Source organism: Peromyscus maniculatus, chromosome 2 (assembly GCF_049852395.1).
Source record: "Peromyscus maniculatus bairdii isolate BWxNUB_F1_BW_parent chromosome 2, HU_Pman_BW_mat_3.1, whole genome shotgun sequence".
NCBI classification, from domain to species: domain Eukaryota; kingdom Metazoa; phylum Chordata; class Mammalia; order Rodentia; family Cricetidae; genus Peromyscus; species Peromyscus maniculatus.
The window spans coordinates 138,533,231-138,638,709 of NC_134853.1; the positions used below are offsets into that span (position 1 = coordinate 138,533,231).

General features: G+C 45.2%; 1 protein-coding gene and 1 pseudogene across 14 annotated transcripts; both read right to left on the reverse strand.

The window, feature by feature from the left end:
• Positions 1-4,825: 4,825 nt before the first annotated feature.
• On the reverse strand, positions 4,826-102,977 carry Ccdc30 (coiled-coil domain containing 30). 14 transcript variants are annotated; one of them, XM_076564943.1, is made up of 19 exons: positions 102,570-102,970; positions 94,114-94,304; positions 92,290-92,431; positions 83,792-83,863; positions 80,184-80,299; positions 65,398-65,523; positions 63,437-63,571; positions 58,371-58,534; positions 52,381-52,600; positions 41,097-41,276; positions 37,284-37,493; positions 34,948-35,102; positions 28,462-28,606; positions 18,006-18,118; positions 12,732-12,873; positions 10,072-10,208; positions 9,637-9,751; positions 5,569-5,636; positions 4,826-5,185 (listed from the first exon to the last, which is right to left on the reverse strand). In XM_076564943.1, exons 2-19 carry the CDS (start codon positions 94,276-94,278, stop codon positions 4,990-4,992), a joined length of 2,601 nt encoding a protein of 866 aa, XP_076421058.1. In that variant the 5' UTR covers positions 94,279-94,304; positions 102,570-102,970; the 3' UTR covers positions 4,826-4,989. The 14 variants fall into 14 exon arrangements, with proteins under 14 accessions (XP_076421058.1, XP_042127710.2, XP_042127711.2 ...); XM_042271776.2 differs by lacking the exons at positions 92,290-92,431; positions 94,114-94,304; positions 102,570-102,970 and adding exons at positions 67,090-67,188; positions 86,129-86,285; XM_042271777.2 differs by lacking the exons at positions 80,184-80,299; positions 83,792-83,863; positions 92,290-92,431; positions 94,114-94,304; positions 102,570-102,970 and adding exons at positions 67,090-67,188; positions 71,176-71,287 and having other exon boundaries at positions 4,826-5,177.
• LOC143271974 (oligoribonuclease, mitochondrial pseudogene) lies at positions 18,131-27,297 on the reverse strand (annotated as a pseudogene).
• Positions 102,978-105,479: the final 2,502 nt, after the last annotated feature.

The window sequence follows — 105,479 nt, forward strand, 5'->3', positions numbered from 1 at the left end:
CTCACACTTAACATTTACACTTTTTCACAAACTCACATATAACATTTTTTGCCTTGCAAAGCATTTAGACTCATTCAACATTTACACGTTTTTACAAACTCACATACAACATATTAACATCTACTTATTTATACTTTATAGAACTACTTTAGCAAATATATTTCCTATTAATTCTTATATACTTATATTCATTCCATCTTCTTATTTAAACTTACATTTACAACTAGCATCTTACAAGCTTATTACTACATGTCTTAAGACTACCTTAGATACTTCTTACAAGCTTATATTCTTAAAGGAACTCTATAGATCTATTTTACAAACTTATATAGGCTACCATTAGCATATATCTAACTTAGCAAACACCTCAAGATTTCTTAACACAGATCTAACAAGACAGAATTTTTACAAACTCACATATCTTATTTTCGTCTTTCTACTTCTTACTCTTAATTATTATCACCATCTCTATTAGAAAGATTCTCTTAACTAGACAGGAAGTACGTACATCATTTCTCAAGTTTACAGTTTATAGTTAGCTTTGTTATAAAGCACTGGGATTTAGTGAGTGTTGTCATTATAGAGTTGTGATACTTGTTGCTAGGGGATTGTAACATTCTCAGGACAAAGCCACACCCCAAAGTTGCGAGTGGGCCTTTTTGAACCGGCAGAGATGCACTGTCAGCGGTAAACGGTTTTTAACTAGAGGCTGTCCCTTCATCCAAATTCATAATAGCTCCCCTAAGTACTTCAATTCAGACAAACATTTCTATTACAACAGCACTTTTGGTTTGCTCTACCAAAAAACTTCACTTCACACTGAGGGTGAAATTACCATATTTAGCTGCTGTAAACCTCTTCGCCAATACTGCACAACTATTAGGTGATATTTTTCTAAAGGAGCTAGTAAAGCCAAAAGTGGCACAGCTCTGAACTCTTATTTCCTCACTGTTTGCATTAACCAGTGACAAAACTCAGAAATACTAATCGAGCCACTTTCCTTCTGGTTCCTTTATAGGAACCTCATTGGAGCTGACCTTCCTTAGTTCCACGCTCCTTACCAAACGCTCCGGTAACCACCGAGCTTCATTCTCCTCTTGTGAAAAAACACAAACATGTCCTCGACCCCATATTAAAACAGGATCGGGACCCTTCCATAATCCCGAGCAGGGATCTTTCCATTTCACTTGAGTTTCAGGATTTAGTCTTTTCACTTCATTAGCTTTAACTCCTGATATTATTAGCAGCGGTGATATTTAGCATTGATTTCTTATAAGGAACTTTCAGGTAAAGCAACTCTTTTGTAAGACAGCTAGATTTTCTGAAGTTTGTTTCCCATCTATAAAGCAGTCATTTCTTTGAATGCCTGTTTCCTTGTCTCCTTATTAGATTTGCAAAGGAATTACTCATTGCAGGCAGTTTGTTCAAAAGGCAAAGAACTTTTTTAATTTCAACATAAGTTTCTTCATATCTAAGACAACGTTCAGTGTATAAAGTGCTTTCCCTTGCTTTAAGGATTTTAAGGTGACTTGTTTGCTCTTAAAGGTAGCTTTTTGTCATCCAACTACCGTAAAAATGTTGCACAGCTATTAGGGTAAATAAGGCATTTTACCAACAGAGCCCCAAACCATGAAGCACCTAGTTCCGTATCCTTTCAATTTTTCATTGGAACTGACACTTAAACTCTTAGACGATTTTCCTTATTCTTTTAAAGGCTGTATTTTAAGTTTACCATGAACGTATTTTCGAGCTGACAAAGGTGTTTCAGGGCAATGTCGCCATCTTTAGCGGAAAAACTACCTTTCCCAGAATGCATTTCCCTTATATCAGTCCATACTATCAGTCCCATATATCAGTCCCTTATATCATTTCCCATATTTCTTGTCGTGTTTGAGAGTCAACTGGTTCTCTTTTACCAGACTTGCTTACAAATTCTTGCCCGGGAGGTTTGAACAAAGTTTTTTGCTTTTGCAATATGAGATTTGAACAAGCATTTTATATTTTCAGCTATGGCACATTGGGAGGTTTCTATTCTCCTCAGCTGGCTTTAACAGGTGTCTCTCCTTCATTTGACACTGGCCCCAATCAGAACCACACCTGCCTCATTAGCCGGCATTGAGGCTGGCATTCCTGATAGCAACTTTCCGGGGCTTGTGCTTGTCTTAGCCAGTCAGTGAAAAACAAGATCATTTACAACAGCTTTTCCATAGCTCTTTTCAGAGAGATTTTCTCCCACTGATCTTATTCTCATTTTGCTTGTTCCTCCCCCACCAGATGCAGAGCTTCAGCTATCTGTCTGCGGCTCTGTTCCTCTGCTAGCTGCCTTTGGAAGAAGGGGTTTTTCTCCCCCCCCCCCGAAACTGCCTCAAACTCCAGCAGCTTTTTCAGGTCACATATTTTCTGGGGAGGATTATGTCCCTTCTCTGTTTCTTCAGAGTCTTTCTCCCAGACAGTTCCCAGTTTGGTCTCAATTTATCCCCTCTACCCCAGAAACAGTTTCTGACACTAGAGCAGCGGCTTTCCCTGCTACTGAAGGTAGGGGTTTTTTGTCCGTTTCTGTTTTCGGGGTCTGTGTGGTTTGCGTACAGACTGAAAATCTAACAAGGGAGGTTTTTGCCATCTCTAAACTCCCATTGGACAGGTGTTTTGCCTCATCAGGCCTTCACCTGGCCCAGTCCCCCAGTGGGTTGCATTTGCTTGTCTGGGTGCTCAAGGACAGAGCTTATGCCAGAGGCAATCACCCCTTAGGGCTACACTTCCTCATCTCATCGGGAGTCAGTTGAAACAAAGCTTTCTCAAAGAGATGCTTTCTCTGACAGAAAAGAAAGCTTTACTCCTGGATAGTTCTGTTCTGCCCTGGCTGGGCTCTTTCCCCAGACAGCGTTCTGACTCGGCAGCACGACTGCTTCAGACACAGTTCAGCTTTACTGTGTTCCCAGAAAGGTCCTTACTCTGACAGGAAAGTTTTTCTCAGATTTCTTTTTGCAGCTGTGGACCTTTCAACCCGGGACTTGTAGGAAAGTGGACAACTGTGCCGTTCCCACCGGCTTTAGCTTTGGTTGTTCATTAGCAATCTTCCCCTGGGTCCTGCACCTTCCTGCCTCAGCTCTGTGCTCCAGGAAGTTTACAACTGCAGGAACCCTAGTATCCCCGAAATGCACTCCAACTCAGATGCTGGCCAGTCACCTCTGGGTTTTTGGTCAGAAGCGAGGATTCAATGCTAACAGTTTGCATTGCTTCAGGGGATCTTTGTATTAGGAGGATTAGGAGCACCTTTTCATTCTGAAATGCTCACTCAAAACCTTTGCTGCCTCAGCTCAGCTGTAACTGAAAAGCTTGGCTTTTTGCTTTTCTCAGGTAAAGTTTGCTGCCCTTTTGGGCTCTCTGTAGCTGTTCACCCTTGCTCTCCCCAAGTGTTTCCCTCAGGATACTCTGACCCACTGTCTTTTACTAGCTTGAAGAGACAGAGCTTAAAAGAGGTTTTTAGGAACTTGTCCCTGCCTCCTGCATTGCAGGGAGGATTTTTAAAGCTCGAAAGAGAACTTAGAGGTTTTGCTGTCTTAAGTTTGTTGTTTTCCCTTAGAGCTAATCACAGGTGGTCCCCATACTAATATCTTCAGGTGATTCTAATTTTTGTCCTTCTGAGAAAGTTAAAGGCTTTAGTTTCTAAGTTTCTTAAGAGAGAAAGATTAAGGCTTTTTAGAGAGATTTTCCCCTCAAGTTTTCCAAGAAAAGCTTTATAGTTTAAGAGAAAGGTTTTTTTTCCCCAGGAGAAAGACCAACTTTTCCCAAAACTTCCCAACTTTAAACTTTGACTTCTTACACCCCCATTTTTGCCTCAGGGAGAAATTACTTTCTCCTGCCGCTTGGACTTGGCATTTCAGCTGTCCCCAGGTCAAAAGCTTCCATAGGAAACTTTTTCTTCCCCATAAGCTCAAAGAAGAGCTTTTTTACTACCCGTAAAGCCCAAAGAAAGATTTTTTCCCCAGTTTGCTTTCAAAGCCCCCAAAGTTAGAAAATTGAAGAGTTTTTCTGTCTAGTTGCCTTACTTATTTTTTCCTACACAATCTTACACTTCTAAGTTTTTCCTAACTATATTACTACCCTATATCTTATACTTATCACAGATAGAAATTGAGAAAGGGATAGAAGATAGAAAATTTTGACAGAAGAGAATTTCGCTGCAGCATCGGACATCCTTCCAGTCCGCTTTCCTTTTCTCTCGAGGATAAAACCCCTGCCTCACCAAAAAATATATATATAAAATATATATATTTTTTTCATAACACCGGCATGCCTTTCCACTGGCAGGGCTGACTCAGCACTTTCACCAAAAACTCTGTAATAAAACTATTATTTTCCTTTATCTTTAGTCCCTATTACTTTGTCTTAAGTCCCTGTTCATTTGTCTTTAGTCACCCCTTTTTTTGTTCCCTTTTTTTCTTTAGTCCCTGTTCAGGCGCCATTCTGTGGGGCGTTTACCCACCACCCCCACAGCTTCCCAGAGTTTTCTTGAGTGCGAGCAGCAGGAAATATTAGATAGAAGGATTTATAGCGGAGAATCTTGTGGAGATAAACAGATAGAAAATAAAGGATAGCCTCGAGAGGGCCTGGAACCTATTCCAACGGGCCCCGACTGTCTCTGGCCCAGGGTTTTTATAGAGACGCCAAGGGGTGGAGCAAAAGACCTCCTCCCCCAGCACAGCCAAGTGCAGACCATCTCAGACACCTGCACTCAGGCCCGTGGTCCTGATTATCCTCTATTTGGACCTGCTGGGTAAAGCCACGAGGAACCCGAGAACGGGCTTCCACACCAAACAATAACTCTGTTTTTAGAAAGTTTTTAATGACTGTTCGATCAGCAATTTTGAAGACTCCTTGCGGCTGTCCAGGGTGTTCTGTGAGACTTCTCCAGGTCAATGTGCACCTTTTATATCCATGCTCTGAGTTAGTAGGTTTCAGTTAGGATTGTTTTAGACACCAGTGATGTCATAGTCCTGGCTTTTGGTCCCCCTGCATGCTGTATGTCTCTTTCAGAGAAGTCACATTTATGTATCCACTTTCTGAATTCTGTGAACATGAAAGAGGTTCGGGGGACTTGACGACCGCTGTTGTCCCTTCTGATTTATGTAGCTCAGTCTCCTGGAGATTTTCAGCTGACAGTACCAAACCTGTTCCTGAGAAACTGAGAAAGGCCCTGGGTTAGGATAGAAACATACACAGAACTTCCTGGCAGAAGTTTAGGGCTACAGGTCTGTGGCACTGATAGGATCCCAGCATCTTACAGCTGTCGGGATCAAAGAAAACAGCAAACTAAATGCTGCTAGCAGCCCAAGCTCGTGGAGTGTCCCCTGCCTGAAATGGTGTTCTGTAGGACTGGAGCTCATGGAGTGCCCCCTGCCTGAAATCGGTATTCTGTAGGACTGGAAGGAGGGGTGAGGAGGGCAGGGACTGGGAGCAGATTCAAAAGCTAAATGCAGGAACCCCCCCAAAGCTGTGTTCTCTCAGAACCAGCAAGGAGCCGCCTCAGGTGTGCAGATACTGACTGTCCAGATGTATCTAACTCACCTGGCGCTCTGTAAAGGGAGCATTTTCCTGAGTATTTCAAAAGCAGCATTGTCACTGATCATTGTTTCCTAAAAGAAAAAAAAATATAGCTTTAAAATATTTATCATGTTTGTTCTGTGTGTGTGAGTACATGTGGATGTATGATAGGTATATGTGTTAGATCCCCTGGAGCTGGAGTTACAGGTGGCTATCAGCCCTGATGTGGGTGCTGGGAAGTAAACTCAGGTACCCTGCAAGAACAATTACTTTTAACCACTGAACAATTGCTCCAGCCTTGTTTATTTTATTATTATTATTTTATTTTTTGGTTTTTTTGAGACAGGGTTTCTCCGTGTAACAGTCCTGGCTGTCCTGGAACTACCTTTGTAGCCCAGGCTGGCCTTGAACTCACTGAGCTCTGCCTGCCTCTGCCTCCCAAGTGCTGGGGTTAAAGGCATGCGCCACCACCGCTTGGCCTTATTCAATCTTTATAATGATAAACTGCTGGCAATATGAACCTACAAGCAATATAAGTATACACGGGTATACAAGCAGTGGTTGCTGACCCTCCCCCACCAATGCCTTCCCACAGTTCTTACATCTCTCCCCTTCCTCCCTTCTTCTCCTCTTTCCTGCTCTCCTCTCCCTTCTCTTTCTTCTCTCTCTGCTTCCCCATCTCTTACCTCCCTCTCAACCTCTCTCTCTCTCTCTCTACACACACACACACACACACACACACACACACACACACACACACACACTGCCAGGGAGCAAACCCAGAGCTATGTGCATTCTAACAACTGAACTCTATCCCCAGCCTAAACTTTTTTTTGAGAGGCAGTGGTAGAGATTGAACTAGGGCCCTGAGTATTCCAGACAAGCATTCTACCGCTAATCTCTTTCCTGATTTCTTTCTTTTCCTAGTACATTTATCTGTTTGTCTGTCTCGGTGTGTAGAGGTCAGAAAACATCTTGTGGGAACTGGTTCTCCCCTTCCACCACGTGCATTCTAGGGATGGAACTCAGTTGCCAGGCTTGGCAGCAAGCACCTTTACCCACTGAGGATCTCGCTGGCTTATTTCTTGATTTCTTTCTCATATAGTGGACTGAAATACTTGATTTTTTGTGTGATCCTGCAACTTAACAGTATTCTTTTCTTGTTCTAATAGAGTTTTAGAGGGAGGGTGGAGCGGTTGTGATTTCTGTGTGTGAGATCACATCGCCAGCCAGCAGTGAGAGTTTCACTTCTTCCTTTCCTGTTTGGAAACCTTATGTCTTTGCCAAGTTGCTCCATCAAGGACTTCCAGCGCTGCACTGAACAGAAGTGGTTAGAGCGGAAATGTCTCATCTTGCTCCTGATCTTGGAATGAGAGCTCTCAGCTTTCACCCCTGAGACCCATGTTAGTTGTGTGTCTGTTATACATGGCCTTTATCATCTTTTTTTTTGTGAAATAAAATGTTCTTTTCCAGAAAAAAAAGATAAAAGCTGCCCATGGTGGCTCGTGCCTGTAATCTCAGCACTCAAGAGGCTGAGGCAGGAGGATCAATGTGAGTTTGAGGTTAACCTGGGCTATAGAGTGTGTTCCAGTTCAGCCAGCGTAGGGCACTCTTGTCACAACCCTTCCCCAACCCAATAGAGCCAATAAGGACAATAGTGATAGTGACAAAATAAAAACAGAGATGAACACAGACCAAAATTTACAGGGGTTTACTGGTTCTCCTGAACTGGACCACAGCTTAACCTTTATACAGACTAAATAATTCATGCAAGAAATTCCCAGCAATCCTGGCAGGAATGATAAGCATATATATATTTTTAGCAAGAGCTAAAATTCCATCTTATAGGGATGCTCCTTAAGATTCAGGATGTTCTTTTTTGTTTTTTTTTTGTTTTTGTTTTTGTTTTTCGAGACAGGGTTTCTCTGCGTAGCTTTGCACCTTTCCTGGAGCTCACTTGGTAGCCCAGCCTGGCCTTGAACTCACAGAGATCCGCCTGGCTCTGCCTCCCGAGTGCTGGGATTAAAGGCGTGGGCCACCACCGCCCGGCCTAAGATTCAGGATGTTCTAAAGGGAGGGGAAACATGCCATCTCACAGTGAAGTGCTTCAGGAAATTCTTGAAACTGACTAGATTCACTATGCCCCTCAAGCTCCAAGTGGATACACGATAAAGACTGCTAAGAGACACAGTCAGACCAGCTGAGCTGCCTGGAAAGGACTCTCCAACTCGCTGAGCTGCCTGCAGGTTGTTGAGGGTGCCCTAGGTTTCCAGCTTTCATGAGCTGTCACCTGTGCTGGGTTGGGCTTTGGTGATTCAGCTGTCTGTGAGTCATTTCTGCTCCTGTAAGTAAACCCTCACCCATATTCCTGTAAGTAACCCTAACAAACTCATCGGTTCACCAAGAAGAACTTTGGTCTGTTGCTGATTCTCTGCTGGGGTTGTTAACAGGGCCCCAGACCTTAGTAGTCCCCCAGACCTTGGCACAACTGACTCCATGATGGAAATACCATTCAGGTCATAGAACTCAGCACACAGACAGCACCACCTGCCAAAACGAAAACAAAGACCTAGTCCATTAAAGTCCATAGTTCTGGGGAAATTTCTAAATATGCTAACCTTGCCTTTTAGCTTCTGTGGTTCCATTTCTGGTTAACTGTTCTTGTTAAATTGAGTATGCCAGCCAGAACATGTTTTGTTGTTGTTGTTGAATGTGTGTATGTTGTTGATTTTTTTTTTTATTGAAACAGAGTCTTTTGTACTCCAGGCCAGCCTTGAAATTCTTAAGTAGCAAAAGCTAGTCTTGAACTCCTAACCCTCCTGCTTCAGGCTCCTCTGTGCTGGCATTACAGGTGTGAGCCACCATGCCCAGGCTCCATGTCATCTTCTGATTTTGACTTGTAAGCCTACCATATTTATTCGTGTGTGTGTGTGTGTGTGTGTGTGTGTGTGTGTGTGTGTGTGTGCGTGTGCACGCGCGCGCCTTTCTGAACTGGAATGAAAACATAGACACTTTGTATTCCAGGACCCAGCCCAATTGCTGGAGTTAACAGCTGATAAATGAATGAATATGTAGAAATCTGAGAAAAAACTCACTCAAGCAAATAGAGAAACTGTTGGCGACCAGGTCTCATGAGTTCTGCTTTGAATGACAGCTAGAAAACAAACACCTCGTGTAGTGTAGAAATAATCATCTTTGTGAGAATAAACACGACACAGATTTTATAACAACAGAGCCCAGTGACCAGATCTGTGGAGAGGCATCCTCCAAAGGGATGCCTTGCAGGTGATGCACACCAGGGAAGGGAGAAAGCAGCCTCTACCCTGGATCCAGCGCCTCATTCTGCTTACTGAAGTCCCTCGGCCTTCACCAGCCACACTCTGGATCTTGACTAAGAGCCTATACCATTCTCCGCAATTCCTTTTGGCCATTTGTGTGTTTGAATTTGGAGCATGTTTTTCTTGGACTCAGTTGCTCTCCTTAGTCTTGACTCATTAGCAAACGAAACCAGCTTCACTTGACCTTTCCGAGCCTCAGATTCACTATTTCTTTCTTTCCAAACAGGGCTAGAATAATACACTGCAGACAGGGTTGTTCAGAAGGAGGCTTATGTGGGAAAACAGTTCGCATCCATTCATTCTCAAAGCATTCTAGAACGTCTGTCTGCAGATATGGTCAAGTATGAGCTCTATCTGTCCACAGATGCAGTCATGTTCGAGCTATGCCTGTCCTCAGATATGGTCACGTATGAGCTACAGTTCTTGCCCTCTAGGACCTCGCTGCTGAGTTATTGATCCAGAGAAGAAGAAAGGAAATGACAATGTAGCATGTTAAGAATGACGTTCAGAGGCATACACAGATGGCTTCGGGATCACACAGGAAAAAGTGTTATCAAAGTTGACCCAGTGACGAGCAGGGTTCACCAAGAACAGCCATAGGTTGGCTGCCCCACGTGCCCCCGAGGAGCCTGTCACAGCTCACTGTGCAGCCAGGAGCAGGCTGTGGTTCTAAGATGATGAAGCCAAGAGAGGGCAGGGCGAACCAGCGAGCCAAACCTTAGAATTAGGACCCAGTACGAAGTGCACATCTTACTTCCGTTCTGCGAATCTGGATGCTCCTTATAATGCGTTCTAAGAGACTGATGTGCTGCATGAGCCGGACGCAGTTCTCTTGCAACTGCTGGTTTCCTTTATCCAGTAAAAACACCCTAAACATGGCATAAATCAGAGACACAGCTGGAAATGTCTTCCTCTCTCCCTCCCTCCCTCCCTCCCTCTCTCCCTTCTCATCTGTGCAGGGAACAAACACAGGGCCTCACACATGCTAAGCATGTGCTTTACCACTGTTATACAAACTTTGGCCTCCTCCGTGACACCCTCTTTAATGCCACAGTGGCTGCCGCTTGCATCAACTATTGGAAGCAGAAGACAGCAGAACAGACAGACTCACAGGACAGGACAGACGCCCCCCGGCCCCCCCCCCCGCCCCCCCCAGTTCTCAGAATCACCTACGTACCACTGCACCTACTTGCTCTGGATTGCAGAGATTGTGGATTTATTGCTGCAGATCAGTTCTTCTTGATTTGTGACTTGTTCTAGAAGCTTCCTCTTTTCCAGGAGGAGGATGTCATTTTGGGTCATGATCTGGTCCTGGAATGCCTTCTCCTAGGGATTAGCATAGAGGGAGAACAACATATCCACGAAAGAGCTTCCGTCTGTTCCCAGGTCTTGCTTTCCCTCTTTCTGCCCCCGAATCTGTTGGTATCTGTTTGCTGGCATCAACCTTAGTCATAGTAGATGCCCTCCTGTTGGTGGTGTTTATTTAGGGAATGCATGCATTCACAATTAGAAATACTGCAGTGGCGGGTTGGGCCCGGCAGTGGTGACGCTTGCCTTTAATCCCAGTACTCGGGAGACAGAGGCAGGTGGATCTCTGTGAGTTCCAGACCAGGACAGCCTGGTCTACAGAGCAAGTTCCAGGACATCCAGGGCTACACAGAGAAACCCTGTCTCAAAAAAAAAAAAAAATACAGTGCCACTGAATTTCTAGGAAGAAACAGTGTCTTCCTTGTATTTTAATTCCAACAGATATTAAACCATCAGCAAGTGCAACTGAATCCTATGTTCTGCGTTGAAATCTTACCCCTGGATACATTTCCGTCTGCTTTGCAGATATTTTGTTGTTGTTGCTTTGAACAGAGATTTGACTTGTCATATATTCCAGGGTGATATTCTTGCCTCAGCCTCTTGAGTGCTGGGATTACAGGCATGTGTCACCATGTTCGACTTGCTGTGTTCTCTTTTAGTTTGTTAATTTATTTTAAACAATTATTTATTTGTGTATGGGTGTGCACCACAACATGTGTGTGGAGGACAAAGTGTAGGCAGCAGGAATCAGTTCTCTCCTTCCACCTTATGGGTCCTGGGGATCGAACTCAGGTCGCCAGGCTTGGCAGCCAGTGCCCTTACCCACTGAGCCGTCTGGCTGGCCCATAGCTACAGTCATTTTTAGGCAGACAGAGAAAGTTAAGAACTTAGTCTCCTTACTATGCCTTAGACAAATCAAATTATCACATACCTAGTGGCTTTACATGACAGAAATTTATTTTGCCACAGTTCTAGGGCGCTAGAAGTCTGGAATCAAGATGCTGCCAGGGTTAGTTCTGGGGACCCAGAAAATCTCCCTGTCAGTATTGGAGATTGAACCCAGGGCCTTGTGCCTGTTAGGGAAATGCTCTAGTGCTGGGCTGCACCCTGAGTCCTCACAGAGAGCCTGTTCCTTCCTAGCCTCCTCCTGTGGGATGGTTGCTGGGGATCCTCCATCTTCTCTGGCTTTGTAGACATATCCTTCCCCTCTCCACCTCTGTCCCCATGGGATGCTCCTTCCCATGGGGTGTGTCCTTGTCTCTGCATCTGCTACTCCTCTTACAAAGACACAGGCAATCGGACTTCCAATTCACTCGCACCTAGGATGACCTCATTTTAATTCACTACATCCGCAAAGGCGGGACTTCCAAATCGGCAGGTTGCATCTGGTACTCTGTGTAAGAGACATGCATTTGGGAGACACTGTCTAACACACAAAAGACTATTTTTATTTTATGCATATGTGTGCTTTGCGTGCATATACATGTGTGTGAACCACATGTGTGACTGGTACTCGATGAAGCCAGAAGAGGGCGTCAGATCCCCTAGAACTGGAGTTAGGAATGGTTGTGAACCACCGTGAGTGTTCTGGGAACCAAACCTGGGTCCTCTGTAAAAGCAGCAAGTGCTCTTAACTCCCGAGCCGTCACCCTAAGACTGATATTTTCATTCGAAGGTAAGGCAATTACAGAGGAGTACCATAAACACCCTATGTGGGTTAGCAGCCCTAAAGGTCTTTTAGGTCCTTAAGGGATTCCTCACATTCAGCCTGGTGAAGCTAGCTGGGTTGGTAAAGTGCCCTGTAAGCATGAGGCCCTGAGTTTGACCCCCAGAACCCACCTAAAAATGTTGGGCATGGCTGTGAGGGCTTGTAATCCCAGCACTGAGTGGTGAGGAGATGGGGTGAGGAGATGGCTGGCCAACCAGTTTAGTCTCATTGCTGAGTGCCAGGCCCATGAGAGAAAGGAGGCATACCACGCATGCTCTGGGAGGTGGCCCCTGAAGTTGTCTCCTGACATCCACATGCATCTGCATATAAGCAAACATGCGCACACACACACACATGAATGCGTACGCGCGTGCGCGCGCGCGCGCGCGCGCGCACACACACACACACACACACACACACACACACACACACACACACACATTAAAATAAAAAGAATCCCTCACACTGAAAGATGGAAGGTGGGAGCAAAAATGAAAGCTGGGCCTGTGGGTAACGGGAAGCTGGGAAGGCGTTCTTAAACTGCTGACCACCAGTGGGGTCAGCGGGCGTTCTTTTTCTTTTTTTTTTTTTTTTTTGGTTTTTCGAGATGGTTTCTCTGTGTAGCCCTAGCTGTCCTGGTACTCACTCTGTAGCCCAGGCTGGCCTTCAACTCACAGAGATCTGTCTGCCTCTGCCTCCCCAGTGCTGGGATTAAAGGCGTGCGCCACACCCCCCCCCCCCCCCCCCCCCCCCCCCCCGCATCAGTGGGCGTTCTTAAACTGCTGACCACCAGTGGGGGCAGTGCACTCTGTTTTTGTTTTTGTTTTTCTCACCATTTCAATTTTTTGTCGCAGTTTCCCAACTTCATCCTCAAGCTCTTTAATCCTCTTATTTCTTATTTCTAGCTCATGAGTTAGACGGTCCTTGACCTTTTGCAGCTTGACCTTGTGGCAGTGGTGTTTGTCTTTGTAGTTTCTATAAAAGCAAAATTCAGGATAAGCATGCCAGAATACAAGTAGGACCTACTTGGCCTCCTTTGGGATATGACCTATGGACCTTTAATGCGGATACTTTCTTGCCTCACATCTTCGCCCCATGTGCTGATGAATCTAAAATAACCCCCTCTCTTCAGTCAGTCCCATGAGCCTTTAGGTTACCTTGGTTTGAACGGATGACAGCTTTAGTGTCTGAGTTTAATTCAGGAACTTTCTGGACTTCAGATCCCTGACATAGGAATTCTGAATCCTGCCGCACTGATGAGAATTATTACTTACAGCTTTCAAATTCCTGGCTATACTGTTTTATTTGTTTTGTTTTGAGACAGGGTCTCACTATATATCCCTGGCTGACCTGGAACTCTTGATATAGACCAGGCTGGCCTTCAACTCACAGAGATTCGCCTAGCTCTGCCTTCTCCCAAGTGATGAACCTAAAGGCATGCGTCACCACACCTGGCCTATACTCTTTAAATTTTTAAAATTTATTTTTATTATTATTTTTCTACAACATGTATGTGGGGGTCAGAAGACAGCTTTATGAGTTGGTTCTCTCCTTCTACCATGTGGGTTCCAGGGACTGAACTCAGGTCACGAGGCTTTGTGGTAAGTGCCTTTATCAGCTGAGCCTTATGGCTGGCCCCTAGTTTTCTTTCTTTTTTAAATTATTTTTAAAGATTATTTTATTATGCATACAGTGTTTTGTTTGCATGTATACCTGCTGCCAGAAGAGGGCACCAGATCTCATTATAGATGGTCATGAGCCACCATGTCGTTGCTGGGAATTGAACTCAGGACCTCTAGAAGAGCAGCCAGTACTTTTAACCTCTGAGCCATCTCTCTATGTCCCTCCACCCCAGTTTTCTTTTTATCATTACAGAATCCATGGGTTTTGTCTGAGCAAGGGTTGTCTTCGAAAATTACTAAATTGGTTTTCCTTATACCTGGATTTGTCTAGCTTTCTTTGTGGCTACGCCAATCCACGTCCATTTTAGCTAACAGAATGTAAAGAGGAAAACAGTGTGCCTTAAAGGGGACCATCATGCACTTGCCTTCTCTTCCGGCTTACTGACTGAAATGTGGCTATTGTAGTGAACTGTCTTCAACGATGTGTCTGGGTTCCACAAGGCTAGCCTGGTCTAATTCCAGGACAGCCAAGGCTCACAGAGAAACCCTGTCTTGAAAAACTAGAAACCAACTAACCAACCAACCAAATATACAAGATGCTGGAGCAACAGCAAAATAATAGAAGCCTAGGCTTCTGATGCAGTGAACTTCCATGCCCAGCTTGGACGGCTTATGTCTGCACTGTCAGATAAGAGAGAAACACCCCCACACAGAGCATGCCCCTTTTCGGTTCTTTGAGGCAGTCCCACTATGTAGTGTAGACTGGCCTGGAACTCACTTTGTAGCCCAGACTGGTCTCAAATTTATGATCCCAGTGCTGGTGTTATAGGCATGTGCCACCATGTCCAGTTTTATATCTTCTGCTCTGTGTGTGTGTGTGTGTGTGTGTGTGTTCATGTGTACATGTAGGTATGCATAAACATATGGTTAAGTACAGAGTCCAAAGGTCAATGTCTGGGTGTTAGACAAGGTCTCTCACTGAATCTGGAGTTCACCCATTTGACCAGGCTGACAGGCCAGTGAGCTCCAGGGATCTGCTTGTCTTCCCCTCTCCCTCAGCACCAGAGTTACAGGCTTGTTCCATGGTTTCTGGGGGACCTAAACTCAGGTCCTCATGTAATGTTACTGACTGAGCTGGCCCCTGGTCTCTGAAGCCAATTATATTCGGTTTCTTTTTTCTATATTCAGTTTCTTATACAGTACCTTAACAGCATTCACTATAGATAGCTATGTTCATAAACTTGCCACGGACCCTATTTCAATTCATGGCCCTTGCACAGCACCTACTACATAGTGTGACACACACACACACACACACACACACACACACACACACACACACTACTGTAATAGTTTTCCATTCCTAAGACGCTGACTCCCTCCCATAAACAATCTCATTTCCTTTTGCACTGGGAATGTGTAGTGGAAACTGTTCCTGGGTATCAACACCCCAAGGCACATCAGAGATGGAGTGTCTCACAGTGCATGCAACCCTCCTCCCCTCCTCCAAGTCTCCCGGGTGTTCACAGTGCTCTAATGGATTTTTTGGTTTTGAGACAGTGTCTCACAATGTGGCCCAGGCTGGCTTTGAACTCCTGATCCTTCTGCCTCCACTTTCTGAGTGCTGAGATTATAGGTGTGCGCTACCACACCCAGTAAAATCATGACCGCTTGAACTTGGTTATATTATCTGAAGCCAACCTTGGCCTCCTGATCCTCCTGCCTCTACCAATCAACAGCTAGTGTTACAGGCCTGGGACATGATGCTCAGTGATGTTTTGACATTATCGGACACACAGCGCATACCTTTAGAAATTCTTCTACTTATTCTCGATATTAAAACCCAATCTTGGGCTGGAGGGTTGGCTGAGCAATTAAGGGCACTTGTTGCTCTTGCGGAGGACCCAGGTTCAATTCCCAGCACCCACGTGATGGCTCACAACCATCTATAACTCCATTCCCAGGGGATCCTGATGCCCTCTTCAGACCTCTGAGGACACCAGGCATGCATGTGGTGTACTTACATATATACAAGCAAAACACTCATACACATAAAATAACAAAATAAATAAACAACTAATTAAAAGCCCCGATCTTTAGTTTCCCTACCAAAGAAAATTTGTCTTGCCATTTAGATTAACTAAAAAATTATTTTACTTGGAAAGGAAAGGGAGAAATTATAGAGAAATCGGGAAAACAGCTAATTCCCAGTATGTTTTGTATAGTCCTTTTGTTTTCCTTCTGGTTTGTAAAATTGTGTGCATGTTGTATGTGTGTCTGTGTCTGTCTGTGTGTGGACTTCTGCACACATGATGCCCTATAGCCAGGAAGAACCCAGAGACTTGCCTGGCCCCTGCTGTCTGACTTAGATACTGGTTGGTCTGAGGTTCTAGGTCAGCTTGCCCCCACAAAGTGTGGCTTTTTTGTCCTTCTGACTGTGTTAACTACCAGCCTCACGAGGCAGCACACACTTAGGAGGAAACTTAGCTTGTGTCTAAGTAAAACCAGCTTGCCTATTACTTGGACTTCAAGAAGGTGAGGAATCTGTTCCCATGAAAAAAGCAGTTGGGAAAGCACCACACACAAGATTTCTCTGTACAGATCAGGACTGGGATGAGGGAGCCAAAACCCAAAACGAACCTGGTGCTTTGACGTTTCCTTCCATTGTGCTTCATAGATCTGTGCTCTTCAGTTCTAGATATGTGTTAGAGCTGTGTGGTGATGCTTTGGAAAAACAATGATCTTTTTAATAGATTTTGATTAAATTCATGTATGTAAGTACCCAGGCACATGCAGTCATGGTTGGATCCATTTTTCTAAAGGTCATGCATAAATAACATGGAAAATTATTCAGCCTCACAGCCATCACACACACACACACACACACACACACACACACACACACACACACACACTCAAAATACAAAAGAAAGCCCTGGTTGTAAGTGCATATGTAAATAATGGAAGATGTTGACTGACAGAAGTCAGACACTAAGAGAATACAGTGCAAAGCGAGCCTATTTAGAAATCTGGAAAATGCAGACATCACAACAGTGGCTGCCTGAGGAAGAGAGAGAGAGCGAGAGAGAGAGCGGCAGACTGCACACAGGCAGGAATCTCTTAAGCATGGGGGTACATGTTCTGCATCTTGATTAAAGTGGGAGTTACATGTATATACACATTTCTCAAAATGCATTGAGTTGTACATTAGGTTTTTTTGGACATGTATTCTATATACATCAGAAGCAAGAATGTTGGAGGAGATTTTCATCAAGGTACTCTCCCCCTTCGACCACATCGCTTGCACAAAGGAGGATGTGGAGAAAGAGCAACTCCTCCATCACGATGGCTGTAGAGACGGGTGCTTTTGAACGCTTGCCAGCGCATTAACGATGCATAGTACTATTCAATCATCAGACCGCCAAGTCATTCCAAACAGAATCATGTGGGGGGGGAATGACTGGTTGATTCCAGCATGTCTAGAGCCAGCAAAGCTTTCCTGCTTGCCTTTTCCATCTTTGCGCTCTTTGGCGCCATCTGCTGCTCAAGGCTTGAAATACACTGAATAAAATAGTGGGGTTTCATAATCACCAGTACAGGGAACTCTGTAGCAGATTGATATCAGCATACTGACAGTGTTTTTTGCTAGCAGTGAGAACTTGTGCCTGGCCTCAGGGAGGTCCCAGGAAGGCTCTGCTATGGAGGCAGGAGACATGGCAGTGATCGCTAATGTGACTGGCCAAGTATAAACCAACGTCTCGGTTGAGAGTTTTGAGACCCCTGGTTGTCGGGTGTCCAGGGCACATACTGTCCAGCCTGAGGAAAGGAAGTAAGAGAGGGCCTGGAGAAATAGCTCAGTGGTTAGGTGTGCTTGTTGCTTTTCCAGAGAACACCAGTTCAGTTTCCAGCACCCACAAGCACCAGTAACTCCTATTCCAGGGGTTCTGACACCCTCTTCTGGCCTCCATAATAATAATTAATAATAAATAAGTAAATATTAAAGAATGTAGGGAAAACCCTTGAAGATAGTGGAAGGGTATATTTGGAGAAAGCAAGCTATAGACAGAGAGCTCAGTAAACAGTTAAGTCTCTTCTTCTTCTTCTTCTTCTTCTTCTTCTTCTTCTTCTTCTTCTTCGAGACAGGGTTTCTCTGTGTAGCTTTAGAGCCTTTTCTGGAACTCACTCTGTAGCCCAGGCTGGCCTCGAACTCACAGAGATCTGCCTGCCTCTGCCTTCCGAGTGCTGGGTTTAAAGGCGTGCGTCACCACTGCCTGCCTAAGTCCCTCTTCTTGGGAAGGAATTGGGCCCCACATCTTCCTTGGAACACTGTGTAGATGGGACTGGGAAATCATGTTGATGGCCCCATCCGTGTGATTGACTGCTCTGGGGTGTTGTTGTGTGTGTGTGTGTGTGTGTGTCGGGGGGAGTGGTGGGCAGAACAGCCCTTTGTATCCCGTTTGTCTACGGGGAACCTGCTTTGTTTACCTCACGTGCTCACCGAGTTGCTCCAAAAACTGCCCGTGCTCTTGCCACAGAGCTTCCTTCTCCTGCTGTAGCCTGGCCAGCTTCTCCGCCAGCTCCTGGTTGCTCTTGACAAACTGAAAAACATGGGGGTGGGTGGAAAGGGAATGGTCTGTGCCTGCGCAGTGAAGTCTTCCCATAAACTCCAGAGGGCAGGATTTGAGGAGTCCAGGGACAGCTTAACACAGACAGGGGTTTGCAGGAAGACGAACAAGTGCCCTTCCACGTGCTGGGCGCTGGCTCACTCCTACCGCGGGGAGACAGGGGCTCCCGGCTCAGGACCCTTCCAGACCTCACATGTGTCTCCTTGTCTGCTTGCTCATTTCTATCCTTTAAAATGCCGGTTGGGTGGCGCACGCCTTTAATCCCAGCACTCAGGAAACAGAGGCAGATCTCTATGAGTTCGAGGCCAGCCTGGTCTATAAAGCGAGTTCCAGGAAAGGCGCAAAGCTACACAGAGAAACCCTGTCTCGAAAAACCAAAAATAAATAAATAAATAAAAATGAAAATAAAATTCCCTTGCCACAAAACAGGAAACAGCAGTGTGGTGAACCCTGTGTTGTGTGAGTGCCCTAGCGCAAAGTGACTGAATATCAGGGGGAATTGTGGGAACCAGTTCATTTCTAGTTGGTCAGAAATTCTGCTGGCCAGTCTAGGGACGTGGCTCAGGCAGCATAGTGATTGCCTAGCCTGCACTAAGTCTTAAGTTGGATCCCCAGCCTTGCCTAAAACTACATGTGGCGGCATTTACTTATAACCCTAGCAATTGGTCAAGGACATTTTCATCTATATAAGAGTTTGAGACCCTGGTGTTATGTGATACCCTGTCTCAAAAAAAGGGGTTAGGGGGAAGACAAAGAAATAATTTCAGAGGCTCAGCCTTGCCACTGGGTGTGAAGTCTTGAGGGCTGAACCCTAATCCATGAAGTCTGATGAAACTGTCTTCAGGTCAATTGTGTCATAATTGAATTAGAAGCTATCCAACTTCTGGTCACTCAGAGGCATCACGGGCTTGCTGGCTGGCCGAAAGCCGCACACCTCTGAGGTCACTTGAGACTAGAAACTCAAAGTGAGACTCTGAGCTGGTTAGATTAGAAGGTTCAGGCCAAATACCCCTTAACCAGAATGTTTGTCATGAGGCATTCAGGATTTGAGGGATATTTGCGATTACATGATGAGCTCTCTTGGGAATGAGATCCAAGGCCAAAGACAAAATTCATTTGTGTCTCATATACACTTTATTCACATAGCCTGGAAGTATAATTTTTTGTGTGTGCAGCTATATTTTGATGACTTACGGTTAGCATTTAGACATTACGTTGGGGACCTGGCAGGATGCACTTGTTAACATTCAGGCAAATACCTAGACAGCCGCTGCCTGGATGCATAGTCTCTATACGCATGCGCTAAATCTATTAAAGGTACCCTCCCTTCCCACGAGTCCGTGTCTGCACCTCCTTCCTTCCCCTTTCCTGTCTCTTCTTCTCTTCCTCTCTTATTCCTCCTCTCCTCAGCTCTTATCTGCAGAGGCACACTCTGCGTCCATTGCCCTCCCTCCTCCAAGAAATTCTCCACGTGAGGCGTGGCTTTCTAGGGGCCCTTGCCTCCAACTTGCCAAGGTTACCTTCCGTGGTTTTTCTGACACCTACCACTTGAGGTCAGGTGTGGAGCTGGCCACAGTGTCTTGTCGGCATTCAAAAACATTTCCAGCATTTGTGTGTCTGGTTCCAGACAGGTTCTCGCGGTGTTACTCATCATGGCCTAGAACTCCCAGGCTAAAAGCGATCGTCCTGCTCCAACCTGCCACCATGCCCAGCTCCAAAAATTTCAGATTTGGGAGCATCCCAAGTTTTGGATTAGGGATTTTTTTTGTTTTGTTTTTGTTTTTCCAGACAGGGTTTCTCTGTGTAACATCCACAGCTGTCCTGAAACTTGCTTTATAGACCAGGCTGGCCTTCAACTTGCAGAGATCCACCTAAATATGTGCGCCACCGCACGCGGCGGGCAGCTTAGGGATTCTGAACCAGTAACCTGATCTCATTGTCACTAAGCACCCAGAGCTGATTACATTATCAGCTAACAGATGCCTGTAGGGAAGTGCTTTGGGAAATGGCATGATGCATCCCCCTAGAGGCTCATGTCAAAGGCTGCGTGGCCCGCGGATGGGCTTTGGGGAAAGTGCTGGATCCTGACGTTTCTGAAATAAAGATGGATTAATCCCTTGCTGGATTCATCGAGGAAGAGGAAATAATCACCAGTGTAAGCAGCCCCCACCTTGCGGTCTGCAGGGTTTAAAATCCTTGCTTGGGGATCTGTACGGATTGCATCTTGGGCAGGTGCCTCGGAAGAAGGTTCCTGTTGCTAGAGATGCAGGCCTGTTGGTGGAGGGCTTGCCTAGCATGCATGGAGCCCTGGGTTTGGTCCCCAGCATGGCATAGACCAGGCATGGTGTCACACACCTGCCATCCAAACACTCGGGAAGTGGAGGCAAGGAGGGTCAGAAGTTCAAGATGACCTCAGCTACACGGTGTATCCAAGATGTAGGTCATGGCTACACAGAGAAACACAGAGAAACCTTGTCTCAAAAAAAAAAAAAAGTGCTATTGTCCTTAAAAGTCATCTGTACATCACCACCAAGTCTTTTATTATTCTCTCTCCAATCATAACCAGAGAGTTAGATCCTAGCACACTTCAGGGGAGAAGAGGTTGAATATAGGCCTTGACTTAAGGTGAACAGCAGGGAGATGGGCAGGATTTGGCATCTTAAAATGCCAGAAACTTGAGGCTCATGTGAAGGAATGGATTTCTGGGAGACTAAACTAGGGAGGAAGGACTACAGTGTTGAACAGGCCAACATTGCTGATATGGATATGCTTATCAGAGTCAGAATTTAAAGTATTTAATGATTTATTTTAAGTGTGTGTATGGTGTGTGTGTGTGTGTGTGTGTTTGTGTGTGTGTGTGTGTGTGTGTGTGTGTGTGTATGGTGTGTGTGGTGGTATTCTAATTGTACTGAAATGTGATTTTGATTGTATGTTAATAAAGTCGCCCGGGGGTCAGAGCTATTAGAGCCATAGACAGAGTGTGGCGGTGGTGGCACACGCCTTTAATCCCATAGATCTCTGTGTGTTCAGGGATACAGCCAGCATTGGAGACATATGCCTTTAAGACCTAGGGGGCTGTACATTCAGACAGTGACGAGGCAGTCACGTGTTTGGGTTTACAACCAATGAGAAGGCAGAACAATAATACTATAAAAAAGACGTACAGACAGGAAGTAGCTCTCTTTCGGGAAGCTGGGACACCGCAGGCGGAAGGGTGAGATTTTAGCTCTGAGCTCTGACCTCTCGGCTTTCTCCTTTACATTGTTTCTGTGTTTCTTATTTAATAAGACGGTTAGTTACATCTACAGGTGTGTGTGCATGTATTTATGCACACAGCGACAGGTCCCCACAGAGGTCAGATGGGGGTGCTGAATCCCCTGGAGCTGGAGTCACATGTGGGTTGGGAGCTGCCTGATGTGGGTGCCGGGAACTGAACTCTGGCCCTCTGTAAGAGCAACAAGTGCTCTTAACCACTGGGCCATCTCTGCAGTTCCTGGATTTGAAATGTTAATCTGAACCTCTAAGAGTGTCTTTAAATGGTTAGGCTGGCTGACTCAAACTTGGACTCAGCAGCCACCTATATTAAATGGCTTTAAGATGTTATACTTGGACACAAGGAAGAGGAAGGAAATAAAAAACTGATACAGACAGGAATTCTGGAGTAGTTCACCGTGGGTGATTGGTTCATCCATCATTGGTGGTCCCAAAGCAGGGAGGGAGTTGTCTTCAACCACACGGCTCCCTGATTTTAGTGGGGTTCACAGTACTACAGAGCCCCCGAGGATAAGTGGCAGTATTTAAATGCTGGGTGGGGGTGGGTGTTACTGCTCATAGGCAATGGGGACAATCACATGAACTGACTTAGAGCAAGCCATCTGGTTATGGCTCTTTGGTCACCGTGATTGATAAACAGTTCATTTGAATCTTTTTTGGTAGCAGGGTATTTTGAAACAGTATATTTGCTTTATATCCTGGATGACCTCGAACTCACAATCCTCTTGCCTCAGTATTTTGGTTGGTGTCACTACATAGCCCTGACTGGCTTGGAACTTTCTATGTACACCAGGCTGGCCTTGAACTTAAAGACATCCAACTGTCTCTGCCTCCAGAGTACTCACCCCTCCCTAATATTTGTGCTTAACTGAACATTCTATAGACTGTAATTTTCCTTTTTGTTCTGAACTTAACGCCTTTTCCCCCAGTTTTTATAGGTGGTCTCAAACGATAGTCATAGAATGCAATATACCTCTAGCCAGCCCAGGTTCTCTCTCTCTCTTCTTCCACTCCACCTTTCCTTCCTTCCTTCCTTTTTTTGATGGTATTCATGTGGGGACAGGTTTTGTGTGTGTGTGTGTGTGTGTGTGTGTGTGTGTGTACACGCATGCGCATGTGCGCATGCATATGGGGGGGTCTGATGACAACCGGGTGTTATTTCTGAGGCATCATCTACCTTGTTCTTTCATACAGGGCCTGTCATTGGCCTGGGCTCACTGATTAGGTTAGCCTTGCTGGCCTACCTCTGCCTCCTGAATGCTGGGGTTAAAGGCGTGGGACACCATGCGCAGACCTCAAGTTCACTCTCAAATGATGCTATGCCACTTCACAGGCAGTGCAAGCACACTGCAGCAGCAGACAATTGTAATCCCTCTCTCCCATCTTCTCTACCACTGCTGACATCCATTTTCCTTACATATACGCATACTACCTGTGTATAGAATCACTTATAGTATAATTATATTATTGCTATTATTATTATTATCATCATTATTTTTTTTTTGAGACAGGGTTTCTCTGTGTAGCTTTGAGAGTGTCCTGGAACTCACTTGGTAGTCCAGGCTGGCCTTGAACTCACAGAGATCCGCCTGGCTCCGCCTCCCAAGTGCTGGGATTAAAGGTGTGCGCCACCACCGCCCGGCTTTATTGCTATTATTTTTGAAGATTTATTTTATTTCCATTCATGTATATGCATGTCTGTTTTTGTGGATGTAGGCACATGCAGGTGTCCTTGGAGGCCAAAAAGAGTGTCCTATCTTCTAGAGGTGGAGTTACAGGTGGTTGTGAGTCGCTCTGCGTGGGTGCTGGGACTCAACTAGGGCCTCTGGAAGAGCAGTAGTGCTTCTGACCTCCGAGCCATCTTTCCCGTGCCCTCTCATCATTATTTTGGACAAACTATGCCAGGTCAATCGAAATAAAAACTTTCATTTTATCTTCACCTAGTCTTCCTCTGATGCTCTTCCTTCTTTTGGAAATGTATTCCATTTTTATTTGTGTGTGTGTGTGTGTGTGTGTTTATGTCTGCATGTATGTCTCTGTGTGTGCCATGCCCAAAGAAGAGGGCAATGGATCCCCTGGAACTAGCATCTTCTATGGTTGTGAGCCACCATGTGGGTGCTGAGAACTGAACCCGGGTCCTCTGCAAGAGCAATTCATGCTCTTAACCACTGAGCCATCTCGTCATATTTACTAAGTAATTATTTATTTGTTGTGTGTGCATGTGCCTTGGAGTACATGTGGAGTCAGAGGACAACTTTTAGAAGTCTTCAGCTTGGCAGCAAGATCCTCTGCCCGCTGAGCCATCCGGCTGGCTGGCTTCCTTTCTTTGGGTAGATTCTTGTCTTTTTTGTGGGTTTTGTCATTGCTTTGTTTTTCTCGTGTCTATTTATTTATTTATTTATTATTAAAGAGATGGCCTATAATAAGCAAATGCAGATATGAACTGAGGGGGTGGGTGCGGCCTGAATCATACAGAAGAGTTGCTGTGTCGTAATGGAAACGGCAGATTAGAAGAAAGAAACCGTGATGTCTTGTTTGTTTGAAGAGTCTGGAGATGCAAAGTTAACTGGAATTTTTTTTCTTTCAAAAGGGGGTTCTGGGTGCTGGAGAGATGGCTCAAGAGCACTGACTGCTCTTCCAGAGGACCTAGGTTCAATTCCCAGAACCCACATGTAACTCCAAGATCAGAAACCCTCACACTGACATACATGTAGGCAAAACATCAATGCACATAAAATAAATAAATAAATGAATAAATTTTAAAAAGACAGAAAGGGTGTTCTGCCGAGTTGTCAGCAGGAGAGTGGCTTCGGGAGAACCAGGTAGACTATGCAGCTTGAGAACTGGTATCAGCTCACAGTCTTCTCAACGTGAACCGATGTACAAACCACGCCATAAAAGTTGCCTTAAATATAAGGCGAGCGCTTAATTCACAGTCTTCTCATTTCTCCGTTCTCTATTATTTTCCTCTTCTTTTCATCTGTCTTTCTTCTTGAAGACTTTATTTCGGTAAAACCGAAGCTCTTTAGAGCTTTCACTGATGCCACCGAGGGCCCTGTGAGAAGCAGCCTTCTTCGGAGCAAATCCAAACTCTCCTGGAGACCAGCGTCTGCACGGCTCTGTAACAGTGCTCACGTCAATGGTCCTATGGTGAAGATGGTTCATGGACTGGGATAGATTTGTCAGGAAACTTCTTATCTGCATGGACTGAATTCCCTGACTGTGAGCAGAGCCCCAGAGGAGTCTGCTGTCGTACAAAGGACAGAAATTCATACTCTGCCTGCTGCAGTGTAAGTATACTCTCCTTCACGGCCTTGGTGAGACCAGACGTCCCATGATGCTCCTTGCACCAATCTGACATGCTGTCCAGCAGCTCCTCCGGCTGCTCCATCATCAGGTTGGGACCTTTAGCCAAAATGTTAAGATCAGAGTCAGTTCTCAGACAGGCCATCTCAGTAATCTGATCCTTCTCGATGTCCAATCCTGTCTTCTCGGGGTCCACCCGGACCATGCTCTCCCCGACCGTCATGGCTGCACCACATTGGCTGACACCTCACACTCCTAACTGCCTGTGCCTGCCACCCACACCCTACAACAGCCTGGAGCCCAGGGATACGCCTAGCATCACCCGGCATGAGCCGCCATGGCCCCAGCCCCCTAAAGAACATCTCTTAACATTGTGTTCAAAGTCTTTTTGCTGGTGACAAACTCTCCAGTTCTGTCTGTCTGAGGAAGTATTTTTTATTCCTCTGTCTTCTTGCAGGATTTCCACTTTCTCTTTGAACTGTAGTTTAAACGTTATGAACCTACATGTAGTTTTTCTGTCACTCATCTTGATTGGCATTCTCTGAACTTTCCGGATCTGTGGTTCAGCATCTGGCATTAACTTCTGGGTATTCTCAATCATATTATTTCAAGTGTTTTGTCTTCTTTTTCTTTGATTTTCCATTATTTCCATCGTGTGTTACAGTTTCTGTATTTGTCTCACGGTTTCTGGGTAGTCTGTTCTTTTCCCTTAAAGTTCCCTTTGCTCACTGGGTTCGAGGTTTCTGTCATGATTTCCTTGGGATCCAGGATTCTTCCCTCAGCTGTGTGCAGTGCGCTAAGAGCCCTGTCATAGGTGGCCACTGCTTCCACCACTACGGCTTCTATGCCTTGCATTTTTTCCCCTTTCCATCTCTCTGTTTCTACTGCCCATCTCCTCTTGCATGCCATGCATCTGCTTTATTAAAGCTTCAACACACTATTCACAGGTGCTTTACAGTCCTGATAATTTCAATATTCCTGTCATATCTGGGTCTTGATTCTGCCGTGTTTCAGTTTCTTCAAGTTGTGTCTTCATATGTCTTGGGAATGTTTCTTTATAGGCAGACAAGATGAAGGACATTGTTAGAGCAGGTACTTAGTGCGTGCTGGAAAGGCAAGGGAGATGGGCCACATTCTCTGCTCCTACGATTAGGTCATAATCTTTCAGACAACTACACCTTTGAGCATGGCCCTTACACATGCCTCTTTCCTCTCCTTCATTTTTTTCCTTTAAATGGGGGCTGAAATCGCACGTTTCTCTTGCCCTGGGTCAGTTAGGTTCTGACCAAACCCCATCATGTTAGGTTCTAATTAAACAGTTTCTCTTGCTAAGAAACTTTGAATGTCCCCCTCCCCAACGCCTCTCCTGGCAGGAGACCCTGGAGAGATTCCTCAAATATTCACAGTCAGAACCTGGGAGTGAAACCACGAAAGTAAGTGTGGGGGGCCTTGAAACTATCGAGTCCCCTGGAGGTCTGAGCATCAACAGTTCATCAGTTTCAGTGGCAGCGCAGCCTTTCCTGGCAGCTCTCACTGTGGCACTGTGTCAGTCTCTCCAACTTCAGGGGGCAGTGGCCCTGTGGTGGGCTAAAAGAAAATGGCCCTCGAAGGGAATGGCACTATTAGGAGGTGAGGCCTTGTTGGAGTAGGTGTGGAAGTGTGTCACTGTGGAAGTGGGCTTTGAGGTCTCCTATATGCTCAAGCCACACCCAGTGAGGCAGTCTACTTCCTGTTGTCTGCAGATCAAGATATAGCAGCTACCTCTCCAGCGCCATGTCTGCCTGCATGCTGCCATGTCCTGCCATGATAATGGACTGAACCTCTGACCTGTAAGCGAGCCACCCCAATTAAATGCTTTCCTTTATAAGAGCTGCTGTGGTCATGGTATCTCTTCACAGCAACAGAACATGGAGACAGGGCTTGTGACCCTACTTCTCTGGTAGACTAAGAAGTATTGTTAAAACTTTTCAGCTTGCTCAGCTTTTTATTTGTGGTTAGGATGGAGCAGGATCACTTCCAAGTTCATTTGTACAGAACCCTGAGCCAGAAACTTCCCTAAAATTCCACGAGGTTAGGAATCAGAGAGCGTGGGTTGGTGGACACCCGGAGGCGCAGAGTGGACACATGCGCTCTGTGTTCCATCCCACATTCCTGGCCGTCTCTTCCTTCTGGCTGTTTCTGAGTCGTGACCTTTCTAAATAAGCTGGCAACCAAGTAAACAAATGCTTCCTGAGGCATTCTGCTTTTATTTATATGTATGCATGTGTCCATCTCTGCATGCATACCAGCAGAGGCCTGAAAAGGGCGTCACAGCCCCTGAAGCCAGAGTGGAAGCCACAGCAGGTCTTTTTGATCTCCCACTCAGCAGCTTTGCAAGCATTTTCCCTCATGTATTAAATACCTTACTGTTTGTGTTGGGGCTCAGGACACACCACCCCAAAACATGACCATAGGACAGGATGTGTCCCTATGTGCTGGCTAGTTTTATGTCAGCTTGACACAAGCTAGAGTCTTCTGAAAGGAGGGAACCTCAACTGAGAAAAAGCCTCCGTAAGATCCAGAAGTAGGGCATTTTCTTTAAAACAATCCACCACCACCCCCCACCCCCCCACCCCCCGAGACAGGATTTCTCTTTCAAGACAGTTGTAGCCCTGGCTGTTCTGGAACTCACTCTGTAGACCAGATCGGCCTCAAACTCACAGAAATCCACCTGCCTCTGACTCCTGAGTGCTGGGATTAAAGGCGTGCACTGCCGCTGCCACCGCCACCGCCACCACCACCACCACCACCTATTGGACGTTTATCCGTATCTGAGACAACCCTTCCTCACCCTACACTTCCTCCCCATGCTCTCCCATAGCTTGTCTCCATTGTGCTCCAGAGGTTCCAAGGCCCTTTCTAGACAGCTCGGGATGTTGTATAAGCTTCGGATATCTGACCTGTTTTAAGTCTCATGTTTTGTGGGACAAACACACACACACACACACACACACACACACACACACACACACACACACACAATTGAAGTGGTCTTACTCCTACTAATTTGCCCTATGTTGATTAATCTTTAAAATATATATATATATATATATATTTTTTTTTGGTTTTTGAGACAGGGTTTCTCTGTGTAGTTTTGGTTTCTGTCCTGGATCTTGCTCTGTAGACCAGGCTGGCCTTGAACTCACAGAGATCTGCTTGGCCCTGCCTCCTGAGTGCTAGGATTAAAGGCATGTGCCACACTGCCCAGCTAAAAATATATCTTTTTCATTTTTATTTTATGTATATAGATCTTTTGCCTGCATTTATGTCTCTGCACCGCATGTGTGTCTGGCACCTCAGAAATTCCAAAGAGGATGTAGGATCCCTTAGAACTAGAGTTCCAGACAGTTGTGAGCTGCCATGTGGGTGCTTGGAATCAAACCCAGGTCATCTGGAAGAGCAGCCAGTGCACATAATTATTGAGCCATCTCTCCAGCTCCTGACAATTTAATTTATAGCCCAGCCAAACAACCTGGGAGACTACAGGAAGTCTATTTCCCTCCCCTCCACTTGTGTGTGTGTATACATACATACATACATACATACATATATATACATACACACACATATGGTAGATTTGTTTTCCTAGCTAAATTCAGTAGGTAAAGTGTACTCAGTACTAATTAGCTAAATAGCAGTGATGGACACGTACTGCAGTCTCTGAGAACTGGAAAACAGGGAAGCATGTCTGCACTTACCTCCTCACACTTTCTTTTCTCACTTTCCAGTTGTTGGCATAGGGTCTCTTGTTGCTGGGAACTGGCTGCTTCCCGCTGGTCCTCCTTATCCTGCAAGGTCCTCACTTGCCTCTGGAGCTCATTCATGTCCTGGTCCAGGACTACCCTGAGGGCAGTCAATGCACACCACTCACTCTGTGGACTGCCACACTCTGCAAATGGTTCCTAGACCCACAACTTTGGTGCCAGGCAGAGGGAGCCTGTGGGTCCAGCAGAGTGAGGTACAGTTATGTGTCTGCAAGGTAAAGGGACCCAGGCAGGGAGCCTCCTACGTAATAAAAGCTTTTCCTTAACTCTCCCTCTTACCATCAAAACAGACCCATGAGGAAGAAATCATTTTCCTCATGGAAGAGATGAGAAAGATGCAGCACCAAGAACAGCTAGGACAAGGCTGAGGTGGGGCTCTGTTCCTGAATCCATATTCTTTCTTCCACAGTGCTTTACAGGTTGACCCCACAATCCCTGGCTCCACACACTGCTGGTACTGGTGCACACACACACACGGAACCCTGCTGCGGCTGACTGACACACTGCTGGTACTGGTGCTCACACACACACACACACACACACACACACACACACACACACACACACGGCGCCCTGCTGCGGCTGACTGACACACTGCTGGTACTGGTGCTCACACACACACACACACACACACACACACACACACACACACACACACACACACACACACGGCGCCCTGCTGCGGCTGACTCACGGACTGATGAGCTGCAGTGCTGGGGAGATTCGCCCGTCCTCATGAGCGCCATCAGCACCTGCTCTTCCAGAGAGACCTCTCAAACTACAGTTCCTGGAGAGACTTTTTGAGGATTGCAAACCGAGATTCCCCACATCCAGGCGAGTCATCTCAAAGAATAGGCTGGTGGCGATGAGGAAATGGCACTGATGGGCATTAGAGTCTGACACTGGACAGACCGCCTTGCCGTCTCTAATTGAAGCGGTCTAGGCAGCCGACAGGTTATTGGATGGTAGACCACGCGACCCTGACTCTTGGCTCTGCGCCTCTCGCTCTTGTGTCCCTTGGGTGGCAGTGCAGGCACTCTAAGGATTGTTGCAGCTTGATTCTGCCAGTCACGCCTAACCCCACACCGTCCTCACCGGGCTCTATCCCAATCACTATCTGTATATGTGACCAATCCCCGCTGTCATCATCTCTTTCTTCTTCATGCTTCTGTTTGGTAGCTAGTTAGATACTGGAAGACATCGGGGTTGGACTCTTCCTCCATAATCAGGAGCTTATAAATCCATGGACAGGAACAGTCGGACGTTAAGGACTGGCCAGGGGAATGGACCTAAGTCATGTCCCTCCTCTACGAGGAGACATGGCATCCAGAAGTACCTTGAACATCCTTAATAAGTATTGAAAGTGCTCTTAAGAGACCTGAACCTTACGGGATCACTGCACAGCAGGAGGCATTCTGGTAAAGAACAAGGACATACCATTGCCTTCTCCCTGGAAGGTCAATCTAGACAGGCCTGTCAGTCACTGGGATGGGAAAACTGTTTATTCTAGAGACTTCAGAAACAGTCTGAATGCTGCCTAAGATGCAGACTGGCGCAGTGGTCCCTTTGCAAATGCCTCCCCTGTTCTCTGCTAAACTGCCTGTCTATTACATCCCGCTCTGCAGGTCTCGTGTGAGTTCTGTTGCAGACATTTCACCAGGGCTGGGGAGCTGAGGGAAAACAGTGAGATCCAGTGACAGCTCCATCCCTAGTTTTGGTCCAGGGGCCTGGATAAGTGCTGAGCCCTGGAGCCGAAGTGAAATCGAGCTGCTGGAACTGAGAGGGACCTTGGGCTGTCTACAGCTGCAATCTGGGAGTTCAAACAGAAGATGGAAAATGGGAAGTCTGAATCAAAAGAGCAACTCAGTGATTTTCTAGAAACTACCAAATAGAACAGACACTTCACAAAATACATAGTTTTAGCGATGAAAGACTAGCAGGTCTTGAGACTGACAAGGTCCGACAAGATCCTCTGTTTTCCCTGTGGCCTGAATCTCTTCATCAACCCATCATTTACACAGTTTTCTTCCTCAGTCACAACTGAATCCCGGAACATCCTCCATTATTTTTCTGGTGTTGGCTATTGAACCCAGGGTCTCACACCTGCTAGGCAACTGTTCCACCACAGAGCTACAGTCCAAACTCCACAATCCCTTGCCTAAAATCCTTCAGTGGCTCCCCCTTGCGCTTACAGTAGAGCCCCAACTATTCAATGTGGCCTGTCCATCACCTCTGCGTGAACCAGGCTACCTGGCTTTCTGGATTCATTTTCTCACCAGCCACTACTCTCCCAAACTCACGCAACCTTTCTATGTCTTCCTTCCTCGGCCTCTTCAACACCTCTCAGCCTCTCATGCCGACTGCTTCATTCTCACCCTCAGTGACTGTCACTGAGGAAGGCTCTCTCAAGCCCCCAGTTCCACAGATGGTCCTGCGGGGTACTCTCACGGCCTTCTGGACCTCTTCTAGCACGATGCCCACCACCTATCACTACAGTTAGAGTGCTTCAGGGCAAGGATGTTCATTCTAGCAGTATTCAAACTCGGCTTGAAGTGTTGACATTGCATCTATTTGTTTGTTTGTTTGCATGTGCCGTAGTTTTCATGTGCAGGTCAGAAGACAGTGTGCAGGAATCTGTTCTCTCCTTCCACCACGTGAGTTTCTGGCACTGAACTCAGATTGTCAGGCTTGGGGGTGAGGATCTTTACATGCTGGGGTATCTCACTGGCTCTCAAATTCCCTTAAATTTTTTTTTATTGTGAGTATGTGTACATACGCGCACGTGAGTGAGTGAGTGAGTGAGTGTGTGTGTGTGTGTGTGTGTGTGTGTGTGTGTATACACATGTGTGGGGTGCACATAAGCCATGATGTGTGTGTATATATACACATGTGTGGGGTGCACATAAGCCATGATGTGTGTTTGTGTGTGTATACACATGTGTGGGGTACACATAAGCCATGATATGTGTGTGTGTGTGTGTGTGTGTGTGTGTGTGTGTGTGCACATACATGCATAAAAGTCAGATTTTGTGGAGTTGGTTCTCTCCTTTTCACGTTTCAGTGGGTTCAGGGGATTGAACTCAAAGAGTCAAGCTTGCTTAGCAACTGCTTAACCCACTGAGCCACCTCCCAGCCCCTCAAACTCCTTTTAAAATAACAAACAAACAGTTTTGGGGCAGCGCTAAGATTGAATTCAGGCTTTGTGCATGATCGGTAGGCACTCCACCAGTGAGTTACAGCCTCAGCACTCACTGTAGTGTTATTTAGAGCAGAAAAACAAACAAACAAAAACTACAACATGTACGTTAAGCTCGGTGCAGTGGTGCACGACTGGAGTCCCATCTACACAGGAGGCTGAGGCATGAGGATCACATGAGCTCAGGAGTTCAAGGCAAAGCCTGGACAACGTGGCAAAATTCTGTTGCAGACAACCAATCAACAGAAGTTATATTTCTGTGTATAGTCAGAGGTGTCCAGAGAACCGGAACCAATTAAACATGTACAGTAGGAATGTGTCGCATGAACTCACAGGGTCAGAGCTGAATTGAATAGTCAGCTGCTTCAGAGCTGCTCCATCTAAGAAGCCGGAAGCCTCAGAACACAAGGAGGTCAGTAGTGCAGCCCAGTTCCAGGCTGATGAGGGTCTGAAAGCTCCCAGGACAGCTGCTGGTACAGAGCCACATTCAGAGGGATCCAGGGTCCCTGCATTGTTCAGTGGGAGCCCCGCCCTTCAGAGAGCGAGGTTCTCCTCCTCTCCCCTTCCCATTCCATCTGGGCCCCAAACTTTTGGAAGTTGCTGCTCATTAAGAGTGGGTCTCTTCCACTCAGGACGTCGACCCACAAGCCGAGCTTGTCTGGCAACCCCCACAGACACCCAGATGCATGTTTTGCTGGTGTTCTGGTCATCTCTAAAGCAGTCCAGTTGACAACCATGATTAATTGTCACTATGTAAGAGAATACTATACAACAATTTAAAATGATAGTATTTATGAAACTGTACACCATCAACAGGAAATTCCAGATGTCTGGAGTCAACAGACTCCTAAGTGTTGCAGAGGCAAGGATGTTTCATGAGGAGTCAGGAACATTTTGAATTAAATGAAAGAAGAACATACAGACTTTGTGGAATGCATCAGAAGCAGAGAAACTGGTACCAGTAAACATGTGTGTTATAAAGGAAGGGAAATCTAAAACCAAATACTCCAAGTTTTTGCCATAAGAAGCCAGAGAAGGACTAGCATTATAACCCCAGAACAAACGGAAGAAAAGTATAATACAAATGAGAACCTCAGCCAGGTGTGGTGCTATATGCCTGCAATTCCAGCCCCTGGAAGCTGAGGCAGAAGAACTGCTGTGAGTCTGAGGCAAGCTTGGGTATATAGTGAGTTCTAAGATAGCCTGGACTACAAAGTGAGACTCTGTTGTCTCAGACCAAGTGGGGTGCAGTGGCACACATGTAATCCCAGAACTCGGAAGGTGGCAACATAAGGATTGGAAGTTTAAGGCTAGCCTCAGCTATATAGTGAATCTGAGGCCAGCCTGGGCTACATGAGACCCTGTCAAGAAGTGTGGGGCAGTGGGGTGGGGGTAGACTGATAAATGGAATCAGGAAAAAAAGTAGAGAAAATGAAACAAAACCAAAGGTAGTTCTTTGAAAAGACCAATGCAAATGGACAAATCTCTATCTAGACAGGTGAACCAAGATGCACAGAACATAGAAATTATTAATACCAGAAATGAAACAGGGGCCGCCTCTATTGATCCCACAGATATTGAAAGGACAATAAAGGATATTATTATATCATTATAACATCATAACCAACTCTATGCCCACAGATCTGATAAGTCAGATGATGAATGGACTGAATTCTTTTGTTTTGTTTTGTTTTTGAGACAGAGTTTCTCTGTGCAGCTTTGTGCCTTTCCTGGAACTCACTCTGTAGCCCAGGCTGGCCTCTAACTCACAAAGATCCTCCTGCCTCAGCCTCCCGAGTGCTGGAATTAAAGGCGTGCATCACCATGCCCCGCCTTTTTTATTGTTGTTGTTGTTTTTGAGGGAATTCTTGAAAGATGTAAACAATGTAAAGTCACATAAGGAAAAACAGACGACATGGCCACCGATCGCTATATCCACTATAGAAACTGAATTCTGGGGGCTGGAGAGATGGCTCAGAGGTTAAGAGCATTGGCTGCTCTTCCAGAGGTCCTGAGTTCAATTCCCAGCAACCACATGGTGGCTCACAACCATCTGTAATGAGATCTGGCACCCTCTTTGTATACATAATAAATAAATAAATCTAAAAAAAAAAAAAAGAAAAAAGAAACTGAATTCTGCTGAGAGTGGTGTGCTCACGTGTGGTCCCCGAAACCTGGGACACTGAAGCAGGAACATCCCTTGATCCCACACGTTTGGGACCAGCCTGGGTAAGACTTTCACCACAGTAAAAAAGAGTGAGGGCCTGGGAAGATGGTTATGTTGGTGAAGTGCTGGGAACCAAATCCCAGTCCTCTACAAGAGCAGCCAGTGCTTTTAACCACTTAACCACCTGTCCACCTCACCCCAGCCCCTCCATCTCATTTTTAAAATGGGGGTTTTCTTAGTTCTGCTATCTGGACTTGTGGCAAGCTTGCTGGCACTTCCTGGGTGCATGACTGATATGGTTATCTGCCCTTCGACCTGCAAGCATTATCATCCATCAGAGCTGTGTCAGCTAAGGGTACGCTTGTCTTTGGGGTGTCCTGCTGCTCTCTTGTGAGCAGCACTATCTAGGATCTAACTGCACTATGACAGGTTAGCCCACCATCTTTCGAGACATGGCAGGTGAGGCAAGTGTTTTCCCACGGCCTCTCATTGAGTGTATTCAGTCTTCATTCATACAGATATCCAGCCAGTCGCATACTCAAACATTCATCCATTCAACAAATATTTACTCAGTAGTATTTTGGGCTAGGCCCAAGCATAGAACTCCTAAGTATAGCTGGAAGTAAGATTCTGAGCTACAAAGTATGTGTGAACATCTCTGTGAGTTTTTAGTGGATAATATATTTTTTTTCTCAAAATATGTATGACTCATTTGAACATCATACAAATGAGAAGCACTGTCATTAAGGCCCAGGGCATCCAAAAGAATGTTCTAAGTCAGAATTGTAACACTTATTTTTTTGGGGGGGAGTGACAGTTCTTATCCTTGAGCAATTTGTTGATGCCAAAGATTCCAATAATGATCCAGAACTATCTGGAAGAACATTAGCCAATGGATAAAAAAAATATAACTTCGATGAAGCCTGAATTCGTGCAGATCCTATCAGAGAGTTAGGCAAGCAACGCGTTAGATTTCACAGGTTAATCCACTTACAGCAACCTCCCGGTGTCCCAGGCAGGTCCTCCGGCCCAGGGGCCCCACCCTGGCGGTCCTTACCTCCTCTGCTGTTCCTCCTGTAACTGCTGCTGCAGTCTAGCCTCACTGCTCTTGGACTCCTTGATCTCCTCCTCCAGTTGCTTCTTCAGCAAAACACAAGCATCTGAAAGGCAGACTTGTCCAGCATGGTCTAGTTTCTGCTGCAGGTCCAAAATCTTGGATGAAAAAGTAAAACATTGTGGAGGGTGTAATCCTTTTCCACCACAAACTCTATGCTAAACTGAATGGTAGCAGGTACCTGTGATAGGAGACGGGAGGGGCTGGTAGAGGCTCCTTCCTAGTCTGTGCTACAAAGATATTCTCAGGCTTCACACCGTGAAGAAAAGGAATCTGCACATGCATGTTGTTGGCAGCTTAGCATGAACATGTTGTTAATGGTTTATGTGTTCTAATCTCCCCCCCCCACACACACACACCGGTCCGGGTGCCCTGGAGGGGACAAGGTAGAGACTAAATTGACTCAGCGCTCCAAGTACCTGAGCAAAACCATCCAAAGGACAAGGGAAGAATGAGGGTGATAATGAGGGGCACAGATACTATGGGTACCAGAAGCCGTCTACGCCCCTGAGCAGAGCGGCCAGCCAGGCCTCACTCTCAAGTGCCTGCCTGCTTGCCCCTGTTCTGCCTCTCTGTCTCCCATGTAATCACTGGCTAGAGGTTGAGACAGAAGACAGTTTTTTTCAGATGTTAATGCACCATCTTCTCAGATTGCTAGCTCTCCAAATAAAGCAAAGGTTGTGTTTTGTTTGTTTTGTCTCCCTGTGTAGCCTTGGCTGGCCCAGAACTGGCTGTGTAGACCAGGCTGCCCTCAAATTCAGAGATCCACCTGTTTGAAGGCGTGCACCACCACACCCAGCAAAATGTGCAGTTTTAGGATTCAGTTCCTGTCTCTTGATCACTGGCTTCTGCAAGTGACAGGCAGCAAGAGCGAGCTCCTGGTGTCCTGGTCATGTCCATTGTCCATTGCTGCAGTTGCGGGCTAGTGTGTACGCATACAGCAGCTTGTCTGCTGTATCCTGTGGCAGTGTGCAGTATGCTGTTTCGAAGAGGAATGCAGCCTCATCTCCTGACACACATCTGCTGTTTAGTAGTTTCAAGGCAGGAAGACAGCAATAGAGGGGGCTATCTACACACACACACACACACACACACGCACACGCACACGCACACGCACACGCACACACACCCACACACAACTGTCGTATTCTATTGGGTTTTGTTGTTGTTGTTGTTCGTTTTTGTTTTTTGAGACAGGATTTCTCTGTGTGTAGCACTGGCTTTCCTGGAACTCATTCTATAGACCAGGCTGGCCTTGAACTCAGAGATCTGCCTGCCTCTGCCTCCCAAGTGCTGGGATTAAAGACATGTGTCACTACTGCCTAGCTGTTATAGTCTATTGATACTTGATGTTAAGCAATCCAAAATGCAGGGGCAGTCTTAGAAAATAGCTAATTCTACAACAAAAATCTTAAAATTATTTACTGATCTTGAAAACAACCTGGGTTCAGTTCCCAGCACCCACATGGCAGCTCTCAACCATCTGTAACTCCAGTCCCAGGGGTTCAAGCCCTCTTGTGACCTTCTCAGGCACCAGACATGTATGTGGTGCACATACATACATACATGCAGGCAAAACACTCATACACATACAATAAAATAAATAAGTCTATTTTTTAGAGGTTATAAAATAAAAATCATATAAAGAGCCAATTCAAATAAGAGAAAATAAATTCTTTAATATTAAAAAAGTATAAATATCCTGTGGCTTCAATCAGTTTTAAGTTCATGTTATAGCATATATATACATACATACATGTGTGTGTATGTGTGCACATGCACACACATGTGTGTACCGGTGCATGGAGACCAATCAAGAGTTGATAAGGGGTGTCCTCCTCTGTCTCTCTCCATCCTATTTTTTGAGGCAGGGTCTCTTGCTGGCCTGGAGCTATTTCAGCTAGGCTGGTTGGCCAGCCAGGTCCAGGGAACCCTCCTGTTTCTGTTTCTCCAAAGCTGGGATGTATAGGCATGCACTGTGGGTTCTGGGGATTCGAACTCAGGTCCTCACGCCTGTGTGGCGAGCATTTTACTGACTGAGCTATCTCCTCAGTCCCAGAAATTTACATTTTTAACTTCATACATTTTTCAAAAATATACAAGGCTTATTAGAATGATAGGGGCAGATGGAATAAAATTATGAAAAAGAGGAAAAGACAGGGAGAGAAAAGGAAAGGATTAGCCTGCGCCCAGGTTTGCACACAGCTGTCTCTTAAGGTCCTCAGGGAGCAGGGCTCTAGACGTGTACACATTTGCTTCTTGAGCGTGAAGATAATTACCTTTTCCTGAGCATCGGCCACTTTGGATTTCTCCCAAGCCAGCTTCTCCTGAAGGCTCTGCTGGGATTTGATGCTCCGCGCCTGCTTGAGTCCCTCCAGCTCCAGCTCCTTGACTCTCTGCTGACAGTGCTTCCACTCGTCCGTGAGCGAAGAGTGCATCCTGGCGCTGTCTAGCAACTTCTCCTGGGCCTGCTTGAGTTCGATTTTGATCTAGAGATGGGGCAAAAATAAAAACCATAGAAACGGGGCTGGGGATGCAGTTAAATAGTAGACAGTGTGCCTACCCTTTCTGAGGCGCTGGGTCGGAGACCCAGAGCATGCACGCGCGTGTGCGCGCACACACACACACACACACACACACACACACACACACACACACACAAATAAACATGGTGGCTGTCACGATGGCTCAACCAGTAAAGGTGCTTGGCACCACGCTTGATGGCCTGCATTAAATCCACTGGATGCTACATGGTGGAAGCAGAGAACTGACTCCCAAAAGTTGTCCTTTGACCTCTGTGTGTGTGCCACGGCACATGTGTACCACACTCACACACATGCATCACACACACGATTATATTATTATGAATGATGATAATAATAGACTTCAAGGAGGTATCACTATACGTATATACGATTAGCCAGTAAGTTTTGAAGTGTGACAGTTCCAGGAACTGGTGAGGATGTAAGTGAGGCTGGTTCTTACACAGTGCAGAGAGAAACAGACCAGACAAACACGTGTGTAAACTATGCACTGTCCCTGTAGTTGAACGATCTCACTCTGCTCTCTTCCCAGAGAGTTTACACTTACAGACATTAGCACGCACACTTGGGCAAACATGTCAGTGTCCTTTAAAAAGTGGAAAGACAAACTAGCAACCCTAATTGTTTATACTACACAGGAAAGGGTGCTACATTCATGAGTTGGGCATTTCTGAAATAATGAGCGTCACTAATTCCCAAAGACAAGAGAAATGCCATCTCCAAAGACGTTGATGGACATGTCAAAGTCAAGCCTCACGGGGAAGAAAATATATGAAGAAATCACAACCTAAGAGCCAAATGCTTCCCTGTAATTGATGGGTCAAAGGTCAATGGGAAACAAGATATCACTAGCCTTGTCTCTATAACAACACAAAGGAATTCTAGATTGAGCATTAATGAGTGGTCCTTTTCCCAGTGAACACTTACTTTTTCTCCCCATTAACCAGTGCAATGTCTCAGTTCTCCTCATGTTCTCATTGGGTAGAACTGACACAGGGGCGATACTACTGGAGGGTTGGTGGCACTTCTGAAACATTATTGACAAACTATTAACATTACTAACAAATCTGTTAATGTTCCATCTCTTCTCAAAAGGAACTCTGGCCTATCAGAAACCTGGAGTTTTCATTTACAAGCATAACCTTGCTGCAAGAAAAGTCCAACAGGTGAGCAGGGCACTGGACTCCAGGAAAGGAAGAAGCAAATGGTGGGGTACTTGGTGCCCCGGATGGGCTCAGGGTCATGAAACCTAAGCCTCTCGTTGTTAATGAGGAGGTCACCGGTCCTTTCCCAGCACACTGTCCGTGGACTCCACAGGCCAGGAAAGCGGAGCGCTGTGAGAGTCAGGGGTGGAGCCCACAGAACGGTGTAGAGATGCTACTGATGTCAGATGGCACCAGTGTCAAAGCTGTCAAGCCGGTGACCTCTGCCTCCAGGGAAGCCTCTGCAGCCCAGAGAGGACCCCGTCCAGTGTCTCAGTGTTGCCGGTGGCACGGAGCGTATGTGAGAAGGTGACTGGGATGCAGCGGGGAAAGTCTGCGGGGCCGCCAGTGTGCTGGGTTGGCTCTACGTCATTCTAGGTGGTGTCCGCAGACGTTCACTGTGTAACCTGTTAGACTGCACATCAATGTTTTATCCACACTCTTTGTAGTACAACCTACAACAACATGCTTCAAAGGCAATGAAGTCAGTATTCTGGGACGTTAGTTACTCTAGTAAGCACACCTAACAGTAGAGAGCCAGAGTTGGATCATCTGAGTGGATTCTAGGAAATCAGTCCTGCAGTGGTTAAAAGCGCTTTTGCAACACATTCTCACAGCCACATGTAACTCCTATCAGGCTATCCAAGGCCTCTGGCCTCTATGAGTGCTAACACTCATGTACGTATACACACATGCACACATACTTACATGTGCACACATCCATACACACACACACACACACACACCAGCACACACCCATACACACCACACACATTCATGCACACACACCACACAAACATACACACACATGCATGCACATACCCCATGCATGTACAAACACACAAACACACACACACACACACACACACACACACACACACACACACACTCCCTGTGTTTGCAAAGTTGAGGTCTCAGAATGACTCCAAGCTGAGGAGAGGTGTAAGGTGGAAAGTCAAACCCACCCATGTTTCAGTTCAGACTCTGCGGTCTGTTAGCTTTGCAACCCTGGTGCCCTAACAACTGTGAGGAGGTTTGTGAGACATAAGGTGGACCTGAACGTCAATGGCAGTTACTGTATGCGACGCTGATGCATGCCTGCTTCCAAGGGAGAGACTTCAAACAGCGAAAGGCATCATTTATCCATTTCCGGAAGACAGCCCATTCAATAAATATTTATAAGGGGTCAATTAGGACGTGTCTTTCTAGTCATAGTTTCACAAGGAAGATATGGGATTGCTTGAGGATGTTCAGAGTCCCGCAGGTAAGCTTGTGACCTCAGCATTTGACAAGTGAAGACAGGATGATGAGGAGTTTAAGGCCAGTGTTGGCTTCATAGTGAGTCCAAGATCAGCCTGGTCTACAAGATACTGTCTCAAAACCAAACAAACTGCTCTGAGAGGCTTCAATTTGACAGTCCAGGCTTCTGCCACTCCCAGTTTGGCAGAACTGGGGATTAAACCCAGGGCCTTGAACATGCTAGGCAAGCACTCTGCCACCGAGCTATATTCCCAGCCCCTGAATATTCAAATTCAGAACCTTATATAAGATACATTAGATTATACAAGATACATTCTAAGATAATTAGAAACCAAGTCTGTAATGTACATTTATAGAACTGAATTGTAACTGGAAGGACACATTATTTACATGGTGCCTTGTTCTGAACAATCATGTGTTTCAAAAAACATCTGTGAATCTGTGACCCTCCTATGGATGCGTCTACTGGGGGGAAATCCAGCTGGCTAGATCCAACTATTGTCGGGGGAACAGTAACTGAAATGAAATCAAACATTAAAAAGTTTGTGATAAAGAGCTCAACAGACCACATCACTATAACCCTTTTCCTGTTTGGGGACTGATAGTATGCATACCTTGCTGGCAGCAGAGAAGATGGAAGAAGGGAATTAAGAAACAGCTGACTGGGCTGGAGAGATGGCTCAGAGGCTGAGAGCATGGGCCGGAGATCCTGAGTTCAAGTCCCAGCAACCACATGGTGGCTCACTACCATCTATAATGAGATCTGGTGCCCTCTTCTGGCATGCAAGCATGCATGCAGGCAGAACACTATTATATATATATATATACATTTTTTTTTTGAGACAGTTTCTCTGGGTAGCCTTGGAGCCTATCCTGGAACTCACTCTGTAGACCAGGCTAGCCTCAAACTCAAAGGGATCCTCCTGCCTCTGTCTCCTGAGTGCTGGGATTCGAGGCATGTGCCTCCATGCCTGCTCTATAATAAATAAATAAATAAATATTTTAAGAAAGGAAGGAAGGAAGGAAGGAAGGAAGGAAGGAAGGAAGGAAGGAAGGAAGGAAGGAAGGAAGGAAGAAAGAAACTCACCTTGACGTTTTCCTCCTGAAGCAGACTGTTGTGCTGTTTGAAGTCCAGGCTCCTGCCGCGCTCATACCGCAGCTCCTTTTCAGCTGAGCTGCACAGGACCTGGAGGCGGTTCAGCTTCTGGCGCAGTTGCTGCACTTCCCCCTGATGCTGGTAGTTCGCTCTCTCTCCAGACGTTAGGTACTGAGGCAAACATTTAAAGAGAGGAACGTACTCAGAGAGCACTGGTGGCCTGTGGGTTCAAGCTGTCAGGACAACCATAGGAATCTGAGCGCTCACCTACAGAGGTTTGGGGTGTTGGTCCATTCACCTACCACAAACGATGCGTCTACACCTACGGCTGCTTGGTGATGCTCCCATAATCCAAAAGCTTCTACACTGGCATGAAAAGGCCAGCAAATTATGGGAACAAAAGCAGCGGTGCATGGACAATTAACCTTTCTAATGTCTTATATCGATGAAAGGCAAACAGAATAGAGGACTGTAAAGCAAAACACCCATTCTTGAGTCTCAGAACAAAAAAATTCCTTAAAAATTAAAACAACCAGGAACCCATACTATTTTGTAGTTGTTAAAAAACACTTAATTTAAACTTGTATTTTATTTGATGTCTACGGGCATTTGCCTGCATGTATGCCTGTGCACTGCTTATATGCCTGATGCCTGTGGAGGTCAGAGGTGTGTCAGATCCCCCTGGAACTGGACTTACAGACAGTTGTGAGCTGCCATGTGGGTGCTGGGAGTCAAACCTGGGTCCTCTGAAAGAGCAGCCAGTGCTCTTAACTGCTGAGACACCTCTCCAGCTCCACATTTCATTCTTTAATTTTAATTTTCATTAGTGTGTGTGTGTGTGTGTGTGTGTGTGTGTGTGCACATGTACACATGATGCCATGGTGTATGTGTGGCATCCAGAGGACAACTCTCAGGAGTTTTTTCTCTCCTTCCACCATATGGATTCTGGAGATGAAACTCAAGTCATTAGGTTGAAGAGCCCAGCTTAAAAAAAAATAAATAAAATAAAAAATTAAATACAAACCAAAGTTCAAATACTGGTTTCATAGGAAGATCATTTCTGTTATGGATTCAGGCATTAAATCCTCCCATCCAGGGATGTGGATGGTGTGGGCCAGAAAATAAATGAGTCACCAAACCAAGCCCTTTATGGTCCTCAGCCAAGCATCCTTCAGAATTTGATTCTGTTTTTTGTTTTTTTTCCCCTTTCCAAGACAAGGTTTCTCTGTGAAACCCTGGCTGTGCTGGAACTCACTCTGTAGACCAGGCTGGCCTCAGAGTCAGAGATCTTCCTGCCTCTGCCTCCTGAGTGCTGGGATTAAAGGCGTGCACCACCACCACTGGGCTCAGAATTGATTCTTTCTTAGCTCTTTATACGAAGAGACTTCATTGTTTATTTAAATGTACTCATGTGATATTTCAAATTAATTACTTCATAAAAATAGTTACTTGGTATTCTGGTTTTATCCAAAAGCCTTGACAGTCTGATCAATTTCAGTTAATCCCTAGGACACAGATTTTATCCTAGGTCAGCTAAAACATCAAGTCTGGGATTCAACTTGGGATAAATTCACAAACATAATTTATGATACCATGGGAGGCTTTGGGGAGGCAGCTCACTATCTTCTTTGGGACAACTGGTGTGAGAATTGTATGCTTTCTGTGGGTTGTTAGCGAAAGCAAGTGCTGTGGGATGTCTTTCTATATGCTGTGAATATGTGTTGCTCTGATTGGTTGATAAATAAAGCTGAATTGGCCTATGGCAAGGCAGCTTAGAGGCAGGCGGGAAATCCAAGCAGATATACGGGGAGAAGAAAGGAGAGAGTAGAGATGCCAGTCGCCGCCAAAGGAGCAGCAACATGCCAGCAGACTGGTAACGCCACAACCATGTGCAAAACACAGATGAATAGAAACGGGTTAATTTAAGATGATAGAGCTAGCTAGCAAGAAACTTAAGCCATTGGCCATACAGTTTGTAAATAATATTAAGCATCTGAGTGATTATTTTATAAGCAACTGCAGGACCACGAGGCAGGCAGAACTAGAGAGAACTTACCACTATAGGGAAGCAATTGGAGAAGCAGCCCAAGAATCAAGCTCTAGACCCTGGAGGAAGAAGACTACTTCCTCAATGTGGGCAAATACCACCTATCTCATTCGAAAGCCTCCGTTCCTCCACCTGTAAGATGCACTGATTACATTCCTTTCTCATCGTATCGCTTAATGCACATGGGTGGTTTAATGTGGGACCCAGAGCACAGCAAAATACCCAAACATTAGCAACCGTTTTAGGCCTACAAAATTAACATAATAACTGCTTCCAACTTGGTTCAAGAGTAGTAGGAAAGTACCCTCTCCTGGACTAGTGTTAACCAAACCCATCAGCATCCACAGCTGACATTACAAAATACTTCGGACTGATATAACTCACAGGCTTGCTCATGAGAGAGGCTCCCACAAGTCTTTTCCTATTTATAAGCATTCTGAGAAGTTTAGCATCTGGCTGGTGTGTTGTTAAAATTGTATGTTTAAGAAGATTAAGCTAACATAGCACAGTACTAGATACTATTGTCTGGCATCAGGGTTGAAGACCACACACACACACACACACACACACACACACACACACACACACACACACACACGAGAGAGAGAGGGGGCGGGAGGGAGAGGGAGAGGAAGAGAGAGCAAGAGCAGAATAGTCATCACTGCACAGACTATAATAGGAAAAGCACCTGTCCAAACTCTTTTCTTTTCCTTGCCATTGTAAAGAGATGAAATTATGGGGCTGGAGAGATGGCTCAGTGGTTAAGAGCACTGGCTGCTCTTCCAGAGGACCTGGGTTTGATTCTCAGCATTCCCATGATGTCTCACAACCATCTATAACTCCAACCCCAAAGGATCCAACATCCTCTTCTGGCCTCTTCAGGCACTGCATGTGATTGGTACATAGACATACATGCAGGAAAACACATAAACACATGGTGGGGGGCGAGAAATTTCCTTATTTGGGAAATAGAAAGTTCAAATACAAATAATCAATTTTCCCTCATGAATTAATTCCATATTTATCTTTTTTACTTCTTTCTTCACAACAGGTGGTTTCCTTTCAATAAATCTTACTGCTACAACTGACTAGTCACATATAAAATAAAGGCATCTGATAATGGATCCAAAATTTTTGCTGTTGAATAATGCTCTTGTACACTGGTTTAATAAAACACTGGTTGGCCAGTAGCCAGGCAGGAAGTATAGGTTGGGCCAGCAGACTAGGAGAATGCTGGGAAGAGGAAGAGAGGAGAAAGGAGTCACCAGCCAGAAACAGAGGAAGCAAGATGACAAGGCAGAACTGAGAAAAGGTATCAAGCCACATGCCTAAACATAGACACGAATTATGGGTTAATTTAAGTATAAGAGTTAGTCAGTAATAAGCCTGAGCTAATGGCTGAGCAGTTATAATTAATTTAAGCTTCTGAGTGATTATTTTATAAGCAGCTGTGGGACCGTGGGGCTGGACAGGACGGGAGAAAAATTGACTATAGATTTTATTATAAAGCTAAAAGCATAAAAATAGTCTCAGAAGAAACAAACATTAAAAAAAGTGTAAATGGGGCTGAACATAATGGTGCACACATTTAATCCCAGCACTTGGGAAGCAGAGGCAGGTGGATCTCTGAGGTCAAGGCCAGCCTGGTCTACAGCATGTTCCAGAACAGGCAGGGCTACACAGAGAAACTGTGTCTCAAAACAAACAAACAATTGTAAATGGGGGCAGGGTCTGGGGGAGATGCTCAGTGGTTAAAGCACTTTCTATGTAAGCAAGATAACCATAGGTCAGGTCCCTCAAACCCACAAAAAATGGGTGGGTGGGTAGAAGTAGGTGCCTGACAGTAATTCTTGCCTTGGAAGGTAGAGGCAGGCAATCCTTGAGCAAGCTGACTAGTTAGACTAGCCCTATCAGCCACCTCTGGGTTTGATTGAGAGAGCCTGCCTCAAAGATAAGGTGGAAGACTGACCAAGGATGATTTGCAACACCAACCTTGGGCTTCCAGTTATATGTGTGCTCATATGTGTCTGCACACATGTATACTCACAAGCAAGCAAGTGTGCATACACACACACCACACACACACATATAGGCATGAGAAGAATTTTAAAAATTCACAAATGGGTGTTTATGTAATAAAAAACATATATCTCAATGGGTAGTGCGAGGAAAATAAAGAGATGGCCCCCTGAGGGGTATCAAGTATCTAATAAGATATGTACAGAATATATGATGAGCTTTTACAACTCAATGAGATAAGACAAATGTAATCCAATTAAAGCTAGGGAAAGGAGCTGATTAGACATTTCTCTAATGACAATGCGTAAGAGACTGATGAAAACATTTAAAAATACACCATGTCGTTACTCATTAGCAAAATAAAAATTGAAGCCACAATGAAATACTACTTTACAGACACTACAATGAAACAATAATGGTTTTGGCAAAGATGGAGAGGAGAAACTGAGACCATGTACATTACTTGTGTGACCCAGGAGCTTTATTCTTTGATGTTGACATAATAGAATTAGAAATATATGAGCTCTTGGGATTGTGTGTGCATGGAACTCTGGCACCAGGGAGACTGAGGTAGGAGGCTCTAGAGTTGGATGCCAGGCAGCCTGAACTTTATGGAGACTTCGACTCAAAAACAACAACAAACAGCCGGGTGGTGGTGGTGGTGGCGGCGGCGGCGGCGGCGGCGGCGGCGGCGGCGGCGGCGGCGGCGCACGCCTTTAATCCCAGCACTCGGGAGGCAGAGCCAGGCGGATCTCTGTGAGTTCGAGGCCAGCCTGGGCTACCAAGCGAGTTCCAGGAAAGGAGCAAAGCTACACAGAGAAACCCTGTCTCGAAAAACCAAAAAAAAAAAAAAAAAAAACAACAACAAACAAAACCCAAACCAAACATGAGATGAATATGCATAAACATTCACAGCATCCCTATTCATAATAATCAATCAACAACTCATATAAAATACGGTATAACCATGAAAAAATTAAGCAGCCTGAAAAAGAATGATGACTCACTGATACATACTACCATCTTGAATAAGCTTTGAAAACCTATAACTTGAAACATGTCAGTCACAAAGGGCCATCTATTATATGATGCTAAATATGCCAGAAAGACCCAGAGTAGACAAATCGATGGTGACAGAAAGCAGATTAGTGCTTGTTTGGGGCAGGGGCAATAAAGGAAATAGGGAGTAATGCAGGTGGGAGTGGCCTAGTGAGCTTGAACTGTCAACTTGGCCCAACCTAGAGCCATCCAAAGGAATTCCGGTTGAGGGGTCAGATATGCGGTGCTACATTTTCTGACATCTCTTGCTTTTAGAGACTGGACTTTTATCTGACCTTGCAGCTGAGTTAATAACACGCCTCGAGATAATTTAAAAACTGTGCACTTAGCCTGTTGTCCACTGTGCACTAGGCCTAAATTCAGCCTGCCTTGAAGAGAGTGATATAACCAACCTCACTATGCCTAGGATTTCCCATGCAATTGGCTTTTACAGACTAAGCTAAATGCACAATTTTAATCTTAAGTTATGGACTCTTCTATACCTTGATATCCAGAATAATGCTATGTTGTTATGGTGTGTGTGTGTGTGTGTGTGTGTGTGTGTGTGTGTGTGTGTTGGGTGGTGGTGGCGGTGGTAGTGGTGGTGATCATTTGCTGAAAACAGCCAGCAGGTTGAAGCAACCTTAAACAAAATAAATATTCCATTTAATGATGCAAGCAACATGTGGATATAGGTTGATAATATTTGTATGAGGTCTTGAGTGCTATATACGATCTATTGGGGTCAGTAAATAACCTCTTCCCTTGTAAAGCTCTGGTAAAGAGTTCTGTAAAAAAGTATATTCCATCCCTTATTTTCTGTGCTACTCAATACATGCATAGAAAATCCCCCTTTTAGGCACAGACACAGGACACAGGCACAACAAACAGGCAATAAGAACACATTTTATACACACACACACACACACACACACACACACACACACACACACCACCGAAAGACCATAGATAGACCACAGACCACAGACCACCGATGGAAGGAAGTAGGAAATTCAAATCTGGGCTCCTTCTTGGTCAAACTACTCTAAGAGGAAGTTCTGTTTCCACAACGGGATATTGATAGATCGTTAGTTGATATAGGAGAGCCCAGCCCACCATGGGCGACACCATTCCCTGGGTAGGTGGTTAAGGAAGCTGGTGGAGTCTGTGCCGTCCACCAAACAGAGCTCCTCCATGGTTTCTGCTGCACTTTCTCTGCTGTGACTGAGTTGTTAGAGGTCATGCTGTGTAGAATGGCAAGTAGGCTGCCTTCAGTTTCCGCTTGAGCCCCTGCCCTGCCTTCCCTCAGGGATGGACTGTGACTTGGAAGTGTAAGCCAGATAAATCCTTTCCTCTAAGTGGCTTTTGTCAGAGCATTCTATCACAACAACAGAACAGGACAGGTGATGTGTCTATGGTGACTTTGTGGATTCAGTTAAACCAAATGCAGCACCTATTTCAAATATTTGCATTGTGTGGGGTCTTAGTTACTTTTCCTTTTTTTTTTTTTTTTTAAGATTTATCTATTTTTATTTTATGTGTATTGGTGTTTTGCCTGCATGTATATCTGTATGAGGTTGTTCAGTCTCCTGGAATTACAGACAGTTGAGCTGCCATGTGGGTGTTGGGAGTTGAACCCGGGTCCTCTAGAAGAACAGCCAGTGCTCTTAACTACTGAGCCACCTCTCCAGCCCCATTAGTTACTTTTCTGTTGCTGTGATAAAACACTATGGCTGAGGCAACTTATAAAAGAAAGTGTTTGCCGGGCGGTGGTGGCGCACGCCTTTAATCCCAGCACTCGGGAGGCAGAGCCAGGCGGATCTCTGTGAGTTCGAGGCCAGCCTGGGCTACCAAGTGAGTCCCAGGAAAGGCGCAAAGCTACACAGAGAAACCCTGTCTCGAAAAACAAAACAAAACAAAACAAAACAAAACAAAACCAAAAAAAAAAAAAAAAGAAAGAAAGAAAGAAAGAAAAGAAAGAAAAGAAAAAGAAAGTGTTTAATTAGGCACATGGTTCCAGGGGGCTAGAGTTCATGATGGCGGAGCAAAGGCCACTAAGGGCAGTGGAGAGCTCACATCTCCAACCACAAGCAAGAGACAGGGAGCATGTTGGAATGGTGCTAGTCTTCTGAAACCTTAAGTCTGCCCCTAGTGACACACCTCCTCCAACAACATCTAATCTCTCCTAAACCTTTCCACCAACTGGGGGCCAAGTATTCAAACATTTGAGTCTATGCAATTCAAACTATGTCGATAATTGCATTTAAAAATAACAGAGAAGCTGGAGAGATGGCTCACTGGTTAAGAGCACGTGCTACTCTTCCAGAGGACGTGGATTTGATTCCCAGCACCCATAAGGAGGTTTACAACCATGTGTAACTCTAGTCCCAGAGTGCATAGACATACATATATGCAGGCAAAACACACACGCACATTTCCTTTTTAATTAAAAGAAATAGAAGCTAGTATCTTTCGCCCTAAACCTATCACATGTTTTTGACCCAGAATAACCAAGACTAAGCAACTGTTATGTCTCCAAACCCAAGTAATCCAAGTGTTATGGGGTAAGCCCCATAGATATGGCGCACATCAAACTGGGAGAGACATGAGAGAACAGCCTTGGAAGACAAAGAGGGAGATCTCAGGCCAAAAGTGCATTTGCAGCCTTGCCCAGCAGGCAACAGGGATATCAGCACATCCCACTGATTCAATGCCGTCCGTGTCCTGGACAAAGGTGAGGCATGTGGGCTGGCATCTGTCTTGAAGCTTCAGTAGGGTGGGCTGTCGGTCCTGATCTTGTTTATAGAGGTGACACAGCTCTCTACATCATCTTCAAACTCTGAGCTTATCTAACAATAGACACACACGGCCCACAAAACTCTGACAACCACTATGTGCAGGCAGACGGTGACAGCGTATGGGGGTCCCTGCGGTGTGCTGGGCAGTGTAAGGGGTTCTGCACACACTCATCCTGATACAGAACTTTTCAACTTAGGGTGAACTTTGACACCCAGTGCTGCTCCTCCCCCCACGACAGACATTTACCTTGAGTTTTGAGAAGAAATTAGCATGACCAGGTGGAAAGAGCAGAACCTGTTGGACCACAAACCATTAACTGGATCCTAATGCAGGCGTTAGCTCCACTGACCTTATTCTCTGCATCCCAGGCAATTTGTCTTGGTTGAAGACACAAGAACTTCAACTTTTTTCAATAACCCACAGTCTTTAGGGGGAAAACTTACTGACCTACACTAGAATTTGCTGAAGTCCTAAGAGGCTGTGTGCTATGGAGAACTATTCGCCCTTCCACAAAGTGGTTGTGCTCGAAATTTTCTTAGAAGTTTTTTGTAGTTTTAAACGTTCTATTTGTCATTATGTGAGAGTGTCCCTGTTTCTGTTGAGAATTTCATACATGTATGTAATGTTTTGATCCATCCACCCTCATTCCCTGCCTTCCTGGTCTTCCCCCACCCTCCCTCCACTGTTCCCTCCCAGTTTTGGTCTTTGTTACTAGGTGTTGACAAACAAGTGCTTCAGACAAAGGGGAAAGATACAGCAAACTAACCAACTAGCCAGGAATTACTTTTCAGACATAAGTTACATGCAGGCAAAATTTTTATAGTCTTGGCTAAACATGGTGGCACATACCTGTGATCTTATCACTCAGGAGTAAGCTGGGAAGATTGTGAGTTTGAGGCTAGCCTGGGCTACATATTGAATTTCAGGCTAGCCTGACTGCAAAGCAATACCCCCTCCAAACCAACCAAGCCAACAGCAACAAAATCCCAAACAACAATAACAAAGATTTTGTTATTGTATTCCATTCAGCACCTTCTCAAGTCTGCTGCTCTGGCCCAGTGTCCTAGAAAGGGAGAGTGGTGTGTGTGTGTGTGTGTGTGTGTGTGTGTGTGTGTGTGTGTGTGTGTGTCCAAATGGGACTTACTGTTGGGCATTTGATGTCATGTTCTTCTTTGGGTTTCCAAGCCAAACAAGATCTGAATCTCTCTCTCTCTCTCTCTCTCTCTCTCTCTCTCTCTCTCTCTCTCTCTCTCTCTCTCTCTCTCTCTCTCTCTGTGTGTGTGTGTGTGTGTGTGTGTGTGTGTGAGAGAGAGAGAGAGAGAGAGAGAGAGACAGACACACAGAGACAGAGACAGAGAGATCTGACAAGGTCTCATTCTGCAGCACAGGCTGCCTTTGAACTCCTGTATGGTTCTCTCTCTTCAGTCTCTGGTGAGTCTACAGTCATGAGCCACCAAACCTGGGTATATTTTCTTTAATTACAATAGCTTCTGCAAATTTTAAATTCCATTTCCAAATGTATGTTTTACTCTCCTCCTTCTCCTGTTGTCTCCCCATGCTAGATTCCATCCTGGGTATGATTACATTTCAAGCCCTTGACTTACATTAAAAACAAAAAAAACTAGCTGGGTGGTGATGGGCCATGCCTTTGATCCCAGCACTTGGGAGGCAGAGGCAGGGCAAATCTCTGTGAGTTGGAGGCCAGCCTGGTCTACAGTGCTAGAGTTCCAGGACAGCCAAGGCTACCCAGAAGCATTCTCTTGAAACAAAACAAAACCAACCAACCAACCAAACAAACAAACAAAAACCCCAAAACTTATTTTGGGCAGGTCACGGTTTCCCATGCTTTTCATCCTAGCATTCTGGAGAGGCATGCAGATCTCTGTGATTCAGCCTGGCCTCTATGAATTTCCAGACCAGCGTGGTTACACAGCGTGATACTGTTTCAAAATAAGTAAATAAATAATAAAAACTAAGGGTTTACTTATGTTTCTCTGTGTGTGTATCTGTGCATGTGACTGCAGGTACCCTCAGAGGCCAGAGGCGTTAAATCTCCTTTGAGCTGGAGTTACAAGCAGTTATGAGTCACCCATTGTTGGTTCTGGGAATCGAGTTCAGTTTCTCTGCAAGGGCAGTGCTCACTCTTAACTGCCGAGTCAACTGTCCAGCCTTTCTTTAGTAAAGTATTCCCTTGACTTACTTCTTCTCGAGTACATAGTATCAACCCATCTACCCCCCACCCCCTTTTTTTTGAGACAGAACCTCTCTAGTCCAGGCTAGCCGCAAAGTCACTAAGTAACAGAAGGTGACCCAGAACTCTTGATCCACCTGCCTCTACCTCTCAAATTCTGGGCTTGCAGGAAAGCACTTGGCGGTTCATCAGCTCTTTGAAGGTGGCTTACTTGTGAACACAACAGTCCTCTGAGGATCTCAAAGTAATTTCTGGGAAGGTTTCACAGAGCAATTTTACTCTGTACAATGGAGTCCTGTAAGATTAAGAACCAAAGTGGTTGCCACTCCCTTGAATTCTTTTACAGGCACACCTGCAGTAAATAGCAAGGGGCCATATCTAGAACAATTCCCCGAGGTCATTTTCTCTACTAAAGTGAACACTTGGTTCACTAAGCTCTCTGGAATAGGAAGGGTGGCACAGATCCTGCCATCCCTTCGCCCCCCACACTGGTGGCAGATGTGTTCCTTCTGAGCCCGCCTCGAGCTTAAGGTTCAGTGGGGACTTCCATGCTCAGAACCCACAGGAAGGCAGGAGGAGAGAACCACCCCAACAGAGTTATGGGGCCCTCCTTTAATAAAGTGAATCAACAGGTCCAGACTTTGGTTGTGAGTTTATTACCAGTCAAGCCATGGCTGTAATGTTATCTAAGAGACGGACATTAAGAAAGAAGATGATGGGGCTGGAGAGATGGCCCAGAGGTTAAAAAGCACTGCTTGCTCTTCCAGAGGTCCTGAGTTCAATTCCCAGCAACCACACGGTGGCTCACAACCATCTGTATTGAGATCTGGTGCCCTCTTCTGGCCTGCAGGGATATGTGCAGACAGAATACTGTATACATAATAAATAAATAAATCTTAAAAAAAAAAAAAAAAAGAAAGAAGATGATGCCAGGCGGTGGTGGGTGCCTTTAACCCCAGCACTCGGGAGGCAGAGCCAGGCAGACCTCTGTGAGTTCAAGGCCAGCCTGGTCTACAAAGTGAGATCCAGGACAGGCACCAAAACTACGTAGAGAAACCCTGTCTCAAAACAAAACAAAACAAACAAACAAACAAAAAACCAAAAAAGAAGGACAGAAGATGATAAAAGTGACGCTTCTCTAGTCAGGGACCAGACCCAGAGCGTGTGTCTGCAGCACCTACCTGGGTGCTGCTGTCCTCTGAACTATCCCCACAGCTCTGGGACTGGAGGCTCAGCTCTTCTCCGAGCCTCCCAACTTCTCTGGGCTCCATGGCCAACAGCTGTCCAGGGCCTCCCGGGTCTCCATTCTGCTGGGGCTCCTCCTGCCTCTCTCTTGGAAAAGTGGCCGCCTTCACTGACTCCTCTGGCATTTCCTCCTGCTTACTTTCTCCTAATTCAGAACTTGGTACAAATATAACAATAAAAGATCTATCAAACAGACATTCTTGTGGCAGAATAATGAAGACAATCCTACGCACTAGGGGATTGTTCTTTCAAGTTTGAATTGTACGGTTGGAAGTTGTTCTTGTGCGTTTTATAGCAATGACTCTTATTTTTTCACTCACCGTCAAGGAGATGGCCCATCATCTACTTTCATTTACAGCCCAATAACCAGTTTAAATGATTTTTTATCCTCTCTGGACTTTTAGTATTGCACTGGGCAGATTCAGATCATAAAGATTTCCAAATGCCACTCAAAAGCAGGTACTTCAACGAGGCTACAGTGGGCTGTAAGAGGTTTATACTTCAGAAATAAGGATATCTAGACAGTAATTAGGCTGAGTAGTAATATATGGCTTGGTTAATCATTGATGTGCGCTAAAGGAGGACAGAAGTAAAAGTGTGCATATATTTTCACATGCATGCACGTTTCACGTGTACACACACACACACACACACACACACACACACACAGATGTGATTTTAGCATAGATAAGAACATAAGAAAGCAAAGTATCCCAGGATAGTTTAATGAATAATATCGGGTGAAGGTGCTTGCTGACAAGCCTGATGACCTGAGTTCAATCCTCGGGACTCACATGGTTGAGAGAATCAGGCCCTTTAAGTTGTCCTCCGACCTCCACAAGGATGCTGTGGTATGCTTGCACCTCCCATTGCCCAGTTAAGTAAATGGGTTTTTATTTTTGTTTTTAAGTTTAAAAAAAAAAAACAACATGCCAGGGAAACTCGAAGAAAGGCTGTTGTCTCCACCCACATATTAAAAATCAGGGGTGGGAACCAGGACTGGGTCTGGAGAGACTTCAAAGTCGGTGCTCATGACATTCACCATCTGGCCGAAGGTGACATCTGAATTTCTAACTGGGGCAAACTCATGAATAGACGGTGGACTAGGGCAGAGGAGTGTGCATAAGGAATGGGTAGATGCTGGAGGATCCAGACACGGGGAGCAGGGGCAGAAACCTCGGCACTGAACACAAGGACACAGGAAGAGGGGGACTGTCGCTAAAGGGGTCATCTTAGACAGAAGTTAGGGGCTTGTAAAGAGCAAGCAGAAGGGGCTGGAAAGCCAGAGGGGGGCATCCTTGAGGGTTTAAGCCAGAGAAACAGAGGAGGGCGCAGCTTCGGCCATCAGAGAATGGAAGAAGACTGGAGAGCACACGAACGTGCTGGGTGTTTCGCTGCATTTTGTTTCTGCCGTTGTTTTTGGGACTGAATCCAGGGCTTTCTGCTTGCTAGGTAAGCATTCTGCCACTAAGCTACACCCCAGCCGCTCTTTTACTTCTATCCCTCCAATCTGAAGTTTGTTTGGGGCACCTTGGAGCCCAGCACTGCACGCTTCACCAATCAGAGTTGTCACCCACATTCAAGAAGGCACAAATCAAGGCCATTAAAATATTTATATTCTGAGGCTGGAGAAATGGCTCAGCAGTTAAGAGCACTGGTTGCTCTGTCAGAGGGCCTGGGTTCAATACCTAGCTGGTAGCTCAAAAGCACCTCTCATTCTAGTTCCAGGGAATTTGACTTCTTCTTCCAGCCTCCATAGGTACCGGGCATGCACGTGATGCACAGACATACATGCAGGCAAAACACTCATACACATAAAAATAACCAATTAAAAAAAAGAAAGCCCTAAACCATCTTAAAATGTTTAGATTCTGAAAAATTGCAACCCGTGAACATACATTGTTCTGTGGTGCTGGGAATTGGATCTAGGGTTTCAGGCATGTTAGGCAGGTGCTGCGCTATTGAGCTGTAACCCCAGTCTCCATGAATATACTGTAATAGCAATAAAATGCTTCATAAGAGAAAAGCTGAGTGTTCGATGCTGCTCATAACAATGTTATTTAAAACAGCAGCTAATGGAGACACACTGTTCCTGTTTGGACATGGTTTTATTGTTTCCCCCGAGGGCATCCCCTGAGCAAGCCAGCCAGTGAGAATAGTTTGACTGAGATATCCTTCAACCAACAAGGTGGAAAGGCAGTCGAGGATGACTCCTGACATCAACCCAGGGCCTTGACATGCAGGCACACAAACATGCATACGCACCTCCACACATGCACACGTGGACACACATGCAAACATGGACACACATGCAAACATGGACACACATGCACACACAAAGGAAAACAGGAAAAAAGAACATGGCTGTCCCCTCCTTGCTTCCTGGCTTCCAGACTTGTCATGTGACTCCTTGGGTGTGTCCTTTCTCCTGTAATGCCATCTGCAGGAAGGACCTCACAGAGGTGGGTGCCATGCTTCGGAACCCCCAGAACCATGAGCCAAATAAACATCTTAAAAAATTCAGTCACACCAAAAAAAAAAAAAAAAAATTCAGTCCCAAGTATTTTGTCATAACAATAGACATGTTCTCCAAATCAGCAAACAAACAAAACAGTTCAGCTGGAATTCAAGTTATTTTATTTATTTAAAATTATATTACATTTCAATTGTGTGTGTGTATGTGTGTGTGTGTGTGTGTGTGTGTGTGTGTATGTGTAACAAGCGTGCTTGCATGCCACTGTGCATGTGTGAAAGTGTTAGTTCTGTCCTCTGTCATATAGGTTCTAGTGATCGCACTAGGGCTTGGTGGCAAGCACCCTTAGCCCTGAGCCGTCTCGCTGGCTCTCCCCTTATTTTTTGAGATGGGGTCTCTCACTGAACCCAGAGTTCACCAACTTAGCTAGACGGGCTGGCCCGTGTGATTCTGGAGACCCGTCCATCTCCACATGCCAAGCCAGGAGAGGGACAGGCGAGCATCACTGTCCCTGGCGTTTACGTGGGTACTGGAGACATGGACCTAGGTCCTCACGCTTGCCCAGCAAGTCCTTCGCTGCCTGAGCCACCTCCCCAGCCACCTCTTACGTTTTAAAAGCCTTTCTCCATATTCAAGTTATTTTATCTTCCTCATCCTGATTAGAGTCACTAATCCCAAAGTCCCACTGAATTTTCTTTTAAAGATTTATTAATTTATTATGTATACAATGTTCTGCCTGCATGTATGTCTACAGGCCAGAAGAGGGCACCAGATCCCATTACAGATGGCTGTGAGCCACCATATGGTTGCTGGGAATTGAACTCAGGACCTCTGGAAGAACAGTCAGTACTCTTTACCTCTGAGCCATCTCTCCAGCCTCCCCCCACCCCACCCCCACCACTGATTTTTTAAAAAAATGTTTTACACATAGCAGCCAGAGTGATTTTCCTCAAGCACTAACCTATTGTTTTGCCCAGGCTGCTAAATTCTAAAGGAGCTTTTATTGTCTAAATTACTAACTAGGGTTGTGGATGGAGCTCAATGTTGGATGCTTCTTTAGTGCCCCATGATTAACCCCAATATTGCAAAACCAGCAAGCAAACACTACTCTGGTGTGAGCATCCCACATGTCTCTAGGTTCGGGAGTCTGCCTGCATCTGATTCTCATTGTTCCCCTTCCCTAGAGTTCTAAACGACCTCACACAAACCTATGCCCCTTCAACATCACATTCGGACTATGAAGCCCGCACTGCCTCGTGTAACTACCTCCTCCATCAGACCGGAACGTTAAGCCTGTCTTAGTTCGTGCCCTCCCTCTGCTTGGAGCACCCGCCTGCACACAGGTGGACAAATGGTTGATGCTGAGTGTGGCTGTGTTCCAGATCTGACTGAAGTGGAACCTGCCAAGGGGCACAGGTCATGAAACAGGAGCCATTTGAGATGGGGAGAGAGGGAAGCGTGTGGCCCATAACCTAGAGTTCTCATAGTCCCAACCACGGGATGTTGGTCTTTCTAGAGGAACTCTCTAGAAAGAAGCACAGAGTCTGTCTCCCGGCAGAGTTCCAACCCCAGAGGAATGAAGGCACCAGCCTTGCTACAGTGGCAAGTCTCTCCACCCACCCGTGACCTGCCCCAGCCGGGTGAGCAGGTCTGCCTGACACTGTCAGTTCTTTCTGGGAAGAGTTTTCAGGGTGATTGCTACATCCCGACAGCCTCTTGCTCCAGGCTACTGCTTCTTCATCTGTGGATCACGATGGATGAACTGACCTGCCTGTCACCTTCCAGCTTCATCTAATGAGATGCTAGGACAACTTCTCTTGAAACCTGTCCCCATGCTCTAGAATTAGGCTTTCTTGATCATTCCACCAAACCTAAACATGGTGAGCCAGTTTCTCAGTTCCTTGTTTTTGGGCTCACTGTCAGAAAACACCCCCATCTCTCCTAGATGCCCTTCCCACCCCACACCTGTCAACCCCATCTCTCCAAGACACCCTTCCCCCTCCACCTCTCTGTTTCCTGGTTGGGAATCTTGGACTCAGAACTAACTCTAAAGTTAAAAGAAAAAAATTTTTTTTTTTTGGTTTTTCGAGACAGGGTTTCTCTGTGTAGCTTTGCGCCTTTCCTGGAACTCACTTGGTAGCCCAGGCTGGCCTCGAACTCACAGAGATCTGCCTGGCTCTGCCTCCCCAGTGCTGGAATTAAAGGCGTGCGCCATCATCGCCCGGCATAAAGAAATTTTTAAGAGAACATAAAATTTAGGAGCTCCCAAACTGGCAAAGCAGTATCTATCTTAGAACATTTATGCCAAAATAAATTTGGTGACACCAGGACCCAATCTCCCCAGTTCATGGAAAAGAGTGTCCTTTAGGCTGGCATCTAAGGAGCACTGGCATCTACTGTTTCCTTCTCAATGACCTTTAGGCTTTTGTCCACACAAAGTAATTGGTTTCTATTAGTTTTTGTGCCATATTAGAACAGATCATTTGCCCAAAGCCTCCAAAACTTCTGTGAAGGATAATTTTGGTTAAGATGTATAAAAACAGGGTTAGGTAGCAAGATTAAACAAATAAATAAAAGAGAAGCGTTCTGAAAACTCAATTATCAGATATAACATCAAATAAGATCAGCAAAACAGAAACTATATATAGAGTACAGCCTTGATTATGTAAAAACAATTTACCACCAGGAGGTGGTGGCACACGCCTTTAATCCCAGTACTCGGGAGACCGAGCCAGGCGGATCTCTATGAGTTCGAGGCCAGCCTGGTCTACAGAGTGAATTCCAGGACAGCCAGAGCTGTTACACAGAGAAACCCTGCCTTGAAAAACAAAACAAAATAAAACAAAACCAATTTACCTGCAACCTGTGTGCACAGAGGAGAGGTGGGTGAGTGTCTCTCCCAGAAGAGAATTGTGGGTTATTATAATCCATTTCTACTTTTACATGCTTCCTAATGTCAACAGAAAGCATATGCCAACTTTCAGAGGCAAGGGGAAAGGTTTTGAAAGGTAACGTTAATGCTCCATCAGAAAAGGGCACGCCCTCTCAGCCACTGCCCTATACTGCCAGTGGTACCCTCGGCACCGTCCGAGGGTACCCAGTCCGTCTCTTCTCTCCCACAGTACTCAACACACAACTGTTGCAAAAAGGAAGACAGCCGGGCAGTGGTGGCACACGCCTTTAATCCCAGCACTTGGGAGGCAGAGCCAGGCAGAGCTCTGTGAGTTCGAGGCCAGCCTGGTCTACAGAGTGAGTTCCAGGAAAGGTGCAAAGCTACACAGAGAAACTCTGTCTCAAAAAAAAAAAAAAAAAAAAAGAAAGACAAACTCTAGGAAATGCTTAAAACTAATTTTTTTCTGATTACATCTCTTGAAAATGAATGTCAGGTCCTTAGGATAACCAAGCCAAATAAACACCCCTCCAGTTACTGTGTTCAGGAGTCTCTCAATTTACCAGGGTGCCTGTCCTTCTTCACTTGGGCTCAGAACCTCTCCTTCCAAAAGTGGCACTTTAGACACCAGATCTTCACCGTGGCTGTCACTTGTCATTAAATTGGCAGTTCTGTCCCCTACAGAGCAATGTTCTAACTGTTCCAATTCTTGTGAAAGCTTTAAGACCTGTAAAGTTAAGTGAAAAAGCAAATGCTCTATTTTGCAGCCGTGAAGAAAGTAGATTGACTCCACCAAATGCTTCATTACTGCCTTAAGTTATACAAACTGGCACCCTATAACAAGTCTTATTGCAATCTAGTTAAATACTTTGCAGGTGTATATAACGTAATCCACGTTTGCAGTAGATATATGGGTATGTAACTCCATGATTTAACCAACCAACCAACCAACCAAACAAACAAACAAACAAACAAATATCCAACCAAACAACCAAATAAACAGGTAGTCTGGCCTTCGATGTTGGCGTTTCTGTTGCTGTTATAATTGCGCTGTACCTTTAAACAGGAACAAGGAGCAAACAGCAGCAGCACTCCAGTGAGCCCTTGGCTTTTACACGCTCACCACACATTTTTGTCCCCAAGTTTTGACTGCGCTTCATTGATTCATAAAAGCAGTAATATAGTGCCTTGAGAAAATATTAGAAGGCTACCGGCACCTTATAGAAGGGACATTCCTTCCAGTCTGAGCATATGTATTTGAAAACATTTGAAAGGTTCCTTGGTGCCTGTGGTGGCCCCTAAATGCCAGCCTATCTGACAGTTTAATTAAAAGGCTATATTGTGAGGCCCAGGCTCAGTGTTGGATGGGAAATGAAGATCTGTATAAGCTTCCCAGGGGTTATCTGGTGCATGTGGGCACTTTGAGGAATACTGCGTTGCGGAATTTGGTAAAACATTCATTTTTGTTTGTTTGCTTTTAGAAGATTTTGTATATTTCCCATCCTCAGTGGTTACTTGGGGTTACTCGTTGTATGTTCATACGAAATCCAAGCAGACCTCCTTCCAGGAGAGAGGCTGGTTGGGAAATGGAGATGGTTCCCACCATGGTCCTGAATTGGAGCGAACGATGCTTGTCTGAAAATGCAAAGCTCCTACAGTATCTGTGCTTGACTCCAAGAGCCAGGGGACTAAACACAAAGCTCGACTTCAGTGTATTTTAAGAGATTCCGTTGGTCTCCTGTGACTTTTCATCCCCTCAAGAGAAGCCACAGAGCGCAGTATGGACTCCAGTGCACATCCCTCTCCCAAGGGCCGACACTTTTCAGTGAAGGCGGGCCTTGACCCTTGAGAGGTGGGAGGCTATGGGTGGCTTATTTGAAGTGTGGGGAGCATGTGGTCAAAGAGAGACAAACATCTGACTCAGGCGGCTTTGAAGAGGAGGGAGAAGGTCACAACATGAGGAACTGAAGAGCAGAGAGATGGGCCGTAAGGGAGGCAGGTCTTGGAAGACCGTTTTCTTAATGAGCGTGCATTAATTTTGCACGCAGGAAAATAAATTCCAAAATGCTACTTAGTTTTTACAGTTATTCTAAAAATGCAAACATTACATAATGACAGTGAATTTTTTTGTTTTTTGTTTTGTTTGTTTGTTTTTTTCGAGACAGGGTTTCTCTGTAGCTTTGTGCCTTTCCTGGAACTCACTCTGTAGCCCAGGCTGGCCTCGAAAATTTTAGTTTTTAAAGAATAGCAGAGAGCAGAACTCGGGTTGAATTCTCTAATAAATTGAAAACAACAGTAACACAAACATCAAGCATTTTCTGGGTCTTCTGGACCCACATACAACAAAGTTGGGATGTCTCTTAAGCAACTGGAAAAAATACTTTTTTCTTTTTTCAATTATGTGTATATATGTGCATGTACATGCAGTTGCCTGGGTAATCCAGAAAAGAAAATCAGCTGCCGTGGAGCTGGAATTACAGGCAGTTGTGAGCCGCTCAGTGTGGCTACTGGGAACCGAACTAGGATCCTCCGCAGGATCAATAGGTGCTCTTAACCACTGAGCCATTTCTCCAGCCCCAAAATGTCGCTATTTATCATGAAGAAAGTTAATCCCATTGGCCCTTCTAGGAGATTGATAGTGTGGGAAAGGACCAGCTTCCATTTGATCTTAGTGTTAATACTTCAGTCTAACCATCAGCCACATTTAAATACCAGAGCACTAAGCTGAGTGCTCCACTCTGTGAGACCATAGGGTAGGACAGAAAGAGCACAGGCTGAGGAATGTCACACAGCTTGGCAGTAGTTCAGTCACCTAGGGTCCCTGGGCTCTTTGTATAAATTGAATGAGCTGGCCTACAAGATCACACCTGTTTCTGCTATAAATTTCTGTGCCGTGATTCTAGATGTGACCCAGACAAAAAGCTGCGAAATAAGAAGCTTTGGCAAATCCATAAGGCATAGCCCGCCTTCCGCCAAGCAGGGCACCTTTAAGTTTAGAGCGCTGCGTGTTCCAAAGAGAAGCTTCAGGATGCAAAGGCTCAAAGCAAAGACGTTTCATGAACAATAGTTTGATGGGCAGAAATGCAGCATCCCAAAGAAGCCATCCACGAGACGGTTACCACTGCAAAGGGAAACACGATAAACTCACATTGTTTCCATAGGACTCCTGTCCACTTGCACTGTACTGTGGGGGGAAACACCAGACAAATCCAAACTGAGGGACCTTCTTCCAGATAACAGCCTGTGATTCTTTCAAAATCCCTAAAATGAAACTGAAACCTGGGGCTGGAGAGATGGCTCAGTAGTTAAGAACACTGGCTGCTCTTTCAGAGGTCCTGAGTTCAGTTCCCAGAAACCACATGGTGGTTCACAACCATCTATAATGAGATCTGGTGCCCTCTTCTGGGCATGCAGACAGAGCACTCATTTAAAAAATACATAAATAAATAAAAATTTATTTATTTATTTTGGTTTTTTTTTTTTTTTTTTTTTTGATTTTTCAAGACAGGGTTTCTCTGTGTAGCTTTGCGCCTTTCCTGGAACTCGTTTTGGAGACCAGGCTGGCCTCGAACTCACAGAGATCCGCCTGCCTTTGCCTCCCGAGTGCTGGGATTAAAGGCATGCGCCACCACTGCCCGGCCTTTATTTTGGTTTTTTGAGACAGGGTTTCTCTGTGTAGTTTTGGTGCCTGGCTTGGATCTCGCTCTGTGGACCAGGCTGGCCTCGAACGCACAGAGATCCGCTTGTCTCTGCCTCCCGAGTGCTGGGATTAAAGGTGTGCACCACCGCCGCCCAGCTTAAATTAAAAAAAAACAATGAAACCCTTACCCTTAACAAGGTGGTCTCAGGAGGAGGCCTTAGGAAGCAGCTGGGGCACAAAGGCAGAGCTCTCATGATGACATTGGTACCCTTCAGAGAACAACGTGGGCTGGGGAGATGGCTCAGCAGTAAAGTATTTGATGTGAAAGCATAGGACCTGAGTTTGGATGCTGGAACCCATGTAAAGCCAGATGTGATGGGGGATGGGGTGGGAGTGGGGGAGGTGCTCCTACAACAAGATTGGGGCAGAGCCAAGAGGACTCCCAAAGCTTGCAGACCAGCTAGCCTAGCAGAGGCAGTAGCAAAATATAAGAAGCCCCAACTCAAACCAACTGGAAGGCCCGCTGAGGTTGACCCCACACATGCTGTGGCATGAGCATGTTCACACACACACACACACACCACACGAATATTCATATGCACACATATATCATGCACATACACACAAAGATTAGAGAGGAGGAGGAGGAGGAAGAAAGAACCAGGAGAAGATGGCCATCTGCAAACTGGAAAGCAGCCTTTACCAAACGGGGGTCTACTGGCCCCCTACTTTGGATTTCCCAACCTGCAGAGCTGTGGGCAATAGTCATTTAAACTGCCTAGTCTGTGATATTCTGTTAAAACTGTCAAACTATGTAGCATGAGTCTTAAAAGTTCTCATTAATAAAATCAAACCTGAGCCAGGTATTGGGGTGAACACTCGAAGATCAGAGAGACAGAACAAGCCACAGCTAACCTCACCTGGCCAACTTCTCAGCTGGTCTTGTTTCCTCAGACTGGAAGCTTCTGAGTCCTCATCCAAATGGGTCTCAGCTGAACTGCTGCTAGAAGCCTGAAAGCTTAACCAGCCAAATGCTTAACCAGGCCAAATGCTTCTTGTTCCTGGTCCTCACACCTTATATACCTTTCTGCTTTCTACCACCACTCCCTGGGATTAAAGGCTCACTTTCCGGGATTAAAGGCGTGAGTCACCATGCTTGGCTGTATCCTTGAACACATGGATTTCTGCCTCTGGAATGCTAGGATTAAAGGTGTGAGTGCCACCATTTTCTAGCCTTTGTATCTAGTGGCTGTTCTGTCTCTGACCCCAGATAAGTTTATTAGGGTGCACAATATTTTGGGGAACACAATACCACCACAAAACTAAGACTTCTTCAAAAACCTAACAGACAGACAGACTCCTGTGGGCAGATTCAAGGTCTTAAAGAGCATTAAGTGATCTTATATTGTGTCTTAGACTAGAAATGTTTTGAGTTGTTGTTCTCCTTATCTCCTCTTCCATGATTGTCTCCTCCTTTTCATCTCCTCCTCCTCATCTCCTCCTCCATCATTGTCTCCTCCTCTTCATTTCTTCTTCCTCATCTCCTCCTCCTCCTGCTGCTCCTCCTCCTTTTCCTCCTCCTCCTCTTTTTCTTCTTCCTCCTCTTCTCAGTTTTTGTTCAGGAGTGGGACTGACTGCTCTGCCTGCTGATGACTCACCTTTCCAGCAGTGTCCCCAAAGCAAAGGCTAGTTGTAGACCGTTCCCCACACATCTCCCTGGATTGTGCACCTTTCCCTTCCTACATTCCACACCGTAATCCACACTCCAGAATTTTGGTTGATAGGAAGCTGATTTAAGACATCCATGGGCAGTTGAAGTCTAAATGTTTGCCCTGATTTATAACCTACACTCTATGTCATTTTGTTATATCCTAGTAAAAGAAACTTTGATTTCTAAATCTGCTACTTAAAGTTTCCTTTTACTCTATCCACATACAAGACATGTTAAATATTTATTGAACACTCAAATAATCAATAGTTCAATCTCACCTTGGCTTCTAATTCAGAATTCTCTCTTTGTAGCAGGTTATATGCTATTAAAAACTGCTCTCTGCCCTCAATCCTTGGAAGACTTTGAATCTCCTTATAAAGGCACAGGAGTTCTGACTTTGATTTTTGGAATTCCTGTTTAAGAAATGAAGATTTTTTTTATGATAAAAATATATTTAAATTTAAAATTGTTTTAAATAATAAAGAATTTTTAAAAAGTAAAAAAAACCCACAAAAATAAATGTTAAAAAAAACAAACAAAAAAGAAATGAAGATATTCTGTAGGATAAATCAAGTCTACTTCCCTGCAAAGGAATACAAGTTCTACAAAGGATTCTTGAAATGGTCCTAACAAATTGTTCAATCTTAAATGGTACCAAATGCAGTGTTTCAGTGTTTACCTTTTACAGGTTGAAAGATTGGGTGTCCACAGTCATTACTATTTTAAACAAAGCTTGGATAAAAGTAAAACCTTCAGCTCCTGAATTAAATATTTATTTGCCTTAAAAATACAGGGCTGACAAGATGGCTCAGCAGGTGAATGAGCTTGTCATGTACGCCTGGTGACCTACATTTGATCCCTGGAATCCATGTGAGGGTGAAAGGAGAAAACTGACTCCACGGAGTTGTCCTGGGGCCTCAGCACTGTGCTGTGGCAATGTGTTATCTTCCCGATCATATACAACAATAATAACAAATTTAAAATGTATCTCACAGCGTCTTTCATAGAAGATTGCGCTGCAGTGTGGTGTAGCTTTACTAAGCACCCCTAGCAGGGCTGCTTCTGAAGCTAGGGCTGGGCAGGGTACCAGAACTTAGCCTCATGTAGCCGGGAAAACTAAAGCCGCTTCCCAAGTCTGTGCAGCTTCAGACTCTGCCCTTAACTGCAGATCCTGTTGCTGATGTGTGCTCAGGGACTCATGTACAACATTTCCTCTACTCCTCAGATGATCTGTTTCTACACAGTTCATGTGTAGTTACACATTTTTCTCACACTGTCACACAGATCACACAGATATGCAGCGAGGGGAAGGACAGTTTGCAGTACCCAGGAGCCAAAAGCTTACATGACACTTACTTTAGGAGAGAAGCTACTTGATGTCCTCTGAAAGCTTTGAAGTCAGAGGGAATGGAAGGTGGGGGTGGGGGTGTAAAAAGGCAGCAAGGGGGAGGGGGCTCCTAAAGCCAGCCTAAATGAGAACGGGAGGGTGGGGCCCTAGTCTAACAGGTTGGAGCCCTAGTAAGAAGAGAAGAGACACATGGGTCACACCCTGTCAAGAGGACGAAGAAGGCAGCCAGGCCTTCCTAGCCTCCAAGACTGTAAGGAAATAGATTTCCATTGCTTAAGCTACACAGCCAATGGTACCGAATGACAGTGCCCCAAACTAAGTTATATTTTCCTTATTGTGTTGCAGGGCCCAGGCATGAGAGCTCAGTATGGGTGTGTGAAGCAGGAAGTTGGATGTCTTCCTCCATGACTCTCTGCCTGTTCCTTTGAGGCAGGGTCTCTCACTGAATGGGAAGTTGGCTGCTTCTGCTCGGTTGGCTGGCCACTGATCTCTGCCTCCCAGTGCTGAGGTTTCAGACACACACAGTCATGCCTAACTTTTTTTTTTTTCTTCCAAGACGGTTTCTCTGTAGCTTTGGTGCCTGTCCTGGATCTCGCTCTGTAGATCAGGCTGGCTTCAAACTCACAGAGATCTGCCTGGCTCTGCCTCTCAGTACTGGGATTAAAGGTGTGCACCACCACCACACCCTGCTTTTTTTTTTTTTTTCTTCATGTCTAAATTTTTACATGGTGCTGGGGATTCGAATTCAGGTCCTCATGTTTGCATAGCAAGGACTCTTACCTACTGAGCTGTCTCCCCAAGGCCATAATTTGTTTTAAAATAGAAACAAATGGTCACATGAAATCCCTAAACTAGAAAAACAAGAAGAAACCGCCACCCTGAATGTGATACCTCACTATCCACTCTCAAGGACTTCTGAATAGTAACAAAAGCAGACGCCAGTTGCTGTCGCTTCTCTCGGTCTTCTGACAAGTCACTGTCAAGCACTTTAATATTTTCTTGGCTCATTTTCAATATCTGGAAAAAGCATTTTGCGTAATTCACTTTGTGAACTATTACAATAACCTTCTTAACTCAATGTTAAAATCACGTGTGGGATATAGAGACTTAGGAAAACTCGTTCACAGGACCCATTTTTCTCTGCAAGCCAGTTGACAAAACTGCTGCATGTAGTGAGCCTTGTCCTGCCTACAGCACAGCCACCATGGTAGGTGGAATAGGTGCTTTGAAGGCATTTTATAAATGTTAACCATGTACTAAATATGTTTAAATTTTATTATTTATTTAGTGGGAGGGAGAATACACACACAATATTTGTCAGAGGGCAGTTTCTGAGAGTTAGTTTTCTTCTTCTACTATATGGGTCCCAGGAATCAAACTCAAGTTGTCAGGTTTGGCAGCAAGCACCTTTACCCTCTAAGCCAGTGGTTCTCAATCTGTAGGTCGACCCCCAAAGGGGGTCATGAACGACCCTTTTACAGGGGTGACCAGAGACCATTCTGCATATCGGATATTTACATTGCAAATCATAACCGTAGTAAAATTACAGTTACCAAGTAGCAATGAAAATAATTTTATGGTTGGGGTCACCACAACATGAGGAAATGTGTTATCAGCATCAGGAAGGTTGAGAACCACCACTCTAAGCCATTTCCCCAGGCCCCAAATGTAAGATATTGACAGAATCCTCCCAAATGAAACACTGATGATAACTGAGGTAATAATTGTAATGGCTGCCGTTTGCTCAGGGTCTGTCATGCATCAGACACTATGGTGAAGGCTCTACATGGATTATCTCACTGTTTCTGAAGGATCTCTATGGGATGGGAACGTAACTATCATCACATTTCAGGCATAGGTCTCGGATGTTACATCATTTCCTAAGGTCATACAGCTGTTGCTGACTTTCAAGTCCACATTTCATAAGTGCTTACTTTTAATTTCTGTTCTATACAGACACATCCACATCCACTTTTTGTTGGGTGTAAAGACTACCAGGGAATCTGCCTAAAATCAAAATGAGCCTTCGTGAGCACAGAGTGAGAACCCCCTTGACGTGCTCCGTGGAAAGAAGAGGCCGTCAAGGGCAAACACACCTGGCAGGGCAGAGCCGTGGCCCTGTGTTTTAGCACCATCAGTGTAAGAGCTGGTTACTTCATCATTCTTAGCCTCAGTTTCCCCTGATGAAAACCAAGGACAGCAGTGCCTGGACATATATGGACACTCTGCTCAGAGACAGTGCGCCGTATTGTTCTGAACTCTCAGCAAGTTCAGTCATCTCGATGGTTTCCACAAGCCTCGCTGACTTCTCTGTGGAGGTCTTCTGTAAACTTTTCACCAGAATGAGCTGGAGATGGACCATCCCCAGAGCTGTCCTTCCTCTCTCTGCCTGTCTGCAGTGTTATGTGAATTCTTACGTGGTTTGCCTCACGTGTCTTAAGAAATATAACTGAAGAATTATCTTTTCAAGCAGGGGGATTAGGTGCTCAAGGGTAGCCTTGGCTGCATGGTGAGTTTGTAGCCAGGCTGACTGTACGAAACTTGTCTCAAAGCAGAGTATCATCTTTTATTTTCATTTCTTACCTCATTAAAATCCTGAACTTTAATTGCCTCTTGGTCTTTCATACTGGTATCTCTTCAGTCTTCCTATGTTACTGATAACTCGGGCTCCCAGATGGAAATCTCAATCCAAATAAATCACCAGGTTAAATACACGAAAGCCTTACTAAAATATCCTTAAAATAAGCTACATTTGTTCAAGTGAGTATTAAATTTTTATTGTTATTGTGGGGGGGGTGCGTGCGCATGCACATGGTGTGTGAGGGCATACTCATGCAATGGTACACATGTGGATGAAGGTCAGAGAACAACTTTTGTGGAGTTTTTCTCCTTCTACCTTTTTGTGGTTCCAGAGGTTGAACTCAGGTCTCCAAGCTTGTACAGTAAGCACCTTTACTCATTGATCCATCTTGCCAGACCCCCAAATAGACTACATTTCTTTTCTTTTAAAAGACACATTTATTCTTGTTTTATGTGTATGAGTGTTTGCCTTTATGTGTGTATATGCACCACATGAATGCAATGACTTTGGCAGCCAGAAGAGGGCATCAGACCTCCTGGAACCCAAATTACAGATGGTTGTCAGGAGCCATTATCACGAGATATTACAGGCCGCAGGATTATACAGTAGGGATTCAGCTGTCATTGATAAAGGTCAACCTATCAAAACCAAGGGTTCTGGTGGAGGACTAAGCTATCACACAAGGCATGTTGGAGTTATTGCCTTTTTGAATGAATTGGCTGTTTCTTACTACAGACTTCTTGCTGCAGAAGCCATAGCTTATTCTCATATGCTACAAATAAATTGTAATTTATTTCTGACAGTTTAGAAGTGTTTGATCATGTATTGGGCACAATTTCCCCTATGCATTTGGGGTATATTGATAACATCCCCTAGCTATGTGTGAAAACAGTCACACAGTCAAAAGCTGTTCCCACAACCAGATCTTTGCTCCTTTCTCCAATGTAAAGGTAGAGAGGTCTGCCTTCCTGCGGTTATCTTCACTGGCAGACATTTGGTCAGTGTTAAGTGTCCAGACAGAAGAATCTCATTTGAGACATTCTCAGACACCCAAGGACACTGAATTACAACATGTCTGAATTTGTTGATTCACAGCCTTTAGATAGACAGGGAACAAGTGTGCCCTGGGCTCACCCCGCCACCGGATAGGAAAGTGCTGCCCCAAGCTAACCTCACACTAACAAATTCTTAACACTTCGTACTTACGTTCACCTCAGTTTATTAATTAGCTTATTATCTAACCACACTTAGGAATGCAGTATTACATGGGTTCCCTTTTCCCTTCTTAGATTTCCCTAATTGATTTAAGGCCTCTCTCCCTCTCATTTGACCTGTTCCCTTTAAGAGTTCACTGAGGCTTTTACTAGTCCCTCCCTCTTTGAGTCATAAAGAAAGCCTGACAGTCCCTGCCTCTGTAAACTCTTATCGGCCTTTTTTATGACCCTGAAAGAATTCAAGCCTTGTGACCTTGCTTTAGCCAGAGAATTGCTGATTGTATGTGTATAAAAACTGGAAACTTCAGAGACTCGGGGTAGAATAAAGAGAGATCAGAGGCAGAGAATAAAGAGACATGGATAGAAAGAGCATGTTGTGAGTAGATTCATTCCCCATCCCTCATATTTGTTCCTTCGCTGGTTGTAGCACCCTTTGAACTCTGGGAGAAAGCCTTTGAGGCCAGCACTAAAAGACTTTCCGTAGGTTGTGAGCTGCTGTGTGAGAGCTGGGAACTGAGCCCGGATTCTCTGAGAAAGGAGTCAACACCGCTGAGCTGTCTCTCCAGCCCCAAGCGACATTTCTTAGGTATTTTTCTCTGAGACAAACCCCATGAAGTATCTTCCAACAAGTTTTACCTTCTTTCTCGGGTTAGATCAACTGTTCTTTTTATTCCTGATTTGGGCTTTTGCTGTCCGGCAGTGAGCCAAAGGGAACCAGCATTAGAAAAAAGCTCTAAAGCATCCTGTTGCATTAATCAAGTTACTCTTTACAGTCCTCGTGTTCAAGGTCCAGAAAACAGGAATAGCAATCTCAAACTGATGAGCTAGAAAGGAGAAGGGATGCTACTTTAAAACATGGATGCAAAGACGCCAGAGTGAGTTAGATTCCTCCTGACAGTAGTTGGACAAAATGTTGAGAACTGTGTTAATTTATAGCATGGCCTAAAGAGGAGGAAGACTATATTTTTCCCCAAAGCATCTTCTCCCTCATCATTACTCAACATCCATCCTAGTGAACACTTTTGCATGTCCCCCATAAGACACTCTAATGCATTCAACACTCAAGGCAGGCATTCCTTAGCCCCACTCACATGATGCCTGATGCTTTAATATAAAACAGGGAGACACCTAAACTCTTAGAACTAAGACCACCCTACATTTTCCTACTATTAGAATGTCATCCTGAACAAGAACACCAATAGACATGCTTACATGGATGGGGGAAAGATCAGGAGGCCTCAATCCCAGACAAAGAACTACAGGCAACTAAAGAAGGATCAGAGCGGGAGAAACAGTCTGCCCCAGAGTCACCAATTGGCTATCCAATACCAAGTGGTCAGTCCTGAAAACACACACATACCGGTAACATGGTACAGACCGAGGAGGTTGTATTTATATATTTAAGAATCTGTGTGTATGTGTGTGTGTGTGTGTGTGTGTGTGTGTGTGTGTGTGTGTGTGTGTGTGTGTGTAGCAACAATTTAAGAAGAGGCCATGAATTTGAAAAAAGCATGGTGGAGGGGGTGTACATGGGAGGCTTTGGAGGGAGAAAAAGGAAGAAATGATATAATTACAACCTCAAACAATCATTTAAAGTTAAAAAAAAACTACAAGCAAAAAAAAAAAAAAAAGAGAGAGAGAGAGAAAAGAATGCCATGTATTTTAACTTTTTTTTTTTTTTTTTTTTTTTTTTTTTTTTTTTTGGTTTTTCGAGACAGGGTTTCTCTGTGTAGCTTTGCGCCTTTCCTGGAGCTCACTTGGTAGCCCAGGCTGGCCTCGAACTCACAGAGATCCGCCTGCCTCTGCCTCCCGAGTGCTGGGATTAAAGGCGTGCGCCACCAACGCCCGGCCTTAACTTTTTTTTTTTTGAGACAGTCTCACTGTGTAGCTTTCGCTGTCTGATCGCACTCTGTAGACCAGGCTGGCTTTGAGCTCACAGAGAACTGCTTTGCTTGCCTTTGATTCCCAAAGCCAGACTTACAGGTGTGTGCCATCACAACTGGCTTAAAGACAGATTTTTAAAAATGTTTAAGATACTTAGGCATATACCCAAGGAGTGCTCAACCATACCACAAAGATACATGCTCAGCTATGTTCATAGCAGCACTATTTGTAATAGTCAGAACCTGGAAACAACCTAGATGCCCGTCAACTGAAGAATGGATTAAGAAAATGTGGTACATATACACAATGGAGTACTACTCAGCAGAGAAAAACAATGACAGCATGAAATTTTCAGGCAAAAGGATGGAACTAGAAAATATCATCCTGAGTGAGGTAACCCAGACCCAGAAGGACAAACATGGTATGTACTCACTCATAAGTGGGTTCTAGATATAAAACAAAGAACAATCAGACTGCAACTCACAGAACCAGGGAGACTACCTAGCAGGGGAGACCCTAGGATGACTGTGGCTTATAATAAGTTTTGGTTTTACTCAATCACTGGGCAAGTTTTAGTGAAACATTTCACTATTAGGATAAGAATTTGTACTGTATCAAGCTGATTATAGAAAAAAAAATTCCCATATTCAATTTCAGAAAAAATAAAACTATCTATGATACATTAAAAAAATGTTTAAGATAGCCTTTTCAAATAATATGTTTGAAAACTGAATAATAATTTATAATTTATACTTAATATATAATAACACTGGCTGACATAGCTTATTTTATATTTGAAAAATAATATATTTGAAAGCATTTGAACATATTTTACAAATATGTGTGTAAAATTTACCATCACTTATGGCATACTGAATACAGTTCTGCATCTGAGCAATTACATACTTCATGAAACCAGTGACCAAAGTCTGAAGGTGGAAATGGATGCAAATGATGAGCTCTCTGGTGTCTAAAGGGAGCTCACCTCACCTGTCAGTCAGCAAAAACAAAGGAAAGCCAGTGACTTGTCGCAGGTTGCTCCTTCACAAGGGCCAGTTGCCAAGGACTTTGGGAACAGTTTAACGGCTCAGAACACAGCACTGGGGATGTTCTGTCTGGGAGGCGGGGCTCACTCCATGCTCCTGACTGTAGACTGACAAGTAGGTCCTGCTGCTGTCCCCTCTCAGTCACAGATGGCTACGGCATTATAGAGGATGAAACACTGCTTACTCACCTCTATGTGAAGTGGCTTCTGTACACATCATTGGGCATGCTGTTATGTTAGGTTAGAAGTAATTCCCTATGTAAATCTCTATGAATCTCCACGAGAGTTGGTACTGTGTAGAAAATGAACTCTAGAACCAAATAAGCCTCTATCAACTCCTGGACAACTCTTTTTTTTTTTTTTTCCTGGCCAACTCTTGCTTTGGTCAAATCCCCTAAAGCTCTCAAAAATATGCAGATATATATCTTCTTTGAGGATGTCTGCACCAGGGATCATGTGAGCCGCTCTTTGTGAGAGTCTCGCACTCATCGTGGCTCGATAAACATTAATACACCGTGGACACTGTTATCCTTGACAAATAGCTTGAATTTCTTCTTGACAAAAGCCATCCCATGTTTCTACTTTGTGTCTACGGGTAGAGTTTGTGCATGCCACCATCTGTGGAGGTCAGAGGGGAGCTTGTGGGAATTGGTTCTCTCTTTCCACCAAGTATGTCTTCATGCAGACAGACAGCGACAGGCATCTACTTATTGATGGACCTGATGGCATTTAGAAATGCTATCATGTTTTTAGGTGTTTAAGGAAAGGCAGTGACTTCCCTTTAAAAAACAAAGAATGACCTGCACGTTTTTTTATTTTCAAGAAAATTCTCCAGGGAAAACCTGCTGCAGGGCACCCAGACGTGAAGGCGTGTTGACAGGTGTGGCGCTGGAGCAGGAACAGAGCTTTGCTTGTGTAGTGCTAAGGACCACAGTGACTGGGCTTGAGAGATTCAGGGGCAAAACCCCGGGCTCTGAGGTCAGGTGGAACTGTGACACCATGGGTTTGTTTGTTTGGTTGGTTGGTTTTTGGTTTTTCGAGACAGGGTTTCTCTGTGTAACAGCCCTAGCTGTCCTGGAACTAGCTCTGTAGACCAGGCTGGCCTCAAACTCACAGAAATCTGCCTGCCTCTGCCTTCCAAGTGTTGGGATTAAAGGTGTGTGCCACCACCGCCTGGCGGACACCACGGTTTTTACAGTTATGAATCTGTGGCCTTGGTTCCCTCAGCCAGGTGAACAATTGCTGCCTCCTGGGATTTCTGTTAGCATTTTGTGAATTCTGTCAACTGAGCACGGTAGTGCACAGCTATAATCCCGGCCTTTGGGAGACTGGGGCAGGAGGGTAGCAAATTTGGGGCCAGCTTGGGCTACAGAGAGAGATCTTGTCTGAAACAGCAATATAACAGGATAAAACAAAAAAAATCCATGATTTATGGCAAATCACCAGTACTCACTACAACAAGTAGATTCTCAAGTATTAGCTTCCACATATATTAAGAAGGGCTTCCCAGAGAAATATAACCAACAGATTTTACACATGCAGAGAGAGAGAGAGAGAGAGAGAGAGAGAGAGAGAGAGAGAGACAGAGACAGAGACAGAGACACAGAGAGACAGAGACAGAGAGAGACAGAGTCTCCCTTCTTTTTTTTTTCCATTCACTCCCTCAGTTGATTGGATGAGGCCTACCCACACATGGTTGGCATGCTTCCCTCAGTCTGCAGATTCAAATGTTAACCTATTTTGTGAAGGTTCTCAGATGCACTAGGGATATCTGAAGCCCATTCAGGCTGACATAAAATGAACCTGACACTATCTTTTTATTTCCTTTTGTCATAAAATACAATAAGCAGTGGTCAGGAAAGACTGCCCACCTGCAGGCTGAGCATCCATGACAGTGATGGAGGGTGCCAGGTCAAGGTTGAGAAAACAGGCTCGTGGGAAACAACTGTGCTGACCTGCTGACCACAGCACTCAGCTCACCCAGTTCCTCAGCTCAGAGGGATCCTGGGGTTAATAGCTATTGGTAACTCATCACCTGGCTGCCAACCTTAGTTAAGGCAGTTGCAGCCTTTTCTTTGTGAAGGAACTTTAGAGGGAAAAAAAAATCCATTTTCAGTTACCACCCTCCTTCAGGAACTGCCTTAAAAAGTCCTTTAACTCACATGGATCACTGTTCACTGATAATGTTTGATGGGTCTCCCAATGTGACAGACACCTATAATCCCAGCACCCAGGGAGCAGAGGCAGGAGGCTAAATTCAAGGCTAGCCTGGCCTACCTAATAAGCTCCAGGTCAGCCTGGGCTAGAGAGACCCTCTGCCTCCCCTGTCTCTACATATCATATACTATTATCTATATAGTTAGTAATCTATGTAATTATAGGCTATATCATCTATTAACTCATCAAAGAAGAATGTTTATCTGCAATGATCTGTATAAGTGTGCTCCAGCATGTGGGTGAAGTGTATCTTGTCATTTTCTAAGTACATATCTATTTCAAGTTTCAATAAGGAAAGGAAATCTGGTTTATACCAAAGTCTAGAAGATGACTGACACACAGATCTACTCAAACCAAACTCGTGAGGCTCAATGCTGCGTACTGAGGAGACTGAGATGGCTTCTGAGCATCTTTTACAGTAAGAGAGATAAAGAAGGTCACGTGATGCTGGGCACAGAGGGAGGCAGATTAGGCAGGTGTAGCTAAGGGTCTTCTCCCAGACCAAGAATTCTATGATACAGAGGGCCACTTCAGGGGATACCTGAGCAAGATGAGGCCTCCCTGTCCCTGGGGTTCCCCCACAGGCTATGACTGCGGCAGAACTCTTGGCTAGCTGAGGCTGCCTCAGTCTGATCCCCGTCCTGCTCTGACATCTGCTGGAAGGGATGCTGCACCTGCACCAGATCTGAAGGCTCTACCCGCCTGTACCTGCTCTTCATAGATCCGTCCCTGGGCTTCCTCAATAACTCCTGGGATTTTAAGGTCATCTTGGGACCTGCCTCCTAGGTTAGCCTGCCTCCTATGGATGATGGAACAGATGCTGCCATCGTGGTCACCACCATAGACAAAAGAAAATGACTGTATCCGAAATGAAATCACTTTGGGGCTGAAGAGGCGGCTCACAGTTAAGGGCACATGTTGCTCTTCCAGAGGATGTGGGTCCAGTTCCCAGCTATCTGCATGGTGGCTCACAACCATCAGGAACTCCAGTTCCAGGGGATCCGATGCTCTCTTCTGACTTCTGTGGGCACCAGACACTCATGGGGTGCACATACATATGTGTAGGCAAAACAAACATACACATAAAAATTTCTACATCGAAAAAGAAATGAACTGAAAGCATTTCAGCCATTACCACCAGAGAAGCCTTGAGGGAAACCCTTTTGGCTTGGGAAGCAACTTAGAGTGACCACTCTTCTTCCACGGTCTGATGGATTTATTCTCCATTTCACCTTCGTACGGAAGAACAGAGAAAATGGGGCAGAAAGATCAGATACAAAATATTATTATCCACCTGTCGCTAGTGGCACACGCCTTTAATACCAGCACTTGAGAGGCAGAGGCAGATGGATCTCTATGAGTTCAAGGCCAGCCTGGTCTACATAGTGAGCTCCAGGACAGATAGGCTACACAGAGAAATCCTGTCTTGATCAAAGTCCGTCGTCCCCCCAACCCCCGTCCCTCTGTTGTCCCCACCCCCCAGCCAAAAAAAAAATTATCCTTCCCAGACATCATAAGAAAGGGCAAATCTGGATAAAATTCTTATTTTTCCTACAACATCTGAGGAAAATGTAATGGAAGAACAGATTTCACAAGACACTGTATTCTGCTTTGGCCAGCACTCACATGTGGCTCACAACTGCCTAAACTCCAGCTTCAGGTGATCCAACACTTCTGGTCTCTGTGGGTACCTGTACTCATGTGAGCATACTACACACAGACACACATAATTAAAAATAAGTCTTTAAAGCCAGGCAGTGGTGGTGCACAACTTTAATCCCAGCACTTGTGAGGCAGAGGCAGGTAGATCTCTGAGTTCGAGGCCAGCCTGGTCTACAGAGTGAGTTCCAGGACAGCCAGAACTACACAGAGAAACCCTGTCTCAAAATACAAAAACAAACAACAACAACAACAAAAGTCTTAAAAAAAACTCAGTGTGTGAGCAGCTTATAAGAGGTTTTAGTACGAACACATGTATTAGCTGGGTGTGGTGGTGCACACTTGTTATCTCAGTACTTGGGAGAGGAACCAGGAGGAACTGAAGGGAGGGAGTGGGTGTGGATTCGGCCAAAATGGCTGCATGTAGGACTTTCTCAAGCAACGAAAGCAAGGACAAGCAAGCACATGAGACAAACAGACTCAGCCAAGGAGTGCATTTTCTAAAACACAATGAGTTGAAATGAAGGGGATTTTTTAAAAAATGGAATTGTTAGAGAAGAAAAAGTTTGTTTGAAATGAGTAATGCATTGGATGAGATTGGAAATGAACGATATAGAAAAGATGAAATCGACCTGAAGACAGAACAACAGAAACAACCACCCCGACACAAGCAAGCTAGGTAAAAATGAACAGGACCTTTGACGCATCACCAGGGCCCCCAGCCAAGACGCAGCCAGAGCCACAGAGCGGGGAACACAGATTTTATCGGAGACAATAGCTACAGCTCTCACATGCTTTGTGGGAACTGTCAGCCCACAGGAATCAAGACTCACACTCCCCGAGGCGGAAGCTTCCCACTCTGCTCCCTGTGGCTGTGACCAAACTCTGAGCAAAGGTATCAAGGGAAGGAAGGGGTTCATTTAGCTACGGGTTCCAGTCTGTCACGGAAGGAAACCAAGGCAGGAACTCAAGCTGGAGGCAGGAACTGGAGCGGCGGCCACAGAGGAACACTGCTTACCGGCTAGCTGTGCCTGGCTAGCTCAGCCTGTTTACTCCGACATCCACGATCACCTACGGGGGTGGCACTGCCCACGGTGGGCTGGGTCCTCTCACATCAACCATTAATTAAGGAAATGTCCCCAACTGACTTGCCCACAGGCCAATCTGGTGGAGGAAATTCTTCAACTGAGGGTCCCTCTTCCCAGGTGACTCCAGCTTGTTGTGTGAAGTTGACAAAACCCTTCTAAAATATTTTTTAAGATTAAGTATGTGTAAGATGTGTGCATTGCAAGGTGCAAAACATGGCAGAGAAGGCTGACATCAGGAGACGACACCTCCATCGTTTCGAGGATTCAATATTGTTAAAAGGTAAGGTTTCCTCAAGCTTGTGTGAACAGTGCATGCCAAGCCATCAAACCCCTCACAGGTGTTTACGTCAAAACTGAATGTGGAAATGGTGAAGAACTGGATTAACCCATACAACTTGGAAAAAAGCCCAAAGTCGGAGCTGTGGTGCTTTCTAGTTTAAGACTTATAATAAAGCCACAGTATATAACTGTTTTAAAAACAGACACTTGGATGAGTGGGACAGAGAGTCCAGATGACGACCCAAACAACTGACTCGTTTGTTTGTTTGTTTATTTTTGTTTTTGGAGACAGGATTTCTTTTTGTAGCCCTGGCTGTTCTGTAACTCACCCTGTAGACCAGGCTGGCCTCAAACTTGGAGATCCACCTGTCTCTGCCTCTGAGGTGCTGGGATTAAAGGCTTGTGCCATCACTGCCTGTTTTGTTTTGTTTTTAACTTTTTAATATTATGTCTTCTGCTTGCATGCACATCTGTGCACCACATGCCTGCAGTGCCTGAAGAAGTCAGAAGAGGGCATCAGAATCCATGGGATTGGAGTTACAGCAGGTTGTGAGCGGCCATGTGGATGTTGGGGTTGAACCTGGGGTCTCTGGAAGAGCAGCCAGTGTTCTTAACTACTGAATCATCTCTCCAACCCATACAATTGATTTTTGACAAAAGTGACAATGTAATTCAAGAAAGAAATAGTTATTTTCAACAACTGCTTCTGGGAAAACTAGATGCACTTTAGGAAATGAACAAACCTTAACCCTTTCATCACTGCATAAACAAAAAATTTTCTTTAATAGATCATAAACCTAAATGTGTACGCTAGAACTATAAGACATTTATTAGAAAGGATAAGAATCACTTTGTGGGCCGGGCGGTGGTGGCGCACGCCTTTAATCCCAGCACTCGGGAGGCAGAGGCAGGCGGATCTCTGTGAGTTCGAGGCCAGCCTGGGCTACCAAGTGAGTTCCAGGAAAGGCGCAAAGCTACACAGAGAAACCCTGTCTCAAAAAACCAAAAAAAAAAAAAAAAAAAAAAAAGAATCACTTTGTGGCCGGGCAGTGGTGGTGCACGCCTTTAATCCCAGCACTCGGGAGGCAGAGCCAGGCAGATCTCTGTGAGTTCGAGGCCAGCCTGGGCTACCAAGTGAGTTCCAGGAAAGGCGCAAAGCTACACAGAGAAACCCTGTCTCGAAAAACAAAAAACAAAAAACAAACAAACAAACAAACAAAAGAATCACTTTGTGACCACAGAGCAGACAAAAATAATGTAGACATGCTGGATCCCACCACAAAATTGTAAAACTTTTATGAGTTGACATTTATCTAATTGTTTAAACTTCTACTCTTCATAGAACCCCTGTGAAAAAACAGAGGTGAGGCTGGAGAGATGGCTGCACAATCACCAGGACTGGAGCGTGGACCCCAGGACCTTGTAACAAGTCGGAAGTTCCACACACGCCTGTAATCCCAGCTCCCGGGGGACACGGGCAGAAGCATTACTGGGGCTTGCTGGCTTTCAGCCTGGTGGAGAAAACAGGAGCGCTACATTCAGGGAGAGACCCTGTCTCAAAAGAATATCTATGTTCAGGGAGAGACCCTGCTTCAAAGGAATAGGCAGGGGAGATACTTAAGACACCTGGCCTCCATGCTTGCAGAGGCATGTACATCTTTGGCAGACAAGTGTGTGCATACACTCACACAGATACAAATAATAAATTAAATCTAAAAAATAGAAAATGGGGGCTAGCTCGATGGTTAACAGCACTTGTGCTGAGCATTGGTGGCACACACTTTTAATCCCTGCCCTCAGGAGGCAGAGGCAGACTGATCGCCAAGTTTGAGGCCAGCAAGTTCCAGGACAGCCAATGATACACAGAGAAACCCTATCTTGGAAAAAAAGAAACAAACAAACAAAAGAGCACTTGCTGCTCTTGCAAAGGACCTAGTTCAGTTCCTTTTAATTCCATTGTAAGTGATAATGTCCCACATTTCCTTTCAAATTTGTCAACTGACACAGGTTGTTTCTATCCTTGGCATGTTGTAAACAATGCTGCTATGAATGTGAAGGTAGAAATACATATCTGAGTCCTTGCTTTTAATTTATACCTGGAAGCACCATTACCAGAGCACGTTAATGCTATGGTTAATGCTCTGAGGGATTCCATACTGTCTCCAACAGTGGCTATCACACCGCTGTTGGAGGTACATCACCACAAGCATGGTGTCTTAGGGTTCCTATTGATGTGATAAAATACTATGACCAAAAGTAACTTAGGGAGGAAAGGATTATTTTGCCTAAACTTCCAGGTAACATTGAGGGAAGTCACAGTAAGAACTCAAGGCAGGAACCTGGAGGCAGGAGCTGATGCAGAGGCCATCGAGGAGTGCTGCTTACTGGCTTGCCTCCAATGGCTTGTTCAGCCTGCTTTCTTATAGCATCCAGAACTACCAGCCCAGGATTGGCACTGCCCACAGTGAACTGGGCCCTCCCACGTCAATTATCAATCAAGGAAATGTACCACAGGCTTGCCCATAGGTCAACTGGGCGAGGGCATTTTCTAAATTGAGGTTCCATCTTCCAGAATGACTCTAGGTTGACGTACAACCAGTCAGCACAAGTAGCTATGCACAGTGTTCTAATTCTTCTAGTCTCAACAGCATGTCATTCCTTGTTGTCTTAATAACAATTATCCCAATGGGTATTTGTTGTGGAATATTTATTTACGCCGTGAGAAGATGTGTCACGGTGATTGGTTCAATAAAGAGCTGAATGGCCAATAGCTAGGCAGGAGAGAATAGGCGGGACTTCCAGGCAAAGAGAGGAACTCAAGATGAATCCAGGTGTTTGAGAGTCAGACATACAGTACAGAGGAGAGGTACCCAAGCCAAGTGGCAGAATGTAGATTAATAGAACCAGGTTAATTTAAGTTATAAAAGCTGGTTGAAGAAAAGCCTAAGCTAAGGCCAAGCTTTCATAATTAAAAGTCTCCATGTCATTATTAGTGAGCTGGCAGCCCAAAGGAAAGTCCAAATGCAGGGTTTTTTTTTTAACTTTTAAAACAAAGTTTCTTGAGTACTTTGCACTGTTTTCAATACTATAAATATGGTTATGAAACTAATACAATCTGAAGCTGGAAATACTACATATGAAAGTATATATTAAAAATCAATAGACTGCCAAGAAGAAATGGTTAAAAAAATAATACAACTGTGAATGCCATATTAATAACCACAAACTTTTACAAAAATAAAAGTAATGTTTTTACTTGGTGACTGTGTTAACTGGCGAGATGGCTCAGCAGTGAAGAGCACTTGCTGCTCTGCCAGAGGACCTGCAGTTCTGAGCACCCACATGGCAGTTTATAATGATCTTTATGCAGTGGATCTGACGCCTCCATCTGGCCTCCTTGGGTACTACATGTATACGATCCACAGCCATACATACAGGCAAAACATCCATACATATAAACACAGCAAAACAAGTAAACAAACCTGGCCTTTATACAGCAGCAGTGATGCTACTGTTCAGAACAAGGACTTAAAATCACACATAAGCACTGAGGGGTTAAAGCACACTGGGTGAGAACACCCACCTCTGTATCTTGACGCGCAACAATTGTTAGAACCAGTTCTCCGGAAGGACCAACTTAGAGCACGCCCACACCACTGGTTGCTATCGGAGACACAATAAGTAAACTCCAGGAACTAAAGCACACTGACCATTTCTCCAAGCACCTTTTTCTCGGAGTCAAGCGATCGAACCCGGTTTCTCAAAGCCAGAATTTCCTCGTCTAGCCTCTGGTTATGTTCTCTTGCTTTATGTAAGTCAGTTGCATCTAAACAGAGAAGAAGGCAGTTACTACATGGGTCACAGTTTTCCTTTGGGAGGCACTCGCTCTAAACGCTCATGAGTGCCAGTCTGCTGAGTTCCGCGTAAGTGGTTGTCTGCATTTGTGGTTGTTTGGTTGTCTTCACAGGAGAGTCACCACACCGCCATACCCTCCCAGCTACTGTAACGGAACAGAAGGCTTTGTATTTCTCACTCAAGACTTTTTGAGTATAGAGTTTCCGGAAATACAGGGTTCTGGGAACATGAACCATTTCTTTATTTTCTGTGTGTTTGAGTGTGGTGTGCACATGCATGTCAGAGGATAACTGGGCATCGGGTCTCTCCTTCAACCGTATGGGTCCTGGGAACTGAACTCAGGTCATCAAGTTTGATGGCCTTAACCCACTGAGCCATCTCAATGGCCCTGGAGCTGAAATTTTAGCTGGGTGTAAATTTTTTTAAAGCCCCTGACATATTCTTTTTTTTTTCATGACACTTGCTGTTTGTTTATTTATTTATTTATCTATTTGTCTATCTATCTATTTATTTATTTATTTATATTTTATGTGCATTGGGTTTTTTTTAAAGATTTATTTATTTATTATGTATACAGTGTTCTGCCTGCATGTATGTCTGCAGGCCAGAAGAGGACACCAGGTCTCATTACAAATGGTTGTGAGCCACCATGTGGTTGCTGGGAATTGAGCTTCCGACCTCTGGAAGAGCAGTCAGTGCTCTTAACCTCTGAGCCATCTCTCCAGCCCGCCGGCATGTATGTCTGTGTGAGGGTGTCAGGTATCCTGGGTCCTCCACTTAGCAGTCTTATTAACAGCATTGAGGCGTTCACTAAACAGTCACTAACCAGTCCATTCTTGGTGAGTGCAATCAATTTGACCACCCGACAAGCTGCTTCCCATTCTCTGTCCTTTCCAAGTATTTCTGCGTTAATCTGGGATGTTTGATAGCACCTGGTTTTGGTGTAGTAATGCTGGTCACTTAAAGTTTGGGAATTCTTCTTTGACCTTTTGGAAGTTGTAAAACCAGTATTACTTATTCCTAACATATGTGTTAGATTCATGTGTGAAGCTGCCCGACTGTGGAACTCTCTTTATAGAAGATTTCTAACGATTCAATTTAATGCATTTAGGATCCCTTCCTCTTCCTCCGTCCTCCCTTCCCCCTCCTCTTCCTCTGACAGGGTCTTATTAGGTAGCCCTGGCTGTCTGGGAAGTCACAGCATAGACCAGGCTGGCCTGAAACTTGCATCAGTCCTGCCTCTGCCTCCTGAACGTTGTTTTATTTATTATTGCGTGTGAGTGTGTGCAGGCGTGTGCCTGGACATGTCGCTGAGGAGTGCAGGCGAGGGACAGCTTTTTAGCAGTCAGTCCTCTCCTTCCTCCTGTTCCGAGCAGGCTCTCTTCTTGTCTCTGCTGCAACACTGTGCACTGTTCAAGCTTTCCTCAAGATTACAGATGTGCACCACTGCAGCATCTTTTTAATTGTGAGTTGGGTTCGGGGATTTTTGTGGCAAGCACTTTTCCTGCTGAGCCTTCTCCTTGGTCCTTATCTCTCTCTCTCTCTCTCTCTCTCTCTCTCTCTCTCTCTCTCTCTCTCTCTCTCTCTCTCTCTCTCTCTCTCTCCTTGAGACAGGGTCTAATGCAGCTTTGGCGGGGCTGGAACTTGTAATGTAGACCAGACTGACCTTGAACTCACAAAGACCCACCTGACTCTGCCTCCTGAGTGCTGGGATCAAGGGTGTGCCGCCACCACCGCCCTTATCTGGTCCTCAGCTATTTTATTTTTTATTTTATTTTATTATTTTATTTTTGAGACAGGGTTTCTCTGTGTAGCTTTGCTCCTTTCCTGGAACTCGCTTTGGAGACCAGGCTGGCCTCGAACTCACAGAGATTCGCCTGCCTCTGCCTCCCGAGTGCTGGGTTCAGAGGCGTGCGCTGCCGCCGCCGCCGCCGCCGCCGCCGCCGCCGCCGCCACCACCGCCACCACCGCCCAGCTCAGCTCTATTTTAATAGCTTCTCCTTTCTGCTTGGTTCAGATTTCATTCACTCTTCTTATTCTAAAATTTTAGATTGCCTTGTGCCTTACATGATTTCTGGTGTAAACATTAAGTACCATGAGGTTCCCTCAAGCCACCGATTTGGCCCCCAAGCCACCGATTTGGCCCTCCAGCCACCGATTTGGCCCTCAAGCCACAGATTTGGCAGTATTGCACAAACACTGATAATGTCCTCTTTCCATTTTCACCAATTCAAAGTATTTTTTGGTATCTCTTGTGACTTTTTCTCCGACAAGAGAGGCTCTTTGGAAGCATCCTCTTTACTTTTTAAATATTTGGGAACTTTTTCCAGTATGCTCCTGTCCTGGATTTCTAGTTTAATCCCATGTGATTGGAGAGGTGACTTGTCTGATCCTCTCTTGGCAAACATTTCACGGGTGTATGAAAAGTATGTGCTTTCTAGTGTTTTCTACAAGTACCACCCAGGACTTCTGGCTGAAGCACCTCTAAATCTTCTGCAGCCTTACTGGTTTTATGAGTTACTTGACCTATGAGTTGCCATAAGCACTTTTGAGTTCACAATCATATTCCTATATTTAGAAAGGAAGGAATAACTAATTTTGGAATTATTTAAAATGGATAAAAACACTCCATAAATCATTTTTGTTGTGACCATTGAAATATCCAAATTTTGCAATAGCTGGTAGAGTGTCAGATTAAGTCATTCAACACCATTCCAAGCCTATTGGCTTTCCCGGGGACAAAGGCGTGAGGTATTGCTGCGTGGACTGCAAGGGCCCTTGGCTTCAGTGGTCTCTGTACAGTCCAAGTTTTTTGTCCTGATGACAGGTTTTGGAATCAGATATATAAGGATTCACACCTCAGCTGTGATAGTTTTTGTAGTTAATGGATAACTCAGTTAACCTTGCTGCGATTCAGCATCCTGATCTACGAGAAGGGGATAATTCTATTCAGTACCTGACTTGTTAGGAGTTTTAAAGGTAATCACGGAAAGTTCCTGGCAGAGCAGCTGCTGCTCCATAGGCAGCGAGTGACGTAGGCAGCGAGTGACGTAGGCAGCGAGTGACGTAGGTAGCACGTGACATAGGTAGCACGTGACGTAGGCAGCACTTGACGGCAGCTGCGCCAGCAGGAGCAGCCATGGCTGCGTGAGTGGTACTTGTGATTTTCATCAGTAAAAACATTTTAAAGATTTATTATTTTCTTTCTGTGTGAGTGTCTGTGTGTCTGTACATGTGTGCGAGTGTCCACATAGGCCAGAAGAGGGTGCCAAATCCCCTGGAGCTGGAGTTACAGGTGGTTGTGAGTTGCTCAACATGGGTGCTACAACCAAACTCAGGTCCTCCGCAAGAGCCTTAAGCGTTAACCATGGAGCCTCCCACCTCCTCAGCTCCTAAATAATAGCTTACACTACACACATTGTTATTGTGTGATCTATTGTCACTACATATGCTAATGACTCACCACTTTCTTTCAGTTTTATTAGACTATTTTTCAATTTTTCAAATTCCAGTCGAGCATTCTCAAGTGCATTATCTAAAATAAAACAAAAAGAAATCATATGTACAAAAAGTAAATGAGGAGCCGGAGAGATGGCTCAGCAGTTAAGAACACTGGTTATTCCTCCAGATGACTCAGGTTCAAGTCCTACAACCCACATGGCAACTGTCTGTAAGTTCAGTCCCAGCGGATCAGACACCCTCTTCTGGCCTCCTCAGGCATAGCACATTTAGGGTGCACAGACAGACATCAGGCAAGCATTCATACACATAAACATAAATACCCCCTGTGGTGGTTTGAATAGGAATGGCCTCCAATAGACGCATGTGTTTGAGTGCTTGGCCCATAGGGAGTGGCACTATTAGGAGGTGTGGCCTTGTTGGAGTGGGTGTGGCCTTGTTGGAAGAAGTGTGTCACTGTGGAGGCCGGCTTTGAGCTCTCATATCCTCAAGCTCGGCCTAGTGTGGCAGCCTCCTTCTGCTGCCAGCAGATCAAGATGTAGAACTCTCAGCTCCTTCTCCAGCACCATGTCTGCCTATACGCTGTGATGCTTCCCCTCATGACAGATAACAGACTAAACCTCTGAACTGTAAGCCAGCCCTAATTAAATGTTTTCTTTTATAGAATTGTCATGGTCGTGGTGTCCCTTCATAGCAACAGAAATCCTAACTAAGACATTCCCCCAAAAGCAAATCAGCTAGGCATTGTGGTACACCCATCTAATCCCAGCATCAGGCAGATCTCTATTAGCTACATATAAAGACCTGTCTCAAAACAACAACAACAACAAAAAACCCAAAGAAGTAAATGACTCATATAACAATAAAATTTCATACCTTTTTTTCCTCTTTTAAAAGAGACTCATCCTCTGAGTCTCTACAGAAATGTAACCTATCTGGAAGCTTCCCTGGGTGCCCTTCTAGTGTTCCTATGAGTCCCATATTTACTCCATTGACCTCTGACCTCAAACGTTTCCTAATCATTCTCTCTCTTCTTATTCATTTATATTATTTATTTATTTAAGTATTTCAAGACAGGGTTTTTCTGTGTGCCTAACATTCCTAGCCGTCCTGGAATTTGCTTTGTAGACCAGGCTGCACTCTAACTCAGAGATCCACCTGCCTCTGCTTCCCAAGTGCTGGGATTAAAGGCATGTGCCATCACTCCGGGCTCTAACCATTCTCTTATAAGATTACATGCTGAAGGGCTTGGATCACTGAGGTTCCAAGGGCAGCTGAATGTTTAAGGCATCATAAAACAGTAGTGCCTCACTTAAGGATGGGGGAGTGTGTTCTGAGAAACTGTTGCAAGGTAATTTTATCAGTGTATAAACATCATAAGGTATACTTGAATAGTAAGGTGGCTACAGTGTTATTTGGTGATTTAATTTTATGGAACCACTGTTGGACATAGATTTCTAGCTGACCAAAATATCACTATGTGGCAAGTGAACTGTATTGAGAATTTTTCCAATATCTGCTAGAAGTGAAAATAACAAAATGCAGGAATAGTTTTTGGTACTATGATGGTCATTGTCCTCATCCCTAGGATAAAATACTGGACAAAAGTGTCTTAGGAACGATGAGTTGACGTGGGCTCAGGTTTAGGGTACAGACTGTCATGGCAGAAGTAACATACATAAAGTTACGTCATACCCAAAGCCAGGAAACAGAGAGATGAACACTACAGCTCAGCTCACTTTCTCCCCTTTCTTCTGTCCAGGACCTGGTTGCTGTTCACATTTAGGGTGTCTCTTCCTACCTCTGTGGACCTAATCTAGAGACTAGACTACAGGGAAGCTCAGAGGGTTGTCTTCTAGGTGATTCTAGGTCCTGAAAATATTAACCCTCAGGGGTACAAAGGATTACCTGAGAACAGCAGACGGGGCACTGGGGTTGATGGACGTTCAACCTGCTAGTTAGGTTGTGGCCCTTTGCTTCTTGCGGGCTCCTCACTGTGATGGGTTAGCAGGTTTCCTAAACCATTAGAATGAAGGATCTGCTAACACTAAGAGGCAAACACTGAGCTTTATAAGAGAACACTCCTAACCACACCATGAGTGCACCACACCATTGTGCACGTTTCATTATTATGGCGGCAACACTCAGTCCTTCAGGACAAATCCCACTATCACCCACCAGATTCATAAGAAACTACATTCTAATTATAGCAAGACTATTTCTGCTGCCGCCTCCAGGAGCAACCGCTCCTCTTCTCAGGCGCGTTATTATGACAAATCTACAATGCAGGTACCCACATCCCAATAAGCAAGTGAGACAAGCAACAGAGAACTAGAGCAACCTGCTCAGTGCCGAGGGAGATAAATAGCTCGGCGGGGCTGCACACCCAGGGCTGTTCTCTCTGCCCCAGAGACGGGATGGTTTCTGTGCCACTAAAACGAGTTTTCCACGGAACTCCTTTGTGGAAGAAGGGCAAGCAGAGGGACCGCAGGTGGAAAGAATGTTTGAGAAAGAGAGCAGCATGAGTAACGGAGAGAACGCAGGAGAGACGCGGGACTTCCGGGAACTGCATGGGACTTCCGGGAACTACATGGGGCTTCCGGGAACTACTGGGATCCGGAGCCGCTTGGGTTTGCAGAGCAAAGGGTCGGGGCGAGTGTGGGATGTATGCTGTAGACACACCGAAAAGCCTTGTTTGCTCCCCCAACTTGAAGTGAACCCGGGGCTTCCAAAATGTTAAAAAGTTCTGAGGTACTCCAGATATTCAGAAAACAGTTGGCTTTCATTTTAAAAACTAGGCTGTGGATGCAGTGGTGACACATATCTATAATCCCAGCACCAGGAGGTGGAGGCAGGAGGATTCTGAGTTTGAAGCTAGCTTAGCCTACACAGTGAGCCTGAGGCTACCCAAGGCTACATAGTAAGACCCTGTCTCAAAAATAAAATCTAGCTGAGTGTGATGGCACATGCCTTTAGTCCCAGCACTTGGGAGGCAGAGACTATCGAGGACTATGGGGGTCCAGGCCCTCGGTAGTCCCCTCCCAGGGTCTGGGAAGAATCTACAACCAGCTGATAATTAATCTTTGATGAGAAGAAATGAATCTATGTACACGAAACTCCTTAGTCCATATACTTTATTATTCTGTGTCAGTTATAAGCTTATATTCTGCTCTCATATTTAGGTCATCTTTAGCCTGATTTCTCTCTACACTTGTCTGCGATCCCCTCTAGGTTCTATCTTAATTCCTTCATCTAGTTCTGCCCCTTCTAGGTTCTCATCCATCTTGTTCCTTCCCATATCATTTCCTCTCCCATCTCCTCTCTCCTCTTCTCGTTCTACCTCATCTTGTTCTTCCCCATCTGGCTCTTTCTCATCTTCCATCTCATTCCTCTAGTACTCTCTTCTAGCCCTTCAATCTAGTTCTTCCCCATCTCAGTTTGTTCCTCTCAAGTTCTTACCCATCTAGTTCTTCCATTCTCTTTTCTCTTCTCTGTCCTCTCGTGCCCTGGGAGTCCTGGTATATATACACTTACAAGCAGTATTCCCTTAGCAGTGCAAAACCAGGCTTTCAGGGTCAAATGGAGGGGTGATAAGAATCACATAAGGAGGCAATAACCATTAATTACCATTTGCAACTCCAAAGGGAAGTGACCAATGGGGAAATGGATTAACTAAAGGCTAAATTCAGGTAATATCTAAGAAGAGGGCTCTTATGTGCTCAACTATAATCTTAGAAAGTGTTAAGAATCTATAAGTTGCTAGGTCAATGGGAGAAAATAAAACTGTCTTCTTTTTTTCCTGTGGTTCCTATCTGTTCAAGCTATCTGCTGTTTTTCTGCAGGGTGGGGGAAAGTGTGCTCAGTCGCTAGACAACCTGTATACAGCTAGATGCCTCTGGTGATAGTTTTTTTTTTTTTTTTTTGGTTTTTCGAGACAGAGTTTCTCTGTGTAGCTTTGCGCCTTTCCTGGAACTCACTTGGTAGCCCAGGCTGGCCTCGAACTCACAAAGATCCGCCTGCCTCTGCCTCCCGAGTGCTGGGATTAAAGGCGTGCGCCACCAACGCCCGGCGCCTCTGGTGATAGTTAAAGGGAGATCTGGAACTGGAGGTAAGGTTTGGGAAAGGAGGAAGTAAGGCTTAACTGGCACATCCGCCAGGCCTTCTCAAACAGGTAGTCTGGATGCTTAAGTCTGTTCTTAGAGAGTACAGAGGTATCTCTGATAAGGTACTTTCCTCCAACTGGGGATGGACCTGGCCGGATGCTGCTAATGATGATAATTACAGGGAGGCTTGAACTGGGGTTCTGGCTGAGCATAGCTGTCAGCACAGAAGGTTATCTAAATATTCCTAGAAGTGGTTAGGTAAGGAGTTAGAGGTCTATAAAGTTAGTAAGACTGTAAGAAAGGAGGGTCCGAGCTAAATTGTATAAAGCTATTACTTAACGTCCACCTGACCTAGGTGGTGTCTCCTTGTGGAATTTACCTTAAATCAGGAGACTTGCATGTGGACTGTTATTACTGCTAGTCCTTGAAAGTAGCCAAGGGAGATATCTGATTCCAGAGAAAGCCTTTCCTGAGGCTGTTCTCCAAATACATACAGGAATGTGTATGTCCAGAGAGTGATCAGTCCACACTGTTAGCCCTTCTTAGGGAAAAGTCAACTGGGAAATCTATGAAGGCACACATGATTTTCATAACAGAATACAGCTGATATATAACAAGCCAAGTAACACCAAAAACTCCTTGGGATTTGGCTTCCTCTGGAGGAATTCCCTGATTCCTCCAGGTAGTGACTTTGCCATAACCAGCTGAGTTCTTATATTCCTGTGGCCCGCAGCAAGAGACAGGTGGATTTCTGTGAGTTTGAGGCCAGCTTGGTCTACAGAGTGAGTTCCAGGACAGGTTCCAAAAGCTACAGAGAAACCCTGTCTCAAAAAAAAAAAAAAAAAAACCAAAAATAAATAAATAAAATCTACTTTTAGAATGACACAGCCAAATATAGTTTTCCCAATTTAAAAATTAACGGAGACAACCAGTTCCTTAAGCTTGGCTGGTCAGACTGCTTTTCCTGCCTTGTTTGTGAATAACTTGACAACTCTGGCTTTTCATTAGTCTTAAATGAGTCACAATCCTAGGATTGGTTGGAAATTTTCTCTTTTGAGAGAAGGCTTTGCTACACAGCCCAGAGTGGAATTCATTCTGTTAACACTGGCCTTGCATTTACAACACGCCTGCCTCAGCCTCTCAAATGCTGATACAAGCATGCACCACCATGCCAGGCAGGCTTTGTTACATTTTTAAGACCTTTCTACTGAATTCACACTTGTATTTTCTAAGTCCATTTCTTAAGTTATTACTCTAGATATGGTGGGTCTTTTGTTGTTGTTGTATTTTGTTTCTGTGTGTTTGTTTATTTTGACAGGGGCTCTCTATTATATAGTTCTGGCTGTCTTGGAACTTGCTCTGTAGACCAGGCTGGCATCAACCTCACAGAGATTCTCCTGCCTCTACCTCCTGATTGCTGGGATTCAAGGTGTGCGCCACCATGCCCAACTAGAGCCTAGGCATACAGGTGTTTTGTTTGCGGGGGAGGGAGTGTGACAATAATTTATTTAATCTTTTACCAAAATTAGTAGCAACAAAAGAATAAAAAGGTAAATTGAACTGTATCAAATGAAAATCTTTTGCCCATCCAAGGACACTATCAACAGAGTGAAGATCTGTGAAAAGTGCTGGAGAATATTACTGGTGTCACACAAAGAGACAGATGTGAACAAGGCAAAAGGCTGCACAATGATCCACAGGGGTGAGCACACTCTGGCAGGAGGCCCTTAGTGTTCACCCTGAGGCAGGGTGGTGGGGGTGTTCCACTCTACAATCTCACTATCTGATTCGATAGGCTCGTTCATAATGGTGCAGGTGGAGGGTGTGACTATCAATCTCAGGAATGCCTGGCATTCGGGGGTTGGATAAATAGGCATGGTTTCACAAGGTGAGGGAGGTTTATGGAATAGCAGGTTTTGGTAGACTGGCCACGTTTGCTAGAAAAGGCTGCTCACAATTCAGAGGAGGAAGTATTTGAAAATCACCCGTCTCATAAGAGGTTAATATCCAGAATGTTTACACTAGAAATTCCACAGTTAAAAAACACAGAAATCCCATGTCTATAATCCCGGCACTTCAGGAGGCAGAGGTAGGTAGATTTCTGAGTTCGAGGCCATCCTGAACTACAGAGTGAGTTCCAGGACAGCCCAGGCTGAGAAACCCTGTCTCAATCCTCAACCTCCTTCCCTGCTCCTGTGCACTTAAAAGAGAGAGAGAGAGAGAGAGAGAGAGAGAGAGAGAGAGAGAGAGAGAGAGAGAGAGAGAGAGAGAGAATCCCACTGTTAAAAAGCAGCGATGGCTGGCTGAGTGTGGCTGTGCTCACGCCTTTGATCCCAGAATTCAAGAGGCAGAGGCAGGTGGATCCTTAAATTCAAGGACAGCCTGGTTTACACAGCAAATTCCGGGCCAGCCAGAGTTGCATGATGAGACCTGGTCTCAAAAAACAAATAAATAGGGGGCTGGAGAGATAATAGGGGGCTGGAGAGATGGCCCATTGCTTAAGAGAACTGGTTGCTCTTCTAGAGGACTTGGGTTTGATTCTCAGCCACATGGTGGCTCATGACTGTCTGTTAATGCCAGTTCTAGGGCATTTGATGTCCTCTTCTGGCCTCCACAGGCACATGATATATAGAAATATGTGCATGCAAAATACCCATACACATAAAATAATAAAATAAATAAAATTGAAAAAAAACAATAAAACTAGTTACAAAAAGCATTGAATAGACATTTTTCATTATGTATGTGGCTTGTAAACACATAAAATATACTTTATACTGGTCATAGGGAAGTAGAAATCAAAATTCTATGCGCGTTATGGTTGCTATTACAAAAAAAACCAACAACCTGAAAAACAGCAGGGGTTAGCTTATATTGCAGTATAATGGAATGAAGCAGTTATACCTGTTTCATGGCTGAATCTCAAAAGCGTGTTAAGTGAAAGAAAACAGATGCGCAAACTCATGTATGATTCCATTTATATGAAATGTCCAGAAAAGGCAACTCTAGAGACAGAAAGTAGGTAAGTGCTCTCCTAAACTGGATTTGATAAATAGAGTTCCCATTTGGCAAAACCAAAAGCAAGCCTAAATATTTATAGCCTAAACAGGATAGCCTCAGGAAGACCTGGATCAATATCTACCAGTCCCTTCTGTCTCTTCAAAAGGGCTTTTTATAGGAATGCCAAGGGGTGGAGCAAAAGACCTCCCCCCAGCACATGACTGTATTTTGACACACAGTCTCTGGTCCAGAAACTGCGTTCTTATCCAGATTAGAAATGCGTAAATACCCGCAAGAGAAGTGCAAGAATGTTCATGGCATCAGAACTCATGGCAGCCCCCGCTAGAAACAGCACAAAGCCCATCGACAGTGGAATGGATCAGTGTGGCATCAGTGGAATTATTATAAAGGCCGCTACAGGAAATAATGTGAGCGGGCCTGAGACTAAGCAAGAGAACAAACGGAAAGAATGGATATTGCACACGAGATGGCTGAGAGGAAAGAGGCCCCTGACCCAAGCCTGACCACCTGAGTTCAATGGTGGTGGCGACCCACACGGAAGAAGGAAAGAACCAATTCCTTCAAGCTGTTCTTTGACTTCCACATGTGTGCCTTAGCATGCCGCCTACATTTGCAAGCATATACAAAATAAAAATTTTAATGTAATTTTAAAGTTTTTTTATTTTTTGAGATAAGGTCTCTCTACATAGCCCTGGCTGTCTTGGAACTCACTAAGTAGACCAGGCTGGCCTCAAATCCACCTGCTTCTGCTGGGATTAAAGGTGTGCACCATCATACTCATTCTAAAGTTTTTTATTTTTTAAAAACAATCGGGGGGGGGTGTTGGAAAGATGGCTCAGTGGTTAAGAGCTCTGGCTGCTCTTGCAGAGGACCCAAGTTCAATTCCTAACACCCACACGGCAGCTCACTACTGTTGTCTGTATACAACTCAGATTCCAGGAAATCAGATATCCTCTTCTGGCCTCTGCTATCACCAGGCATGCACACAGTACACAGACATACGTGCAGGCAAACCACTCATACACATAACATAAAAACAAAATAAAATTTTAAATGAACGATACTGCATGTGGTCAGAACTCAGAAACAGTATTCAAAGTAGGGTGGCGGTTATTTTTGGTGAGGAAGGAGGACCCAGAGTTAGGGTGAAGGAACAAATGGGTCTTCTGGGTGCTGGAACTCCTAGTGGTGAGTGACACACAGTTCTGGGTTGTGCCTTTGGGGCGGGCCTGCCAAGCCTGTGTTTCCTGAAGACTTGGGGACACAGTAGCAATAAGTCTTTACACGTTCACCTTTGAGTTCTTCTCCCCTTGGAATATCCCCCCCAGATCACCCCAGTAATCCATGGCTACAATGGTTGTCTGAAGCCACGGCTCACCTAACTTTCTCTGTTCGTTCTTCTTCTCTTGTGGCTCCTCTGCTGTCCTCTGGATCTCCTCCAGGGACGCCCCCAGCCTCTGTGCTATGCATTCCACTTCCCTCAAGAGGCAGTTCTGAGGCTCTGTGTCTTCATTCTGACACTGAAATGAAACAGCGTTAGTGATAAGCTAACAGCCACTGTGCTCTGAAGACACGTGGCTCCCGTCCATGCTTCAAGAACAGTAGAGGAAAGCAGCAAACAGCATTTCCACCCGTGTGCATGTCGTTGATTAGGTTGAACCAAACAAAATTACGGGTAATTGAGGGTTTTGTACTTGTAAAAAACAATTCCACACGGTCCAAACCAACACACTGACAGACTATGTTTACATCATCACAAAACCCAATGTAAACACATGTATCATTTGACAAGAGGGACGGCACCACTAACGTGAATGGTGCCCTAAATAGTCTTCGTTTTTACTTGCTTCGTTAATTCCCAAGTATGTATATTCTTTTTAAAAAGAGTTACTTTAACACGGTCAATAAGACAGCCTACAGGATGGGAAAAGACCTTCACCAACCCCACATCTGACAGAAGACTGATCTCCAAAGTATATAAAGAACTCAAGAAACTAGACATCAAAATACTGGACAGTCTAATTAAAAAATGGGCTAAAGAGCTAAACAGAGAATTCTCAAAAGAAGAATCTCAAATGGCTGAAAGACATTTAAGGCAATGCTCAATATCCTTAGTCATCAGAGAAATGCAAATCAAAACGACTCTGAGATACCACTTTACACCCGTCAGAATGGCTATGATCAAAAACACCAATGACAGTCTATAGAGTTTAGTCTATAGAGACTGCTGCCCGGTCTCCTGATGGTTCTGATGTTCTTTTTGCAAAGGCTGACAGATTTTTCTCAGATTTCACCTTAACAAAATCAAGAAACAGAAGTTGGTTCCTGCCTGCAGTGGGGGAGCAGACATGGGCAGACCTTCAGTACACACATTAAAGCCAGGCCTGGCAGTGGGGGAACAGGCATGGGCAGATCCCTGAAGCACGCTGACTAGTCAGCCTACCCAAACCCAGTGAGCTCCAGGTTCAGTGATGGACCCTGCCTCAAAAGGTGGAGAGAATAGGGAAGACCTTAATATGCACACAGTACACACACACACACACACACACACACACACACACACACACACACACGATGCCTACTTTTAAAAGTAGTTGTAATGAGTTTTCTTCCTATTAGTGGGGTACAAAAGTTTCAGTTTATTCTGCTCTTCATCAACACACTTGCTTACTGTTATGATGTAAATGTAAAATGCCCTCTGCCCCCACTCCCCAGCTAGTGGGGCTGTGGACCCTTTGGGGCATGGCCAATAGTGGGTGGACACAGCCGGTCAGGTCTAGTTCTTTGCTTCCTGACCCTCCAGGATATGGACGCTGCTGCCCCCCTCTCCTCCGCTGCAGGTGGCACTGCCCTAGTGAGCCTTCCTGAAGCCGGGAGACAGAATAAACCTCTCTTCCTTTAGTTACTTCCGTAAGGTGTGTAACACGGTGATAGGGAAAGTAATAATGCGCACACACTAACACCCTCATGACCGCTCTGCCGTAGCTGAGTTCATGTCAGATTAACAGGTGACCCAATTGAGCCTCGTGAAGTCCGCTTGTTCAAACACCTACAGCTGGCAGAGGGAGGCCATCCCAATGCAAAGCCTTCTTCCGAAGCATGTAAATTGGCTTCCTGATATTTTAGTCAGTTGGAATAGATGAATGAATGCTGCCCCAGTGAGCCTGCATCTCACACAGTTATCTAGTTAATTCTAGAATACCTGGGGAAATTCTTTCTGGAGGCTACCGCTGGGGTGTCTTCGAGACTCCAGTATGGAGTCCATGAGTTCTGGGGCTGCTGCTAGTGTCCTCCTCTCTCCCAGCGAGCACTCGGTCTGTTTACTGCAGCTGCTCAGAGCTAGTCTAGACAAGCCTTCTTGACACATTTCTTTGGGTTCCCTTATTTGGGCTTCTGTTGGGAAGAAATAACAGAAAACTGTTAAAAAGAACTGTAGGTAAATAACTATTTTTTTTTAAATAAAACACCAATGAAGTTCTTAATTAGAGTTTAATAATTAATAAAAATAACACTCACATTGTCCTCTTCTCCCCGTCTTCCCAGGGTGTTTGAAAGCTCTCAGAAACAACAACATAAGGATGGGACATGGTGGCACACACCCAATCCCAGCACTTGAGAAGTGGAGGCAGGAGAATTATGAGTTTGAGGCCAGGCTGTGCCACATAGTGAGACCTTGTTCTAAAACAGAAAGAAAAGGGGCCGAGAGATAGCTCAATGGCTGAGGCACATACTTCTCATCCAGAGGACTCGAGTTCTGGTCCCAGCACCCACACATGGCTGCTCACAACCATCTGTAACTTCTTCAGGAGACCTGATGCCCTATTCTGTCCTTTACTGGGACTCACACACGTGTGGTTGGCACACACATGTGTGTACACACACACATATAAACACACACACACACACACACAAAGTAAAAATAAAACCTTTGAAGAGAAAGAAAGGAAAGAAGGGGTAGAAAGGGAAGGAGGGATGAAAAGGATGAAGGGGAGGGGAAAGGAGGGAGGAAAGAAAGAGGAAGAAGGAAGAAGGGAGGAAGGAAGAAAGGAAGAAAGGAAGGAAAGAGGAAGAAGGAGGAAGAAGGAGGAAGGAAGGAAGGAAGGAAGGAAGGAAGGAAGGAAGGAAGGAAGGAAGGAAGGAAGGAAGGAGGAAGGAAGGCTGGGTAGGTGGTCTACAGTCCCCCCTGATCAGTGTCTCACAGAAACAGTAAAAACAGTGGGAAGCGGCTCTCAGTGTGTAGATAAACCCGTTGCCACCACAGTTTTTAATTTTTCACCAATTAAAGAGTAAGAGCACCTTTTAAGGTTTCCTAGGGACTTGGGTCTGAGCTAAGTCCCAGCTGTGCTGTTTCCTGAGCACAGGTGTACTCCAGATGTGGTGCTTTCCATCTTACTGAATTCAAGTGAGGCAGAAATACTACCGTTCCTCCCTAAGACATGAAGACTGAGGCACCAAGCAGCCAAATGACTTGCCCAAGGTCACTCAACAGATCCTGACACGGGCACTTCTCCAAGAGGACTGTCCCGTACTCTGGCTTCCCAGTCCTCCAGCAAACCCCAAAGATCTAGTCCTCTGTCCTACTCCAGCCTCCCGTGGTAATTCCCTGGGCTCTGTCATTACCAGTGAGAGTAGCCGCTCTCGGGTCTGTTTCTGGCATCCTGTTCTTAATCATCCCTCCAGGATACTTCTAGAAGCTCAGTTTCAACCATAGTAGAAACTCTAACTCATGAGCCTCAGACCCTTCCAAAGTCCCTTATCCTCTCCAGTTCTCATTTACTCGGAGTCAGAGTCTCACTATGTAGCCCGGGCTGGCCTCAAACTCCTGATCCTCCTGCCTCAGCCTCCCCAGTGCTGGGATTACAGGTGTGTGAACCACATCTGGCTCATTTACTTTCTCACACAGCGTAGAGCCAGGCCCGAGGTCATAATCCACGCACTGGGAATGCGATCCTCCCTGCCTTTCTTTGCTTCCACGTTAGCTCTGAGCAAAGCCCTGGTTCACTTCACCGCAACTCCTGGTCTCCTGCGCCTCGCTCCAGCAGGGCTGAGAACACAGCATGGCCAGCGCGGCTTGGAGTCTAGGTCTGCTCATCCCCAGTGAAGCCTTACTGCAGCCCGGCTGTCGTCCCGTGTCCCTGCAGGTCTGTTCTCACGCTGTGGAACTAGACTACTGTTTGACACCCTCTCTCCTCAAGCCCCCATCACCTCCGCTTTCCACTCTCGTCACCCTGCTTCTTGCTCTGCAAAGAACTTCCACACTTACCAAACCCACCAACTCCTGCTTTCTTTCCCCTAGAGAAAAAGAATGAGCTGTCCTTATTCCCAAGGCAAAGCACTTCCTCTGTTCACATGGACACTGGATCCCATTCTGTGTGTGTGTGTGGGGAACAGAGGGAGAGGGGGAGAGAGAGAGAGAGAGAGAGAGAGAGAGAGAGAGAGAGAGAGAGAGAGAGAGAGAGAGAGAGAGACTCTCTATGTAGCCTTGGCTAGCGTGGAATCACTCCCAGACCAGGCTGGCCTCGAACTCACAGAGATCTGCCTGCCTCTGCCTCCTGAGTGCTGGGATGAGAGGCGTGCAGCACCATTCCTGACCTCCAATGTTAGCCGTCAATGCACTGGTTTAATGGAAGACGCTGAACCAACCCCAGGCGTCTTTACAATTGTGTGTCATTCGCCTCCTTTTGTTGTGCTTCCCCGAAATTCCTTTCACACTCATACTGCGTCCCCAGCCTCCCTACGCTGCTGCTCTAGGATAAAAGCACAAGAGGGGTCCTAGCGCAGCCAGGGGCGAGTGTGCATCTGCACTATCACACATCACATACACAATGATAATAAATGGGATTTTAAAAATTAAAAATACATGATTTTATATCAGTCCAGTGCTGGTTTACAATTTAATATGTTTAAATCTCAAAAAAAAAAAAGCCTTAACAATATTATAAAGCTCAAAGAAGTCTTGGGTCCTCCTACAAAACACTTATAAGTGAAAGGAGGCTGCTGGAAGCTACCGTTTCCTAATTCTCTATTTTCAAGGAATTATTTTACTTACAGGATGTGCCTTATAGTGTGGACTTCAGTATCATTCAGCTTGCTTTAAAAGTTCTCTTTTTTGGGAAGGAACAACACTGAGGACTGAACTCTTGGCCTTGCTCTACGATGAGCCCAGCCCCAGCCCCTAATAGGACTGTTTGACCTAATCCTTCTACTACTGTTAATTCTTCTTACTTTGAAAATAATAATCCCCCCTGTTGGGGATCTCTCCTGGAGCTGCCCTCTCCAAACCCTGCCCCTGAGAAGCCCCCCCCCCCCATGTAGTGGCTCCACCTCCGGAGGGCATTTAAGGTCCAGCCCAAGACTCTCGCCAGTAGTTTTCCCTCATGGCTTCCCTTCCCCTGGACCCCCCAGGAATGCTCAGATCAAACCTGGATTTGCTAATTGGGCCTGATCTGATTGATTACATTGGTGGCATTATTCACTACTGGGGAATTGAAACTTCTCACGCCCCCAACAAAGATTTTAAGAAGAAATCATACTGTATATCATCTTACACCACGACAATGGATCAAATATTTGCTGCTTTAGGGGCTGGAGAGCTCAGAAGCTAGAGGCACAGATGGCTCTTGCAGAGGATGTGGGCTCAGTTCCCAGCACCCGCATGGCAGCTCACAATGTGGTGGTTTGAATAAGAATGAACCTCCCCCCACCCCCAGCTTAGTCATCAGGAAGTGATTTGACTTGAGAAGGATTAGGAGATATGGTCCTGTTGGAGCAGGTGTGGCCTTCTCCGGGGATGTGCGTCACTGGGGGCGGGCTTTGAGGTCTCAGGTGCTCAAGGCCGGCTCAGTGTCACTCTCTCTTCCTGTTGCCTGCTGATTAGATGTAGAACTCTCAGCTACCTCTTCAGCACCATGCTTCCTGCCATGATGATGGACTAAACCTCTGAAATTGTAACCCAGCCCCAGTTAAATATTGTCCTTTATGAGAGTTGCTGTGGTTATGGTATCTCTTGACAGCAACAGAAACCCTAAGAGGAGACATTCTGCACTGCTTCCAGGAAGTGCTCTTTAAGGGCTGGAATTCCTCCTCCTTGCTCCTTCCTATTTCTTCTTGCTAGAATTCAAATACAGTAGCTGAAACCTGAGTAGCCATTCTGATGCCATCAAATGGAAACCACATGCTATGGAGAAAAAAATAACCCAAAAGAAGAAACCTGGACCTCTTACGGCTCCAAGATGCAGCCTACAAAGTATGGGCCATTTTCTTTTTAAATATATTTGCATGTGTATATGTGTGAGTGCAGGCACATGCATTCCACACACGTGTAAGGTGATCAGAGGACAATTTCAGGGAGTCAGTTATCTCTTTCCACTGTGCTGAGGCAGGGTCTCTCTTGTTTTCACTGTTCTGCATACTTTGGGCCTGTTGGTCTGTGGGCTTCTGTCTCTACTTCCCATCTCACCACAATAGTGCTGGAATTACAGATGCAAGCCATTAGCATTCAGACCCACCCCTTGGGGACCTGGCCAATATGCAGGCAATACCTTGGCCTGCTCAGGATCGACTACGTCATGCGCTCAATGTGGTCTCTCTGCGCATGTGCGCTGTCCCCTTATTAAATATGGGGCCCCGCCCACCTTCTCTCTCTTCTGGCTTCTCAGTCCCCTTGCCCATACTCTTTCCCTGTCTCTCTCTATCTCCCCCTCCCTCTCTCTTACCTTCTCTCTCTTTCCACGAGGCTGCTGTGCGCTCCCTTTCCCTCTCTCCTCACCACTAATAAAACTCTCCTAGTGAGAGCTGTCTGCATGGTGTGTCCCGCTGTGGGGCACCTTGACTCCACCTCTCCAAGGCCTCTCTCCCTCCATTTTACAAAAGCCATGGCACCCAGATTTTCTGTGGGTTCTGCAGATCACACCTGCTAAGCCATCTAACAGCCCATCTTCTGTTTCACATCAGTTGTTTTCCCCGAGGATTCCTACATGAGAGGCGAGCACTCTGTTGCAGATCTATACTCCCCACCCATGCAAGCAATTATTGCCTTGCACTTCCTGTCACTCACAGCCAGTTAGTTCCTCTACCTCAAGAACGTTATTGAAAGGATAAGCTATAAAGCCAGCAGGTGTGGCAGTCCACACCTGTAATTCCTTAGATGGTAGAAACAGAAAAGCAGGAACTCAAGCTCCACTGACCCCGAGTTCTAATCACCCTGCTTCTACCTTCTAAGTGCTCAGGGACAGCCTGGCTCATGAGAATCTTAGCCCCCTTCTTTTTCCCCTCTTGGACCGGGATGCAGCATGTGGCCGTGACTAGCATGGAACTCCCTGTGTAGCCCAGGCTGGCCTTGAATTTACAGAGTTCTACCTGCCTGTCTCTTGTGCTGAGATTAAAGCCACCACGCCTGGCTTCCTGATGCATTTATGTCTGGGTTTCTCTGTGAATCCTTCTCTCAGCAGGGCATTCTTGGCTGCTGCTCATCAGCAAGGCTGCAAGCCCCAAGCCTACACATCATTTCAGGAGAGGTCAATGCTTCGTTTCTCTCAGTTCAAACTTTTGAGAACTTTGGTTAATTACTCAATGAACTGGGCCCTCCTCCACGAGTACAGTTCTCATTCAGTGAGTTGTAGGTGGAAATGGGCTGGAAGCGAGAGTACAGATATGATCCCTTCGGTCTAACGTTCAAGAGAGGACGGGTGGAGGACGCAAGCTCTGACAGACAGGACACGGTGGAAGGGCAATACAAAGTGGGTGGACTCAGATCCATGCATGTCCAATTGTCAACAGAACAACTCAGCTTGGATAATCCATCTCCCCTCTGTCTTCTGTAGTCCATAGTCATAATCACCAATGCCACAGTGATACAGCCTGGGTGTCATCCTCACCTCCTCCCCATCCCCCTTATCATCGCACAGACTCCGATTCTGCGGCTTCTAGCCCTCTTCTCACTTCCTGATTCATCTTCTCCATGCTTGCTGGCTTCGCATAGGCACTCATGATGTGCACAGCAGCGTTTGCAACTTGACTTGCTGCCGCCATGCTGGCTCCCATCCAATCTGCACTCTGTACAGCCCCCAGCAGGCTCATTCTGAACGCACCTCACTTGCTGTTTCATGTTTGCATGGCTTTCAGGAAAAGCCCAAACCCCTTGGCTTGGCACCCGAGATTCTCTCCAGCCTGGTTCCTGCCTGCCTCTCTCACGCCATCTTCTGATCCTCTTCAGCATTGGGCTTTCATGCCACCTGGCCACTGCTCCCACCTAGGTGCTTACAGTTAGTTCCTTGACTGCACATCCAGGTCCCTCTACCAGGGATGGTGTGAGGACATTCCCAAACAGTATTTTCTCCCCAAGTGAACTCAGATTTGGTGGTTGAGAAATCTTAAAATTCCAATACAGCAGATCTTGAGTTAATAAAAACATGTCCTTTAGCCGGGCGGTGGTGGCGCACGCCTTTAATCCCAGCACTCGGGAGGCAGAGCCAGGTGGATCTCTGTGAGTTCGAGGCCAGCCTGGGCTACCAAGTGAGTCCCAGAAAAGGCGCAAAGCTACACAGAGAAACCCTGTCTCGAAAAACAAAAAAACAAAAACAAAAACAAAAACAAAAAAAAAAACATGTCCTTTGAATTATAAATTCTCTGATATTTAAACTGTACCTAAACTTGCCCCCATTTAACAAAGTAAATGAGTATAGTCTTCTCTTCAAAGTAGATACCCGAAGTAATGGTCATTCAGCATCTTAAGCAAGTATATCCGAGAGGTTTTCAGTCCTCTAAAACCTCCCACATATAAAGGATGAGGTGGTAAGCCACAGAAAGTGTCAGTAAACAGACAGTAATAACGAATTTTTAATGGAGAGAGGGCAAACAGCATAGGTTTGTTCTTTATTCTCTCCTAGCAGGCACTCTAACTACAACAGAGGGACCAGAGCCTCACTTTTTCGCTCTGAGTAAATGAATGGTCTGGGAACATGTGGTCTTTATGTGACTGCTAATGAACAAACAAATACCACAGCCACCAACTGGAACAGCCAATCATTTGACTTGAAAACCTAACCGTCCTTTCTTCTATAGAAATATAATAGAAAATGCATACCCTTGAACCCAAGAATGATTTATAGTTGTTTCAATTCCTAATAAAATACACTGTTTAAAAAGTTGAAAACAATGCAGCAATGTGAGAAATGCTTAACACATACATTAAGAGAAAGATAAAGAAAAATGTACACCATCAATATGTAAAATGCACACATGTGAACTAGGACTGAGGTAGGATATAAAAAGCCACCATTGGTGACGTTAGGATGGTTTTTTTTGGTCCTGGCACCATTCACATGGGACCATTCTTTGTTCTGAGAGATGCTCTGCAGTAGATGTACCACAGCAGCCCTGGCCTCTGCTGACTAGGGGCCAGTAGCACACACCCAGCTGTGACTCCAGGCCTTGCAAATGCCTCACCCCACTCCCTGGTTTAGAACTGTTCAGGGAGAAGAGGGAAAAAGCTGTACCTTAGCCCTGTTATATATACTGCTTGTTCAACACATACCGGAGGAGGAGGCATCTTGTAAAAGAACCTAGTGGCCACTGTGTGTTTCCCAAGGAATTCTACTTAGTTTTATTTGATGTGAAAAATTAGAACACCTGAAGAACTTTTTCCCTTTCTAATTTAGTACAGACAACTGAAGTTTTCAGCATTTGTAAATCAGACCTGCTTCAACTGGTCTAAGAAATCAAAATATTGCTATAACCCCCAAAGTATCTATTTAAAATGTAAACTTACTGGTCTTCAAACATAGGTCTACATTTAAACCTGAATACCAAAAAAGTAATTAGTAAGAGCCAATGAGCAATGCATATTATGAAGTTATGAGTTAAATCATACTTTCCAGGCTAAAAGAAATTTTCACTGGATCTAAATTATCCCCATTTTGTACTAAGAACTGTATTCATCTTTTTGGGGGGTGGGCATTGGGCCTGCTTCTTTGCCAAAAAATATGTATCTTAAGTTGCTCTTGCTTGGTTCTCTTCACCAAAATTATTTTCTAATTTAGAAACTTAAAGAAAAGAAGACACACGAACAATTTCAAGGATCCCCACTCTAGCAAATCCCACCTTCTCTGGGTATTGGATGTCCATTGGCCTAAAAGTCAAAATTCTGTTATGCGAACCATTTTTGAACGACATTATTACAAGTATAAGCACATTACCCAAATTTATGTCTAACATAGTACTTAACAAGAAACAACTTTCGTATATGGGATGCGTGTGTGTACGGCTGACAAGTCCAAATCTGATATTTAATTACTTTCTATTTTCAAAACACAATAGGTTTGCAACAGTCTAATGTATGCATTTGCAACGTTTACTTTTCCCATTTCAAGTTCACCCAGGACAGAGAGCTTGCAACAGTGCGGAGAAACGGAAAATCTTCACAGTGACTGCAGGGCTGGAGAAAGAGAAATGTGCAGTCATGTAAAGCCCTGTGGTAGGGAAACGGAAGTAGATGGCCAATAGATGACAGAGTGGTGAGGTCACAGGGACATTCAACAGTGCACAGCGTGGACAGGGAAGGGTGGAGATGGTTATGGGATGAACAGGATAAGGGAACCGGTGCTCGGATGGTGAGAGAAGCGGATGGAGTTGAAGGCTGAAAGGCAGAAGGCAACTGACTTGATGACCTCGGATGCTGCGGTTACCAAAGGCCTGCAGAGCTTCATCTGGATGCAAGGCTGCGCGTGACGAAGCTGGTCCCACAGTTCTTTCCCTCAGCCCACGAGCAGGGAACAGCGGTGTTTCCGGGGCCTTTGCGACTACGGAGACCTTCAGGGACAGTCACCTCCTGATGTCAACTAGAGAGAAGCACGACTCTCCAGGACGAAACGCGACCCAGCCGGGCACACCAAAGCTCGCCAGCCTTGCGAAGGAGCTAATCGGGAAGCCGGAAAGATCCAGAATATGCACTCCGGGAAGAGCAGTCCGTCTTCGACCTGAAGTGCACTTAGGGCTGTAGACGGGGATTGCCCTAAGAGCGCACAGAATAGCTGGGGTCGCTCAGCTACAGCCAACCAGTGTTGTCATGGCAACCACGCTCAGCGGGGGACGCACAAGCACGCATCCGGCCGGAGCCATGGAGACTGCGCACGCTGTCGGGACTAGAGGCCGTCTTTCCTGTGGTGACTGTTGTTACAACGCACACCATTGGCCTCCAGGATCTACGATCTACACCATTGGCTCTGGTGGCAGCTGTAACCATAGCAACAGTGTGCCGCGTCTATATAACTAACTTGACACAGGGTTCTAGTCCTGTTTCCTATACTCCTTGTATTTATTTTTCTGTAAGTGATTTCAAAAATTGGGCGTGAGGGTTAACGCCTGTTAATTCCAGCATAATAGGGTGAAGTAGAATTGAATTTGGAGCCAGCTTGTGTTACATAGTAAAGTCCATTGTAGCCTGAGCTATAGAGCGAAACGTTGCCTTAAAAAAAAAATTAAGGCAGGATACTATGCTTGCCAGTAATTCTGAATTTAGGGCCAGATTCTCCTTAACCAATAGAATACCTAAATTTCGACACTCTTGGACCTAGCTAGTTATTGTGAAAATGCAGAAACTGGGCTTGACCAGAATTACCACAAAGGCTGGAACCCTTCAGAAAACCTAAGCACTGATAGCTGTTTGGCTTCTTGCTTATGTAATGCAGAATAAACAGTTTTTAAAGATATATTTATGTGCATGTCTTTGCCTTGATGAGTTTATGTGCACCACATGCACACCAGAGCCCAAGGTCAAAAGAAGACACCAGATCTGGACCTGGAACTACAGTTGTTGTGAGACCTCTTATGGGTGCTGGGAACCAATCTTGGGCCCTCTTCCAGAGCAGCAAATGCTAGTCACCAGAGCCCCAAGTAAACATCTTTAATGATACGCATTGAGCATAGGCTCAACTTAAATCTTCAGATGTTCTTTGTAAGATTCCAGGGGCTTGTTAAAGTTGAATTTTGCTCTTTTTAGAGGCCTTTGCTTTGCCGGTACCCCAAACACCACTTACATTTCTTGGTTTTACTGTCAACCTTTCCTGGATCATTTGGTGCCACCATCTGGATAGCACCTCCTATTTTCTGTGTTAGAATGCTCCCCTCTACCATGACCCACAGCCCACTTCCATTTATCAGCTTTAGCTTGGAAAAGGTTCCTTGGTCCTCCAATCTAGATCAAATGCTTTCCTGTTTGCCTTTGTTGACTCATGTCCCCTTTTGCAAGCATTTCCACCTGCTAAAACACACACACACACACACACACACACACACACACACACACACACACACACACACATTCCTGGAACTTCTACCTAGGTAAATACTGTTTTTAAGCACTGGAACAGATAATAAACTGAAGGAAGAAATAGCAGTGAGTCCATACAATAGGCTAGTGGTTATTTTGGAGCTTTAATAAAACAATCCAGAATACCACCTTGAAGAGCACCTAGTTCCAGCAGCATATATCCCAATATACAGAGGTGAGTCAGCACCCCAAGGCTATGGGTGTGGAGAGGAAAATCAATCTTTTACAACACTGTACCAGAGTCGAAGCCTGTTGTTTTGGAGGTTTTGCCAACTAGACCTAAAGTTCATCTCCACTGTGTGCTCCAAGAGACTGCTTTCACTCCTGACTGCAGCACCGTCCTCCTGTGCTGGAGGCCACACTTCCAAGTGGAACTGTCTCTACTCACCTCGCCACTGCTGTTGACTGCCTCCTCAGTAGGACTTCCGGCGCCCCTTCCCAACCCCGTGAGCAGTACTAAGGCAGGCTTTTGCAGCGCTGTGGATCACACCCAGGGCCTGCACCACCAGTCCCTAAATCAAACATTTATGTAGACCACTACCGAGTTCTACATAGTTAATGCCATTTCCCTCCCAACTGCATTCATGACTATTCTATGGATCATTTACTGGATTTTTATGCACTAGGCATACAGTCTTACTCCAAAACAGCAGAGCGAGAACTTCTCAGGGACTCAATGATCTTAGCCTAATCCTCTGAGAAAAACAGTAACTGCACCAACTTCCCGAGTGTAAAATGTCAGACACGGGACTAACGGTCTACCTCCAGCGTTGCTTTATCCCCACACTGTAGGTAAGGCGTAGGGATCAGCAGTCACTGTATCTGGGTAGACATTAGAATGAATAGCAGTTTTCTAGAAGTACTCTGACCTTGAAGAGTCCTTGTGGAAAAGAGTGACTGTTTTCCGTGATTTGTGGAACTGTTTTACTAAAGGGGCCTCGCTGCCATCCCATGACTTTGGTCACAAGACGCCTCAGGCACACCCGAGGCGCTCGTGTATTGCAAACGATACAAATAAAGGACTTTGCATAAATGTCAAGTGCCTACATTTATGAAGCTAATAGAAGGTTCAGCTGGCTGACCAAGCCCCACACACTTTACCTCACTGTACCAAGTCCCTCAGGGCACAAGTACTCATTTAGCCCCTGCCAGGCCCCAAGTGGAAGGCTGGTTACTGACCTCAAGAACAGATCTGCAATATTTGAAAAGTGTTACTTAAATATGGAATAAATCTAGGACAT

Bases quoted from the DNA above. Each gene is read 5' to 3' on its own strand.
- Ccdc30 (XM_076564943.1), bottom strand. From the start codon at position 94,278: ATGTGTCAAGAAGGCTTGTCTAGACTAGCTCTGAGCAGCTGCAGTAAA. The intron at 92,432-94,113 runs GTATTCTAGAAT...GTTTCATTTCAG, and splicing joins TCCAGAAAGAATTTCCCCAG to TGTCAGAATGAAGACACAGA. The intron at 80,300-83,791 runs GTGAGTCATTAG...TTCTCTGTTTAG, and splicing joins AATAAAACTGAAAGAAAGTG to ATGCAACTGACTTACATAAA.